This window comes from Rissa tridactyla, chromosome 3 (genome assembly GCF_028500815.1).
Source record: "Rissa tridactyla isolate bRisTri1 chromosome 3, bRisTri1.patW.cur.20221130, whole genome shotgun sequence".
Classification (NCBI taxonomy): domain Eukaryota; kingdom Metazoa; phylum Chordata; class Aves; order Charadriiformes; family Laridae; genus Rissa; species Rissa tridactyla.
In genome coordinates this window covers 69109595-69226606 of record NC_071468.1, presented here as the reverse complement: position 1 = coordinate 69226606, position 117012 = coordinate 69109595, and the positions used below count along the sequence as shown (strand labels likewise).

At 42.8% G+C, this 117012-nt stretch overlaps 2 protein-coding genes across 3 annotated transcripts; one reads left to right on the top strand and one right to left on the bottom strand.

Annotated features, from left to right (window-relative positions):
- Nucleotides 1-2761: 2761 nt before the first annotated feature.
- TPD52L1 (TPD52 like 1) lies at nucleotides 2762-61917 on the top strand. Of its 2 annotated transcripts, XM_054196809.1 has the most exons (7): nucleotides 2762-2842; nucleotides 23291-23406; nucleotides 31614-31762; nucleotides 44929-45030; nucleotides 54714-54752; nucleotides 56778-56838; nucleotides 60128-61917. In XM_054196809.1, exons 1-7 carry the CDS (start codon nucleotides 2824-2826, stop codon nucleotides 60257-60259), a joined length of 618 nt encoding a protein of 205 aa, XP_054052784.1. In that variant the 5' UTR covers nucleotides 2762-2823; the 3' UTR covers nucleotides 60260-61917. The 2 variants fall into 2 exon arrangements, with proteins under 2 accessions (XP_054052784.1, XP_054052785.1); XM_054196810.1 differs by lacking the exons at nucleotides 56778-56838; nucleotides 60128-61917 and having other exon boundaries at nucleotides 44929-45076; nucleotides 54714-54746.
- A 3891-nt stretch (nucleotides 61918-65808) lies between these two features.
- On the bottom strand, nucleotides 65809-75140 carry HDDC2 (HD domain containing 2). The gene is made up of 6 exons (XM_054196811.1): nucleotides 74985-75140; nucleotides 74391-74512; nucleotides 73341-73443; nucleotides 70893-70961; nucleotides 67155-67293; nucleotides 65809-65945 (listed from the first exon to the last, which is right to left on the bottom strand). The coding sequence occupies exons 1-6, from the start codon at nucleotides 75048-75050 to the stop codon at nucleotides 65851-65853; spliced, it is 594 nt and encodes a 197-aa protein (XP_054052786.1). The 5' UTR covers nucleotides 75051-75140; the 3' UTR covers nucleotides 65809-65850.
- Between the last annotated feature and the right edge of the window lie 41872 nt (nucleotides 75141-117012).

The following is a 117012-nucleotide window of genomic DNA, read 5'->3' as shown; positions in this document are numbered from 1 at the left end:
CAATTAAATGACATCATTTCAGTGGGGATATTAATTTTCTAATCAGATTTACCTTTAAAATGCTGATTTCCTAATTGTATGTTACAGGAGAATATTAACTTGTAAACAGCTGATTTATTTTCCTGTGTAAAATGCCATAAGATGAACGTGTTACTATGGATCTCATAAAGATTATAGGTTTATTTCCCTAAAGTTATTTAGGGATCTCCTGAATGTAGAACTAGTTTTAGTTTTTGCCAGTACTTGTTAGGTAAAACACTACTTGGATTTTCTTTACAGAAGAATGCGTTTCTGGTGTGGAAAAATAAGTAATATATATGAATGTAAAGAATAAATCAAATACAGCATCTAAAAATTTAGTACAATTTTCCATTGTTCAGTAATTCAAACAGCATATGGCCCTGTAAGATTTTTAATTATGCTTCTACATAAAGAGTGTTGCCAATATTGTTATAGCCCTGTAAGTAAATTGGGTGCTCAGTTTTCATTATGCTTCATAGAAACTGCTTAGGCTGCTTTAAAAACCTCTGCCTGTATTTACAGAAAAGTGCATGTTCTAATTATACTGATAGTTTCACATATCGAGAGAAATTTCTCAGCTGTTTCATGCACTTCTGGCTGGACTTGGGTTTGGGTTTTTTCACGTAGAAGCTGATGGCATTCCTGAGCTCAAATCTTGTCACGGTAGGATGTCTCTTTATTTGAAATTATATGAGTACAGGAATTCATTCTTCTGACAACCTCTGTTCTGCTTTTGTAAGTGGTAAATTCCAGCCTAAGGAGATGTCAAATCACAATGAAGAGAGGCTTGCCTAGAAAAAATAATGATAATTCATGTTTTACAGTAATTCAAATTCAAAACCACCAGCGTGTGTATATTAAATCAAAACATCATTAGATGTATAGAAATTAAGGCTACCGTGGCCTTAGTTTTCTAATGTGATAGAAAAGCAAAGTTGAGAAATACTTAAGTTTGACACTTCGCTATGTTCTACAATATTTTAAGGAAAATAACTTATTTTTTACATATGTTTTTTTTTCTTTAACCTCACTGCATAATAATTTTCTTTCTGATTTGTGTTTCTTCAACTAAGGTATTACCTGTTTGTATAGCTTAACAAACAAATGTCCAATACTTCCCCCGTCTGCCTTTACTCTCTTTGTGTTTTTTTTTAATATTACAGACCTCAAGAAGCTATGTGTCCTCAGTGTGTCCTAGAAGGCATTCAGTGGTATCATATACACAAATTGGATATGGTGTCTGAGTGACAAACATATGGATACTCAGCCATGGCGAATGCAAGATCGATAAAACAAGTATTCTGGGGCCTTCCACAAGTGTAGTTAACACAAGCTGGTAGCAAAGTGTGGAAGTTATGTTGGTACGAGCAAAACCTAGAGTAAATCTGCATTGCTCTCTGAACTGCGTATCGTCACCCCAGCTTACAGTGAACAGTAGGATACGGACCTATGCACTGGAAAAAACTTCATCTTTACCTAAATTGCTAAATATAGGTAAATATTTGAACGTACCACAGGAGGTACTACTCAAAATCCTCAGGTACGTGAGTAAGCCAAATCCTTGTTCACTTCTGGCATCTCCTTCACAGTGCTGGTTACACCGGGTACTCCTGTCTGCTCAGGAGGGTGCCTGCTGCCACCGGCGCCCTGGGGGTCCCCGGTTCCCCTGGGGAGAAGCCCCAGGCCCTTCCCCTGTTGGGGGACAGCCCTGGCTTGAGGGACAGGGGAGGTGGCGAAGAACAACTGTGCAGCCGAGGAAGCCAGGTGCTGGCCCGGGCCAGCTCCTGAGCTGAGGGGCCAGCCCAGGCTGTGCGTGAGGGCTACCAACATGAGATTTGTCCTTGGGACACCACAGGCTTCTCTGGGTAGGTCAGCTCTCCTACCTTTGCTCCTTTTGACCCTTCAGCTAGAAGCTTTACTTTTATACTTGCCTCCAAGCCCAACATTTAAGACTAGATTTTCATGTTTGAGCGACACAGGATTAATTTCTCTTTCAGTACTTCTGCTTTTCAGTGAAGTCTCTTCTGATGCTTGGGAAAACTGCACTTTGGGAAGACACTAGTGTCTGAAATTTGTGAAAATATTTACTTTATCGCCAGGTAGGCTATGTGGGTTTCCAGGTGCCTGAGTGTTTTCGAGCCTTGCCAGACATGGGGATGAGGAGGAGCGAGACCCGGGCACTTGACCCAAGCTGCCAACAGGATTATTTCACACCATGAACGTCACATTCAATATAAATTAGAAAGTTTGCTGAGGAGTCTCTCTCTCTTCCTTGATGGAGGCCATCCTGAGATCTCCTTGTCCCAGTGACAGACCCTTGAGGCCTCCCCTTCCTCCCGAAGCCAGATATTTGCCGTCCACGGCTGGCAGAGCACACCTCCCTACCGGTGTAACTGGCCGAGCATAATCCTTGTGTATTTTATATTGGTATCGGGACCAATACCGGTTCTTTGGTGCTATTATTGTTAATTATGAAAGAATAATTGTCTAAACGACAATAAATTGTCGGACACCACTCTTCTCCGCGATCACAACCCCCGGGGCCGCCCGCCCCCGCCACGCCGTCCCGGCCCGCTCGCCTCAGCGGCGGGACCGCCGCTGAGGCGAGCGGACCGGGACGGCGTGGCGGGGGCGGGCGGCCCCAGGTGAGCGGCGCCGGCTCTGCCCGCCCCCGGCCGCAAGATGGCGCCGCCTGCCCCGCCCGGCCCGGCCCCCGCGGCGCGGAGGAAGGCAACGGCAGCCCCGGAGCCGGCTGTCAGCCGTGTCAGAGCCGCGGCGGACGGCAGAGCTACCCGCCGCGCCATGGAGCCGCAGGCACAGGGTGAGTCTCGCCGGGACAGAGCCGCTCTCCCCCGGGGAAGGGCCGCTCGGGGAGGGAGGGGGTGGAGGTGCCCCGCGGCGGGGAGAGGCTGAGGGGAAGCCGCGGCCCCGGGCACGGGCGGGAGGAGCGAGGGTTGAGGTAGCCGTGAGAGGCTCCCCGGCACCCCGCTGGCCGTGGCGACCCTGCGCTCAGCGACATGGCCCGGCCCGGCCAGTGGAGCCTCCTCCATCCCGCCCGGGGCTCCCTTCGGCTTTCCCTATTTTACTCTATGGTTGGGGGGAGCGGGGGGGTGACGCGCCTGTTCTCCTCCTGCTGGTTCTGGGGGGTTTTCCCCGGCCAAGTAGCCCGGTTACAACTTGGCGTGAAGTTAATCTCCGTCAGGGAGTGGGGTTCTCGTTGCTTGTTTAAAGTAGTTTTGGGTGAAGTGTCCTGCCCGGCCGCCGCCGGGGATCCTTTCCCCGCCGGGCTCCATCCTCTGCCCCTCGTGGGGGGGCGCACAGGGAGGACGGGGCCAGCCCGTCCCCAGACCCCAGCCCTCCGCCTCCTCTGGGGAGGCTGCGGCGTGACAGAGAGGCACCTCCAGGAGCTGTGACCACCCTCCCCCGGCTGGGCTCCCCCCAGAGCCTAGACGAGCATAAAATGGGATGTGCTAAAGCACTCCTAGTCTTGCAAACCCGGCTTTCTTAATTTGAAGCGAACACTTTTCTTTTTCTGTTGCAACAGATATGCTTAAGTTAGCTATTCCTCTCTCTCTGGGTAAAGTTATTGGCCTGCAAACAACAGAAGAAACTTTTAATGCAAGGTTTAGATGGTGTTTGGGTCAACCTAAGGTATTTAGGATCCACAGATCTTGCTCGGCTTTATGGTCTTGCTTCTGTTTTCTGAAGAACCTTAAGACTTTGCCACACATGTCCGTAAGTCAACAGTACTAAGCAGGTGGTACAAATATTTCTGCAAAAGCAGAATGTTTAGAAACCATTTTATGTCATCCATAAAATAGGGCGATGAAGTAAGGGGGGAGACATACACTCATGGAAAGTGACAAAATAGCCTTCTGGAATAGTTAAAAACTATCTTAAACCAATACACGTAAAAGAGGCAAATGTTGGTTGCAAATATGGTTGTACATAAAGGAATACAGTGGGAAGTTTGAGTTCATGATGCTTGTGAAGGAGAAACACCACGCTTTTGCCGGAAAGGCTATGTGCTGTCCTAATGGATACAGGGCTGAAGCTGATTGGCAAAATAAATAGATGGGTGGCTCGGTTCCTGAGGCTTTTAAAAGTCAAGGTTAAGATTATAGCTAAGACTGTTATTTAAACTAATTTTCTGAATACATCTGTACAGATACTACAGTGAGAGCCCCTGTTCTTTAAACAGGAACTTCATACAGTAGAGGATTTGATCTTTTCTTCATTTTTAGAATTGATAGAAAACAGTATCTCATTCTAATTAGCCACATAGTGATATATATGCATGTGAATTTTTTTTACCTTCCTTGAGTAGTAAGATGAATAAATATGTTCTCAGTACACGTTAAAAATTCTAACCAATAAATGTGTTTTGCTAGTGTATGTTTTGGTCAGCAACTCTGTTACTGTCACAGGCCTTTAATAAATTATTCTTCTGGATGAATATCTATTGGATGGTAAGAGACTATAAAAGCATTTTGTACTGCTTAATTTTATCTAATTAGGGATTCTTAGCCCTTCATTTTTTTGCATGCAATTCAAGGAGCTCGGGAGCTTTTTTTTTTTTTTGGTAATCTTAAACTCAGTTGACAGACACATATGGGACTTTTCAAGGCTATACTCAATTCTTAAGTCACTTCTTTCTTCTGTTTCTCACCTGTGTGCTTTATTTCTACAGTTTCTCAGAACAATCTCCTACTACTTAAAAAAAATATCTTTGTTACATTAGCAATACAAGCTAAGATTTTTTTGTGGTAGGTATTTGCATGCCAACAAACCTTTGTTCCAAAATGTCCCTCTTTCCTTCTAGACTTCATTCAGTGCATGCTACTGCAGTTATGGAGCCTTGCTGACAAAAAGAATGTAACCTGTATGTGTCTAATGCAGTTGAATTCCATTAAGTACATCTAAGCACTGACCAGAAATCACAGTTTTTCAATCCCACTATGCAATTTGCAGAGCATAGTTGTAGGAGGTTACTAACAAAACAGTAGCAATTTGCTTGGAAAAAACCTCCACTTCAAGTACCTGCTTAAGCAGCAGGAGAAATGTGTATACATTTTAATGAGTTTATGAATTGCTTCTAAGGAACCTTTAGATGCCCACAGAGAAATGAATCCTGAATGGTTTGTTCCAGTGTGCTCTGCTGGGAGACTGCATTCCAATTGAAAAGACAAAGTAAAAGCTATAAATTTGAAAGCACTGTCGAGTTTCTCATATTTAGCACTTTAAAGATTTTCTTCAAAAGGACTTTTCTACATAATTGTGTGGTTTGTGCCATTTTATATTGTCCTGAAGGGAGGCTATGCCTGAGTAGATCAATTTCGTGTTGAAGAAATGAAGGATTTCACATGCAAGGATGAAATGTAGATTTCTTCAGAGCAGGAAAATAATTTTTGTCAGCATTTTTACATAGCAGCAAGAACCAACCTCATAAATCTTAATGCAACTGTTGACAAAAAAAGAGTATTGTTAGTGTAACTGTATCAAGGTACTGCATAGAGGTCACTGCTAACATCAGGAGTTTCTGTGTGGTTCAAGGCACAAAATAGCATCTGTTCATGCCCCAAAGACTGTGAAAGTTACATGCTCTGATGTTGATCTTAAAGCAATACACAGATTTCATGGACTGAAACGGAATTACTATTATACTTAAATATATTGAATATGTCTTGCAGCATTCAGTCTAACTAGATGAGACAGTCTACCAGACAGAGAGTAACAGTAGTTAAAATTATTTTCTAAAGAAATAACCCTATGTTCCATGTAGGCAAATTCATATGTGTAATAAAAATCACAAATTGTGCTTTACAGAAATTGTACCTTTAAGCCTCTTGGGTTGCTTTTATCTTTGATAACTTTTTCCTCCTAATGGTCCCAGAGCTAGCTGATCCTGGGAACACACCAGCTATACTTATACTAGGTGCTAAACGTTCCATAAGGGCGTATTTGTTTTCTTTCCTGTGGCTGCCAGTTATTTTAAAGTGAAAAGTTTGGAAGTCTGAAGAGCACTGTTTCTCTCTGAAAGACAGGAAAATCAGAACTGTGTTATTTCCCTCTCATGGTACTCATTCTGCTTCATTGTCAATCTACTACAATCAATCTTCAATCAATCCTTCTACTCAATCATTCAGATTAACTGACTATCCTGCATAGTCCTGCTTTCTAGTTTTAACTGAACATCTTCTAATAATGTCAGTGCCATGGCTGTCTTCATCTGTCTTTCATCTGAGAATCCCATGTGACTTTTAGCACTGGAGCTTTGGTCTTTATACATGTCTCTCCTTTAGCAATACTTCTCCCTTTTTTCTTGTATCCAGCTATAATTGTACCTCCTTCTTTCTCTATCCTGTCCGGTCTTGATTGTTTCACTGATAAAGTTTGATGCTTTCTCTTCTTTGCCCCTTTACCTACCTAGGTAGGTAGCTCAGCCAGCTTCTTGCACTTCCAGCCTCCGAAAGAGTTTTTGAGGCATCTCCCTATTCTAGCATTTCTTCTTACATCTGTTTCTGACAGATGTTCTGTATCCTCTGCTAGTTGAGCATTGTAGCCGTAATAGCTTGCTGTGGTTATGCATACACCTGTGAAGTATTGTGGTGAGAGCTGTATTTAGTTCAGATGTTAGACTCCTCCTGGAGGCCTATGTCTTGTAGGTCTGCAGCGATGCACTGCTTTCCTCTGCTGCGTGCAGCTGACGTGCTCCATCTGTGATCCTCAGGCCAGTTGCGTTTGACATGTGAGGTTACAGAGCCGAGGAGCAGCACCTGGGCATGTGCCATTTGGCTGGAGCTTATGATCAGAAGAAAATCAGTAGAAGTTGCAGCATTAGCCCAGTGGCCCTCTCCCTGCCACAGTGACACCTGTCATCTCGTAGTCAGATGATCTGAGGTGTCCCATGGTGGCAGACAGTGGTGAGGAGTTTTATGTTACCTGTGATGTGGGGTGCAAGACTCATCAAAACAGGGCATTGGCAGCTTGGTCAGCATTCTCTTTCCCTTTCTCCTCACTAGGTACTCATGTGGTTACTAATACAGATATGAATCTGGATAGTCAGTCTCACAGTGGGGATAAGGAACACACGGAGATGTTACTTCACTGCAGCAGTGCTGTGGCCGTCACTCCAAAGCACAGTCTTACTGGAGAGGGCAGCATCTTCCCTAGCCTCATGTTGGGGTTGGTGGCTTTACCAAGGAGCGCTGACTGTTTTGTTTTGTGTTCACCTTTTCCTTAAGGGCAGAGTAAAACTAGTGACTTGGGCCTGATTGTTCTATGATAATAAAATCCCTCTGCTTGGATAAGTCCGTCAGCACACAGGTTGGCCAGCGTTGTTATACGTGAGAAGATGGGAAGGATAAGGCAAGGGGAACCTTAGTTTTCTTGCCCAGCAGCAGCTACTAGTTGCTTCCATTGTGAGAAGTGCATTTACGTTCCCCACCTGTCTTTGCAAGGAAAGTGCCTGGCTACGCGTGTTTCTGAGGCTTCAAGATTCACTCTTGTTAACCAGGGGTTTGTGCTGTCTCCTTACTGCCCTCTGGGGCTCACCCTTGTCCTGGTAGGGAAAGTGGGAGAGAGCACTTCCCAAATGGTCAGGTGGATATCGGGGTAGTTGAACCAGCCTGCGATAACCTGCATATTTGACTGCATGATGGAAGTCTCAGCTGCCTTGTTAATAAGATCACATGAAGATGAGGTCAAGTGAAAATGGTAGGGTTGTAATTTATAATAGGATTCTTAAAAATTTAACAAGAGTGCCCAGAGCTTGAGATAATTGCTCTTTCATCCTTTTTGTACTAAAAGGAGGAAAAATACATGCATGGAATGAGTTATCGGTATATCACATTTTAAGCAAATAAATGTCTGAAATCAAATGCAGTGCTTCTGTTTTACCCTTTTGAACCTGTACTGCTTTCAGCTTTCTGACACTTGCCACAGGATGAAATTCAGTTTGCTGAGGCTGAGAAAATTTCATGCTGCACAAGAGAACTGAGAATAGAAGACAGTGGGATTTGGGAAAGAGATAAGAGATACCTTCTCTAAAATCTAGGTCCAGTCTTATAAAGCATTGTAACTTTGCCAGGTTTACAACCATGAAGATACAAAATGCAGAATGCACAAACTCAAACACATCAAACCCTAAAACAGGTTTTTAAATTCTTGCTCTCCTTTTTTTTTTCTCCTGTTATCTTCTTATTTGCACAGGACTGCTGGTGTGAGTCCTACTGTGAGGCAGCACAAGCGTATTCTGAGTTTGCCCTCTGTCAGTGTTCTCAAGTGCGCTAGTGGAAAGATGATTCTGCTGGTGGTGTTCTGATGTGCCTCGCTGACTTGTGCAGTATAGTACAGAAATGCGTGGAACTTTTGAGGTGCTCTGCTTAGGCCATGTGCTGTTTGAAGGTCAAGGATGTGGCACAAGCTTGGCAGAAGATTGCAGATGGGTTGAAGTATATTCTGTGTGGCTGTATTTAGAAATTTAGATATTGGTTAGTAGCTTGGTTTGGCGTAATCCTGGAGTTTAGGGTAAGAAAGGCTGTAGTCAGCCTTTGTTTCAGAATGTGTTTTAAGGGTAAAATTAGATCTTTCTTACTAATCACAAAATACCTCTTGGGGTAATATATGAGATCTGGGCAGGCTAGTTTTGTCTGATTTTATTTGTATTTCATAGAAATGCACAGCGGCAATACCAAATTTTAGAAATGTAGTGTGCGGTAGTCATATCGCTGCTCTCTAAACTGGGCTTTTTTGCTGCTTCAGTCTCTAAACCTGTCATGTACGAGAAATTGTGAGAGGGAACTTACGAATCTGGATTCTAATATCAGATGTCACACTGACCTTCTCCAAAACCTTGGACATATTAGCTGATTTGTTTGATTCACTAGGTCAGAGGTAATGCTGGTTAGCTATCTTTGAGATCCATGGATCAAAATCATGTAATAGCTAACTAGACTATCATCATTACACTTCTGCATCCATGGCATGGTTGAATGTTGCAGGTGGATAACTGTGAAAGGCACAGTCACAAGTGTTTGCACTGCACTTTAACACTAAATCTCCTTTTCTTTCTTTTGTCCTGTCTCTCATTCACTCTCTCTTCCACTTTGTAAAAATAGGTGGGATGTCAGCAGTGAGGATCTTTCTGCAAATGTTCTTATCTGAAAGTGTAAACAAATTCAGGAATGTGACAAATGTGAAGTGATAGTGCCACAAGTACCATCTTATCTTGATGATAAAGGTCTTACACTGAGTCTCTCATTTTCCCTCTCCTGCTTGGCACACTGTACCTTTTCTGTGCTTGTAGGATTTAAGCTCTCTGGATACTAAAAAGGGCTTCTAAAAGGCTGTTCTTGTTAATTATTTCTGTGCAGGATTTCTTGAATTTTTTGATTCTTTTTCACTTATTCCAGTAAGAAGGTATTGTATTTATATTAACGGCATGGTAATGTGAAGGATCCGTTACTGGATCGCCAAGCAGACAAGAGAGTTCCCACTGCAAACAGTCACATAAAACACTAAGAGTTTTGGTATTTTCTCCACACTATCTGTCATTGAGTTTTCTTATGTAAGGCTGATTGCTGAGAGACATCTCATCTTTGCAGCTGAAAGCCAGGGCTTTTACAACAACCAAATAAGAATAATACAGCAGTAAAATTTATAAAGAGAGGCTTATAGAAATACGGAAAAGTCATGGTTATGTGTGTGTATCCTGTGGCCAGATAAAACAGCTTCTCTCATTTAGTCTGTTGTCCAACTAATGGACTTTCAGATGCTTAGGAACTATGTAGTCAGGGATCCAGTTCTTGGGCAATTTTTACATCTTTGTTTCTAGTCACTGAAGGAGAATCCAGGGAGTTCGGAGAAGCAGGTAGTGCGTGTAAGATCAGAAGGAGGTCTAACATCCTGTGTCACTTCCAGAAAAAGGAAGGTAACACTATGCCTTGAGCAGTCGGTTCCTTCTGAAGCAAGGAGGGGTGTTAGGAAAAATGCTTGCTTCTGGGTTTTTTTGTTCGTCTTCTGGGGTTTGTTTTTTGTAAAGCTGTCCTGCTATCACCACTAATTTACGTTAGCATGCTGTTAGCCTCGCTGTCCACCAAGAACCTAGTCAGTAAAGTGTTTTGAAGTAATGAAAGTACTTCAAATGTGTAATGGAAAGCAGTCACTTCTCAGCTTTGCTTTTCTAAAGGCAAAATTAGACTTTTAATGTTTTTGTAGGATAATAGAATTTAAAGTACTTTTAGCAACAACAGATCCTCATAGTGCAAACTCAAGATTCAGCGTTTAGTATAACAGAGGAACTAGGGCTCTAGTGGTGCTTTTGGCAAGAAGAGACATAAAATTACACTCTGAAAACATTTTTGATATTCATGCAAGCATCAAGTGTCTATAGATATGGTGTTGGTTTTCCCAGTAAAAAGTGTTTGCACAAAATGTTTTTGTAGCAGGCAGTGCAGTTTATTTTCATGTGCTTGCTTGCTGGAAGGGCTACATTTGTTTGCTGGGTCAGTAAAGTTGTTATTTGCTTTCCAGGCCCCAAGGGACCAGATCTTGCCTAAACTATTTCTTCTTTTGAGAACCATTCTTTCTGGTTGTTTTTTTTTTCTTTCCATTTGTACAATTCAATTTCTGCCTGGGTTCTGCTCTAGCTTGTGAAACACCATTCCTCTTTAGCCATCCAAATACTTGAGTTGTCCCTCTTTAGCACCTGTGCCACACTTTAAGCTGTATTTAATAATTGCCTAATAAATAAAGTTATTAACTTATAAATTGTAAGTGAAGTATGGAAAGGATGATTAAAAACTATGTATGGTGTGGACTTAAAAGGCTGCATGATTTATATTCTGTAAATATTTAAAAATGCTGGCTGAAAGGAGCCCATGCTTTTCATGTTTGCTTCTTTGGTAAAGAGTTAGGTTTTTCTGTGTTCGTCTGTTTGTTCAGGTAGTTCTCTTTTCACCAGTTTCCTCACCAGGAAATTGTCTTGCCACCTGGGTGGAACTAAGGTGGTACAGGTTTGTGGTTACTAAAAGGTTGCTTATAATCAGTTTAAAAGTTTAAAATACTTTTGCATAATTCCCTTGCAATAATTGTTTTCATTGTGCTTTAGGTGGATTTAGTAATAAATTGTCATGCTGATGTTGGCTCAGGCATTTTAGGTGCTTGTCTAATTCCTCTTTCTATGCTTTACACTTTAATTAAAATGTTCTTAACTCCACTGAATAGATCTCAGATGGGTCACTCTAGGAGATGCTGACAGATTTGGAGAATGATTTGGAGCAAGTGTGTTTAGTTAGAGTATATTCTGAGGCTTCAAATGCTTTATGTTCTTTCTCTGCTGGGTTGGTGCATGCTAAATTTTTATTAAAAAGTGATCAGAGGTAGTTGTATTTAAACACAACCAGATTTTCCTTAGAGACAAGTAAAATGTATGTACATTACAGAGTTAGAGGGGCAATTATGCCAGGAACAGAAGATTATCTTCTGTTCAAAGTATTTTAATAGGCAGATGGCAGCTATTAACTTATTATTGTGGGAGGAAGGAATCAAAGTCATAATCAGGGAGAATGATGTTTGCCATGTAACTAAACTATATAACCAGTGCTGTACACTGTTATGTGTATATGAGAATACTGAAGAACCAGTGAAGCCATGTGGTCTTCCAAGGGTAAATCCTTCAGTCATGTTATGGGTCAGGTGGTGCAGAAGCTTTGATAGCAAAGAAAAGATGATGGTGAAGAAGGAACAATTATTTGAACAGCCTGACTGATTTAAAAAAAAAAAAAAGGCTGCTGAATAATGTCATTCATATAAACTGAATCACAGTGTGGTTTTGAAGATTTAAATAGGGTCTTTGCACAGTTAAATAACAGATATTTCCGAGAAACTGGAAGTCAAATACTACAGGTAGAGGAAAAAATATGTCTCCCCTTGTGGTTTTAAATTGCTTCAAAAAATAGAGAAGCATAGATAATAGGCAATATAGATGAAGTCTGCATTGATCACAAGGAATAAAGAAGAGTATGTAATGGTAATAGTTTGTACCCATTCGAGAGAAGTTCAAAGATGGGAACTAGATTTAGACATAGAATTAGAAGGCTGATTGGTTGTGTCCAGCTCCGCACAGAAATACGGTGCGTCAACATGTCCTGAAAGGGGAGCAGCAATATTCTGGTCACAGTTACCAGTGCTGCATGTGGGAATCAAGGACAGGGGAAGGGTAAGAGAATAAGATTTTGACAATTGAGTTGAATAGGGATGAAGATGTGAATGGAAATTATTAGCAGAGATGCAAGCATTGGAATACTAGTTTATTTCAGAAGGTTGTGCTATGTCCATCCTGCAACAACATCCTCAGAAAAGTCTTCTTATGTAAGGTAGTAGAAGAGCGAAAAGAAGGCAAAGACCATCTTGAGCTCTCTTTCGAGACCTTCTTAAGGTACCAGCTTTACAACAGGCGTGATAACAGACTGGGTGATCTGTATGGATTAAAGTAGAGGTTTGAGTGATGTTCTTGCCACTGAGTGTGATCTAGCGCAACCTCAAGGGTGTAGCAATTCGTGCCACGCACTTAGCTAAACCCCTTCCTTTTCTTACCTTTTGGCCTGCCATTACCTGTGTCTGGAGCAGCTGTCAGAGAAGCTTGACCCACTATGGTTCAGGGCTTGTCTTCCCTGTTGATCTTCAAGGAGGAAAAAACCATGCTGTCTCTGTGACAGCTGCCATTTTGGCTGGTACTTGAGGGTAAATCAGGGACCTCAAAGGCTGAGACAGTACAGTGTGGCTGGAAGTGCCAGTCTTTGTCTCCTAGTCTGATAATTAGCCAACCCTCCTGTGATACAGTCATTTGTGTAACTCGGGCTGACTGCAGAGACTTGCCTCCTGTCTTCAACCTCTACCCAACAGAAGGAAAGGCCAAGAAACCTGTTTCTATGGGAACTTCACAGATACCCAGGGCCCTAAACCCCAGATGTCTCCACCCACAGCCTCACTAAGCAAACACATTTCTTTGTAATGGCATGCTACAAAACACTGAGTGGGCAAAGCCACAAAATTAATGATGCCAGAAACTCTGAAGGCCAGAATGTGGAGTTTAAGATTAAGAGCAGAATAATAAATACCTCATTTCACAGTTCAGGGTGTTGGCAAAAAAAAAAAAACTGGAGGAAAAACAGATGAAACTTTGAGTAGAACAGGCCCAGCTAGATGGTGCTATTCTGATTGAGGAGTATTTTGTGCGGCCTGTGTCTAAAGAATTGAATGTCACGCTAACTCCAAATTCCAGATTTATCAGAGCAACCCGCTGCAGCAATGGCTGCCTACCTGCAAGGCAGGGCATTTGCAGGAAATGAAGAGGCACAAATTAGAGCAGCTTTTCAATATACTTGGAATATGTGTTTTAACAAATAAAAATGTGGTTTATCTTAAACAAAGGGCCTGTGGAAGGGAATACATGGCCTTTGTCTCTGGTAAAATGGATTGTTTTCAAATAACATTCATACAAATCAGCTTTATTTTTATTGGTTTTAAATGGGAATGCAATTGTGTTGCAGGTAGATGCATCCAAGAGTAGGCGAAGTTTGTTTAGGGAAGCCTGGAGGAGGTCTACGCTGTCAGATAACCTGCTTTAGGAAGGCAAGTGCCCTGGCGCAAAGTAGCTAGTCTTAATTACGAAGGGGTAAAAGGGTATTGCAGCCTGAAGCAGGTGGTGCTTACACACTGGGGGGGGGAGGATGCAAGACATGCCTCCTCTGAGGACCATGTTGATTCCCTGCCTTTTCTTGGTGGTGGTGAGCTCTTACGTAGCCTAACATAAACATTTAAGAAAAACTCAGGACAGGAACTGTGCCTTTATCTCAATTTAGTGAGTGATTTATTGTTGTTAATTTATAATTATGATGCTGCCTACAAAGCTTAGTCACAGCTCATGGACCTTTTGCATCAAGCAGTATGCAAAAAGACAGTCCTGGTCCTTAAAAACGAGATATTTACTCTCCTGATGTGAGAGATTGAGCAGATGTAGGGAAGGATAATTTGTCCCTTCTCTCTCAGCATTCCTAAATGTGTATTTTAGTATATGTAACAATGCTGAGGCATTTAATCTGTATTAAAGCAATGGGAATAATGAATTTGAGCCTGAAGAGAATAAGAAATCTGTTGTGTGACCAGTTATAATTGTTTCCAATGTATTTTCCCTAGTAAGTTTACAGGATCAGAAGTGACACATCTGTCTTACATGTTGAAATAGCTGGATGGGGGTGTGGGGAAAGCAAAGCAACCTGCTGGCTGGAACAAGATTTTCCTCATTTTTAAATTAGACTTATAAAGATCTTGTTAGTTATGTGTTTTGTGATCTAAATGGTACAAATTATAGCTACTTGAAGAATTTATTTTTTAATTAAAAAATATAATATTATCACTTGCAGCACAGATACTTTGTTGGAATTTAATTGAGGAGGCTTGTGAGTTTAACTATACTGCAGTTAGATTGCTATCTAGTGATATTCTTTTGCACCTGGCTTTAGAAAAGTACAATAAACCAAACCTTTCTTAGGAGAGAAAGGTTATTAAATCCTGCCATTAAGATTCTGTGATCTTGATTCAGTGAAGCAGATGTGTGAGCTTAATTATACAATTGGTGGAATTGCAGTCACTTCTACCAGCTGAGGATGGGACCCAAGGTGCCTGTCTATTCTGAGATTAGAAAAATGTACCTTTATGTATTTTTAGTGTGAAAGGGTGGGTTTAAGAAATTTAACTGACAACTTCCACCTCTGACTGCCAGCATTTCCATGTCATCGCTCTTATCTTCCCCTACATTGCTTTTCTCTAGTCTGATTATATATGCTTTATTCCTTCCTTTGTTTTATGCAGTCTGTTACAGTTTCTAGAGTACCTTATTTGTAGAGAACAAGTCTCTTTTGTGACTCAGTGCCATCTACTTTCTCATTCCCTATTATTCCATCGTGACTTCATCTTTTTTCTTTTTTTTTCCTCCTCTGCCTAAAGAAAGAAAAAGAGATGATAACCCTTCCACTTGTGGCATCTTTTTCTTACCCTTGACCTCACAGAAAGTTGTGCAGAATGATCAATAGAAAGCACAGTAAGTGGTACAATACTGTCATTACTTTCAGTATTGACATAATAGAAAGAGGCATCTGCTGTCTTTAAATTGTTACAAAGCAATTGTTGTGAAATGTATTTCCATAGCTACAGCTTAGAAAGCAATGTCGCCCTTGTCTTCCCCAGGCAGGCAGGATTATTATTTTCTACAAAGAGAGATAGCTGTTGGATACAATTCATAAGATCATGCCTACCGAGCATTTTTGGATCTTTCAAATAATTATTTTGTTTGGAAGATCAGTTCTTAGGTTGAAGCTTGGTACCTACTTTTAGTTAGTGTTATATATATTTTTTACTATGATTGCTATTCTTACTTTTATCCACTGCATTTCTATCTTTGGGATGATTATCAAACTTACCAATGTGTATGGCTTCTTGGTGCAGTGGCCAAGCTGTGGAGTCTGTTTTCTGCCAGCTATTCGTGTGTAGATTGTAACTCTTTACTGGCATAGATTGGCAGCTGTGTTAATGGCTTCTGGGGGAAAAAATAACAGCGAGATCCTCAATGTATGATTAATTTCTTTTTATTTTACTAAAACAGAGAAAAGAATTAGCACACTACGACTGGCTGTTTATCCAGGAGCTTTGAATAAAAGTGTTCCTTTGTTTGGAAACCTGCCAATCTATCTCATAGCGATGCATAGATTTGTTATTAATGTCAGGTTTTGCAAAGGTTAAGAGATGGAATGGAAAGCTATAGCAAGGTCTGTAACGAGCTGCTCCAGGGATGACTGGGGACACTTAATCTGGGATGGTAGACTCTGTCCTACAACTCTTGAACACCCGAAGGCTGTACATCCTTCCTCTTCTTGACACCACCCCCAACCCAAAGCCCAGTAGAGAGAGGAAATGAAGACACTTGCCCATCCATGTCTCTCTTCCAAGGAGCATACTCAGAGGAAAAGAAAGATTCATCCCCCACAGTCACAGGAATTAGAATCTACAATTTTGTTTAACGTTTACACTTTTGATCTGCATGACCTGTGTGTCTTGAGTTCTTCACTCTCTGAATCAAGATGAACCCAGCCTCTAGTTTTATTTTCCAGTCATAGCTTCAAAATCAACCTTCCTTCTGTCCTGTAGGAGAAAGGTGGGCTGTGTGGTAATGTCTAGGCTCATGAAGTTCAGACTTGTCCACACTTAGAACCAAACTCAGAAGGGAAGATCTTCCTTCAAGTAGCCTGTTTTCTAGGTGAATCCTCCCATAGTAACTTCCAAGTGGAAAAAATCATACTGGAAATCCTCACAATTTTTAATAGTTTTTCTGATCAATATAGTTATTTACTGTACGTGCTTCTAGTCCCTTTTTCCCCCCTTAATCTCTATATCTGGCATTAAGACTACATTATAAAGAAGATCAAAGACACTAATGCAATGTCTGGACAGTTCCTTTGTTCTACTTACCATTTCATCCCTTTGAAGACTTAATTGCAATTTAAATTTGTAAACAAGTGTTTTCCAATTTTAAATAAGAAACAGTTCTGTTCTGCTCTGCTGTTAGCTGCAATATAACAACATGGCAAAAGAAGCTGTAACGTGTAATTTTGTTTACTAGAAGGGTTATACAATTAGAAGATGTTTTCTCACTATTTGGTACGTATATTAGACAAAAAGGTAGGTATGCTATTTTTAACTGGTTGAGAAACAAACAAAAAAAATAGAGCACTAAAAGGGCTTCAACTCTTAACTGTTTTGTTAGGATAGAGGATCATCTATATGTTTCCCTGAAATGAAAGTCAGAGAATGTACACAAGCAAAAATTTGGTGATCTTGCCTTTAATTTTGCTGTCATTATGTCATTATGCTGTCAATAGTGTGGGTTGGGGTTTTTTTTGTTTTCTTTCTTTTTTTAACAAGGTCAGCATACAAAAATTAGCCTGATACGTGGTAGTCTAGAACATGAGCCTGAGATGAATATCAAGAAAACACATAAAAACCCACTGACTAAAACACCTTCATGCAGTTAATCTTTAGATACCTGAATGAGTCTAAAAAATCTGTCTTGGATTTTTATCATTGCATTCTTTGTTTAATTTAAATTTTGTGGAATAGTTACAGATCCTGTAGTTTCTAAGTGGCTTATTTAATTGTCATCCCTCCAGTTCTAGTAGCAAACATATGCACAGGTACAGATTAATGCCAAAACAGTTTCTTGCATTAAATCAGATCTAACAGCAGACTGTAAAACTAGTTATTAGTCTCAGCCACAACTACCATGATTTTTGGGAGAAAACTCAAAAATGCCCATGAAGTGTTTCAGCATACTGTAGCTCCTTGTATGGCGGTTGTATTATCTTGTCGTATGAATCCTTCAGAAGATCACATTAAATGTGTTCCCTCAGCTATCCACCCCCTACTTTTTCTGTATAAATATCCTAATACAAAGGTGTGTTCGCTCAATTGTTTTGAGTTGGATCCTTCTGTATGATTTGCAGTTCCTAATTACTGATAATCCCATACTTTTCATATTTCCTGCATATTTTATCTAATTATATGTGACAGTAAGTACTAAAACTTTCTTTAAAGTAAAAGCCAAACAGCTCTTTGCACTGATTTATACCTACTATATGTTTTCCCATAGTTTATCAGGGCTTTTTTTTTTTCCTTTTGAAGTAATGTGTGTCCAGACAATTGCTAGTTTGCCTGTTTGAGGAGGATAAATGGATTACACAGGAGTATATTCTTAGTATAATTTTTTGTAGGAAAGTAAGGTTGTATGAGACCATAGGGACCTTCAGGTCTTGTCCCCAGCAGTCTTAGGTCACAAGAAGAGGGGCTTTCTGGAAGAGATAACAAGGGAGGTAGGCTGGGTTTTGCATCTGTCTCTGGGCAGAGTCCTGTGATGGCACACCGCAGAGCTAAATCTTGATTGAGCTTCTGGATTGAGTTTAATTGCAATTGGAAGAAGTGGAGAGAAGGGAATAGGCAACAAGGTCTCCTCAGCTGACCATCGAGCATGAAGGGTGGGAAATCCATGAAATAGGTTCTGAGATGGCTTCTGCTCCACTGATGCCTCCTGTGTGATTTTTCTGTGGAAGAGAATCACTGGGCACCAGGCACAGCAACTGAAATTAAATTCAGGAGAGCCAGGATTGGCTTATTCTGGACAAGATGCAGGAGGAGAAGAGAATAGATGTTAGTAAGTAGTGGTGTGGGGGCTTTGTCCTCACATCCTATCTGTTAGTGGCCTGCTTGAATGAAACTTGAAAAACCTCTACTTTAGATGAATACGTGGAGGTCAATGCCTAAAATGTTGCGCTCTTAGTAAGGAACATAAGAGATGCAGGACATCAGCAATGCAATGGGTACTTGTGATGGCTGATCATCTACTGGATGAAGCTCCTAATTCATTCTGGGAAGCCTGCAACACCTATGCTACAAAGTGAAGCAGAAACTATTTGCTCACCCAACAAATAAATTGCTGTTCTAAATGGATGGAAAGTTAATTCCTGATTCCACACCTGGATGTTGGTATAATTCTGAAACCATAGCAGCTATGCATCTGAACAATTTTAATAACCATCACAATTCCAGTTTTTCCAGTTTTGACCACAACTAAAAACAAGGTGTGATACTCAGTGTTTCTGGGAGGAGTGGGGAAGGGGAGCAGTGGAATGCAGCTTGAATCTGACTGGAACATCAGATTGATCTTTTCTTCCCACCCCCCTCCCCCCCCCCCCCATTTTTTTCTTCTGCTGCCAGATATCCAACAAGATTTTATGTTAATCCTGAAAACATCTCAGCTACTTGGACAACTCCCTTCCCAAAATGACCAAACCTTCTATGCATCTTTGGTCTGGGAGAGACAGTATTTTTGCCTAATGAGCTGTGCGTTGTCAGGTTACGTAGCTGGGCAGGAGAGGAAAATGCTTGCCCAGGATTTTGAGACTGTATGAGAGCAGTTCTTACAGGTGGGCATATATGACATACCTTAAAGCGGACTGGGGGGTGCAAGGTTGCTCCTTGGAAACCTGACCTTAAAGGGCGGCTACGTCACTGTCAGGGACTTGCAGTACTCCCCTTGGTCTGGAGACTGTATTGTAAATGTGTGAGATGACAGTGTCTAGAGAGAGAAAGCGGTAACTGCAAGAAATGTTCTGCTGTCTTTGCAGTGTAGCACAGTGCAGAGATAACCAAGCTCTGAGCAACTGGTACACATGTGATCCAAAGCAGAGGCCCTACCTCAAGGCTCCACAGCAGTATGTTATGTTACCGGCGTGCCTGAATTGATAAGCTGTGTAACTTGGCATGGCTAACTAGCAGAGAAAAAGTTTGTACGGATGCATCTGTAGTCTGAGTTTCAGCTGGTGGACGCTGACCTATATTGTGCTCCATTTCAAATATAACAATGTCCTAATTGTAACCCCTCTGCTTATTGTTGCTGCTTTAGCAATGCCATCGACTACGTAGAACTTGACTTTCATTTAGCAGGATTAAGGCATCGTTATGTCTGGGGAGTATCAGATATCTTGCAGTTCTAGAATTACTGTGAGTCTCGGTGCAGTAAGATCAGTTAAATTTAATAATCGGGGTAGGAACCCTAGCAGAGTAGGTTCTTTCCTTTTGCGAGCATACAGGTAAAACTGCTTTAGCTCCCTGCAGGTAAAACTGCTTTGGCTCCTGCACATAAATTACTAGCTGGTAATTTGGCAGTAATGATTCTGACCAGGCATATATTTGTCACTTCATATGGAAAACTAATTTAGCCATTGGGAAATGTTTAACTTCAAAATTTTATACTCTCTATATTTTGTCAGAAGGAGCCTAAACTAAAAGTTAGTAAGTAATAAATATTTTCCCTAATCCTGTAAGTTAGGAGAAAGACTGACTTAAATTCATTTTACAGCTTCTCCATACTGTCAGTAAGCTATTGGGAAAACACAGCCTTGAAATGTCACTTGACCAGATTCACAACTTCCCAACAAGTTTGTTTTAATAAGCAGCTATGATCACTTGAATACTATTATTTAAGATAGCTTAAATTTAATGGAAAATATAGGGTTTGTGTATAAATCAACAAATGGAAATTGAGGTGCAGCGTGAAAGCTATCATATTCCAATACTGCAGGAATGATCTGGCTTGGACATCTGATCAAAATGCCATTCTGTATTTTAGTTTCTGTGAGAAGTTACAGCTTATTTATATAACTATAGGTACATTATGTCTAGATATATAGTTATCTATATAGATATATACTGTATAGATGTATTTAATTCCAGGTGAAATGGAAACCGGTTAAGTTCCTTCTACCCCCAAAGGAAGAAGTGTGAAACTAACACGAAGAGCTGTGTTCCCTGCTCAGCTGCAGGAACTGTGTGTATAAACTGAATGTCTGTACATGCACACAAATGAATGTCTGCATGGCTAAAGTGCAGATTTCTTTTTTCCAGGGTGAACGAATTCCAACATAATTGTTGGAATTGCATGTACATGGTGAAGTATAAAAATGCAGTGTTATCTTAAAATTTTGACTTTTAGATACCTAAATCTGTTACTCTTTTATATAGTGTATAAAAATGCTTAAAATCTCGGACTCGGCTCTAACCATTTAGCTGAATCATAGAATTGCCTAGGTTGGAAGGGACCTTTCAGATCATCGAGTCCAACCATCAGCCTAACACTGGCAAAACCCATCACTGAACCATATGGCTAAGCACTACGTCTGAGACATAGCCCCAGACACTGGTGAAGAGATCTTTTCAGGTCAGATTCAAGAAATGAGTTTCTGTTCCTCAAGTGGAGAAAAGAGACTGAGAAGTTCACATGCCCTAGTGCTAGAACTGAAGCATCCTTCCTATGCTGATAGACCTGGTCCAGGACTAAAGCTGTCAGTCAGTCATAAGTGGTGAGAGGATACCAGTGAAGCTGTCTTTAACAGAGTAGAATGACAACAGGAGGTGAAGTGCAGGACTGAGAGCTACTAGGTGTAGCTGGAGAAAACAAGGATCATGAAGGAAAGACAGAGACTGAGAACAGCAAGGGAGGAGTGAAAGTTGCTCGTGACAGTGCTCATGTGAGGAAGTTTCAGAACTGAGACTGGCTGGAAGAAGGTTGCAACCCACAATATGGTGGAACGATGTTCAGACTGGAACTATGAGATGACTGAAGCCAAGTCTTTGCAGAGCGACAGGTACCATTAGGGAGGACTCTGGTAGTGGCTTGAGCAAGAAAGTGGGGACTGAAGGATCAGACTAGATTTCAGAAGACTTAGACAAGAAGCAAGAGATGAAAGTTGGGGCTTGCACTGGATGAGGTTGCAGAGGATCATGCAGAAGATTGACATGTGTGTGCCATTTGGAATGGATTCTAATTTCAGTTCAATCTTGAAGTTTGAGCTTGACCATTGGGTCTAGTTAAATGCTACTCAGTTGTCTTTGCTGATTTTGGCCCATGTTGGCTTCCATCTCTATCTACCATTGTCCAGCAATTCTGGCCTCTTAACCTAGCCAATTCCGAACTAATGCTGTCCCATGAGCACAGATCTGCCTTCTTTTTAGCTCAAGTATCAGTTGTTCCAAGATTGCCTCATCTCACATCTACCCCAAAGCTTTGCTTGAGGGTTTTCAGCCTTAACCCTGTTGCCCCTGAGATTCTTCCCAGCATTTCCAAGAGCTGCCCTGTACTGCTGCTCCTCCATCCATGAAAAAAGAGACTGCTTTCAAGACCATGTGGACTAAGTTTAGCCTGAATCCCATAGCAACACTATTAATCCTCAAACAAATAACAAACAATTGTGTTTAGAGATGAAGGGTTGTTAATAAAGGTGATTTGGGAGTATTCCTACTGAATAAATGTGTTTTTCTTTTGTTGTGACTTCACCAATCTAGGTTTTCCTGGCAAGCTGCTTTTTGGGTAATAACTAAGGTATAAACTACTTCTATATGCTTTCATAGTTTTTTCGAAGGTTTTGTGCTTAAGGGTGGTGCTCTAATCTTACATATGGTGCCAGAGAGGGGTTCAGCACCTCTGTTGCTGCTCTTTATCTTCCCACTCAGGGGAGGTTGTAATTAACAAGGCTGAGTTCACCACATTATGCTCTGCAGTGAAGTCGATGGCATGAATCAAATCAGTTCTGTTCTGTTAAATAGGAGGAAATCCAGGTACACTGAAGAACGAACACATATAGATGTCAGTGGTCCGCTGAGATGGCTGATTACCCCACTAGAGAACTGAAATACAGGGAAAAAGTGCTGTCCCAGATGTAGCCTGGAGGAGAATTTTCTTCCGCAACAGAAACGAATTGAGAACTTTAAAATAAGTTCCAAAGGAGCGAGAATGTTTTGTGTTGCTTTGTTTGCAGACAATGAAGAATGAGAGGCTATTAATGGCTGGAACTCCAGCAATCATTCTTCTCTTTACTGAATGATTGGGAGATAGGATATATTTTGTTTCCTCTGTATATATTATACCAGGCAGGCTCAGGTCTCGCAAACATTTGTGTGTGTGTTTATCCTGGTTATCATACCTGCTGATCCTGGTCTTGGACACGCAGAAGAAGAAAGTAACTGGAGGTCCAGTGTAATTGTTCACCCTTCACAGGTTTACATTGAGTGATCAAGGCATGCTTTTTTCTAACATTTAGAAAGTTCAAACAGTAGGTATGGCATTTGCTTCTGAAAACTGTGTACATCTGTAAGGTTCTCAAATTGCTGCAATAAGAGGTACTTTTAAAGCAAACTTGGCTCAGTAATATACTTCCTGTATTGTTCATTGTACTACTGCCACTATTCACATCAGTGATCCACATCAACCAGCTTTCTTATTTTGAAGAAAAAGCTTTCTTTTTCTCTCTTTTTTTTTTTCTTTTTCCCCTTTTTTTCTTCTGTATTGTTAAAAGCAAGGAAATGCCTTGTCAGGGACTAGTGGGGTCCAAGGTAATTGCTTTCTGGGAATGAGCAGTGTTTTCACATATTAAATTGCTTCTGTGCAGAGATTATCATCTGATACTTCCAGTAGCTTTTCAGAAGCAGAGAGGAGCAGAATCCAAATGACCTTTAGCAGGAAAAGGTTGTTTTGGTTTTCTTTAGGTTTTTTTTTTCCCTACTGGATGAATATTGTATCATTCTTAGATTTTAGGGGAGGTTAATATCATAGCTGAAATAATTGATAATGGTTGTCTTGACCTTTTAACTCTTTACTTTAAAGGCCTGTTGGAAACCCAGTCTTTGCATGAAGCAGATGAAGATGTGGTCACTGATGTTGATTTCACCAACATGATTTCTGAAGAAGAAAAAGAAGAGTTAAAGATTGAACTAGCCAAGGTAATGAATTTGAATTTCTATGAGTGTTACTGTTTGTAATTCCTTAAACTGGAAGATACTAATTGCAGGATGAAGTACACATCATAAAGGTATGCCCTTCCTTTTTAGTAAAATTAGTCTAGGTTACAATAAGGTGAAGCAATTAATCTCCTTAGATATTTTTTGAAAATTAAGTATCTTCTACTCGATGATTGTAGAGAGAAAGTTAAATGTACCTTACCATTTCAGTCAAGATGTGTCTTTATTTATAAACCTTCCTTTATAACAAATGAAAGGTGGTGCTCTTACCAGATCTATGGTATTGTTGTTACAGTGGTTGTGACACCTGATGGAAAAAGATTCTTTGTGTGGCATCAGGGGAAAAGTTGATGATAATGGTTCCAGAAGAGATTGATGATGATGAGCACAGTAATTTCACCACATTTTTGTTTCCTTTGGCACTGATGTACTTGGAGAGGGTTATATTTTTGGTTTGCATTTGTTGTTTGTTTAATTAAAGAGCTTCAGGAGATGTCATGACACCATGAAGAGGTTTAAAAATAACACTTAATAGCAAGGAGATTGGAGGAAAAAGGTGTGAACCATGTGGTCTTTTTATTACAAAGATTAAAGAGATTGTCTAGATTTGATCTACAGTGGGAGGGTGGATTCAGTTTTAATTACTGCTGATGAATAGTGCAGAAACAGAAGTGAAATTCCAAAATGGAAAATGAGAGAATGGGAAGAAGTGAGGGTTTACTTATTTTAAATATGAGACAAATAACAGAAATTACATCTGTATGATAGGGGGGAGTTGTTTTTGTCATAATTGAAATATGAATTTTTAAGACAGCATGTTTGAAACTTCACATAGCAAGAATAAAGTAACAACCATTTGAAGAGTAGGAAACTCGAAATTTGGGCTGTGAGCATATACCTTCAAAGTGTAAACTATCTAGGGAAAAAGTATTCCTTCATAATTCTTCCATAGTGCTCTGTGAAGCATTTGCTGCTATTACACACAGAATGGGCATATTCCGAGGACAATTCTTGTGCAGAGATTGATCCCTGTCTTTCATACAACAGAAATATTTAAATTAATATTAAGTTGTAATATTAAATACTTTAAGAAGTCACATTCTTAATGACTCTCGAGTCATTTACCTTCAGTGCTGATTTAGGATGTTCTAGTGAAACAGAACCCAAAAGATTGTTTTCTCTCTTTGTTTTATCAAGCCTTGTGTTTCCGAGTTGCTAGTTAATTTTTACTTCTTTGCTGATCCCGTCACTTCTGTAAATAATAAGGAGGAAACTGAAACTTTACATGTTCACTTTATCACATAGCAATGAGATAGAAGTTGGGATGTTCATTGTTGTCTTTTCATCAGGATCAGAGGCAATGGGCATACACTGAAATACAGGAAATTCCCTCTGAATATTAGGAAACATGTCTTTACTGTGAATGTGACTGAGCACTGGTGCAGGTTGCTCATAGAGGTTGTGGAGTCTCCATCCTTGAAGATATTCAAAAGCTGTCTGGGCACAGTCCTGGGCAACTGGCTCTACGTGGTCCTGCTTGGGCAGGGGATTGGACCAGATGACCTCCAGAGGTTCCTTCCAACCTCAGCCACTCTGTGATTCTCTCCTCCTTTCTGCTGAAAGGGACTCAAGAGGCAGATGGAAACAAGGAAGCAAAACCCCCATAACTTCCTGCAACCATCTGAGAATGATATGCTTCTCTCAAGAGAATTTATCTCAAGAGTTTCTGGACATCCTTCCTGCTTGCTGATTTCTGTGGGAGTAGGGAGTTCTCAGTGGCTTATGGTAGAAATGCTTTAATTCATGTACCAACACACAAGTGAGAGATTGCCTTTCAAATATTATGATCTTGGCCAACCTGGATATTATTTTCTGAATTGCTCGCAGCAGTTTACTGGCATACAGCTTATGCTTGAAAACAAAATAAAACTGCTAATTACGCTAAGAAAGGTTTGGAAAACTTGAATTTAGAGTGAACAAAATCTAAACTTAAATGAGGCTTACGATTCTCAGAAAAAAATAAAAAAACATGTAAGACCTTGACTCCAGAAAGAAACCTCTGTGGGAATTGGCTAATGTTTCCTTTTGAAAAGCTGCTAGTCTTTACTTTCAAGCCCCCTCTCTTCCACCAGTGGTACTTCTGTTTTCTTCCATGTCCTTAATGTGTTAGGTAATGCCTGTTTGAGCCTGTAGGAACAAGCACCTGTCATCTTATTGTTTTGAAAGGTTCAAATCTTCCTTAATGCTGCAACCACTTAATAGTTGATATAATGGGGAGCTGTTGTGAGCACCTGTTGTGCATGTATTTAAACAGAAAAAATGTGTTCCATCTCTGTGTTGTGTATCTGCTGTATATATATTCTGTCTTCTTCCTCTTCCTCCATCCTTCCCTGATATTAGGAGGGGAACTAGCAGTACTGTTTTTCTGACAGGTTTGTTGTATACTCTTTTCCTATTCCCCTGCTAGTGGTCTCTTTGTACTGGAAGCTTTTCAGAGCGTGGACTAATTCTATTCTTGTATTTATAGTCTGGCTAACACATCAGGGCTCTGACTCTAATCAAGCTTTGAAATTTCTACAATGCGAGTGAAATGTGTAACTCTTACAGGAACTTCTAATGTTCATTTGCATTAACAGAGGTCAGTCTGATGCTTCAGAATAATAGCAGAAAATTGTAGCCTGAAAACTTTACATAAGGCCAGAAGCTTATTAGCAGAACAGATTTCCCACTCCTCTCCCCCCCCTTTCCTTTCTCGGTGTGAGGAGCATGGTACAAGGACTCCTGAGTCATGATGGGGGCTGAGGTTTTGAGCTATCTTGCTCACTGCTGTCAGTTGTCCTTCCATTACGCTCATCAAAGTAGTCATTTACTCCTTGCTGTCTTCCCCCTCCCATACCTTCACAAAAGCAGCTATCTGGTTTGATCTACAAGCTTTCTAGCTGATGCACAGGTTCTAAGTTCAGCTATGTGTGTTACTGCATGTTTATTCCCAGTTTGAGGAAAGATGTTAGTACCTTTTTCTGCAAACTTATCGCTAATTTTATTTATGTGTGTACCTGGGGTCTCTGGGTGCCCTTCACCCCAGGAATAACTTAAAAGTCAACAGGTACTCAGCCTGGAGGTGTGAAATTTGAGCTATATGATTTGGTGCAGCGGTGAAGGGCCTTGTTATTTTTTTTTTTTTGTGCTATGTTACTCTGTTCACAGTTAGAACTGCTTGCTTTAAAAGGCTACAATAGTAAGGTCCTCCCATTTCCTTACAAATATTTTATGCATTTTAGTATACATGTGCATTTAGTTACAATACTCAGCAATTTTGAAAAGGGGTAACAATGCAATGACAATCACTAGTTTACTAAACACAATAGCTAATCAAAATTTAAGGGTCCCGTGGATTGGCTTCATTGGGAGGCCGTTTTTATGTATGTTTGCTGTGACTTTCTTTGTGTCTTCTGAGACAAAAAGGATTATGTGAAAGAATGGTATAGAGAAGATGCAGTCTTGTGACTTTTTTTGTTTTGTTTGAACGCCAATGAAATGAAGAAAAAGATTATTTGCTTCCTCACAAAGTGTACCTCTTTCTGTTATCAAGTGCCCCCTCATAGTTGCTGCTCTTACCAGAGATATAGCTGGTCCTTCCTTATTACATTTTTTTTTGTCTGTTACATGTTTTCCAGCTTTTCTTACAGAATATAGCTATGCAGAGAGTTGATGTTCAGCTCTAGCACAGGTGGGCAGATGCATGCTGCAGCCTGGCTGCCACGGTGGTACCTGTGGTGGTGAAGTGCGTTAGCCTTCCCTGAGGATCCAGGGTATTTTCAAGCCATGGTTCCATGATGTGAGAGGTTTTGTGGCACTGCCCTTTCAAACTTTCTACCCCTGCTATTTTCAGCTGTGTGCCTCCTGGCTGCTTTTGGTGGTATGACTGGGCGGTGCTGTGCTGTGACATAGTGAAATGCCGCTGTGCAGGGGTGAATCATGGTGGTGCAACTGAAGATGGGTGTACCAGCTCACAGGGGCCAGTGGGAGTTCTTTGGGACAGCACTGGCTCCAAGGCCTCCCTGGCAGGGGATCGCGGCCTTGGCTTCTTTGCTGGCTTTGCTGTAGTTGCCTGCTTCTTCTAGAGTTTTTGTCAGCATATTATCACACTGCTCGTGTTGGTTGCATAACTCACTTTTATTTCTTTAAACAATACCTGACAAAGCCTCGTGCAATTTCCCCTGGTGAGGAGGGCTGTGCAAACAGCCGGGCCAGGGCACTACACTTAGTCTAACTTAAAAGTACATGTTTAACTATGCTGGCTTCTGTTTTCTGTTGGGGTTCCTTAGTATTTTAATCACTTACTGCCTTGATCCTTAAAAAAGTAATAAATACTCAATTTACTATTCACCTTACCATTCAACCCATTCATCACTATTATTCCAACCAATAGCTCAATCTTTCCACCTCCACATTTTACATAGCATTATGTATATCTCTGAATATAGATAATACCAACTGACACTTTTTTATTTATAGTAGTTTATCCAGAATGCTCCGTTTTACTGAATAAGTACTTTCTGGCTTGTATTTTATGAGCTGTTTTGTGAGTGTCTACTGGCAAAAATGGAAAAGGTTATATGTTGGAGAATTACTGGGGTGTTTCTTTTCAGGCATGCCACCACCTTAAAATAATGTTCAACCTCCTAAAACATACAGTTTGCCCTAAAATAATCAAAAAAAGCAAAACAAGGGAAAATACTTTTTTGTGTGTGTTTGTGTGCTGGACTTCACTGTCCTTCTTCCATATTATTAGTCAGTCCCAGATTTCAGAGAGATCTATCTGTAATTGTGGATTTTTTTCCTGGGGTCTCACCTTTGTGTGATTTACATGTTACTCGGGTCAGCTAATCATGGGAATTGTAGTGTCTTAGGTGGTCAGCTCTTCTTCTTGCTTTTACACGTGTCCCACGCAGTAATAGAGGAAAGAAAAAACAGCTATTAACCCTGTTTCCTAAGCCCACAAAAAGGGAGAAGGGAACTTTGTCCCTATATGATGTATCTGTATTTTCCTGACTCTGTTTCACTTAGAATGGAAACGTGAAGACTGGAAGCTTGTATTTCTGTTGACTTAAGCCCTAGTTTCATAATGGAGTCTGCATGTATAATAGTTATAATAGTGGACTTTTCAAAAATGCCTAAGCAGGTGATGCCTGACTTCCATGGGAGTTAGGTATGTAACCTACTTAAATGCTTTTCAGGATCCAACTCTAAGTCCCTAATCTTTTCTGTCTAATTCACAGTCTTCAATCACTGGTATCTGAACACTTCAGGGTGGCTTTGTATTTTCCATTGGTTTGAAATTATGGAACTTGAGGAGGATTTTCTGAAATCAGAACAGGACTCTGATGTCTAAAGAAAAATAATTTATTCTTTTTAATACAGACAAAAATGTTGTTCATACTTATGCCATTGAGCACGTGGTTAATGCTTGCTTAGGGCTTTACAGCTTTAGGTGTCTATTCAATGGAACAGATGGAAAGTAATTTTAATAGAAGCCCTCAAATGTTTACATATACAGGTACCTAATGATCAGCCTAGTGCTAGTCCATATGGAAAGCATTAATGTTTAAGTACATGTAAGCATACTGGTATTGGTTTAAGTCAAGTTCTTTAGCAGTGTTACTCAGGCAGACTTGTGTTTGCTGTGGGTGAGAAACAACTAAAGGGATCTCTGAACTGCTGCCTGAGGAATGCTGACACTTGTGATTTCTTCTTGCTGTAAGCATTTAACCAGTTATCCTCTCAGAAGAGAAATCATGTTGCCTCTTGACAGCGTTTCATTTGCAGGTTAGGAATATAATGGAGCATAAAAGATATGGGAAGGAAGAAAGCAATTTTGGATTGTTATGTATTCTACCGGTGAAGTGTTGATATCACAGGCATCGGTGAATACTGGTATCTGCTTTACTGAGGTCATGATTTTGCCTTGTGTTCATAGTCTTGCTGCTTAATTCCTGAGCTGCTTGAATAATTTAGATAGCAGGTAATGACAAAAGAGAAACTGGTAGCTGTGGTATTTGAGGGTGAGACTTTTCCAAGAACAAAGAGCTTGCAGCCAGTTTTACAAGGAAGTAGAATGCGTGAGTGTGTAAAATAAAAATAATGCTGGTATTTACATCTTAAATATAGTCCAGGAGGTCAGCAACTGATGCAGCTTGTGCTTGCCTTACTCCCTGCAGCCTATGGAGTTAAATCACAGGGAGACTGTGGTTCCAGGGAACTTAACATATGGTAATCAGATACATTACCATATGTCATCCTATTAACATATGGAGGAAGGAACACAGTTGGTAAGGGAACTTCTAAACCTGAAGTGAAAGGCAGCTGCTCTGGTGTCACTTGCCCTTGTTAGCTTCAGTACCTCTGCGTGCTGATTGGATCGATGGGCCAATGCTAATGGTATGAGCTTCTACAAGGCCAAGTGCTGGGTCCTGCACTTGGGCCACAACAACCCCATGCATCACTACAGGCTTGGGGAAGTGTGGCTGGAGAGCTGCCTGGCAGAAAGGGACCTGGGGGTTCTAACTGACAAGTGGCTGAACATGAGCCAGCAGTGTGCCCAGGTGGCCAAGAAAGCCAATGGTATCCTGGCTTGTATTAGAAATAGTGTGACCTGCAGAAGTAGGGAGGTGATTGTCCCCCTGTACTCAGCACTGGTGAGGCCACACCTTGAGTATTGTGTCCAGTTTTGGGCACCTCAATACAAGAGAGATATCGAGGTGCTGGAGCAAGTGCAGAGGAGGGCAACGAAGCTGTTGAAGGGCCTGGAGAATAAATCTTATGAGGAGCGATTGAAGGAGCTGGGACTGTTTAGTTTGAGGAAGAGGAGGCTGAGGGGAGACCTCATCGCTCTCTACAACTACTTGAAAGGCCATTATAGAGAGGTTGGTGCTGGTCTCTTCTCACAGGTAATTAGCGATAGAACAAGAGGGAATGGGTTCAAGCTGCAACAGGGTAGGTTTAGGCTGGACATTAGGAAAAAAATTCTTCACAGAAAGAGTGGTCAGACACTGGAATAGGCTGCCCAGGGAGGTGGTGGAGTCACCATCCCTGAATGTGTTTAAGACTCGTTTAGATGTGGTGTTGGGGGATATGGTGTATGGGAGGTCTCTGTAGAGTGGGGTTGATGGTTGGACTCAATGATCCTAAGAGTCTTTTCCAACCTAAATGATTCTATGATTCTATAATTGGCTTGGGAGGCTCCTGGATGAAGAATGCAAACCCTGCTTACAGGACTGTTGCCCCAAGGGGACAATCCTGAGATGGTGGCAGGCTGATGCAGTGGTCCCTCCTCTCAGTCAAGTGTTCTGGTCCTTGCCTTGCTAAAACACTGGCTTGGTTTAAATTTTTCAAATAATGTCCACTGCCAGGAGAATTATATGCCTCTGTTTGGGCAGAATGGCATCTTCACAACTTGAATTCGCACAGTTGGGTTAATAACTAGGAGCTTTGAAAAGGCTAATCTGCTGTGTCTTCTGAATGCTTTTATGCTTTGGGTAGGACCTGTTCACTCATGTTAATGGTCCATCTGCCATATATTTTTATGTTACTATTTTGAAATATGTAGGGCCTAAAAATATAGATAAGACTCATGTGACAAGGATGTAACTTTTTATGATACTCTTGTCATATGGTATCCTGCAGGTTTTTTTTTTTTTAACCTGCTCCTAAGAATTTGCATCTATTTTTTTCATGAGTGGAAGACTAAAAAGCTGCAAATATGAAGTTAAAACCCTATGCATTCAAAGAGAGCTATCTGCCTGCATTATCCAGTCTTCCTTGTTCTGCCCATTGCCATTTTACGAGTGAATGGAAAGCTGATGTTTGAGACTCCTAATGCCCCAAGGCAGATCTTGGTTCAAGTTGCTAAATAGTCACTTTCTTACTGGAGAAATATCTCTCTTATCAGATGCATGTGTATGATGGTGCACATAGGTGACACGGTTTGAGATATTAATTTAATGTTGCGTCAGCTCTGTTCTGGACATGTCTTTGTGATTTCCATAAGCACTTGAATCTCTCAGTCTCTAGTCACCTACAAAAAATGCAAGTTTATGTGAGAGTCATTTAATCTCTTGACATAGTGTGTGTTTATCGTTCTGTAGGAACAGACTAACACCTTTCTCCTCCTTCTTTGTGTCTCTCAGCTAGAGGATGAAATTTCAACTTTGCGGCAAGTGCTATCAGCCAAAGAAAAGCACCTGGTTGAAATTAAACAAAAGCTTGGCATAAGTCTGATGAATGAACTGAAGCAGAACTTTAGCAAAAGCTGGCATGATATGCAAACAACTTCTGCGTGAGTACAGACCTGGCATAAATTCATTCTTATATGTTATGTAGCATGTTGTAGGTATTGTCTTGATGAGCCCTGGTATGAAATTTAGCAATTGAAATACCTGCCAAGTGGAGTAAATGGCAGGGACAAACATAGCAAGCTCCTTGGAGCGAGGAGATCTGAAAAAAAACCCTTCCACAGCAGCAACATGCTTTGGTACTGTGCCGCACCTCACTGTTGCAAAATCACAGCAACTAGAAGTGTTGTGGCACTGAGGTGGTTATCTTCTTGTCCCATAATACACTCCTACAGAGTCCTTACTGAGCAGAGAAAGGATGTTTTTAAATCTCAATGTATTATATTTTTCAACTTCCAAGAGAGACAATGTAGAAAAATAGTAATAATAAAACTTACAAAAACATTAGCAACTATTTAAAAAAAATGCTACTATCATCTGAATTATAAAGAATACTGTCAGGGTCAGTTGAAGAGTGACTCTGTTTAATTCCTGCTTTTGGTCATCTAAAAGAAACAAAAATTGTTGGAGTAACTTTACTGTCTTTGAGGTTATCATAAGTCCTACGTCTGTCGAGTTTTTTGCTATTTTCCAGCAGCGTATTCTTAGACAAGTACCTGGCACCTCTCACAGCCTTGGTTTACCACTGTGCAGGATAGATAACTAGTTCACAAGAGTTCAGTGAAACTCGCCTTGTGTAATGTGTAAGCAGCTTTGATTTCACAGAGTGAAAGGTAATGCATAGATGTGGAGAACTGTTGCTCTACTCTGCTGTTGTTGAAATGGTTTTAACTTGATTTTATTTATTTATTTATTTTATCCAGACCAATTATGCTGTGGAAGTCTGTAGTCTTAAGTCAGTTGCTGCCTTCCAGGAGGGTGCCTTTTAAAAATGCACCAGTTCTTGGATGAGGAGGCAGAGGAAGGAGGTTACTTGGGCTGCAGCTTGCTGCCAAGAGCTACTGGTACAAGCCTTTTGTCTTGCATAAGGAATGAGTTAAAATATACATATGGACATAGTGATAAGCCCTATCCTGAATCTGCCACAAAAAAATTTTCAAACCCAGGACAGGCAGTGTTACTTGTAAGCTTCAGACACTTTTTGCTCTGTATCTCTGATGGGGCATCACTGAGGGAAATGGTGAATTAAACTATGAATTCCAAAGCTCTAGGAAAGTCATAATTACTGTGGAGCTCGTCTCAGCTTCATACTGATCTTTATACTTACACAAATGAACATACTATATTCCTCTCAAACTTTTTGGGCTGAATTAATAGCAACATTGGTAGAAAGAACCACCCACCTTTCATCGAGTGCTGTCTGAAAAGTTATTTGATTTTTTTATTTTTTTTTTACCAACTGACAGCTGAATTTGACACTTTTAGGGAGAAGCAAGAGTGAGCTGTTCCACAACAGAGCTGAGCCTGGGAGTCGACAGCAAGGCAGGCAGGGCAGTGGTATCACCCATGAAGGAGCAGTCCCACAGTACCTGAACAAAGAGAGCAGAACAGGTCCAATGACAGTAAACAGGGTCAAGCCAAGAGTTCAGATCTCCAGGTGAGTCTGTAGTGATGAGCCAGGTCCAAGGTCAAGCCAGGAAGTAAAATCTGTGGGTCAAGATCAGTGAAGTACCTGGCCAGATGCAGGTATGCCAATAAGGTAACTCAGGCAAAGGACCAAGGGCTTAAACATAGTCTAAGCTTTAGTGTAGCTCCCAAGCAAAGAGGGGAGAAGCTTAACAAGGCTTCTCCCAACTCTTCCTCACACAGCACTTTCACCACAGTCTTGCCCAAGGTTACGCAGTTGTGCAGTGTTAGAGTTGGCCTTCCATAGGGTTGTCCCAGGCAGCCAAACCCATGGAAATGGGGGGAGAAGGGTTTGCAGTGCCTCTTGGTGCACTCAAGGCCTTGATAGAGACTTGGAAAAAATATAATTCTTTCTGCTTTAATGAGAAGTTAAGTAAGGTATAAACGCCTTAAATGGAAATATTCTTTGTAAATCTCCTATTTCTAATTTACAGACAGTTTCTCCGCTACGTCCTATTTCTCATGACACGTTATTAACAGGGGCAGCCCTGCTGGCTCAGTGAGGATGCCTGGCATGTGCTAGGAAAGGATAGTCTAGACACACTGTAGAAGTTTTAGAAGAGAGGAGGGGCACAATACACCTGAAGCAAAATTACTGGGAGGCATGAGCAGAATTTTGAAACAAACTTTTGTTTGTACTTGAAACTTGGTAGCAAATTCCAAGACAGCTTCTCATTTTCCCTTCACAATGTTGACATTTTCCATAAGGATAGAGAAACTTAGGAGACTTTATCAGTATGGAGGCTGCTACTTTTATTTAAGATGCATTTCAAAAACAACAAGCCATTAAGCGATGAGCATCCACAAGTAGTTATGTGGAGCTGAGAAGCAGGAGTCCATTTGTGCCCTTGAAAATCTTGATGTCCATGGTCCAACTGCTTTATAATTCTGTCTGACACTCATTCCAGTACACTGATGCTGGTACAAATCATGGTAATCCGGCATTCTTCAGAATGGATGTGTTAAATAATAGAGGTGATTCATTGTTGCTGCACCAAAATAGCAATGGCATAGCATTAATCACCAAGATTCTCTGATTTAGTAAGGATGAAAAGCCTGTTTTAAAGAAGAAAAGTTCAAAATATTTACATCCTTGTTCTTTAGACTTCTAAATCCACAATTAGTAATTTTAAATTTTAAAAAGACATGTTTTTAAGTAGACAAATTTTGCTTTAACTCAGTCTTACTGGGTTTTGTAGCTTCTGTGCTTTTCTGGAAGTTAAAAACACTTTTCTTTAATGAGGAACTTTTAAAGCCACAGAGAACAATTAAGCACTAAATTCTTGTCCTCTTTTTGTTAATAATCTTAAACTCTCCATTTAGGGATGTATTTGTAGGGTTAAAGTGGACTTAGAGGCAGAAGGATGAACTTCGCTCAGAAACAGTTCTGTAAAGTGTCTGAACAACTAGTTAAGACTCATGACCTGACTCACAGGATGGATGCCACCTGGAATGACTAAATTTAAACTTGAGGTTCTATTTTTAAGCATTCACATTTTAAATGGTTGGCTATGGGTAGCTTAAGAGTTAGCCTGAGCATGCTTGACATGCACATGTCAGAAATTGTCATTAAAGGATTGCTATGCTTAAAAAAAAAAAAGTCATTGTTTTCATACAGAGGAAAGCTAGAGCTAGAGGTCAAAGCGCTGATGTCCTCCATAGATTGAAGATTATTTCAGGCTCAAAATACAGTTCTGTACAATCTGTTTCCTTGTCACTAATTCATGTTTTAAGGTATGCAAAAGCAATTCTAACTATCTCTAGTAAGACATAGAACAACAACAACAGAAATGTGCAGCCTTTTTTTGTATCAAATCAAGGTTTTTTTAAAATCAGCTTTGTTTTTCTCTTAACAAAACCTGTAATGTTGTTTGCATTTTTCAGCCTTGTACGGAATACACCTGAAAGTCATTGACTTATTATGATGACCAGAGTCATAGTGCATTTTCCAAGTGCCTTGTTCATTTTGTCTGCTATTTTCTGTGCACTGATTTTTAGTATAATCTCTTAAAGAAGGCAGGGGTTTCTACTATAGAGGATATTGGTAACTAGAGGGCAAATGATTGCCTCAAGTTTAGTTTGCTTTCATGGTGGTAAGGCATTCAACTGGAATGACTTCCCACACACACCTTTTTAAAGATCAGGTTTCCAGTGAATAGAGGTGGGTGGATAGGCAGTTAGCTTCTAGCAATGCAGGGTTTTTTAATTTATATTTTAAACATAGATAATTCATTCTTATTTAGATGCTAGAAGCAGGGTAATGTTGTCATATTTTGAGGTTATTTATTTTAGCTTTAGGAATCATTAAAAATATCTTTACAGGGATATTTACAAAGACCATAATTGAGCTTTTCTAATTAACTTTTTGCTACAAAGGAAATGTTTTATGTAACCTGAATGCAATATGTTTGCTTAGTTAAAGGTGTTTGATTGTTATTGCTTCAATAAAGTTTACACAGCTCTCTCTAGCCTTCCATACTTCAGATTTTCACTGCATAGTGCGTTAAGGTAAGAAGATAGCTTCCATAATGATTGACCTAGTTTTATACAGAATCACAGAACAGTTGAGGCTGGCAGCGATGTCAGGAGACTGCCTGGTCCAACTTTCCCCCTCAGAGCAGGGTCAGCTAGAGCAGGGTGCTCAGGACTATGTCCAGTCAGGTTTTGAATATGTCCAAGGATGGAGACGCTACAGACTCTTTGGGCAACCTCTTCCAATGTTCAATTACCCTTACTTTGAAAAACCTTTTTCTTTTGTTTAAGTATTTCTTGCATTCAGTTTGTGCTTGTTGTCTCTTGTGCTTTCACTAGATACCACTGAGAAGAGTCTGCCTCTATCTTCTGCACTCCCATCAGGTTATCTATAGATTGATGAATTCCCCCCCATGAGCCTCCTCTTCTTCAGGCTGACCAGTACCAGCCTTTCCTCATATGAGAGATGCTCCAGTCCCTTAGACACCTTTATGGCCCTTTGCTGGGTGTGCTTCTGTATGTCCATGTCTGCCTTGTACTGGGGAGTGCAGAACAGGACCCAGCACTCCAGGTGTGGCCTTAACCAGGGCTGAGTGAGAGGGGAAGGGTCACCTCCCTCAACCTCTAATCACTCTTCCTAATGCAGCCCAGGATACTGTTAACCACCTTTGCTGTGAGGGCACATTACTGACTCATGTTCAACTGGTGGTGTATCAGGACTCCCGGTCTTTTTCTGTGAGGCTGCTTTCCAGCCGGTTGGTCCCCAGCCTCTACTGGTGCATGGGGTTATTAATCCCAAGCTGCTGGACTCTGCATTTCGCTTTCAACTTCATGAGACTCCTGTTGCCCCACTTTTTTCAGACAGTCAAGGTCCCAAGTAATAGTATTCTTCAATGCAGTTACAGAATTGCATTGTGTTATATATTCAGGAGGTTTCATGGGTTCATTTATCCTCCTTACCAATCCCTCACACGTATCACTAAGAACATAGATCCACAAGATACCTTGACCTTTGCTAAGCATATATATTGTAACCGTGCTCAGCTTTGTCTGTCTCTCAGCTTTCAAGTTGGTGCTCTTTTGTACATCCCTGGGGAAAAAACAGTAGGACATTATAGTGTTGTCCTCTCGGGAGATATTTTGGTACTACTGAGTTTCTAAGGAGCTGTACCTGTAAAATTGTCCACCAATAACCTTACTCCAGCCTAATAGTTCCCAGAAGCTCCTTTGTCATTCTTTCTTGAAATGTTAGCAACTGTGAGAAGGTGTAAGCCTCCTCTGTTTTAAATGGATAACCTTTCAGCCTATGGATGTAATAGTAATATAATTACAGAGATAGCTTCCAGGGAGATGAAAATGGTTGGGTTTTGCTACTAACCCCCCAAAAAAAACCCAATACTCCAGACACTCAGACCTCTGTAAGCAGCAGTTCTGCTATGGCTAATAAGTAAGTAGAATAGCTAAAAAATTAAAGAAAACACATTCTCCCCTTGAGGGGTGTAGTAGTGAAATGAAGTGAAATCTGTTGAAGCCCATATATGTACTGATTCCAACCAGGGCACTGGGAAGCTTTTGCTGTGGTGGAAAGCTGCCATTTAGGATAGGAGTCTCGCAAAGCTCTGTTTTCAAAATGACTGTTAATCTTTTGCCTTCATAGACAAAAATTGTCACGTGTTGTAGAAACAGAAAATCTCATGAATTAGTGGCCAGAATCAAGAGAGCCGTAAGTGCTAGCTCTGAACAGCATGTCTTCTAGACAGTGCCTGGGGCTTTCTCAGGTGGTGGCTGTCTTGTGAAGACTTTTTAGGAAGGTTTCAATATTGCCCTGCTCTTACATGCAATACTTAGAATCATAGAATCATTTAGGTTGGAAAAGACCCTTGGGATCATGGAGTCCAACATCAACTTCACTCTACAAAGTTCTCCCTTACGCCATATCCCCTAAAACTACATCTAAACGAGTCTTAAACACATTCAGGGATGGTGACTCCACCACCTCCCTGGGCAGCCTATTCCAGTGTCTAACCACTCTTTCTGTGAAGAATTTTTTCCTAATGTCCAGCCTAAACCTACCCTGCTGCAGCCTGCTGCAGCTTACCAGAGATTTGGGACAAGAGCATTCAAGGTGGAGCTGGCCTTTTCCTCCAGAGACAGAATGAAGATCTCCTCATTGACTAGTGGTTATAAACTATGTGAGCAAGCTTAGTTCTGCTGATAGAGGACAATTGTATGGGTTTCCACAAATAGTGGGAACTTAATGTTTTCTAATTCAAATTTCTGCCAGGTGATGAGAAAATAGAAAGTAATAGCTGTGCTGCATGTGTTTTAGAGTTACAATCTACTGTATCTGCAGTCTTCATTAGTATAACTCTAAATATATAGTAATGTGTTCCAGAAGTTCATAATTTTCTCAGGAAGTCAGATATAATTTGTGAACAACCACAGGCCTACTGTGACTTTCAGGAATTCAGTATACCGTGTTCCCCCACACATACTTGCTATGAGTGGTAGTAAAAGAAATGTGGGTGTTTCTGTTCATTGCAATGTGTAATCACCTTTTGACATGTTCTTCTGTAAATTTGCAAGTAAATGTAGCAGTTGTGTAAGTGAAGAGGTAGGCATGTTAGCTTTAGCAAGCATATTACCTGCATGTGAGCCTGTGCTATAGGAAAGTAAAGGGAGCCTCTCACTTCCACTGACTTTGTGTCCTTTGGGTCAGATCAGGCAGTATTCTTCTTCAAAGACAATTTTTTAGCCCCTTTTCCACATGTATCTCTGTCCTTGAACTTGGACGGATGGAGTAATGAAAAATAAGGTTGGAGAAAGGACTTGGAGGAGTTAACTTGGCCTGTTGTCATTTTCCCTTTTCTAAAAGATGTGTGTCCGCTTGTTTACACCAGAAGCTTCATCTAATGGAAATTCCCCAGCAATGTCAGGTGGTCTGTTCCAGATCAGTGAATATAGTATTAGTTTCTCTGGGAAAATTCCACTGTAGTTATGAATGTGCACCAGAACATACAGACACATATATTATAGATATCTTTATGTATCCCTATCTAACTGTAAGGAGCGTGGGGGAGACCTGAGTGTAAATTGGAATCTCTGAAATGATCAGAATTAAAAATATCCAGGAAGGGGTCAGTGGAAAGGGGATGGGGAAATAGAAGGAAAGGAAAGGGAGAAATGGAAGAAAAAGAAAGAACAGACAGGAAGCAAAGGGAAAGAGGATGAAGGAAAAGGAAAGGAAATGAAGGGAGGAAAGGAAAAGGAAGGGGAGGGAAAACAAAAGAAAGGGAGAGGAAGAAAGACGAAGGAAAGAGAGGAAGAGGAGAAAGGAAGGGGAAGAAAGGAGAGGATGGGAAAGGGAAGAAAGGAAAAGGGAGGCTGGGATATCTGTATAATTTTGTTGATCTAGTATACAGTACAGAGCCCACAGACAGTGTTATTGGCATAGTTTAAGGTGTGATGAACTGTGAAGTTTCAGCCTGGAATGTCTTAAGCTCATCTGTGTTTAAGCCAACATATTGTGGCTTTTCTACCTGGAGATCAACGGTACCACAACTGCTTGGTTTTCCCCTATTCTGTGCTGCATTGCACAAATAGTGCTTTTCACACAACTGTATCCCCAATTTTTCCGAAGGTTTTGAAGATTACAGTGCAGAACAGCACAGAATATTGTCACCTTTGTCTGGCACCTTTCCTGACCTGTGACACTCTCCAGCCTACTGAACAGTCATCTTCCATGTGCTATGCATGGATTTCTGGCTGCAGGCAGGTCCCCTGCGACCTGCAGAGGTTCGGTTCCTTCAGCTCTGCCCTTCCTCTCTCTGTGGGAGAGGAACTACCTGGGGCGTACTTCCTTTGACTGATTTAGGCATATGTACCCATCCAAGTGCCAGCACGGTTTCAATTAATTCTTAATATACCTGGCAAAGGGAAGAATGTCTAAAAAAAGTACATCTGTCGTCGTTTGTTTTTGAAGTTGGAATGAATTTCAGGTCAGCACTAAAAAAAACACAACTCCACAAAACCTTAAAGTTCACTTGTGAGCAAATGTTTTATGTACATGTTATCTGCCATTCATATATGCATCTATTTAATTTGAGCATGAGCATAATTTAGTTAATTCTGTGCCCTGTTTTTCACAGAAAACTGACAGAAAAATAGTTGACTAGCTCAGAATTTCTCAAGAGATCCAGATGCCTTACATGGAATCCAGAGACATCATTTTATGCTAACTAATGGTTTGAAAACTAAAAAGAAGGAAGCTCCATAGGGGATGGCTTATGCTACCAGGCTCTGCTCTACTGTATGGTTTTGTTGTTAATTGTTTGCATTTTGTTGTATCTTATGTAAGCTTTATCACAGAAGAGGGTTTCTCAAACGCATTAATTTTGCCAACAAGCATTGATGGAGAGGCACAATGCTGAATGAAGATGCACTAATTAACAGATGTACTAATTCTACAAAAGCTGAATTTAAATTCTTTATAATTTACTGTAGTAGGTCAAATGTGCAGCTTGCCATGCCAAATATGAATATTACGTTTTTTAGCTTACTTCTGTCAGCAGTCCATGTGCTGCACCTATGAAGGAAGGTTAGATTTAACTCCGCCATGTGAAGGCAATTCTGTACTGACTTGCGATCAAATAGCGTGCACTATGACTATCCTGTCTTATCCTGGAGATGATGCTGGTCATTTAAACATCTAGTTCTTTGGCCTCTCTGTGTGTCTGCTCTCTGGCTATACTCTATGTGAAGCACTATATCCTTCTCATGTTCTGTTTTACGAAACAGTATCTTCTTTCATTGGCTTTCACTGGCTGTAAAAATCAGCTAGTGGGACCTGGTTGTCATGTGATAGTACAACCTAAATGCAGTATATGAAACTGTCAAGTGAAAAAGCAGTCAAAATATGCTACAAATCTACTTTGCTTAATTCGTATGTGACAGTACTGGAGATGTGAGCTTCTTTTAAATGTGTTGGGCATATTATCAGAATATAACTACAATATTGGTATATTTTATACTAACTTCTAATAATCAGTTTTATAAGAATTGCTTTTGTTAAAGAAATACCCTATTTTAAAAAACAAATTATAATGAGAAGGTGATGGACGAAAGTCTTGGGTGAATGTCATATAAAAAGGTAATGTTCAAAATCACACAGGTGAGTTTTATTTAGAAGTTTACAATTGTGACAGCAATTCACATACCATGTTTGTTTAATCTTTCTTGCCTATAAAATACATTGCAAATATTTACTGTTAAGTGCTAAGTGAAAAGCATGGAATATGATCCTTGTTAGCCACTACCAGCAATTCTTCTGTGCCATGGAGTATGTTTAGATGCCACAAAAATAGAGAAGGCATTTCTACTCTAACTACATAAATCAAGTAGCCTGTTTCTGCTTTTACTACTGGGCATCTGGCATAATGCTGTTATACTCGGGGAGGTTATGGTGACTTTGTATGAGTGTAAGAAAGGCACAGAGCCTAATGATGGTTTTGTGTAAATATGAGTGAGCGCTGTGGGTTGGATGGAAAGTGATATTTCTTTAATCTCTGTGTTCTAAATTCTCTGAGTTAGTTTCTGCTGGAGCATTTCTGTCTGAAGGTTCAGGGTTACTGACCTTATTTCAGACGATGGCTTACTGTCCGTTGAGATGCTCTCACCTGTCCTGATGAGCTGGGTGGTCAGTACTTGCCCAACGATTGCCAGCAATGGCTGCTTGAAGGGTGAGGGTGTACGGGTATTGTAGATGACTTAGCATGTTGGAGCAGTTGATGGTGTTAGGAGGGCTTAAGCCATACGTATGGCACTTTTTCCAATGAATAAGTGTTAGTGCGTCTTACCTAGAATATTCAACTTTATTTCTGTTCTTAAAGGTTTCTGGAAATTATGTAGGTTGTTCAGTGCATTAAAACAAAACTGCAGACTGATGTGTGTTACATGAGGATATGAAAATTGCTGGCTTGGATTATTAATGCTACGTAAAACTGAGAAGATTCCCAGAAGTTAGAGAGAATATGTTGGAGATCATTGTTACCAGAGTGTTTGGCAAAGTATCAAATGAATGCTGTAAATATGACACAACTATGATGATAAAAATAACTGAGTGAAAATACTGTGCTGAATATCAATACAGAGCATAATCAATGTGAGGCAATGTGCTCTGTGGAAAGATAATTTATTTATGAAGAAGGCATAGTGATATGCGTAATGCTGGAGAGACAGGGATGGGGGGGGCTTGATTTTTAAGCTAACTACTAGTGAGCCCTGCTGAGATGCAAACTACCATTTCTTGTCTCTGCTGACAGGTATTGCACGTTCCACTGCATTTTTACCTTTGGGGTTTTTTTTTGTTGTTGTTCCTTAAAGCTCCTCCTCAGCATTGTGGGGGCAGGAGGGAGGTTGATGTCAAAGGGCATTTTTGCCAAAGTTGGTGCTGAAAAAAGACCAGTTGTGTAAGAGTCTTAGCTGGATTTGCACTGTTATGTAACGTCCAAAGCATTAGGAACATAAATGCAGTCTCCATGTCTTCCTTGCTAGTGGAAATACTGGGGAGGATGATGTGTTTATGGGATTTACAGGGAAAACACAATATTAGTTGGAATGTCAAAATTGGTGTCGTTTCAGCCAGTTCTCTGAAAGTGTGTTCTGGCCAATGTAGTGTTCAGAAATATGTAGGGGACTCTAATATTTCTCAATTAAAGTTGAGTCTGTCTGCTGTATGGGGCATTTGGGACTGTTCTGTTAACAGTTTTACACAGTGCGAAGAACCTGCAGCAGAAAGGTAAAACATGAAGATGTGGTTTTTTCCATAAAGCTAAATAGGCCTGTGAATAAAATGAACTCCAAAGTGTCTTTTTCAAAAAATTAGTTCAGAAGGATATCTGCAAAGTATTTTATTAGGTACGATCAACCTGTACATAAATAGGTTCTGCTGCCAAGCACCTTTTAGACCTGGAAGTCAAGTCTTTAGACTTCATTTTGTCATTAGCAAAATTCCATTTTTTTAAAATAGTTTAGGAAACTTCTCTGTTAGGAAAATGCCTAAAGACTTGTTTGCAATAACGTAAGCATTTTAAGAAATGACCATATATGTATATATTAGCCCACAGACATTAGAATATTTGATATTTTTTTTTATAGGCAACACTGATCAAAAAGCTACATGCTCATAGTTTGGCTGAAGCATCATTAATATGAATTTTAGGGTCTCATCCCACTCTAGTTTATACAAGAGTATATCCACTGACAGACAGCAAGAGTAAGACATAGCTATTAAACTAGTTAAGCTTGAGAATGAGGCCTCAGTGAAATAAGATCATTGCAATCTTGCTGTGTCCCGGGGCAGACAGCAGAGCTGAGGAAAAAGTAGACCCAGCGAAAATAATATTTTCGGTGGTCTTTGTATTCTGGCAGAAGAAATAAAACAGGTATAACCAGTGCTCCTACCTTTGTAATTGTAATTTGTGCTACTTTGGTCACTGTTACAATGTCTTAGCTCTTGTTGTCCTTCAACATTGTGCGTGTGATTGATTCAGTTTCTCTAACTCCAGGTTGCTAGAGGTTTGGTATCCTGGTTGCTTCCTGGACTGCCTTTCTAAGTCAGTGAAAACAGGCACGAGCACCTTCATAGAACGAGCCATTTCACGTGGCAGTTTTAGAACTTTTTAGGTCAGTAGTTCGAAAGATATTTTGTGGCTTAGGCATGTAAAATCAAAAGTGTTTGTGTTGGGGAAAAAAATAATTGTTGATAGACTCTGAAAGAATAGAACATTACTTGGCATTTGCCTTCTAACCTGTAGTTTGTAAAACACAGTCCTTAACAGGGGACTTTCAGCCACAGGTGCTGCTAGGTCTAAAATGACCCAAGATAAAATGCGGTGTGCTGTATTGCAAATGTTAATCTTCTCTTAACTTCCCCTCCTGCATCCACAAGGTTATATTGCTTTCATATAACTTTCAGAAGAAAATACTCTGCTTCAGGAATTAGGCAGTGGGATTTTTTTATTAATCTCCAAGTGTATTTTGGTACACATTTGCAATCTTACAGATTTTGTTCAAAGGAGAAGTAGAACCAGTGGAATTGCATTTCTGAATTTTTCATGATCGTTTCTTCAGTTCTTGTCTGCCAATGCACACCGCAGGATACAAGACTGATTATAATGTGCTCTCTTTTTGTTACTAGGTCAGTACTTCTAATTCTGAGCTTGTCTGCGTCACTGGGAGTATCAGATAATTTACTCGGAAGGAAGCCTCTGACATGCTCGGAGTTAGTTTACTCAGCAAAAAGGCATCTGTGCAGAAAAGCTTATTGATTGCTCTGAGAATGCAACTTGACTGTACTGAAGGGTCTATGTGGGTCAGAGCATATATTCCCGATCAGTAAATTAAGATGTTTCTGTGTTTGAATGTGTATACTATATGTGAAATAAGTTACTTCTAAAAAGAGTCAGCGCTATTGAAAATATGCATTCACTGTCTAGATTTTTTTCATCTTTCTTTCTCTGTCTCTCCCAAAACACTCTTCCTTTAAAGAAATTCTTAAAAAGTAAAATCGTAGCATATGGAAACAAATTTGATTTATTTTGTCTAATACAAAATATCAATAAGTGATTTTGAAGTGCATCTTTTAAATGTATCTAATATGTATATGCATGGAACAGGAGAGTTTATATGTCCTTTTTTCTGTGCTTTAGACAGCAGATTTGTCTACCAAGTCAGTGTCTGCTACGAGAAAGCTTATTTGATGTAAATTTACAGAAAATGTATTAAACAGGTATTCAACAAATCACTGCATTCTACTTTTAAACAGCTTGCACTGACCCACTCAGGGGGTGTTATCTGCAAGGGGAGAAGATGCAGTGAAGGATTGCTCTGGAGGGTGTTTTGCTCACATTAGGATTAAACCGCACTTAGGAAGCTGCGCAGGAGCGGGTGTCTTTATAATTTATTTTGTGCTACAGTTATTATGTTTCTTAACCTTTCAGTGGATGGGACTTTAAGATGTGGAAATAAGGGGAAAAGGAATTAATGGTAGGGGATTCTAGCCTCTCTTTCTTTAATACTTATAATTATTTCTGTTTTATTTTTTTGTTTCCAGTTACAAGAAAACGCATGAGACCCTGAGCCATGCAGGACAAAAAGCAACAGCAGCTATCAGCAATGTAGGAACTGCTATCAGCAAGAAGTTCGGAGATATGAGGTATAGGGATCTGCTGCTTCTCTGGTCTTTATTTTGAGGACAAAAAGTATGTCATCTGCCAGCTCTTCCTTCTGCATTAGTGTTTTAAAGATTCAAGTAGTCAGAGTATTTTATAATATTCATGGTTTCAACCAAAAAGAAGGGATAACAATGAATGAAGATATAATTATTATTTGAGTTCTGGTTTAAAAAAAAAAAAACCTGCAATTTGAAGTCCTTTTGGAATAACTTTGCAAACTCAAGGAAATGTACAAGTAAAATGGAACAAAAATATGCTGTTAGATCTTTATTAACCCAATTTTATTCATACATGGATTCTGGAGACCAACATCATCTGAAGAATACAAGCCTGCCTTGGAGGTGCTTGTGGAATGATAAATCAAAAAAATATTTCAGGCTGATTTTTATCAGCTTTTTCAAGATGTACAAAGGCAAAGTATTGTTATGCAGTTCTATGTATAAAAAAATACAACGAAAGTAGCAGGAGTAGAGGTCAGGAGAACTGTCACTTAAATGCAACTTAAATGTCAGACTTTATATGTTGATGTATGTTTAAAAGTGTTGGTCTTAAAGTTCCTCAGAATGAGAGCATAAATGAACAAATTGTACACCGAAAACCAGCACTACAGTTTTCAACTTGATAGCAGGATTACAGAACTTCTCAGGTGTTTTAGGATTTGATTTTTTTGTGATGAAATAATTGGACAAGGGTTAAGTCTACAATATATTGTTTGAGCTGCAGAATTAGAGCATCTCATTTATTAGAGTACTCACTTTTTTTGTCACTTTGTAATGTTTGAGGTAAGCGTCTCCTAAGCTCTGTATGAGTCATTTTACAGTATTTCAAGTATATATGGTGTTTTTGTTGCAGATGGCTGAAGTATAGTTCTTGGCAGCTAAAATTTACTTTTACACTTTTTTACTTTTAATCTGAACCTTAAGAAATCTGTAGAGTCCCTCCTTTATACTTGCCTTTTACATACAGCTTAATAAACCCTCTACAGAAGTACTACTGTTTTTCGAGGTGAAACTGGAAAAAGGAAAATCTTCGTCACTGTATGATCTGCTTTACAATTGCAGTTTAAAATGGAAATGTAGTGAGTGACTTGCAACCAGGGTATGAACATAAACTAAGAATTGTTTGACTCAATACAGTTAAACATCCATAGGTAGTACGTGCCTAGAAAAGGATATAAGAATAAGGAGGCATGCAGTTACATTTTTCTAGTACATTTTTTTTTATCATTCAGCAATCTGAGAGCTGAAAACTTTCTAAAACAGAGGTTTGACCTTTTATGTAAAAGTCTCTGAAGGGCTTACTTCACTAATTTATCTTTTTTTTTTTAATTTATTTTAACTTGTATGATCTTTTGACATTCATAACGCCTCATGTCTCCCCAGATAAACAGATAGTTACGTGGTAAAAAAGTGCATGGTTTATTTGTTCGTTCATTCATTCATCCCCTTTTCTGAGTCTCCCTGGTCTTTCTTTAGATGCCTTCTGGCTCTTCCATTATGAGAAACAGTGAGTGTAGTCCTTCTGCTGTCCCTCATTTCACTTACAATTTCCTGTGGTTTTATCATATTTCACTTCAGTTCCCGCTTTTCCAGGCTGAGGCTCCAGTTGCATGAGTGGCTTTCACAAGCCGCCTTCTTACCTTTGTTTCATCTTATTGCCTTCCCTGCATTCAGAGTTGTGTTCTGTATTTTTGAGAAATGCATGAGATGCGTGTGCTGCATGTGGCACCAACATATCCTCTGTTTCATTTTCTGTTCTTTCCTAACACTTCCTCCTGTAACAAAGACAAGCCCACTGCTCAGTGAACAGGTCCTGTTGCTGCTTCCATGCTTTAAATCCTACAGCAGTGACCAAAGAGTTGGTGTCCAAATACCTTGAGCACTGACTCTGATCACTAATCAGAGAGGGAAGCATGACTCTAACAATTCAGTACTTCTCAGGTCCTGTCGTTTGTGCTTTGTGTAATGTGTGAGATTAACTGCAAGGGCAGAAATGTCTTCACTGTAATAGAGCAAGTTTTTCCTTTAGTATTTCCCTTAATTAATGACTGCTACCAAATTCCTTTGTCCTAGCTATCGGTACCAACCCTCACCCCCATGGTGATCGTGCTTTTTACTAGCGCTTGGAAAGCAGATGGGCGGTATTTATCTCACTAGCCCTTTAGCCAAGGGCCGAAAGCAGGGGCTAAGTCCATAAGCATTTTGATTAATTGAGAAGTTTGGTTTTTTGATCAAAATGATTACTTTGAACCTGGTTGGGAATTTTTCATGAAAATATGAACTACCAGCACTGCCATTTTTTGTGGACGCTTATTGGTTTTAGTTAAGTTCTCAGCCAGAATTTTCCCGACACTTGATGATGAAGCAGCACACAGTATAGCCAGTATCCCGTAGTTACGTAAAGCATGGCATGACTTGGGCCTTCTGCATCTGCTGAACATCCTCAGTCTGGAGTAGTGGTCAGTATGCTTACCTCAGCAACAAAGCTGAGGGACCTTGGCTCAAGTTGTGCAGATGCAGTCCTGTGTGGGCTCACACTGTAAACCTTATCACTTAAATGACCTGGTTTTAAAAATCTTCCTCTCTCCCACTCCAGTGCCAGCCGTGTTTGGGGGAGTAAGCTGTAAGGAGGCATGCATTCTTTGTTTCATTGTTTGCTTGCTTTTTTGCTAATCCAAGTCATTTTATTTCAGTGATCTAGTATATGGATTATCACCGCCCCCTCCCATAATGCTGATTTAAACACACATCGGACTCTGGCTTAATTCTCTTGGTTAGGCATTAAGGCTGACAGTCACCAATGGCATCCAGATGCAAATCCCTGTTCTGCTTTCATTCAGAGCAGACACTTGAAACTGATTTCTAAAATCCAGATGATCGTCATAATTCCCAGTATGTTCAGCAGTCTGGTGTGTTTGGCCTTTGCCCCTGCCTGTGGCAGTGGTGATTTTGAAAGTGCTCGTAGTCAGCCTGACATTAAATATTGAAGCCTGCCTTCTTTGTGACACAAAATTCTGCTTTCCAGGTTGCCTGCTATATCAACTGTACAGAGCACCACATGAAACACATATTTCTGTTCTGAAGGTGCAGGGTCTTAATTTTCACCTTGTATTATCTCTAAAAATATTACTAAAATATCATATATCAGCAACAGGCCAGATTTTGGTGTCTGAATGTGCTGTTTTGCTGTGCTAGAATTCAAGAAGATGAAGAAAGAAAAATTACAAAATTCTGTGTCCCCTAAAGAACAGAGAAGTCACCCTTTGGGGACAAAGTGCTTTTCGTGCAGCTGCTGTGCTTCTTTTATCCCCACCACAGCTTCCCAGTGTCCCAACTCTCTAATTCATTTTGTGCATGAATAGTCAGTAGCATTTTACATCTTCTAAATTGTGTATTAATTATTGGTGCTTGTAAGTTCTGATTACAGTTGTAATGCATTCTATTTAATATCATCATGTTATTAGAAATACCAGAAATGCATATAAAACCAGTATACAGCTACTTTTGATTTAGGATACAAGCCAGGCACTAGTAATACAGTTAAGATCATAGATTCTTCATTAATAGCTCCTGTGATTAATGATATGCCATCAGGATTTTCTGTTGCCCCTCCACGCCCAGCTCATATTGTCTCCTTTAACATGTTCTGACATAGAGAAGGGAGGCAAAGGGGAAGAGAGGAGTCCCAGATCACTCATAGGACAGTGGCATGGGCTCGGGTCTCTCAGAAGTAGAGGTTATGCTAACATTTCAACATGGTTCTTGTCATGTAGAGCACAGATGTGATGTGGAGCTGAGGGTCTCTATCCCTTGCTCCTTTGAATGCTGGTAAAGTTTGGATCTTTTCATGCAATACTGCTGGATTACTCTCCAGCTGTCTATGTGGATCAAAGAGTTTCATCCCTGCTGACGACCTTTTTAGTAACAAGTTGTGATACCAAGTAGGAGGCTTTCTGATTTTTTGTTAGCTTAAAAATAAAAAAGGGAACTACATATACTACACTACTACATGCACACTGCCACATATATTAGTACTACACAAGTAAATGCATTTAAAGATTAAGCTAACAAAGGCATGCATGCAAATTAGGATGTCAGCAATTATACTGCTTATGCATCCTTCCTTCATCTGTCTCGTACATTTTCTTTAATTACATGATAGCACAGACCCCTTTCAAATTCAGTGCCTGGGATGAGCCAGCTCTAAAGATGAATAAAGATAATACAATGCCTCATTCCTAGCAGGAGCTGGAAGGCACATGTGGCAAGAGACAGAATAGTGCAGGGAGGCAGAGCTTGAGGGCACAACAGTGGCAGCTGAATGTGCTCCTCAGAGATGACAGGAATCAGCACAGAAGGCACATGAGGTTCCAGAGGGGTGGAAGAAGGCAAACTTCATCCCTCTGGAAAGGGGCAAGGGACGTTCTGTGAAATACAAAGCAGATACTGGGGGGGTTGCATTAACCTGTTATTTTCTAAATGTCTAGAAAGCATGATGGCAAAAACATAAAAGGGTTTATAAAGAACAATTTATCTTGAACTGATGGCACCTGTCATAGGGGATGGAAGAGAGGCCGGAGATGTGATAGAGCTTGACTTTGATAAGACTGACCATACTGGTTTTGCTCCTGCAAGTGAACTAGAGAAAGAGAGTTTAGGGAGTTGAAAATGGTTTTCAAAGAATAGGTCTCAGTAGCTCACCATAATGCAGGATTTTGCAGACATCTGTCCTGAGTCTGCTACTCTTCAGCATTTTCATTACAGGTTTAGATGGTGGCATCATGTGTACACTTAAAAGCCCCAAGTGACTGCAGTGGGAGGGAATCCAAGCACTCTAGATAGCAGGATTAGAATTCAAATTTGTTTTAAATGATAAAATGAAATTCAGTGTAGGAAAGTGTAAGGTGCTGTCCTGGTTTATTGACAGATAGAGAAAAAACAAAAGCAGAGATGGGAAGCACTGAGCAGCCAACTGGGCGGTGGCTTTGCAGATAAGGGCCTAGCAAGTGCTAGCCTAATGGCTCACAAATGCAGCAGGAGTCAATGCTGTCATGCGATCATTGCTTAATTCCAACAAGTGTTACAGGAGTGTTGTCTATAAGATTCGGGAGATAATTGCTCTTCTTAGCTGTGATGAGGACTTAGTTGGAGTAATCAGGCCAGAGCAATGGCACCACCTTCGGAAGAGTGTGCAGATGAACTGGAAGGAATGGGGAGAAAAATTAAAAAAAATTAAAAATCAGCTTCAGAAAATAGAGCCAGTCAGCGTGTTTGAATGAGATAGCTTTTAGGCTAGGCAAGTGCGGCTGAATAACGAAAGGAGAGGGAGGATGTAGTAAGTTAATGCGAGAGATGTGGAAAAGCATTCACCTATAAAGCTGAACAGGGGCACAGGTTATTTCTGAAGGCTGTGAAATCTCTCTCATTGGAGCGTTTTAGAAACAGGTTAGGCCAATATCTGTTGGAGATGGCTCAGGTATAATTAATCGTCTTTAGTGCCGTGGGAGTTGATTTTTGGTGTGCCTTTACTGTAGCGCCTTCTTGGGTTTCTTGTGGTGGTGGAGTATTGCACACCCTTTAGCTGTGCATTTATAGGATTTCCTGTGATCTAGGAATGGTCTGGGCACTTAAAAGTGTTGCTGAATTCACTGGGAGCTGAATTCCTTGAAATATTGTAGCTGTCATACCCATAACTACCGTTCTTAAACCTTTGTGTCTCTGATATCCCCTATAAAGGAAATAGCAATATTTTCTTGCTTCAGAATGTAATTTCATAAGCATTTCTTTTGCCGATTGGTGAAGCAGTTGTTTTCTCTCATTTCTACTGACACTCACCCCTTCATTTGTGCTGGCTTTTAGAGTTCTGCAGTAACAGTTTTCCAGTAACAAAGATTGGGTGTACAAGTATCTGTATTAGTATGGAGAAGGGGGTGGCTGTTACTGGGAGTCAGCAGGTAGTACAAAGAGGCTATGTATGGCAACAGTATTACTTAAGTAGGTCTAGACAGAAATGTGTTGTGAAGATAAATCCATGAATGTTTGAGAAGCAGCAGCATACATGATGATGAGCCCTGTAAAGAACCCTGAAGAAATCAGTGCTTTTCTTCAGAGCAAGGTGTGAATATTGTTCAGTAAATAATGCATCACATTGAAAAAGGATGTGAAAAATAAGTATTGAAGAGATGTTCATTAAGTGTGCACCATCTATCTGTCTCACTGCATGAGGCAGGTGTTCCCTTGAAGTGGTCTGTAATTACAGCCTACATCAGTAACACACAGATGAAGGAGAGGCTGTCTGCCTCATCATTTCTCGACTTTGGAACCTTAATATTGTTTATTAATATAACCTTTGAATATTGTATATCAGAGTGCCTCTCCCAGTTCTGCTGCCTTAATTAAGTTTCTTGTGAGCTGGAAAACAGTGTCAAAGTGTTTCAAGTATTGTTTGCAACAAGGAAATAGTGTTTTAGAAAATGTCATTTTAGGATTAAAAGCCCCTTATGTTTTCCATACCCTTCTCTACGGGGAGACGATTAAGAAATCCAGAGGGGAAAAAAGACATTTGCTGCTGATGTACATGTAAAATTCCAGTTTGCCTATACTTTCTATTTAATGAGATTAAGGTAGGATTTTGGGTGGGAAAAACAGTCCTCATTGTTTAAATCTGATCTAATAACACAAACCTTAGAAGACAAAACTTCCGTTCTTCGTTACCCACAGAACCAGTAACTGCGTAGTGAAGGAGTGTGTGAACATTTTTGCTTTGAAGGAATCTCAAGTGATTCATGTTCTAGTGTGAATTATTCCAGTGTCAAGATTTGAATGCAAATGATTTTATTTTTCTCCTCGGGCAGCTTCACATGCTACAGATATGTATGTATATTTTTGTTACATTTTCATAATACTTTTAACGCTTGCTTTTCTTTCCTTGTGCATCCACCACAGATCGCATTCAATTGGGTAAGACACATTACTCTCCTTGAATACTGCCTCTTTATTTGGCAGGATTTGTTTTATGGAATGTAATGCAGTAACCTCTTTCCTTTTAGCATCATTAAATATGATATAAACATATGTGACTTTTATACTGTAACGCCTCATTTTTACAGCATGGTGAGTATAATGAGGAAAGGACTAAGGGGCGAGAGTGTGTTTGCCTTGCTCTTGAGTAGATTAGTCTCAAATCCAAATAATGAACACAAATGTTGCTCTTTGGAAAACCTATTTATATGTAATCCCATTCTCTCAACCATCTTTTTCTGTCAGAAGTTGGAACATAAACAACAAACGCTCAGTAAAAATTCTATTCAGCCAGCAAAGTTTTATGAAGATTGTATAAAGTATTTAATTACCTCCTCTTCAATAAAGCAAAAGTATATTAGTTATGAAGTGTACACGGTAACTCTTTAGAAGTCTGGAGTCCTGGAGGAATTTCTAATAGTAGGCCAAGTTCCTAACATGATTAAAGGGGCTCTTTAGAGCTTGCTTTTATTCATGCTGTAAAACACTTCAGTATATGATGAATGATAAAACAATTTTGATGAATTATAAAACAATTTTATGTGTGCTGGAAGATTCTATAAGTGGTTTTACGTCAGTTCACCCGCCAGAGGGGCTGAATCCCCTGCGGTCCCTCTGGCCTTGTAGCATCGCCAGTGCATGGGACAGCTCAAGAACAATTTTTCTGTTCAGCTAAGTGATCCTAACATGGCCTCTTACTTCACTGAGAAAACTTCAAAATGGGGCATAGATTGACCTTCCTGTCTCACTCTGACGTGAAACCAAATTGCAATGTTGGGCAACCTTTGTCGGGAAGGATCTCTGCTCTCTGCCTCTGCGCTAATCACCATCACAGGCATGTGTGTCTTTAAAAAAGCTTACTGTTTTAAGCTCCCAGTAAAAGAAGATCTTGTCACTGTTCCTGTAACTTGCATCCTTACCTCTGTAAAGAAATTAAAAGATGAACTCAGTGAAATGTGCACTTAGTATTCAGATTGTCTGTCACATGCCATCTCTCAGCTGTGCGAATTTAATTTGGCACATGTAATCTTCTTACTTAAACCTTCGTATTTGGAATGTTTTGCTATTAGAAGAGGAGCAGCCTATGCTGAAGTACTTCCAAATTCTTATTTTTGCCTATTTGTCATGTATTACAAGACTAAAATGGCAAGCATGCTTGTTTAATTTAACTAGGATTGTTAAAGATTTGCTGCACTTGTGAAATGTTTGGGCTAATCTTTTGTAAGTCTTAAAAATGATGTGAAAAATTGAACGTGAACCATTTGCATTGTCTGCTGTCAGTTCTTGTCTTAGCAGAAGCCTTAAACTATACACAACAGCAAACAGTTCACGTAAGATCTCTCTGTCCCACCTTGCCAAATAGCTCTTCCCCCCCCCCCCACTTCCCCCTGCTCCCATTTCTGAATCTTTAATCTGAAAAAAAAAAAATCTTTTGTGTGTATATGGACACAGTGCTGCTCTGAATTTGTATCGTTTAGAACAAACACATGTGCTGTTTATATGAGAGCTTTCATTTTTTAATGCTATAATCATGCTTTGCTTGATGGCAGCCAAATGTTGGTGTCCCTTAAAGTAAAGCTCTCACTGTTCTCAATCAGACCAGGCTGCAGCTGTCAGTCAACACTGAAAGCAGCCACGCATGAATTTTTGAAAGGATACATACATAATGTTCAGATCTAAATATCCTTACGGACAGTTCATACACTTCAAATAAAGATTCATAGTCAGAACAGGCTTGATGCTTCCCAGCAGCAAGGAATCGGTGACGCTATGATAGCAGAGTTGGCTTTGCTGGCTCAGGTGGGAGAATGTGGTGAGGGTGAGTGGCCACGTGCAGGGCTGAAGGAGTGCAGGAGGATTTGGGGATCTTTGAGGGATGCCGAGGCTCCATCCTCCACTTGCCAACCTTCCGATACTCTTGCTGCTGGGAAGTCTGAGGAGGGAGGTGTGGTGAGGAGAGCTGGCTGAGAGCTGTGGAAAACAGCTTTCCACTCTTGGTAGTGTTGAGGTGTGAAGGTGGAGGTGAAATGTCCTAGAGAGAGGGGGAAAGCAACTGCAGCAGCTGAGAGCGCTGCCTTTCTGGTTGAAGAAACCCCTTGTTAAGGCAGCCTGTTGTGCAGGAACCTGTACAAATTGGGGGCTGGCACTGGGTGTTTGGACTGTGTACGATGTACGTGCAGGAAACGCAGGCAATTGCGTACTCACCTCCTGCCTTGAACCAGCTCTATGTTCACAGACCCGAGGTGCACTGTACTCGCCCAACACACAGCTTATCGTCTGTCACTGCAGAACACAGAGGTAGCTCTCTGTTCCTCTCTCATGTGTTGCATGTCTCTGTAAATAGCAGACATCTGTGTCATTTAAATGGATGTTGCCAGGAACTGTTTTGCATCGTTCTTTTGAGCCCTATTAAATTGCTGATCAGTTGGCATGAGAATGTCATGGTAAGATCTTCAGTCCTGAAAGTGAGCTGGAATTCATAGGTGAGTTTGACAAGCTTTTGCTATCAGGAGAGGGAGAGTACCAGCACTCTTGAAGATATATATATATTTTGTTTAAAGTTAAATTTAAAAAATATGTTATAATCATGTTGCAAACTGGATTTTACAGGGGTTTTTTCCTTATCTTTTGTTTTCATCCCACAGCTACTCTATTCGCCATTCCATAAGCATGCCTGCGATGAGGTAATATGCTACCCATATTCTATTTGCTATGGTGATGTTCAACAGTGTGACAAGGGGGGATTTGCATACTTTGATCCTGATCCTGCAGTTTTTAGTTGGATGAATAGTCCCACTTCAGTCACTTAGGTTATTCATAGGGGCTGCAGGAGAGGCCATCTGTGGTTTTTTTTCCTTCTAATTTTATTAACTGTTTAATCTCTTGTACAAGCCTTTGAGTAAATGAAGCAGTTCTGAGATGTATTTGGGTAGTTGATTGTTGTTGGTATTACTGAATCTGAAATTCAGTTGTTTTGCTGTCTCTACAACATCATCCAAAGCCCATGAATGTCAGAGATGCTTTCCACTCCAGCAGGCTTTGGATCATGCTCCTATGGAGGGATTTTATATGAGTGCTTTCATATTTTAATGGCTATAATCATGCTTTACTTGACTGCAGCCAAATATTGATATCTGTTCAAGTAAAGCTCTGACTGTTTTCAATAAAATTAGGATCCATCTTTCTTTTTAGCCCCTCAGCCTTCGAATACACGAACATCCCCACTCCCTGCCAAGCATGTGGGGAAAATAAATCTCCTAACTCTATGATGGATTCTAACTCATTCAGCTTCAGCAGGTGGATACTTTAAGGCGAGCGTTCACCAGTGTGACCTATGGGTCAAATGTAAGCCATAAAACTCAGTTTCTCTCTCCTTTTGACCCTTCTTGCCTTGTGAAAAGTTTATCACCTATTTAACAGAAATCAAAAGTAAACCTGCATTATTTTTCCAATTGGCTTCCATTTGCCCTTTCCTTTAAATTAGGGTCAGTTTAGCTTAGCCTGATGAGAGGGATATGATGTAAATGTATGTGCAGAAACAGAGGCCATCATCATGCTCCTGGTAAGTTCCCAGAATTTGCAAGGGGGATGAACTGGAACACTAAAGTTTTAGCAGCCGTTGGCTTCATGGCTTTGTGGAATGAAGCGCAGGCTCCTGCATGTGTTTGCCTTTCCCCACGGATGACACAGACGCGCGGGCACCTGCCAGCGTAAAGTGGTTCTGCCACATTGTTCCACTGTGAGGGCACCCTCCGTTATGGTTAAAGATCATTGTTATCTCTTACTTCGTGTAGGGACAAAGGGATGTAGTGTTTTTAGTGCATCTTGTTGGCCCTGTTATTAGGAGGTAGTAGTTTCTGTAATCTGAATGCATTTAAAATGAGAGAGAAGCTATGTTTCAAGCTTTGGAGAAAGAAAGAAAGAATGAACAAGGTTGGTAGGCAAGCCAGCAAACAAAATATGTGATTTGGTTTAAGAAGGAAAGTCACAGCTGTTGCTTTTATTTAATTATTATTCTTTTAAGATATGTTCAACTCACGGTTTCCCAAAAACAGTGTTGTGTTCTATTCTACAGGGAGTGAAAGGCAGAGAAAAGCTTAGCTTTGTCAGAGGGCCACCTTTGGAAAACTGTCTGTAAAGTCTTTGAAAGCAGCAAGATACACCTGCGGTCACAAAATCATGGAGTGGGGGGGTCAGGATTCCTTAAAAGCATTTTGGACCCACTTCCTATGTAGTTCTAATCTCCATCATCCCAGCCTTAGGACATTAAACTGTCATCTTTTTAATTGTGTAAATTATGAACTTGCTCATCAGCTGAAAAAAATGGTAATTTCTTGATAGCAACAACACAAATGAATAAAACCGTAGAAATGCAGCACCACAGACAGCATTCCCTGGTTGTTCTTCTGAGAACATGGTAAATGTGTCAGAGGGTAGGCAGGCCAGTCACTGGTTTCAGTTACTAGGCAGGTTCTGCTTTTGCAAATTTGTAGCTAAAAAATACTCATCCAATTACCGTAATTGGATTTGACTGACAGAGCAGAAGTGGCTGTTCATACCCTATCAGTCTATAGCCCGGTGCTGCCAGCCAGCCAGCCTTTGTTCTGTCCTAGCATTGTGGCTTGGTAAGAACTGATTGAATTGTGGAGTTACTCCATTATGTTTGCAACTGACTCTTCTTCTTTCCTTCAACTTCCTTTTTCTCCTAGGAATTCTCCAACTTTCAAATCGTTTGAGGAGAAGGTTGAGACCACTGTCACAAGCCTTAAGGTAAAGGTTAGAGGCAGAGTTACATGGCTGCGCGTGTTAAAGTGTGACAGCTTAGTTGTCCCTATCATTTGTACAGGAGACCGACTGAATTTAGAATCATCGAATCATAGAATTGTCTAGGTTGGAAGGGACCTTTCAGATCATCGAGTCCAACCATTAATCTATCATTGCCAAAACCACCCCTAAACTATGTCCATAAGCACCATATTTAAATACCACCAGGGATGGTGACTCAACTATCTCCCTGGCTTGATAACCCTTTCAGTGAAGAAATTTTTCCTAATATCCATCCTAAACCTCCCCTAGTCCAACTTGACGTCATTTCTTCTCGTCCTATCACTTGTTACTTGAGAGAATAGACTGACCCCCACCTTGCTACAATCTCCTTTCAGGTAGTTGTAGAGAGCGATAAGGTCTCCCCTCAGCCTCCTTTTCTCCAGGCTGAACAACCCCAGCTCCCTCAGCTGCTCCTCGTAAGATTTGTGCCCTAGACCCCTCACCATCTTCGTTGCCTTTCCCTGGACACGCTTCAGAACCTCCGTGTCTTACCATTCCATCAAGAATTTCACAGAACTGCAAGAGAACTAATGGAAAATGAAGGCAAGGTGCAAAGAGATAGTCTTTCTCTGCGTTGTTACTAAGAAATTACTTCTGTTGTCTGCCGAAGTAAACAAGTGGTCTCCGAAATGCCAAAAATATGAAAAATACGGCCATACTAAAAGGGAAAGTAGAGACATCTCATAAGATGTGACCACTGTTGATTAAGCTGTGCAAGGCAGAGAACCACGTGCAGATGCAAGGTCAGATTTTGAAAGCCGTGTGGGCTCGTGAGCTTTGTGCTGTGCCCTGCCAGACAGACGCAGCCCTGTGCCTGGCAGAGCGAACTTCCATCCCTGAGCTACACGATACGAGGGACGTACTCACCAAGCGCCCCGCACTCAGCTGGTGGGAGCTGTCGCGTAACTCAGGTGTGATTCACGCAGCTGGTGTGGCTCTTGGCACTGAACCCGCCTTTCTTTAATGCAGCCGTGTTTCCTCTCAAATTTCAATGTTTTGTCTGGATTTTAAATTTCAAAACTACATTGACACGTTTGCTTTGGGACAGGAGGATCTGATGGCAAAGTTACCAGTTATCAATAACAGGACTCATAGTGGCTCTTACGCAGCAGGGCAGACATGGCAGATTTGCAGTGAGCTAATCTTTGCTGCATGGTAAGGCACATTCAAGGGGGGAACAAGAGGGTTTGTCTCCCAATGGCTCTTATTAATCAGATTAAGTCAAGCGTGCTCATAAAATGGCACTTTACTTTGCTGCAATAGAAAGATTCCAGCACATTCCAAGTGCACTTTGTCAGTGGACAAGGGCCAAATTGATCACCCCTCATTTCAGGGGGAACTGAAAATACTAGATTAATGTCAAAAGGCATTACAACTTGTAAAGCATGAAAAAGGCAAAAAAAAATGGCCTTACACTTGGGACAGAAGGACATTACTTCTTACAGAAAATGCAAATTACTGCTAGAACTGAAGCAGCAGGTGCACAGGGAAGGTCTGTCTTTTCCATGTCACTATGAAATCGTGCAGCAGATGACATTTTCCAGTCAGTGTCTGAGGAAAGTAAGCAGCAGAGAGCTTGATTTATTTTTATGTTTCTAAATAAGCATGTCCATCAAAGAATGCAGGGTTGCTCTGTCGTTTTCAGATTTTTTGAGTGTTCAGGTTTATTCAGTGATAGGCTGTTGTGACAACTTTAAGTTGTGAAAGTGTAGGGTAAAGTCATTTCCACTGCACCGTGTCAGAGAAGGAAACATCGCAGTTTCACAGGTGGGAGGCTGCACCCCAAGGAAAACTGGGAGCATCCCAAGGAGCTAGAACAGAACCCAGACCTCCAAAGCCCCAGCTCAGTGCCTCTCCACACCTTCCTATTCATTCTTCTCACCTTCGCTGCAAATGCTTTTTTATACTCAACCTCCCTGTAGGAGAAATCATTCATGCAGTGGGGTGCATCAGCTTGGAGGGTCTGAATTCCTGTCTGGCGCAGTCAAGCGAATCACTTGCTTATCCCTTTGTGTTTCTTCTACCCGTTTAGATAACCAATAGATACTTTACGAACACCCGCCCAGCCTGCTAGATACAGATTTTTACCTCTTGAGATGGGAACTTTTAGTGACTCAAACTGCCAGAGCAAATATCAAGCTTACTACTACCTTATTTTATTGAAGTCTCAAGGTAGGCAAGCTCCTGTGCTAGCTCATGAAACAACGGATTACATAGGATTAACTCTTTGGAAACTTAGGACACAAAGTTCATTTAATTAAAGTAATCTTCCTAAGCATTCAGTGGCTGACAGGCTGGAAAAATGCCAGCTTGTCTTTTAAGTCCTGCTGCAGTTCTAGGAGTAAAAAGTTTTGCCCTGTCTTCAGGCCTGAATCAGCTTCGAGTGGGCATATCAGCAGGACAAACCACGACAGAATGCTCGCTTACCGAGACAACTCGGTCAAAACGGCTTTGTCTCTTCATCACTTAGTCTTGACCGTTTCCAACCTTTAGATAAAGCTCTGTCTTTGTCAGGAAAACTCTGTTTCAGAGATTTAGCCATGTTGGGTTTTGGTTTTAATACTTATATTTAAAAATTCAGCAAACCAAAGTATTTTGAAAGCAGATGACCTGTGAGCACGTTGTCGTGTGTTTGATTCATGGAATTTGGTATCTCTTCCTGCCCTCCCCACAGGAAAATGTTGTGGGCAGTTTTATGTTTCAGTATTTAGGCAGCTACAAGTATCTAAAGGGAGCCAAGTTGCTGGTTTTGTCCTTTGGTTACTGTTTCTGTCCAAAATCCCAGTAGGGTTTATGTATTTTGAGAGCAGCGGTGTTACCGTTGCTGGTGGGTGGGCCACTTTACTCAGCAAATGAACCAGTTCATTTTAATACCCATCTCTTATTTGGCTTGTGTAGAACTGTAAAAACCAGTGAAACCAGTGAGCTACTCATATGAAGAACTGCACTAAGTTTACTGGTAGGATATAGGATCCGGCCTGGGACCTACTTAGGGACTGGTTCCTTCAAGCATATGATAAATGCCACTGGCGGATTTTTATGATTGCAGCCTAGAAGCTTAGAAATAGGGGGAGGAAAGGGGTTGCTTTATTTGACTAGTTTTATGGCTTTTGTTCTAAGAAAAACCCAACCCCACGTGTTCGCTGCCTGCTCTGAACAGTTCCCAGCCCTCCACGGCCAGGGGGTGGAATGCAAATGGGACTCACTGTTCTCTTTGTTTGCCTTCTTTCAGACCAAGGTTGGTGGGACAAGCCACACAGGGGGCAGTTTTGAAGAAGTTCTCAGCTCTACGGCCCACGCCAGCGCTCAGAGCTCTCTTGCTGGCACCCGACTCCCTGAGAGTGAAGAAGAGCTTCAGTGTTAGACCACAGGCCTTCCTGAGCCTCACCCGCCTCTCTTCAGAGACTGATGATCAGCCAGTGATTTTTAGACCTCCCTCGCCACCCAACTTGTGCAACAAGGTTTTGTCAGCTTTGGAAAATTGCTTCCCTGGCCTTGTGCTGGGGAAATGTTGTCTCTATTTGTATTTTGGATGGGCCATTTTATCATCAGGTACTTTGTACACCATAGAAACCACGTGCAAGTTATTGACTTACAATGCTCTAAATTCTGTGTTAAGTGACCAAAATAGTTTTCATTTTCACGTACCTTCCCTCCAATGATCTTCCAGTCTCTGTTCCTTACTTCTTTTAGTTTACTGTTTTCTATCTGCTGGTTTCCAACTCCCCTCTTGGTGCCACATCAGACAGATGGACCTAGAGCTGTGCAAAGATTTCTACTGCCAGCAGTAGTCCATGTACCAGCTGTCTACCAGCCATACCACGTGCCCTTTGCTCAGGAGTGTCTGGACATGATCTATTTCCTAATGGAATTAAATCACTTATTGTCACAAAAAGTTTTTTCTCCTTCACTGCTGCAGTCCGGCATTGCCCTCCACCCATTAGTCAGCAGAGTTAAGGAGGACCAGCAGAGACACCCAGTGATTCGTTCATATAGAAACTGAACTGATGGGAGCTGCTGATTTAAGATGATCATTGTACCTGGAAAAGCTTCAGTTTAAAAATATGTTCCGTTGCTTGTTCTCTGTTGTTTGATAAGTCTTGACAGTGTAAGTTAATCGCAAAAGGAAGTGGAGCAGAGGGAACCTCTAATAATTTTGACTCCATATCTTCCCCTGAAAAATAAGGGAAGGTAAATTTATGAGCCTCAGCCAAGATACAGCCTTAAGTGAAAGAACACAAACCCAACAACTGGCTCGAGATGTGCCATAGGTTAGAGAGCCCACGCCTTCCGTCCGCATTGCAGAGCTGCTCGCGTAAACCCTGTTACCTTACAAGACAGAGGCTGAGTAGGTACTTCACTTTTGGTGTCAAATTTTGTCGTGCTTCACTCTGCGACATAATTCCACCAACGGCATTATATCTGCTTAATCACCAAGAGCCGGTCAGCTCTCAGCTTTGCTTCAGCATGTTTTCTTGCATCCTTTTAACATATTTTTTTTTTTCCGAAGAAAAGAGCAGCGCACTTGTGACACTAACTTGCTGTCTAGTGAGCACGTGTCAGTCTGCATGTTGCAATCCTGAGTTCACCAGACTGAGATGAGCAGAACTTTGTCGATAAACAGGATGGAAAAACCGTCTGGCTACTTTCACAATGGATGCTTTTTTTTTTTTTTTTTAGCATAAGCCAAAGCTTCAAATCAGTGTTAGTGAGTTTGACATTACAGACTGCTTAAAATCTTGTGAGGAAACTTGGCTTTAAGTGATTTATTTTTTTTTTTCTTTCCTGTGTGGCTTTTGTTATAGTTTTTACAAAGTTGGAAGTCCTTTTGTAATGTTCTACTGGACATAAGTTAACTTTGGACATTTATATCAAATGCCGCTTTAGTGCGATTTTTAGCATGGAAGCAAATCTAATTCATTTTTTAAAGTAGTTTTCTTGTAATAGTTTGCTAGCTTATTTTACATGGTTTTGTGCATAAGTGTGACTTTATTTAAATAAAGAAGGTATTAATGGTCAACTTAGTTCGTGTAAAGGAAGTTATTGATATTCTTACTGAAAATAAATTTCTCTCTTACTCTTTTACACTTTGTGATGTTTTCTTTTTAATTCTGTGTATTTACCAGTATCACTGTGCATGTCGAAGCCTTGCTGTTTCACTCCAGAGTATCGAGGTAAATGGCAAGAACATCATCTTGCCACAACAAACGGCCATTCCTACAGTTTTCAAAACCTGCTCGGTCCCTTCTGGACTTAAACTGCCCCATGGCAATCTGCTTTGAAATTGTTGAGGTTCAAAGGAGAAAAATGATGGAGCAGAGTTCAGCAAAAGCGAAATGTGCGGCAGAAAACATCATGTAGTGCTAACGCTATTGACCGTCTTTTGAGCAGGGCCAGCAGCTCTACCAAGGTTAAAACACAGAGTCCAAGCACTGTCATCTTCTACAGGACCCTGGCTAGACCTCATTTTATTGCCATACACATACATGCACGTCTATACATACACACACAGAAAAATGCTTCTGGGAACCCAGTAAATTGTTTTTAACTACGCTCATTAAGAGCATACTTTAAAGAGCTTGTGTCAGTATGACTGCCAGTGGAGGCAGGGGGGCCAGACAAGCTTCTCTTCAGATAAATCCTTACACGTTACTGTCATCACAGCAGCTGCCACTACGTGTAGGCTCCACGCTGATAGGGTGGTCAGGAGAAAGAGGGGGAGGAGGTGACTTCCTCTCACAGGCCCTATGTCCAGGGCCTAGGACACTTCTCCAACACATTAACAGCACACTTTGGTGCTGCACGCAGAAGCCTGAAGCCCCACAGGCTGTTTGCTAACCTTTCTAGCAACGCCTCATCACGGCTCACACTTTCTGATCACACTTTCTCCTCCAGTCTCTTCCCAACCAACTCCTATTTCTGTTAAAATGCAGTGCCCAAAACTGACACACAGTTGCCCCTGCAGCGAGCAGAAGGGAATGTAACTTTACATGAAGTACCTGCTGGATTTCTTTAAACAAAGCCAAGCCCCACACAACACAGACACAAACCCCGTCTCTGTTTCCCAGGATAACGCTTACCTTGCACCGCTGCAGGGCTGACGGGTTGAGTGCCGCGTCCCCTGGACCCCCCGCAGAACGGCGCATCGCCAGCCAGTAAAGCCTCCTGCTGCGTTGGAGGAACCGACTGTTCCTGCGCTGCGTGTGTTTCTATCAATCACACATCTTTTTAAGGCCACTTCTCTTGTTTGTCAAGAGCGTTCTCAGTTATGCCTTCCAATGCATCTGTAGCATTGGAAGGGACCTTAAAGATCATCTTGTTCCAACCCCAATTCAGCACAAACTAATGGAGACTGTGGTTTGTATCCATCTCGATGGGACAAAAATGCTGAATGATGGGCCTTGCTCTGCCACCCCTGCAGCACGGCAATCAGCCACCCCATAACCACTAAACAGTTTTGTATTGCTCAGTAAAGGGCAGCTTGTTCTTCCAGGGTCTCCAGAGGGCGCTGTGGTGGTTTGACCCTGGCTGGATGGCAGGTGCCTGCCAAAGCTGTTCCATCTCTGCCCTCCTCAGCTGGACAGGGGAGAGAAAATATAACAAAAGGCTCGTGGGTCGAGATAAGGATGGGGAGGTCACTCAGCAATTACTGTCACAGACAAAACAGATTTGTCTTGGAGAAAATTAAATTAATCATAAAAACTAAATCTTAAAACACCTTCCCCCCCACCCCTCTCTTCTCCCCGGGCTCAACTTCTCTCCCGAATTCTCTACCTCCTCCCCCCGAGCAACACAGTGGGATGGGAATGGTCAGTTCATCACTCGTTGTCTCTGCTGCTCCTTCCTTCTCAGGGGGAAGAACTCCTCACGCTCTTCCCCTGCTCCAGCATGGGGTCCCTCCCACAGCAGACAGTCCTCCAAGAACTTCTCCAATGTGAGTCCTTCCCACAGGCTGCGGTTCTTCACGAACTGCTCCAGTGTGGGTCCCTTCCATGGGGTGCAGCCCTTCAGGAACAGGCTGCTCCAGCGTGGGTCCCCCATGGGGTCACAAGTCCCGCCAGCAAACTTGCTTCAGCGTGGGCTCCTCTCTCCACGGGGCCACAGGTCCTGCCAGGAGCCTGCTCCAGCACAGGCTTCCCACAGGGTCACAGCCTCCTTCAGGCACACATCTGCTCCAGCGTGAGGTCCCCCACAGGCTGCAGGTGGATATCTGCTCCACCATTAACCTCCATGGGCTGCAGGGGGACAGCCTGCCTCACCGTGGTCTTCCCCACGGGCTGGCTGCAGGGGAAACCGCTCCAGCGCCTGGAGCACCTCCTCCCACTCCTTCACTGACCTTGGTGTCTGCAGAGCGGGTGCTCTCACGTATTCTCACTCCTCTCTTATGGCTACTGCCCCGCAGGTTTTTTCCCCCCCTTCTTACATATTATCCCGGAGGTGCTACCACCATGACTGATGGGCTTGGCCTTGGCCAGTGGTGGGTCCGTTTTGGAGCCGGGTGGCATTGGCTCTGTCGGACATGGGGGAAGCTTCAGCAGCTTCTCACAGAAGCTGTAGCGCCCCAGCTAGCTGAATCTTACACCCCTGTAGCCCCCCAGCTACCAAAACCTTGCCACGCAAACCCGATACAGGCCCAGCTGCTGCCAGGTGTGGTTCCCCAGGCTTTTCACGTCCCACCTGGACCCATACGCTCTGCAGCCCTTGTGCACTGTGCCAGCCCCTGAGGCAGGAGCTCCCAGCAGCTCTGCGCAGCGCTCCGTGCCGCAGAACGAACTTCTGCCAGGCCCCCGAGCTCTCTCTAAAGGAGACACTTCCCGAGTCATGGTGCCTGAAGATCTGTGCTCAGCTAAATCGCTTACCGTTAAAGGGAAGGACAACTGAGTTTTATGCTGTCTCATCTGACATGAGACTGAAGGCAGAGAAGCCAGCTCCAAGTCTCCAGCATCTAATTTTTGCAGGTGCAAACTTTAAATACCTGGTAATTGTGACATCAGCCTAATCTCCAGCTGCACACATGACGCAACCGCCAATGGTGCAGACACTGGCCTCACTATGGCATTTACCACCACTACAGTTTTACCTGACAACCATACTGTACTTTCACATTAGCATTATTACTTCTGCTAAAACCTGTCATTTACAGCAGAATTAGTACCAGCGTGTAACAGCCTGAAGAAGGGACGGCCAGCTTTACATGGGCATAGAGGGGGTACAGACTGCGCGAGCTCCAAAGGTCTCTCCCGACCTCAGCTATTCTGTGATCATCAGTTACCTGTGCAAAAGTCTGTAAAACTGCCAGTCTGGGGCGAGGGGGAGTCGGGGGGATGTCAGTGCCATTCCCTGATACAACACGTGAACAGCAGAGAAATTGTACGAAACAATAAATGCACTGAGAAACTGTAATTAATGAGATTACCAGTTTTATCCACCATCACTTCTTAAGGCTGATGCACTCCAAAGAAATCTCATCTCTAAGCTTGTCTCTGTCAAGAGCTTCTACAGAAATTTACTCACTGGTCTCGCTCCTGTGTAGCGCAGTGAACGGGTATTCACCCATCTGAAGGTACTTAAATCCATACATACCTACAAGTCACAGAACAAAACTACCCGTTCCAGTCAGTGCATTACATGAACAAATTAGATTGCAATCAGCTAAATTTTAAACTTACCTGAATTTCCCCAGTGGAGAATCTATTTGTAACCGAGACTGCATCAATCAGAGGCTGATTAAAAACAAGAAAAACACAAACAAACTCATTCTAAATATTTGGTCCTTAACTCTGATCTAGGTAACTATCCTGCCTCCTAGGCCTACTACCTAAGTGATCCTGGGATTTTCAGCAGTGAACGCACATTAAAAAATCTGCTGGCAGAATTAGTGATGTTATGGGAGGAAAAATAATGCACAGAATATAAAACAAAATATTTATTATAGTTACAGTGTTTAGGAACACCTCAGGAATGTGGATGAGATGTAGCAGCTATTTTTTTATTCCTTTCTGTGTTAATCAGAGATACAAGCTGGAGTATTTCTGGGTGAACAAACTTTCCTGCAAAACAAAAAAAAGAGAAAGTTAATTAAAAATGCTCTCATTTTCCTACATGTGAAAAGTTGGCAGTGAACGGTTAGCAGTGACATTGCTGTAGGCTCAAAATAAACGCCAAATTATTCTTTTAAGAAAGAGAGTACTCCCATTTTACGCCAACTATGGAATACCTGTAAGAATAGCTGTTTTTTCCACCCAAAACTTATAAAAATATTTCATGCTCTATTAAGACACTTAAGAGCTGAAAAAAAGGACCCACTCTGACCCTGACAATCCCACACTATATATCCTGCTACAGGAAACCAGCCCAATTACAGGTGCACGTAGGGTATGTGCTCTGCTCTAGGCTCTGCTGAGCCTCTACCTTAGTTTAAGTTACTGAGTTCTACTAGGAGGGCAAAGACGTCAATTCGGAAATTAAGTATTCCAGCTATGCTGATGTTGTCCTTTTTTTTTCTCCTTCTTCCCTAATCACATTATTGCAGTTTGCAGAGAGCTCATTATTTCCCTGAGGGGTCACGAAAGCATAGAAGGGATTTGTCAGGGACTGTGTCTGGTGATTGCCGGTTCTCTCCCCACGTCTGTCCGTCCCTAGTTTTTTCCCAGGATAGGATGACTTGGAGTTACAGTCCTCTTGTGGCGTTCAACTCCCTTGCTAAAATAATAAAGACTATTATTTTACTTATTTTTCCTTTCCACTATCAGTTTATTTTAAAGGATGAAAAGCAGTGGATAGAATAAAAAGTACGATTGCACCTAAAACACTTCTCTGAGCTGGTTCTCGCATGTACCTGGGGCAGGTCACACAAGACCACAGCTCACCTTGGGGTAACAAATTCTACTTCACCGGGTCACGAAACACTGACAAAGTCGAAACAAGCTGCTGACAGAGCATCAGCGAAGACTGAAGCCTCCTTCATAGCCCTCCAATGGTACAGGAAGATCCTTAAACACCTTCAAGTGTAATGAAAGCTGGGCCTCTCCAGGTGAAAAGTGATGTAAAAGGAACTTGGCATAAATGAAATTCAGCTTCAACACATACAGATAAATCTAAGTTATTTTCACAGTGCAGTAAGTTTTCCCCTGAAATATTTAGGACACTTGTGGAATGAGTAAAATAACTAGCGCTCACTTGCTCTGAATGTTTATCAGAAAAAAAGGCAATTTATATTTTTCATTTATAAAAGAAAAAAAAAAGTCCAAATGTCATACCAGCAGTTGAATCATAAAAATCCTGCAGTCTGCCAGGTGTGTTTTCCAACTCTTCGTACTCAAATGCTTGCAGAATCATCTCACACTGGTCCAACTGTTTTACAAACTTGGCTTCTGCAGTACACTGATTTTCGTATTCCTGAACAGATTTGCAGTTACAAGAAAAAAAATTGTGTTGTTCACAGAGTATTAGAAGCTCTTTATATATCTAGAATTTTCTTCACTAGTACAAGCCGCTCCCTAAATATTCACGTCAGTTATGTCTTTCACTCTTTTTTTTTTTTTTTTTTTTAAGACTGATATTCAGGAAAACACTTGAAACACAATTCTTTTGCATACTCTTAACTCTAAACATACCAAATGTTTTGGCTGAATCAGGGATGATATGGAGACAACCCTACATGATATACGAGTTAAATAATAGGTTCCATTTAACAGCATTTTATATATAAAGATCTTTTCAGGCCTGGATAAGGCTATAAATTACCACAGTGTGTGCCTATGTATTACCATTACCTATTTTTAAGACCTATTTTGCACTTTTCTCCATCACTTGCTGTTTTTATAAGGAACTGTTCTTTACATTTCTCCTGTCACTCCTTCTTAAATCTCTTTGGTCTAATCTGTCTGAGCTGCTTATGTCTTTATGTCTCTCCTAGGAGATAGGGAGGGGAGTCGTTAAGGGGTTTCCTCCCCTTCAGACTTCAAGTCCTTTAATCTCTCTGCTATCTTTTCCCTCTCTCCAGTCATCGTCAGTATATATTAGTGAGTCATTCACATTTCTAGTGAACTGGAACAATTTTGCTGTCATTTGCTTCCAGTGATGGTGGAAGACAGGTTTGCTATTTCATTTTTCCTTTCCAAATCTACTGCCTTGTATTTGATGCCTCATCACCTGGTCTTCTCCTGACTTCCACAAAGGTTTCCTGCTGTGCAGGTTACCATCATCTCCCTACCCTCAGCAGGTCTGACCCCATTCATCATCACCACCGCCAATAACGAGAGCAGCAGCTTAAGTACACACCGGGCCCACCCGTGCTTTCAGATCCCCACAACCCACGACGCACAGCAGTTCCACAGATGAGAGCGGCACAAACACAGGAAGTTTTTCCTACTGACCAAAGAATGTGGCATCTCTTTCTGCCTTTTAAAAAGACAACTGCGCGTGTGGGTATCATTCACAGTGACAAGATCCTGGGTTGTAATTCCAGCACACTGATGCTCAGACAAGTGTCATGGTCACTGTCTGACAGACTATAAGGAGCCAGTTTGTTCTTATGCTTCTTGCTTTACATTTGAAAGTCAGAAATCCAGATTTTGATAGCCACAACTGATTCATATACTACCCAGATTTGAACACTGCTTTGAAATTTCAATTACATTTTGATCATTATTTTAGTAATCAATTTCATTTCAACACTTTTACCTTTTCCTCCTTTCAATCTGAGCTTTGCCCCATCTTTAAATTGTTTAAATACTACTTATTATTTTCTTAAATCTGCTTATTTCTACTTTTTTTTTTTTTTTTTGGCTACCAAAGAGAACAAACTGTTGGCAGCATTACAAGGGAGAACTTCAGGAGAAGTAGAACTATGGCTGTTTGCTTGTAAAGGTCTGTCCCACCTCCAGCGATTAACTGGGAGTATCAATCTGTTACCAACCTCTTTGTGCCATGCAACCCACCAGATCTTATTTATACCTCAGCTCACATTAACTTCAAGAAACATCAGCTATTCTACGTGCAACTGTGCACAGTGCTGGAATAAACACTTGGTGTTTCCTCCCTGCAGGTGCTTAAGGGTGCAAAATAACAGCATACTTTGGAAAAACAGTAACTGGTCTCTCAAACACCACAGTCTGCCTTTTAAAAAAAGGCTCCTGTACTTCTGCTCTTGAAAATAAAAAAGCAGGACAGAGCTGAAGTGTGCTGACTCATTTACTTTAATGTTTTTTCAAACGTATTCTAGATTAAGTTAGAAAGTGAGAAGATATCGGAGGCATGTCTCTGCTACCTTTCTCCCCTACACTTGCAGAGTGCCCACCAATACGGTCCGAAGCAATAGTCCTCGTAAGGCTGAAAGGGAAAGAGGGGCAGAGACGAGGACAGAGCAGCGCAGGAAGGACTTGCTGAGTCTCAACAGATCTTATCCCAGCCACTGTTCGGCTCTGGGCCATAACTTCCTACACTCACAAAAAGAAATCAGAGGGAAATGCCTCTGGCTAGCTGAAAGCAGAGTATCAAGTGATCAGAGACTTATTTTCTTCCTTTTTTCTTTTCTGTCTTTTCTTTGTTTTTAAGAAGCATGCAGTTGTTCCACTTAAGACTAGAGGGACTACATGTGAATATTAGATTTTTAGGTTACACTTGCTGCTATGTGGGTTACACTCACACTGCTGTGTTGGAGACTCAATGCCAATAAATTATCCTGAAGGTAGAAACAAAGAACTAATTTAACATATGCATGTGTCCGATCATTTTAGTTAATGAGAATGATAAAAAGCTAACATGCGGAAGAACCAACTGCATACTGAACCAGCTCTTACACGATCAGAAGACTGAGGCAAAGAAAAACAAAAATATGCAAAAAAAGAAGTCCTACAGCACTAATGTTATCAAAAACTCTTTTTCCTCTATTATAACACCTTCCCAAGGAAGAAGGAACCAGTGCTAACCAAACGCATGCACATTACTTCCCAGATCTAGTTATACTGGTTTGCCCCTTTACCTTGAATTACAGCACTGAAAACCCATCCCCATTGCCAGTTTCACCACACAACTACAGCAAGAAAAAAAGAACCAACCAAACAGGGTGCTGTAACAAAAGGCAGAAATTGGCTAAAAATATCTGGAATTTAAATACAGTCCACGTGGAAAAGTAAGAATATGAGCATAAAATACAGCTTCAGGTCACTGAGTCCAAGAAAAATATAATGCTTTGTTTGCAACAACATGTGAACAAGATACTGTGGATGCACTTATCCTCACGTGACAGTATGCCAGGAGAAGATAAAGCACAGTAATTATAAACTTGAATTGCTTGGAAATAATCTAATCATCCCTAGTTAGTACGTATAAAAGATTTTATCAATTAACAGCACGAGTTCACATCAAAAAGTTAAATCGCCTTCAAATATAGAAGATACTTTCCAACACAACCATTTAAGATACCCAAGACCAGCCAGTAATGTGTTGTTTGTAGAAAAGCACTGTTCTGTGTCAATGGGCCACATTTAAGTTCAAACCAGAAGTTACTACTAAATATTTTAGCCTAATGGGCTGTAAAATAAAGAAATGGAAGCCACATAAATTATTACTGGCATAAAAAGCAATACTCCATGGCACCATCAGCTCCCATTATTTTTTCCTGTATTAAAAGATCATGAGCTGCAAACAGCCAGATGCAAACAAAAGAGATAATGTAGTAAAAAAAATAATCGGATTTATATCCAAGAGTGCTGGATGTAGAGGACAAACCCTTCCCTTCAGTTGCACAAGCCCTGCATGGGTTCATCGGAAACTCTCAGAGGCCAAAGGCAGAAGCTCGCTGTTCTACCAAAGTTTGGGGTTTGATTTTGGAATGAATACAAAGTGACCTTGACTCATACCCTTATCTCCCAAGCAAATGAATCTACCTTGTGTGAAGTCAAATTAAGAGATGACACAGTTTCCTAAGTAAACAGAAGAAGACAACGGGTTATCCTGAATTTTACCAAAGGATTAAAAGAATGCAAGCTTACTTCCCAGAGTTCATAGACTTCTTTTCTGAGGTCCTCTGACAGAAGCTGGCTCAGTTGTTGCATAGCTGCCTGAAATAAAGAAGTCATTTCCATTTATCCGTTTTTTGAGCAAGCACATTTTTACCGTAATCTTTTTTGAAGAATTAACTACTCATTACCAAGTTTGCAGAAACATACACTACACAGCAGATTATTCTAAAGTGCACGTGTACATAAATCTGCCAGAGAAGCAGTCGGACCACTCAGTGGAGGATCTTTTCTGGGAGCTGCTTAAGTTAACTGTTAGAAAACAACCTGAAAGTGCAGCCACTATCTTCAAGAGACCAAAAAGAAGCCCAGAGCAAAACAGGCAAGTCAAATGCCAGGGAACTGCCGTCAATTACCAGTTCTGCCTTCCAGATTTAACTAGTGGAGGCAACATTTGAACTTAATAGGGTGATAGGCGCAGTTCATAAAAGCAGCTTCAAAATACTAACTCCCAGTGTTGACAAGCAACTGCCCCCTCCCAAACACTCAACCAGCACATTTCCACTAGCAGGGCTGACGAACAGCTACTGACTGTCAGGCAGGCAACACAACGTAAGTCTTTAAAAGTCTCCAATTTTGAAAAACAGCGAAAAAATCCATTTAATATTCTGCAGCAATGAAATGCAGTGCTCCCAGACTGAGATACCATTTGTTCAACAACAAAAAAAATCCTGGTACAAGGTTTAACACAGTATCAGACTGATGGTATAACCAGAAAGCAGAAATTGTTCTGCATGCTCTCCCAGCTGATCAGTCTCATTTTGGTGCTATTTCTACTGTTTTCCTAGTAACATTGAGGACTGCTTCTGAAACAATCAGCATCACAGGCAAGAAAAAGGCTTTGTGCCATGACTGTTTCTCCACTTCAAATACAGGGTATAGCTTCACAGTACGGCTGAACTGAATCAGCTGCTCCCCACCACTGAAGCATCAAGGTCTCATTCCTTCCCACTTCCTTCCAGCTCTGGAGCTCATCAGATTTCAAGGTTAGCAAAATGATTCGCCTGGCAAAAAAAACCCCACAAAACAACCAAAACAACCCCTCCAAAAACCCAATTTTTTTTTTTTTTAACAAATCAAGTTCATTTTCTGCCTTAGCTTTGGCGAGACTAGCCGATTAAACTTACAGCACAACCAGCAAACTTCTGAAACAAGCAAACAAGCAGAACCAGCTCAACATCAACTGTAGAGCAAAGTGAAAAAAAGGAGAACTCTGCAGCGGAAGCAGCATATTGATAGTTCAGCTCAAGCCACCTCATGTAACCGTTACCCTTGGTGTATTTTTACAACAAAGTATTTCAGAGTCAGCCTAAATGTTTAATGCTTGACCCTCCTTCCCGCAAAGTCAATAACAAAGTCCTCATCGAGTGAAACGGGAGCAGAAGGAGCTCCAAGTACTTAAGAAAACTTCTTAAACGTACCTAGGCATCAAAATATCTTTGTCATTGCCTAAATAAAAACGAGAATTCCCTCTAGGCAAAGTTGAAGCCTGATCCTTGGTGACAAAACAACCTTTGGAGGCTTCCACGAAAGAGCTGGGTGGTTTGGTTTGTTTACTGTAAGAACACACTAGGAAATACACTGAAAAAAAAAAATACCAAAATTGCAGTAGACACTGAATACCCCTATCTTTAATTTCCAGTTTCTTAGCAAAGAGCTTACTCCTAGATTTAGGCATAGTCCCCCTAACCCCAAGTTTTAAACAGAAAAGCATAAAAGTGTGTGTGTGTGTGTATAATTACAGCAACGTTTTGGGGGGGGGGAGGGCAGTGGTGTTCGATGTTTTATTTGATTTTTTGTTTTGTTTTTTATGCTCTTTGAAGAGGTAATTGTAGCCTCTAAAGAGTTTCTGAGGTGTCACGTTGCCCTCTAGCTGTGGCTGGAGGAGTGGTTACATTTTCTTCAAATAATGCAGCAAACCAGAAATGACAAACCAACGTTTGGACACATACAAAGCTAAAAATAAAATAATTCTAGGCACGCTTCACTCAAAGACTCATGACCCGTGCACCTGTGTCTGCAGTCCTGTGCAAATGGTTTACATAAAGTCTGTCACAACCACACAACCTGGCACCGCACAAATGATCTGCCATGAACTGTCACCCACCCTTCTCAGTGCATCAGTGCACCTCTGCTCCCCACCTCTCAGTAAGACTGGTCAACATGACTAATTCAGGCTACCAAAATTCCATCTGGTTCACAAATGGCCTACATGAAGATTACTTCAAAGGTTCTCCTTCCCTAACTTTGTACTTGGAGACATTACATGTACAAAATCATGAGCTGAAAACTTTGTTTGTGGCATATTTGTCCAATGCCAATGACAGTATTATGTTGCTTAGAGGGTCTCTTCACTGCCACCAGAACACTAAAAACATGCAGAACACTTCACAGATGTGGCTTTCTGCCTTATGTCCGTACCTCTTCTCTCCTGTGTTTCTCCTCTTTCGAGATATTATCTGCAGGAGCGATATCTCCAACAATGCATTCAGCCATATCGTGAACCAAAGCTAATCGTATGCATCTGACAAGAAGCAAAGACAGAATAATTAGTCTTTCAGCATTTTAAATTATATCTTGTTATTCATAAAGCTAAGAGACTGCGTAATTTATCCCCTTCATATATTTTACATGGCTGGGTTTTGTTTTTTACTTTTACGTAACATTTTTCACTTTTTTGCTAAGGGAAGTAGTTTCCACCTAGACATGATTTTAATTCCTGATTTCTTGTTACAGCTGCTTGTAAATGTAGATTCAAGTATAAATACAGTTTGTACATGAGCACAGCATTCAAAAATAATATACTTAGCTTTTGTATGTTTGGCTTTCAGAGATGTTATGATAACTAACTACATTACACGCTTCACATGAACACTGCAACAGGCAGAAGACAATCTGATTGGAGCCATGCCAAATTCAGTAAATAATCTGACACTCAGCTCTGTAGCTGTGCCGGTCTGCAGCAGAATACTCAAAAAAACCCCTTCACTATTTTCATCAGCTCCTGAAGGGACACAGCAAGTATGATCCCATACTAGACTTGACAGCTCATCCAACACTAATGATGTTTCCTCTTCTATGCTGTATGATTTCTGAGGCTCCTTACTGCTGCTGAGGGTCTGTCAAAATCCACACAGTGTATGGCTATGGCTTTGCCTTTGCTGTCTGTGGTTACAAACTGTGTTTTAACAGAGTGTCTTCAGCTCGCTTACTTATGACTTGACAGAAGGCCAGCTCAGAGCCCCTGCATTAATGACTTGCCTCAGCACCTGGAATTTAGCAATTAAAGCCTTCAGCCCCTTTCAGCTCTCCCTATCCAAAGGATGGGCGGAAAGGAAAAGGGGAAAGGACTTCAAATTCCTTCAGTGTGTTTTAAAAGCTATTCCTCAGGATGACAGCTGTTTTAAGCATTTTGGTTGCACCTCTCCTATGACGCTGACAGATGGTCACGATAACCAGAGGCGGTCTCACCTGTCCTTGTTAAGGCTTTTGTCTTCTGTCACCAAAGCCATCATCGCCATCCTGTACATATGATCGGATACGCTCTCTGGCTTCGACACGTTCCTGTACACCCATCCCGTCCGTGGTACTCTCTGAGTGAGGAGAGCATTACAGCGATGTAGACGTTACCACCTTAGGTTTTGAAGGACCCCACTTCAAAGGCACCAGCAAAATTTTGTCCCACCACCAGGCGCCCTCCTCATCCTCACGGCGCTCACATCGAAAGGCCGGGCCGCCCCTGCCCTCCCCCGCCCGGCGCCCACGCTTCCCCGCGGCAGCCCCAGCGCCGGGGCCGGCCGTCCCCGCTCCGCGGCGGGCCGACAGGCACACCTCGGAGGCCTCGTCCCTCCGCCGGCCGCCCTGCTACCAGGCCCCGGCGGCCAGGCCGGGCGCCACCACCCGCGCTCCCGCTCCCAGCCCGGCGACTGCTGGGGACGCCGCCGGAGGGCCCCGGCCCGCCCCAGGGGGAGGCCGCGGGCGGACACCCCGCCAGACACCGCGGTCGCCCGGGCCCGCAGCCCCGCCGAGATGGGCCTTTCCCGCTCCCCCGGCCCCCGCGCTCGCCTTCAGCTGCCCCAGCAGCCGCAGGAAGGGCAGCAGGCCGCCACCGCCGCTCGCCCCCGCCGCCATCCGCCGCCCAGCAACGACCGCTACGGCCCGCTGCTCCTCCTCCTCCTCCTCCCGGCCCAGGCGCAGCGCTGGGCGGCGCCGGGGGAGCGGCCGGCGAGGGGAGCGGCCGGCCCAGCGCCCCGCTCCGGATGCGGCGGTGGGGTAGCGCGTCTGCAGCTTCGGGCCTGCTGGTGTCTGGAGGGGAAGGGAAAGGGTATCTGGCTCCTCGGGGATTAATTAAACACAAACAGCGCTTTAATAATAACGGCTCAGGCTGCTATCGCAACGGGGAAAGCAGCGAGGCAAGGCAGGCTGCTCACGGGGAAGGGGGGTGGTGTGTCCTCCCCTGGGGTGCAGGAAGGAGAGAGAGAAGGCCCTGGTGTGAAGGAGGGGAAGGCCGTCACGCAGGCAGGAATAGCTGCTCCTTCAGTCAAAACTCGATCGTATCAGTGACCTCTACCATACTTCAAAAAACCCACAGTGAGTAGTGCAAACTCATACTTTAAAAAATCCTCAAAACTAGTAAATGGTGCAAACATATAATTATTCAGAGGAGAGAGGGTAGTTACTAGAGTTGCCGCACTCAGAGTTTTTAAATTATTTTGGGGAGTCCAGGAGTCTGGCTGCAGGCACTTCCATCACTTCTACAAGTTTACACTGAGTTACTTTACAAATCGATGGCTTTGCATTTCTTTGCTGTTTTTATATTACCAACGGAGTGAAATAGCAGATAGTGGTTTAAATGTGGCAATGAAATACTGCATTTTCAGAAAAGAACATCTGCAGTTTGCCAGATACCAACAGATGGCAGAGTATTTTCATTTTTTTGCTCATGTGTATACTGAAACACGCTCCGCTCCCACATCAGTAAGATTTTGGTGACCATTTTAAGGCTATCTTCCCACAGCCATTGTGGTTAGTAACTCCAGGCGAGAGTGTGATCTGCAGTTCTCAATTTACCACAGAGGCAGATAAATGAATGGCAGGGAAATAGTAAGAAAGACCACGCTAAGTTCTGGAGATCTGACGTTTATCCCTTTTGAGTTCATAGGGATTTTTTATTTTCCAACGTTGATTTAGTGATTTTTTTTTTTCCTTAAAATCCCTCGGGTTTACCATGGTGCAGAGACCCTAGCAGTTGGGAATTTAATTACTTGTGATTGTGGAGGGTATCAGGTGAGCCTTTGCCCATGAAGAAAAGATGGGGCGTTGCCTCTGAAACACTTCAGCTGCCAGCTAAGAGAGTTGCACCTGAATTTCCACACGCTGCTGACTCCTGCGCAATCATTGCAAGACCTGCAGATCAACCGTGCAATTTCTTTCCCCTGTTGTGGCTGGCAATTGTATTTTTCCTTCTGAAAGGAGCTTGACCCCATTAGACATCATACAGGGCTCAAGTATCAAAGCAATAGAGGCTATTTAAGTATTTGGCTCCTTCGGAAAAGCTGCTTTCAAAACGCCAGCTATGACTGACAGAAAGGGGTGTGTTTGCATCAGTCCAGAGAGGGCTGATCTGCAGGAAAAGAAGTAAGAAAGGAATATTGGGTGTAGCTGAGTTATTAACCTAATATAAACTATAAACCTTACCTGCAGGCTAGTCATGTTTGAGACAGAATTGTGAGAATGGGTATTCTGCTGTGGGCTGCATACAAGTACTTGCACTGACCGAAGAGAAGCAATGGGTGCTCCCTTCTTGTATTGAGCAAGTTGGTTCAGCATCTGTCTGCCAAGAATGGGGCCTGTAAATAAAACCAGGAGGGTTTTATAGTATGGAATCTGCTGTCCAGCGTAAATGTTGTCCCTCCTGTCCCTCTCAGATGATGCACACCACCTTGCTCCATATAATCTGAAGTTCACATGGGGAGATGTCCCGTCTGATGGGCATTTGCACACGGAGCTGATGAGGGAGCCGGCAAGGCCCCCTGTGAGGAGTGGGATGGGTCTGAGAGTGGTGCGGGGCTGCTCCAGTTTAGCGATGTGCAACTGAAATCTGCTGGCTAGAGCAGAAGGGCATGGGTGCCTCTCTCCTTGCCTCTGCTGAGGTGGTGCTGGGGCTGCATTGTGCCCCTCAAAGCCCAGGGGTCAGAGCTCATCCAAGCAGCAAAATACATCAGCACCTACAAGGACAGAGTCAGAAAGTGTGACTTGAAGGCAGGAATAGGTGTGACTTTGTCCCTGGTTCTTTGGGAAGTACATTGTAAAAAAGGGGGTTGCTTCTGGCGGAGGAGAGGGAATCCTTACTGGCAGTGACTACGGTGTTGCTTCAGCCCCTTCTTAGCACATGTGGTACCCTCAGGCCACGGCAAGTTGATGGAGATGTACCCTGCCCATTGCCAGGCAGTAGGGCTCTTTGGGGACCCCCAGGGGAGCTGTGATGCGGTCCTTTCCAAAACCTGAGCAGCAGCATCCCTCACTGTCCTGTGCTAAAATCGCGGGCTTGCAGTCAAAAAATGCTTATTTTTAATTGGCTTTTTTTTTCTTCCCTCAATTATCTCAGGTGAAATAGGAGCTTTTTAAGAAGCGCCAATATCTCAGTGTCTACGCTGATACTTGGAACAACTCCTTGCTGTGTCTTTTGGATTCAGACAATATCAGCCAGCACTAGGATTGCCAGCTGACATGAACAGAAAAGTGGGACTTTTGCCTCTTTCTGTAGTTAGCGAGTCAAAGAACTCAAAATTGTGAGTCTCGTGGCCTTGCCAGGGGGTCTGTTCAGCCTTGCACAAACAGAGCTTCACCAAGAGCAAAATGAAAACTGTCCATGCTGTAGTGGTGGGTTTCTCCTGACATACACATTCTCCCAAGGGCAGGTGCATGCTTCCTGTCTGGGGCCATCTCTGTGCACCTTCAAAATATTTCCTGTACTCGGAGCATTGGAAAGATGGATAGCGGGGTCTGCTGCATACCTGGGATCCTCGTTCTTCTCGTCCTGTTTGGATTTCCTCAGTTGTCCATCCCTGCGAGCTCTGTTTCCAACTTTCTCCACTTCCTGCCTGGTTGCCTGTCACTCCCCTCTTCACAGGTTGGTTTTCTCTTTCCATTTTCTTGTGAAGACCCTGGCAACCTTTCCATTCAATAGTATTGTTAGACAGGTAAAGCCATGATAAGCATAAACAAATGCTACTCTTAATCAAAGCTAGCTCATTTTACCTTCTCTCCTCGGATGACCTCTTCAGATGTTTGCTTTCTGAAGCGACTGGAGGCACCTGCAATGGAAATGTGGAAGTTAACAGGTGGCAAGGACATGCCTGCCCAATTGCTACCTTAGATCTGAAAGGCAGATCCTGTGGATGGGTTTGCTCAGCTCAGCTGAGCCAGTTCTGGTGGGTTCACCGCACAAAGTGCAATGGCCAACCTGCATCAGCCTTATTCTGCACTTTTTCAGAGCTGCACGCTAGTGGGTGACCTTGCTTGTCCCTGCGGCAGCAGTCCCAACTTCTGAGGGGGGAAGTTTTTGTTGTCACACTGCTGGTGGCCCTGGCATATCTCTGCTATTTCTGCTTCCACCCCCAGTGCTGGAAACTCCTAGGCCGATGCATAGGAAAGCCCAGACATCTCCTCCCCAAAGAATTCCCCATGGTGCTCAAGGAGGAACTCCACCAGCCACATTACCTGCACACAGCAAACCATTGGTTTCCACCTAGGTGGCTGAAAAATGGGTCAAGCAGCCTTTCCCACTCCTCACCCTCACTTCTGCGCAGAAAGCTGCAGCTGTGGAGCTGCTCTCCCCAGCAGCTCCCCGATGCGCGTTTGCTGAAGAGAAGAGGCAGCCAGGCACCTCTGAATGGCAAAGCTTAGCTGGGCCCGCAAGGCTGTAGCCAGCTGGTAAACACAGCATTACCTTCCCTGTCACCTGCACCAGGACATCCAGGGGGAGCGTGTCCTTCTCGGGTGGGCTGAGCGGGTTTGTGCCCACGCAGATGGCCAGGTTGCCAGCAGTCATCCTGCTGCTGGCCATGTTTCTACTCATGTTTTGGAGCAGGGTGAGCAAGTGCTTGAGCAGGAGGAGGTTGGCCTTGGGCAGCTTGCTGGTCACCCTGAGGGAACAGAAACACAACGCTAATAAAGTAGATGCTGTCAACACAGGCCTCCCACGCTGATCTCACCCAAGCCCACCCAAGGGAAGGCTCCCTGGCCATGCCTGGTCTACAGCAGAGGGACTACCTTTGCTGAGATGCGGCCACCTGCCTCCTTCCCTGCTCTTCTGGCAAGAGTCCCTTTGTGGAGCAACCCTCGATGTCTGCAGGGAGTGCTCCAAGGAGAGAAATGCTTTTCTGTGCTACTTTCCCCCCAAACCGAACCCCACAGCAGCAAGAGGTGGCTGGCAGAAAACAAGGCTTTTTCAGACAGGCTGTCACTTTGCAGGCAAGTCCCAGCCCCTGCCAGTCCCTGTGGAGCAGGCAGGCTGCTGGCCACACTTACTCTTTCAGTCCTGCCAGCTTCTGCCTGCTGGTCTTCTGCAGGGCGCCCATCCACTCCTTGCAGAGCTCTACCTCAAGGACCTTGGAGGGGAAGGAAGTCCTGCAATGCCAAGGGCTCCGGGTGAGGCTTTGATCACTCCCACCAGGAGCACAGGCAGTGTCCCTGGCACTCTGGCTCATGAGCAGGTGGCTGGGCTTTGGGTCCTGCTCTTGCAGGTGCCCATCGGCACTGACAGAGCTGGGAGCTGCCAGACTCCAGGTCAGCAGGGTTCACCTTCAAGATGACGGCCAGCAGGTGTGCAGGCTGGCTTTCGAGGTGGACTTCCACTCCACTGTCAAGGGCCTCCCTGAGCTCCTGGGAGGTGTGCTCGCCGGCCACCGGCCAAAGATCCCCTCCGTAGATGGCCCGTGCTCATGTAGGAGAGCCAGCAGGTCCTGCAGGGGACAGAGGAGGACAGTTGCTTGGCTGGAGACAGGCCCTGGGGCAGGTGAACCTTCCTTAGGGGCAGGAGCAAGTGTGGATGACTCTGCTTTTACTAGTGCAGGATGGAGGGGCGGCCTGTCAGTCCAGGCAGTTTTCAATGCGTCTAACAGCCAGCTTGTTCATGCCATATTTCCTCAGTTTGTGAGTGAAAGTGCTGTGGGAAATTATTTCAGAAGCTGTACTGAAGTCAAGATCTATTATGTCCACTGCTCCCTCGTCCATGTAGCCAGCCGTTTCATCACAGGATGCAGTCAGGTTGGCCAAGTGTGATTTGTCCTTCATAAATCCATGCCAGCTGCTCTTGATTGCCTTCTTGTCCTTTACAGGTCTTGTTCTACTAGAGCTTCATCAACTTTCTTTCTGTATCTTGCAGTCTCTGTGGCTGCAAACTGGATTTTTGTTTTCTGAACGGTTGTCAAATACCTTCTCAACTCAGACAATCATAAAAATAACACAGAGTAATTTAGTAATTTACATTTTAAATAAGATGCTGTATCTAGTTGAGGAATGCTATTTTTAAGGCTAGCTGATAACAGATATTTGTCTTTTAACCCTTCCTGAATCTTTCTATTTGATGTACATGTTTACTATTCATAGCCCTTGAAATCTAGTAATCCATTTGCTTTTGCAAATTCTTTAACAATTCTTTAATATGGATGAGTCTTGTACACACATAAGGCATGATTTTAAATTTTATTTTCACGGAATCACGGAATCTTCAGAGTTGGAAGGGACCTCTAGAGATCATCTAGTCCAACTCCCCTGCTAGAGCAGGGTTGCCTAAAGCACATCCCTCAGGGCTGCATCCAGGCGGGTCTTGAAAATCTCCAGAGAAGGGGACTCCACAACCTCCCTGGGCAGCCTGTTCCAGTGCTCTGTCACCCTCACTGTAAAGAAGTTTTTCCGTGTATTTGAACGGAACTTCCTATGTTCTAGCTTGTGCCCGTTGCCCCTTGTCCTGTCGCTGGGAACCATTGAAAAGAGCCTGGCTCCGTCCTCCTTAAACCCACCCTTTAGATACTTGTAAACATTAATCAGGTCCCCCCTCAACCTTCTCTTCTCCAGGCTAAAGAGTCCCAGCTCTTTCAGCCTTTCCTCATAAGGGAGGTGCTCCAGTCCCATAATCATCTTGGTTGCCCTTCGCTGGACTCGCTCCAGTAGTTCCCTGTCCCTCTTGAACTGGGGAGCCCAAAACTGGACACAGTACTCCAGTTGTGGCCTCACCAGTGCAGAGTAGAGGGGGAGAATGACCTCCCTCGACCTACTGGCCACAGTCTTCCCTATGCAGCCCAGGATGCCATTGGCCTTCTTGGCGACAAGGGCACACTGCTGGCTCATGGATAATTTGCTGTCTACCAGGACCCCCAGGTCCTTCTCCTCAGAGCTGCTTCCCAGCATGTCCGCCCCTAACCTATACTGGTGTTTGGCATTCTTCCTTCCCAGGTGCAGGACCCTACACTTGCTTTTGTTGAACCTCATTAGGTTCTTCTCTGCCCAGCTCTCCAGCCTGTCCAGGTCACGCTGGATGGCAGCACGGCCCTCTGGAGTGTCGGCCACCCCTCCCAGCTTGGTATCATCAGCAAACTTGCTGAGAATACACTCTGTCCCCTCATCTAGGTCATTAATGAATATATTGAACAAAATTGGTCCAAGTATTGACCCCTGAGGGACACCACTCGTTACAGGCCTCCAACTGGACTCTGTGCCGCTGATCACAACCCTCTGGGTTCTGTCACTCAGCCAGCTCTCGATCCACCTCACTGTCACCTCGTCTAGCCCATACTTCCTCAGCTTCCTAATGAGGATGTTATGGGAGACAGTGTAAAAAGCTTTGCTAAGGTCAAGGTAGATGACATCTAAGGCTCTCCCCTCATCCAGCCAACCCGTTATGACATCATAGAAAGCTATCAGATTGGTCAGGCATGATTTGCCCTTGGTAAATCCATGCTGACCACTTCCAATAACTTCCTGTTCCTCTATGTGTTTGGAGACGACATCCAGAATGAGTCGCTCCATTACCTTCCCAGGGACAGAGGTGAGACTAACCAGCCTGTAGTTCCCTGGGTCCTCCTTCTTGCCTTTTTTGAAGATTGGAGTGACGTTAGCCTTCCTCCAGTCCTCAGGCACCTCTCCTGTTCCCCATGACCTTGCAAAGACAATGGAGAGTGGTCTAGCGATAACATCTGCCAGCTCTCTCAGCACTCGCAGGTGCATCCCGTCAGGGCCCATGGACTTATGAATGTCCAGCTTGGCCAAGTGGTCTCTGACCCGGTTCTCCTCAACTAAGGGAAAATCTTCCTCTCTCCAGACCTTCCCCCTTGCCTCCAGGGTATGGGATGTGTGAGGGACGGCTTTATCAGTGAAGACCGAAGAAAAGAAGGCATTCAGTAACTCTGCCTTCTCTGTGTCTTCCACCACTAGGGCACCCGTCTCATTCATCAGTGGACCTATGTTTTCCCTAGTTTTCCTTTTTCTGTTGATATACTGGAAAAATCTCTTCTTGTTGTCTTTAACTGCAGTGGCCAAGCTGAGTTCTGATTGAGCTTTGGCCCTTCTAATCTTCCCCCTGCATAGCTTTGTTATATCTTGATAATCCTCATAAGTTGCTAAGCCCCTTTTCCAGAGAACGTAAGCCTTCCTTTTTTTCCTGAGGTCCAGCCAAAGCTCTCTATTTAGCCAGGCTGGCCTTCTTCCCTGTCGGCTCGTCTTTCGGGACATGGGGATGGCCTTCACCTGTGCTTCTAAGAGCACCTGCTTGAAGTATGACCAGCTTTCCTGGGCACCTTTGCTCTTCAAAACTGCCTCCCAAGGGACACTCTCAACCATGCTCCTAAACAGGCTAAAGTCTGCCCTTCGGAAATCCAAGGTGGCAGTTCTGCTGGCTCCCCGCCTCCCTTCACCAAGAATTGAAAAAAAAAGGGAGAAGTAGTCCTGGGAGCCCTCCTCGGTGTGCGGGCAGGGCATCAGGCAGTAGTCCCGCAGGCAGGTCACCCAGCGCCGGGAACCGGCGGGGCCGGGCCGTTGCACCCGCACGCTCAGGAAGGCCGTGTAGAAGTTCCTGAAGACAATCTCCTGCACGTCGGTGGCGGCTCCGCGGGGGAAGCGGAGGTCGATGACGGCGACGCCGGGCCGCGCCGGCTCGGCCCCCCCTGATGTGGGGGGGCCCCCCCATTTTGTGATGCCTTTGCCACGGGTGTCCTTAAGATACATTTCTAGAACAAACTCTTCTATGACATTAGTGAGGCTGGGCTCGCAGGTCCCAACCTTGGCTGTCCATGTAGTTTAGAGAACACTACCAAAAGCAGCATACCCGCATTCACAGACTGATTTTCTAATACACTTAAAATCTCTGCTTCATTTGAGCCCTTTGGAGCGGTGAATGATCTGGAGACCTGAGGTTTCCCGTGGTGTTAGGAAGAACAGAAAGCTGATGGGTAATAGGATGTCAACAACATCACTTAACATCGTGATGGAGAACAATTTCTCAGGCATCAGCTAGAAATAATGTTTTGGTTTATTTTTTTCAGCACAGATTTCTTTAAAAGTATACACTAACATGTACCATTTATGTGGGATAAAATGTACACAAAATACACTTGTACTTAATACAAGTGCCGTAATTCTTTTGTATTTGTAGGTATGTAATTTTTTGTGATATTTGTAGTATTTGTATTTATGTAATTAAATGTATTTATATCATATTTATGTAGCATAATTTCTGTAATATTTCTAAATTTTGTAATATTTGCCTGTATGTAAATCTTCTGCATGCACTTTGTATGCTATTTTTGCGTAGTTCTTATTTACAGTAGCTTTCTACCCAGTCATTCTGGGACAGCACTAGAGTTATCATTTATGAGCTTTTCTAAGTACTTATCAAATGTAGTATTAGATGCGTAGACTCGCTGTAGGCTGGAGGACCATAATATAGTACAAACGTTACCTCTATTAAAATCTGATGTGATTTTATTCTTGACTAAGTAGCCCGAAAACAGAAACAAATTTGGGATGCTCAGGTCCTTACAATTTTAAGCACCTTTTTTGTTTAATTCAGAAACTTTAGCAAGGATTGGCAAAGTCTCCCTATGGGATATTAAGGCAGTGTTAAGGCTTAAGCCTCGATGTTTCATCAGTCTCAGGTTTTTTTTTTCCCCCGTCTTTTGCTGGAACAGATGGCAATTCCAAAGGAGAAATACCAAAGTCGTCGTTTTATTACCACGAAGTAGTTATTATTTGGTAGCTGGAGATGGCGCTCTCTGCCCACAAATTCCTGCTTCGACCACATTTGCTACTACCCAGTGCCAGGCTGAAGTTGTGCTTCAATTTGTTTCAGAAAATAGCGCTAGGGAAAAGGGGATGTTTTACACACTCGTCGCAGTAATATGAAAATCATCCCCACAAATGCCAGGTGACTGGGGAACAGACCCATTAACTACTCGTAAGGTGGATCTTGTGGCTTACGTAACGCCAACAATAACACGTGGGATTTTGAAAACGTTTATGTGTTCTGCCAACATGGACACTGCAAACCTCGCGTTGGCAAAGTACCTTCAGGCAAAGTAATTAATTGATTGGATTCATTTGTTACCATCTGGTAGGGAAAAAAAAAAAGTGAAAAGTAACTACCCCATTGGGTAGTTCACTGGATATAGCGAAATGATTGCGTATCACAGACCCAACAGGTAGGAACAACAGCCCTGATGTCCTCCTTAAGAGCAAATAGATGAAGGGCACCTGCCAGATACTGTAAATGGTCATTTTAGTTCTCCAGACTGTATTATACCTTTCTGCACCTGAGGCAATCTTAGCAACGGTGTGGAAGTAGCCAGTGAAAATCTGTTGCAAGAATCCTCAGTAATGGTCCAGAAAAGAGCAAACGACTGCAGTGACAGGTACGTGTGTGCCATGTGGCTCTTCCCTCTGCCACACACCGCGCAGGTGCCGGGCTGTGTGTCCTTGTGCCCAGGGAGCTCCCTGCTGCCGCCCTACGCAGGCTGTTAAAGCAGGTCAGAGAGACACCACGCGCTGATGTCTGTGCCAAGGGCTGGACATCTTCTGCTGAGACTTCCTCTGCAGCTCAAGCCGGCAAGGTCAAAGGAAGTAGGTTAACATTGATAGTGTTAACTATGGGCTGGTTATTATCTGCAAATACTGGCCAAATCCAGCCTATTGCTAAGTGAATGACACTTAATTTGTGCTGGCCTCTAACAGTCATTTGACCACAGAGCTGAGTGTTTCAGGAGGGTCCAGCCTTCGGGTTTGTGCAGGAAGGCAGGCACCTGCGTGCTGCCTGTGGGAGTGATGGCTGTTGCCAGGCTTTCTAGAGTTTTAGTTCCAAACGTGTGCACGGGAACTGATTAATACAGGTAAATGCAGTGGCCTATAAATTGGCTAGGCTCCCCTCGTGTGGCCTTCGTTAGGGGATGCTGCTGTGAAGGCTGGTAGACACAACCGGTGCTGATGGTCTGTCTGTCGGTGCTTGTAGACCTCAGGAGCTCTTCTGGTGTTAACAGTGTCAGAAAACCTGCCGCGTCCGACAGGCTGTGTTTGGGGGGTCACCCAGCCGCCCCCGCCTTCATGCCAGCCTGAGGCCATTTCAGATGGCACCTCATAAGCCATCAGTTGTTTACGGAGCAACACAGCAGGCTATTTTCTCTCCTGTGGTCCTGCACGTCAGGTGTGGCTGCAATCTGCAATCTACCCACGGATGCACGATGTGGAGGGAGAGGGGACACTGCAGAGGAGCCCTTCCCCGGCAGTGGTGCAGCAGCCCCATCACAGGAGGCCGTGCTCCAGAGCTGCCACATCAGGAGCTTGTTTCGGTCTTTGGTGAAACACGTGTGAACATCAATGGAAGGTATCTCTGAAGGCTGAGGAGAAATGACACTTATAGTACTCCTCCTATAGTCGGCAATAGCTGACCAGAGTAGCCCCGTTCAGCGTAGGTAACCTGTGGGATCACTACCAAAAAGAAAAATGTTCTTCTTACTGCTGTTGCATAACATCTTGGGCTTTCTGTGATTAACAAGAGATTTTCTATCAGAACCCTTAGGATTAGCCTATCTAAACCTACGAAATGAAGAAAAAGTGATCTTCCCTTATTTGTGTAACAGGTCTGCGGAGCCAGGAGTAGAACTTTAGAATAGCACATTTAACAACAACAAAAAAAGTCAAGAGCAAATCAATCTTACATGAGCAGAACATTTCTAATGTAAAAAGGCAGCTGAATTGGAGGATTAGGTCACACTGCCCGATTAACATCATTTGATCTGCTATTGAAAAGCCACTGGGCTTCTCAGAGAATGGGAGTATTCAGACTTTAAATGAAACCACAAGCCTGGCTTAGAAAAAGACCTGCTAAACTGAAAAAAAACTTGCCTTGCTTCAGTAATTGTCAGTTTCTTTCTGCTGCTGGGGGATGCATCCAAATCAGGATTTAGAAATCCCTCACAATTTGGTACAACAAAGGAGGGCTGCAACACGGAACAAGGGTATCTCAGGCACTACCTGGGAGAGGCTTATAACACGTGAAGCTTGCCTTGCTTTGCCGTGTCATTTTATTTCTTGTTTAAAGGTGGAAAAAAGATACTCGGAGGTCTGTTTTCTCTGTAACACATTCACTGTTGGTTTTGCCTTTTTGCCTTTTTTTTTTTTGGGGGGGGTGGGGGGCGGAACACAACAAAACACATGAAGCTCACCCTGCACTGCAAGGCCCACTCAGGATCTGAGCGATATCCACTGATGACATTTGATAAGAAAGCAACAGAGGAAGGGAGTTCTAGTTACATTTGTTATTTTATTTAAACAATATTTGTTTTAACTTCAATGACAAATGAACATATTTAATGAAGGAAACTTCTGTTTTAACTCTTGCTTGGGAGCCTCCAAGCAAAATCGTAACACATCAGCCTTGATCTTCTGGAATTTTCTAAGGTAAAGCAAGACGGAAGGAACCTTTATATGATATAATCAAGCCCGTCATCACTTAAAACACCAAGAACAACAGTAAACCCCACATAAAAAAAATCCTCTGGTTATCTCTCATATCTTCTCTGTTAAAAAGTTTATACTGTTTTCACTTATTGTACTTAAATGAGTTTTGAAAAGGTCTCTACAGTCCCCTGCCACTGTCAACACTTAGTAAAGTAAATACCAAGCAGACAGAAATTCAATAATTTATTTCCTATCTCTAATGACCTGATGATCAGTTTGCTCAAAGGGTTTTTCTGTACTCTTTGTAGAGTATTAACAAGTATTCACAAGCAGTCTCATTTTTAAATTATTATTTGAAAAAACGCTTATTTAGGATTCGTGATATTATTTTTGGTCATGGTGGTATTTCAGTTGTTATGTATGGAGAAAAGCAATATTTTAAAATATGGAAAAGCTGTGAGTATTCTTGTAGTTCCCCCTCACTACGTGTTCATATAACGAATGCACAGATCCTTCTCAGTCTACTGCATTTTCAGCAGTCTCCCAAATGCCAGCCAAGTCCGACCCTGCTTAGCTTCCAAAATCAGATGTGATCAGGCATGTAACAATGTAAAGAAAAATAAACCCTGAAAGGCGCTCTGAATTATAACGTAAATTTTTTTTTTCTGACATGCAAGAAAGAACAAAATGGAAGTTTTATCACAGCTCCGCTTCCTTTTGAGCGCTCCCACCCACCCTTATTACTGTGAGCAATGTTTTCTCAAAATAAAGGCACACTGATTTGTTTGTTATTTTAGGCTCCGAGAAGAAGGTCAGACTGGAACCCTGTCCAAATATATGCCTCCAGTCCCATTAAGGACCTATAAGCGTACTTATCTCCATCCGTTGCAAACCAGTTCATTGTCTTCCAGGGAGAGCTCATGAGACTATAGAACTCTGTGTATCACTTTATAGCCGTACGTGCTCGTGCATCCTTGTAGGATCTGAATCCGCTTCACTCCTGTCGGTTCTCACGCAAGGAGAAACACACGTAATTAGCTGCATTAGCCTCACGCTCTCCCCCACTGCTCGGCTATTATTTTGCTGGCTGGTGACACGGCTCTGAAGCCTCCCTTCCCCTCTGTCACCCTGCCTGGCAGCCACAGCTGGGCGGCCTGATTTGTGCTCTGCCAGCCCCCGGGGGGGGGTCTACAGCCCTGAGGCCACGGTGCTCTGCTGCAGGGGCTGCGGGGGGGTGGGGGCTGTGGAGGGCAGGACCCGTGGCCATAGCCAGGGGCTCTGCTCCCTCCTCCCTCACAAGACCGATGCAGCTCCTGCACTAAGAAAAAAAAATATTGTTCAGCCTAAAGAAAAGAAGGCTCCAGGGAGACCTTATATAGCCGCCTTCCAGTATCTGAAGGGGGCCTACAAGAAAGCTGGAGAAGGACTTTTTACAAGGACATGTAGTGATAGGATGAGGGGTAATGGCTTCAAACTGATCTAAATCAGGTTAGGTATCAGAAAGAAATTTTTTACTATGAGGGTGGTGAGGCACTGGAACAGGTTGCCCAGAGAAGTTGTGGATGCCCCATCCCTGGAAGTGTTCAAGGCCAGGCTGGATGGGGCTTTGAGCAGCCTGGTCTAGTGGGAGGTGCCCCTGCCCATGGCAGGGGGGCTGGAACTACATGATCTTTAAGGCCCCTTCCAGCCTAAACCATTCAACGGTTCTATGATTCTATAATTCTGCTTGCTATTTTTGTCCAAATATTTCAGCTCCTCAGACATCCCTGGACAAAACACCCCAGCTATTGGCAAGCTCTTGCTAATCCAAGGGAACCTTTTGCATGGGCCTCTGCTTTCTAACCTGAGGTTGACTTTAATTACACATTATTTTGTCTTCCTCCCTGTGAGCCTCTCGCGGAATGCATTGTGCCACCCAGCATATTAGTCAATCATCACAGCTTACGGAGCGCTCTACTTTACATCTTGGCTTCAGCATCATTCATGTGCACTGAGTGGAGACAGCAAGCAGTTTTAAGACGCTGGGTAGATTTAAGCATGCTAGGGCCTGTCTGCCCCTATAGTAAATAGCTTTGCTGACATTTAAGCTGCACATGGCTTGATGTTGGGTCAAACAAAAATGTCACACTATAATCACTTTTTAAATAGCTGTTTCCGGCTCAGTTAGTACTGTATAGTTCCAGTAGAGAAAGCACTTACAAGCTGACAGACAGAAAGAGGAACCGTCTGTATAGGATGTTTGCCTAATCCCATCCCTGCCCTTGCCTGTCAGGCTTGGAGGCTTTGTTTGTTTAAAAAAAAATAATTGTGTACATAGTTTAATGCCACCGTACTTTTCATGTGAGAAGACTCTAAAGAAAACTCATGAATAAGTTCTGGGGAGAGTCCTGGGATGTGGACAGGCTGGATCAATGGGCTGAGGCCAGTGGTAGGAGGTTCAACAAGGCCAAGTGCCAGGTCCTGCACTGGGGTCACAACAACCCCATGCAGCGCTATAGGCTTGCGGAAGAGTGGCTGGAGAGCTGCCTGGCAGAAAAGGACCTGGGGGCGTTGGTCAAGCTGGCTGATATGAGCCGGCAGTGTGCCCAGGTGGCCAAGAAGGCAAACAGCATCCTGGCTTGTGTCAGAAACAGTGTGGCCAGCAGGACTAAGAGAGTGACCATCCCCCTGCGCTTGGCACTGGTGAGGCCCCACCTCGAATACTGTGTTCAGTTTTGGGCCCCTCACTACAAGAAAGACATTGAGGTGCTGGAGTGTGTCCAGAGAAGGGCAACAAAGCTGGTGAGGGGTCTAGAGTCCTATGAGGACTGGCTGAGGGAGCTGGGGTTGTTCAGCCTGGAGAAAAGGAAGCTGAGGGGAGACCTTACCGCTCTCTACAACTACCTGAAAGGAGGTTGTAGCAAGGTAGGGGTCGGTGTCTTCTCCCAAGTAACAAGTGATAGGACGAGAAGAAATGACGTCAAGTCGGACTAGGGGAGGTTTAGGATGGATATTAGGAAAAATTTCTTCACTGAAAGGGTTATCGAGCATTGGAACAGGCTGCCCAGGGAGGCAGTTGAGTCACTATCGCTGGAGGTATTTAAAAGGCTTGTAAATGTGGCACTTAGGGACATGGTTTAGTGTTAGGTTTATGGCTGGACTCAATGATCTTAAAGGTCTTTTCCAACATAAACAATTCTATGATTCCTTTGATGTAGCTGTGAGGGGTTTGGGTGGCCCAGGGGGAACCCTGCCCTCAGCAGCTGATACTGTGTCTTGATGCAGGGGCACTATGCTGCTGAGATGCCATTGTTGAGAGGAGACGTGTGGGTAAAATCCTAATGAGCTTTGACAGCTGAAAATGGGAGGGTTTTCACATTCCCTGATACCACTCCTTAAATCAGCCTCTACCTCTGAACCAGCCTGGGGAGGACGTAGACCATGGGGGAAGCCATGCAAGACTAACTTCCTCTCTCAGTTCTATGTGACTGTCTCTGTATGGTTTCACTGATGTTCTGGCACCCTGCTAGCATTCCCACAGGGCACAGCAATGGCTTGCCATGGGGCACAGCAGTAGTCCCCAGGGGCCTGGTGCCCTGGCCACCTGGCCTGGGCAACGTGTGGGAGCACTCTGTGATGAGGCTGAGGTGTGTAGATGGCTTTCCTCTCTACAGCCCAAATATGGCTGGAGGGAATACATGCACCCCACCACTTGTCTGAGGTGTCCCCTTCTTATCACTCTCCCACTTTCTCCAAATTGGCCGTGTATGAAATGCTGCCCGCCTGCAGCTTTTGTCTTTTGCCCCACAAGCCTTCCTGGCAGTGCATGGCAGTCATCAGAAGGTGACAGCGTTTTCCATTGTGGAATAGTTACAGAAGGCAAAGCACGAGAGACCTACAAAGACGAATGACAGTGCATGATCTTTTGTCCAAGAAGAATGGTGTTGGAGGAGCTGTGGAAACTCATGAGGGAATACAACGGTTTAGTGGGAAGGAAGAAACCAGCCTTTCTTTACTTCCACTGTAACCTTTTTCTTCTTAATTTGATGTCTGTCTATTACTTCTAACAAGCTGGGAGGCTGAGAAGGTGCTATGGGCATGACTGAATGCCGCCATGGGAGTCGAGCCCAAGCCTCGAACACCCCTGACTGCTGCTTCACGGAGGCTGCTGACCTTGGCTTGTAGGTCTTACTTGTAAGCCATTTCCTTTGCTGATTAGGTCAGAACTGTGGCACCAACCTGAATGTGTCAACGTGGGGATTTCCTGCTATGTGGATTTTCCTCAGCATCCTGAAGCAATATGTACGCTATATTTTTACGTCTAAAAGCAAGTTTGTTCCTGTAGAGGTATATTTCCAAGCTGCGTTTAGACAGAAAGCAGTAAATCTTCACACATTCCTCATTTCACATCATAGTTACAGCATGTGGTGGCTACTGTCTAATCACATAATAACGAACACGATAGATAAGCAAAACCCTTCCACATTCGCACTGTGGAAGATAAGCTTTTGCCAAGTGCAGTTACAAACTATGGGGCACTATGGAGGGGGAGCTGAGAAAAAATATTACAGCCTCCAAGAGGTAGGGCAAGATAATCTTTTGTTTACAACTACCCATCATTTCTTAACCCAGAAGTAACTTTTTTTACAGCTCAAATTTGTATCAGCAAATCCTTTTCCTTTAGGCACAGTTTAACAAGCAGGAATGACTGCACTCTTGCTCAACCACTGATGTGAAGGCAAGTGGTTGCAGTTGCATTCAACCTCAGGGGAGCCACTTTGGGGCTGGTGGAGAGTTCATCCTGGCTAGAGGTTGGGTAAGGGAGAAACAGAGGAATGGAGTGTATACAATGCACAGTAAATTTATGAAAAGTGACCATGCATTCAAAGTCCAACCACTTCTCCCAGTTTAGACCATCCGCCAGTACAAAGAATAAAATGGGAGGAGGGGAGCCAACTGTAGGTGAGCTTTCCTGAGACAGCATAGAAAATAGCATGCGCTGAAAAACAAACACTGTGATTTGTGATCTTACGTGATACAGATTAGCCAGCCAAGAGGACTCTGACTGGGAAAAGAAAAGGCCCCACTGATGGTTCAGACAGAGACTTTCTAAATACAAGTTTACGCTTTGTGTTGTGGAGTTCTTTCTCTTAAAAAACACAGTGCAGGGTAGGGGTAGGGAATGGCAGTTTTGTTCCATGTTACATTTAAAATCATGTAAAATCATCATGTGTGCCATGATGAACTATCCATGAAATGCAATATTTAGAACGGTAAGCTGTCTCCCTTTGTTTTGTCTGTTAATCATCAAATAAAAACTTAGAGAACTCAGGCAAGAGAATTTCTTTTAAGTCTTACAGCACTTAAAATGCACTAAGGCCTTCAGCTGAAAGACACTGTCTATGAAATCAGAATTGTATAATTTAATCTTATTTAAACTATGACAGTTATCTGTTTTTTTCCTTGTTAAAAATACTTCACTTACTTTTTATTGTACAGCACATACACAATATTCAGCAGTATGTGATTTGTAGACATGTTCTTGCAACATCACACATTGTTCTTCTTAATGAAGATCACGGAATCACAGAATGGTTGAGGCTGGAAGGGACCTCTGGAGCTCATCTGGTCCAACACTCCTGCCAAAAGCAGGGCCACCAAGGGCAGGTTGCCCAGGACTACGTCCATACAGCTTTCAACTCCATCTCCAAGAATGGAGACTCCACAACCTCTCTGGGCATCTTTAGTGACAAAATATCATCCCTTTGTGCCATTTTTAAAAAGAGAAGGACTTCCCATATGCAGCTATTTAAGTGAAAAAAAAAAAAAAAAAGGACATACTAGAATGAGAACTAAAAAGATGTTAACATTTCCAGTTTTTGCTTTGCTGACTCCACATTCTTTAGTTACATGTAAAAATTTATGCAAGGATTTTATGAAGTGCTTCTTTACACCCACAATTTTACTGTTTCTTTGCAAGTGGATCATAAATCCTCACAATTTTTTAAAGCTAAGACCTGCAGCCATGTACCATTGAAATTCCCAGGTATTTTTCAGTATTATGAATTGTCTTCTGAGGTGCCACTGCTTTTCATGTCCTGTATTTTTCATATGGGAAATCTAATACAGCAGTATCAACCTGAATTTCTGCTGTGCAGAAAAATACTGATTTTAATTACCTGCCTTTTAAACTAAGGTTCTTTAGGTGAGGCAAATGTGCAGGTGCAGTTGTGTTTCTCCTCTGTGAGAATATGTATTCTGGTTTTTAATTTTTTTTTCTTTTTGCTAAGAGTAAAATTGCTGAATGTTTTCATAAGCGGAGGAGCAAGATCCCTGTCAGAGAGAGAGCTCCGGATGTGGAAGCGGCACAGCACGCATAGAGAGACTCAAGAAAACATTTCAAGACTGCTGGTGGTTGCAATATCCCAGTGCAAGGCACCCCGATAAACTGCTGTGCAAAAAACGTTCCATTGCAGGGCACTGACAGGTCGGTGCGGTAACATTAGGAAGATGACAGCAATGCTTGAACGATGATTCAACGTGAAAGGTATTCACTGGTTTTTGGCTATTTGGAGGGTCATTCCAAATAATGCTGCGAAAGAGTCACATTATAAAATTGTTGGGGTGAGATTTGTAATTGTCTTGGAGAACATAGTTGGCCGACCTTTGTAAATTAGTTACTGTGCAATTCATAATTCATAATAAAACCCATTCCAATAGAATGTCTGTATATTGGCTTCTTTGTCTAGCTGCTTTTTTTTTTGGTTAATAGGTTTGATTTTTACAAAACTTGTCAGTAAGATTCCTGCTGTCTCAAAGTTCTGGATATTTTATTTTTTTTTACTATGTGAACATTTCAATCAAACCAAATATGACAACTTAAAGAGGTGCAGATGGCTGTCGAGCTGGAGAGGACCGGCTGTCTAAATTAACTGGTAGAAAGGGGAGTCTTTTACTTGGCTGACTGAAGTTCAGCTCTGCTAATTTACTAATGACTTTTTCTTCAGCCTCAGTTCATGGCTTAAAGTTTCGTACCTTCCCTGGTGTGGATCGTGACTCTACTAATGGTAAGCATTTTATTTTTTTAAAAGTTATTCTAAGGGGAAACTGTAGATTCTGGCCCCCCCCCAAAAAAAAAAAATAAAAATCCTTGATTTCACAAGTATTTTGGATTCTTTTTTTTTTTTACATTGCTGTTATTTGACTTTTGCTTGTAAACATTCTGGTATAAAAACGAAAAAAATAATAAGCATGTGCAGAAAAGTGAAAGATAAATCCTTACTTTCTCACAAAGCTGATTTTCCATGATCTAAGATTTACGTGCTTTTTTTCTTCCAGTTTCAATTTTCTTTTTTCTTCAGTTTCTTTCCTTTTCACTTTCTTTTTCTTTCTTTTCTTTTTTCAATTTTTCCACCAATTTTTTTGCAATTTCCTATTCCCTCATAACTTTGCTCCTAGCCGATATGTTATAAGGTAAGTGTTTTAGGTAAACACTATTCTGAAAGGAAAATGCATTCTGCTTAAGAAAAGCTGCAAAACCAAGTTTTTCGCCAGGGGAAAAAATGTTGGTCTCACCCTCTGCCATTTCTGCATGAGGAAAGTTTTAGTGTCCAAACTAGAAGGCTAAAGTACTATCAAGAAATAATATTTCAGATAATTGAATTTGGGGGGGGGGGGATTGTGCGGTTTTTTTGTGGTCATCGTGTGGTAATTAAGGGCTAGTATTGGATTTTAACTTTTCATTTTTGAAATATGAACTCTCTTTTTCTTAACACAGATTAATCGGACATTTCTTCTCTTGTGGCCGATGGCCAAGATACTCAGTTTATAATGGAATTACACGTTTAGATATAAAGTTACAGCTCCATTTCATGCGACTTTTTGCTTTGAATTTGTGACTTGCCACAAGGGAAGACCTTTTGCAGTAAGCGGCTGCCGTAGGTTCCCGTATTTCATGGCTGTGAAGCTCCTGCACGACGGCGCTGGGCATCCTCCCTGCTGGAAGCCCATTCCCCTTCAGAGAGTCCGTAGACCCAGGGAAACGTTTTCTTCGCCTCTGAACGCAGCTGTGAGAAACAGGCTGTACTCCGCTAAATACAGTTTGTTGGCGTCGGTTTGAACTTCATCCGGCTCATTTTTTTCTGTCGTCTGCATGGAAACATTGCAGCAAACCTTTCTGTTGGCTTCTTGGCTGCAATATTCCTTAAAAAAAGTAGATCTTTCATGGCTTGCAAAACATGGAAATGGGAGTTTCAATGGACACTTGGAAGCAGTGCCTTCAAAACTTTGTTTGCAGGTGTTTTTCGGCCACCCAGCACAGCACAGAAAATGCCACCGTGACTGTGATGCACACAGCTCAGATACAGGCAGGACAATACTCACAGCTTGTCTGAAACGACGCCCTGGACAAAAATATTCTGGAAAAGAGGTTATGATTAATTTTTAATGATAAATATCTTTGTGAATTAAACAGTTCACAACAAGAAAAGACGAAAGTGTCACTTTTAAAATGCACTGGTTGGAAATCATTTTCAATCAATCAGCCTTTCCAAAAATAGCATATGTGAAAACAATTATGAAGGTCAATTTTGTTTTGGGAATGGTCTTCACTGCTCCAGTTATCAGATATTTTTAAAAAAATGTTGTAAAGAAGGATCCCAAGCCAAAATTTTCAGCATGCTTCCCATCCCACTGGAGTTGTGCAAATTTAATTCAGTGCTATTCTATTATTATACTCAATGTATTTTTCACAAATTAAATAAAACATTTAAACGCTTTATCCAAAGAATTTTCATGTCTTTTGCTTTGCTGATAAGATGCCTCTGTTAAAATTTGTCTCTCATTCAGCCCTTAAAAACTTCTTATGTTCTGGGGAGGAAGGACACTGGGATCATGTGCCGCTATAGCTGGGTGTGAGAACTGGAAAAAATATTTATCTTCAAATCAACAGAGTACTTTGGATTTGGGGATTTCTTTTTATTTTTTAACTCAAATAGGAATATTAGGTCATGAGCTATCATTCAAAAATTAAATAAATCTTTCTGAAAACATTTTTTTTCGTCAATTCTATCTCTATTTTTTCATTCAAAGCTATTTGTTGGATTTGATGTAAATTCTTGCATAGTTTCAACATGTGTCTGCTTCTACTGACAGATAAGCTGCATAGGTAAAAAAATGACACTCTAAAGCTATCGCTTGCATACTAGAAATGTATCTGTTGCTTAAACAGCAGCAATGGTTAAAATTACAGTCAATTTATCACCCAGTCCTATGACACAAAACTATGTTATCTTTTTAAAGAGGAATATATTTGTACATGTTCTGCTGTTTGCTTTTGGATCACCCATTGCTGCTGCTTGATCACAAATTTTAATTACAGAGACAGTCTCCCAGATCCCAGTAATTAATTGCTGTAACTTGTGCGTGCCTTTGTGAAGCCCGCAGTGTGCCTGCAGATAAACAACTAATTAAAGCTTTTATACAAGTGAAATGGATTTCCAATTATTCCTGTCTTCCCCTTCCCCCCTATTCTTCACATGCATTTTGCTTAGGCGTTAGGGATGCCTCGTGGCTTACCAAACCAGATAGCCTCGTCTTTCTCCCTCCACCATCCCGAAAGGGTTTAATCCGAGGCAGGCTGCTGAGCTGCTGCTGCACCTGCCCCCGTGCTGCTGAGCTGGTGGGAGAAGACTTTCGAAGGACAGAATGAGGTTTCTATATAAAACAAGGGAATCACAAAGAGCGTTTGGGCAAGGACAGCGGCAGTAGTGTATAATCAGATGTAACGCTGCCAGAGAGTCTGTACTGGTGTGAAGAGTCTGTAGAAGTATCCCAGGTCACTGGATTAGCTCAGAGGGCTAAAGGGAAAAAATGTGACCACCAGTATCCAGCGTATATAGGAACAAACTAGGAAATACAGAGGAATCTGTAACACGGTGTATTACAAGCAGCAAAGAGGTGCTAACTAGTCCTGTGACCTGCTTATCTGCAGAAAGCTGGGAGTGGGTCCAGCCACTTTGATCCTCGGAGAAAGGCGGGAATGCAGCAGCATGTACAGCTAATTTGGTAGAGTTCACCTAGAGTACAGCTCCAGCCCTAACGTGGGCCAGATGGCGTGACCCCACTGCTGTACCGGGAGAGCTGCACGCCTGCCCAAAGCACCATACTTCTCTTTGGCAGCCGAGTGTCTTTCCACAGGGTGGGATTTTTTTGGTCCTCGGAGTTGCTTTAAGAAAAAAATAAATGCCTTGCACTGCTTTTGCTCCAAAGAGGGGACCCACCTCTTGAGCACAGTAGTCCTCTGTTTCCACCGATGTATTTGGAAATCTTTACAGCATTGCACCGGAGCCAGTGCAACTTCAATGCTTAATTTCTCAGAGGCACAGCAAGTATGGAACGTATTACCTTACTGGGGAAAATCCTGACTTGGATTATTGCTTTGGCACTTTCCAAGTGGTCTTCTCACACTGTATCCCAAAGTGCCTCACAGGGTAATAAATTACATTATCCGCAACGTATGACCTCAGTAAGATCCACCTAGGGCCAAGAATAGCTCCATGTTACTGTCAGTTAATTAGTGGTGGTATTCGTTAACTGAGGAAGTGAGAGCCAGGAAGCTATCCTTTACTCTCTGTCACCAGTGTTGTGGCATGGCAGGAAAGCCATCTAACCAGTCACTGGCGGCTGGCAGAAGGGAGGTTAGATATCTCCAGGAGTTCGCTCCTCTGACCCACGTAAGGGGCATGGCGCACACAGGGTCACCCTTGCATGCACACCACATGCATGGTCACGCTTGGGGTCGTCATCCCACCTTCCTGCAAGGATGGCCTGAACCACCGTCACCTTAATCGGTGCACAGCTCTGGCCTTAAACCTTAACGCTGTGTAATCTGATGGGAGTGTCTCCCCAGTCCTGCAGCCTGGTGCCCTCTAAATTCAGGCTGAAGCTTGTTCCTGGGGCGTGCAGAGAGTAGTATGTCCAAGCACACCCAGCACATTAATATAGCATTAGGCAAACCCAGTTAGGCCGTTTGCTGCCTTTCTGTGGGCCATCCAAGGCGCCTTTCTGGGAACAGGAATCAGACTCTATATTCTGACGTGGAGTGAAAAAGGCATCTCTGCTTGTGCAGCCTGGCATTGTTAGTGCCTGGCTTTAGTTCTTGCAAGCCTTAGTGATGAACTGAGATGCAAGCCGATGAAGAGCTGGAGGAGCAGCGTGCAGCTGCTTCTGCTCCAGAGCAAAAAGCCCATGCTCCCTGTCTAGCTGGCAACGCTGGGGTGGGTGCTGCCGGCAGCACACAGAGGGGTGATGCTCCTGACTGTCCCACACTCGGCGCAGCCAGTGCCCAGCGCTGCCCCTCCAGCTGAAGGCATCCTTCCCCTGCAAACAGAACTGGAGCTGAGGCATTGGGAGGATTTTGGTCCCTGTGAAAGGCAGGCAGAGAGCATGGCAGGGACGTGTGTGAGCCTGAATGCAGCTGTCAGTCTAAAGACCTCATAGATATCCAGATGTTCTCTGATGGACTTCTTCCTGAATGCTGGCTTTCTTGGTCTTTCTGCTCTTTCCTGACTTTTGACACCTCTCTGACAGCCTACAGGGCTCTTTGGTGTCACTCCCTGTTCCATTCAGAGTTCATCCACCTTTCTTAACCTCCTTTACTCTGTCAGCAACCTTTCTCACCCTCCCACAGATAGCAGACACCCAGTTCCCTCCTAGAGCTTTTTTTTTTTAACATATGAAAAATGTGTTCATGCTTTTTCCTCTCCTCCTCTGCTCGGCTCCACACTGCATATTCTGGAAGTCACCTTCAGACCACACTGGAGTGTTACCTCTATTGCCCAGGGCTGGGATCATGTTACAGCTTTCCTCTTCTCACTAAAGATGTGTGCTCTGATTTGAACTTCCCCAAAGTTCAGGGATGTTTGGAATCTGGACTTTTGGCTTGGATCCCTTTCGGTGCCTCGTGTCAGCATCTAGGAGTTGATAGAAGTTGTTTGCGGCTGGGGAAGCCAGGCCTGCAGGATGCAAGTGACCAAGAATAAAAGAAAAAAAAAAATCCCAGCATTCTAAGGAGTGAATTAAAACTGGCCCCACGATGAATTGCATGGCCTTTGGAGACATACCAACATCTCTTTCTTTCCACCCAAGCCACAGGTCAGGCTGTGCTCACCTGGCTGCTGGAAATCCCAATGAGCAAGGAGATTTCAGGAGGCCAAGGGTCACTTTCATACTCTCGCTTTCCCTGGAAGGGTCCAGGCTAGGAGATGTTGATGGAGAAGATCCTCGCAGAGAGATAACCCTGTGTGGCATGTGGCTGCTTTGTCTTTGCAGGGGCTATGGAGAGGCTGGGCTGCGGGAGGGAAGAGGCAATGGGCACAACAAGCAGTTTTTGCTTTTTCTTTGTTTTACCAGAGTAGGGTTGGACAGCTCGGCTTTGCCTCCAGGTCAGCACTGAACACGCAGAGGGTGGTGGGAGGAAGATGAGACTTGTTTTAAAGCCCTTATTGAAGCGCAGGCTGCATTGCCCTTTGGGCAGCATGGCGTCACATCATCTCTGGGTAGGGCGGCATCACATCTCCGGGCAGCGTGGCATCGCATCCCTCAGGGTTACACCTGGTGCTGCTGGGGCTTGCGAGCGAGGCCATCCCAGGCCGCGCTCTCCCCCCGAGCCCCCAGCCCATACCTCGGGGAGGGGGTCCCGCAGCGCCGGCCAGATATCCGTGCAAGCCTCAGTGAGCCCTCACAGTGTCAAAACCAAGCAGGGCTGTCGTTTTCTCTCCTTCTGCCTACAGGAACCGAAAGCCTCCTTCCTGCCCTTTCCTCCTGGCAGAAAGCAGGCGGTGGAGAGAGGGTCCGGCGAGGGCAGGGAGTACCAGCGGCCCCCGCACCCCCTTGCTGGGAGGGAGCTGTTGCGGCCCGGGCTATTTTTAACCTGTTTTTATTGCCTGCTGGCAGCTGCGTCCCCCCTTCTTTTCTTCCTTCTCTGTGTCCCTGCCTGTCTTTGCAGCTCCTTCCTGCTACCGTGAGATGTGTGAACTATATATGGCCTGGGAAATCTGCGGCTAGGCAGTATTTTTAAACCCTCCAGGCCTCCGGTTTGCAGGCTGCTGTGACGCATTTACCCGCCTGGGCGAGTTTCTCATGGGAATGCAGGGTGCCCGGCGGCAGCCTGCGGTGCTCAGCTGTTTATTTTTTGCCCTCCACGACGCAGCCCTCAGGGCCCCGGGCGGACATCTCGAGACTTGGGAATCAGCAGGCCTTGTGTGCACGCAGGGGAGGGTTTATGCTCGGCTCTCCTCACGGTGCGGCTTTCTGGCTGTCAGCTGCAGGTCTGCGACGTGAGGGGACTTTTGCGGCCAGCCATGCATTGCCACTGAACATGGCATGCTGGGCTGGGTCCTCCTGAGAAGAGTGTTCTAAGTCCCTGTTCGTACCCTCCATGGAAATCTTCATAATATTCGGAAGTCAGCACTGCAAAATTTGTTTGGTACATCACTGAGTGCCCTGGGTTCTGCCCTGTGACCCGTGTGCCCCCTCTCCAAGCACGGTGAGGGCACTGTGCTGCTCCTGGCAGGCGGCGCCCGCCAAGGCTGAGCGTCCGGCTGGGTCCCGGGCGTCGTGTTCATGAAGCTTGTGCCCGCTGATAGACGGCCAGTGCCTGGAGCAGTGCTCTAGTGAGGCACAAGCGCTTGGCGGGTAGGGGAAAACAAGCAAAGAATCATAGAATGCTAGAATCGCCTAGATTAGAAGGAACCTTTAAGACCATTGAGTCCAACCATCAACCTCACACTGCCAAAACCACCACTAAACCATGTCCCTAAGCACCACATCTACCCGTATTTTAAATACCTCCAGGGATGGTGACTCAACCACTGCCCTGGGCAGCCTGTTCCAATGTTTGATAACCCTTTCGGTGAAGAAACTTTTCCTAATATCTATCCTAAACCTCCCCTGGCACAACTTGAGGCCATTTCCTCTTGTCCTATCACTTGTTACTTGGGTAATGTCCAGGCTATTGGGAGGCTGGGAGTAAAAGGTGATCTTGCTGAGTCCTGTGCCATGCTACTCACACGTTGCCCCACCAGAAATAAGGCTGATTAAAAAAATGAAAAGAGGGGGAGAACGGATGGATGGGGGAGACCGGGGGTGCTGGAAGTCCTAAGATAAGATGAGGACATCAAAATCAGACGGAAGGTTGGGGGAACAGGTTTACAGGGATGAAACCCTGGTAATACACATCTGGTGAAGAAAAGACTGAATGAAAATACAGGAAGAAACATTTGGGAGTAAATCCTTTGACTAGTTCCACTTTGTCTTTGCCTCTTCTTCCAACGCAGAAATTCTCCCTGAGTAAAAAGGTGCTGCTGAGGGAAAAAAGTTTCCTTATGATTTTTTTTTCTCGTTGCCACCATTCAATTTCTGGTTTATATTCAATTGAGAGAAAGTAAAATGCTGTTTTGAGACTCTTTGCTGGAAACATCCTGTCCAAAGACATTCTTTGAGCATTTTCACTGTGAGAAAGGGCAGGAGCTACTTGTATTGTCTGCAGCATGAACATCCATTTTTCTGATGGTGCTATTTTTTGTTGAAGTTCTTTCAGAAGATAAATAATATGGTTCAGTCATTCACAACCTTGTAGATTAAAAATTCTCTTCATCGGATTTTCTTCTGTGAGAAAATTATGTCTCTCCCTGTGTTCTTGCAGTATTTATGATGCATGTAGACTCAAATAATCACTATCTGAAGTATCTTGTATGTGACTTTCCTACTGTAGAAGCATGGACTTGCCTGCAAGCTTATAATATATTTGCAAATATATTTATGTTCCTATATAAATATGTGCTTTTATCTACTACTGTCTTTTGTACTGTCGTTCCTCAGTAAAAACCCAAACTCTGGCAGTGAGGAAATTTGCTCTAAATCTTTGGGATGCAGGCGATTCTCATAGATTTCACTGGGTTTTGGACCAGGCCCTTCTAAAAGCTAGTTTTATTTGAGATGTTTGATTCCAGGTTCATGAAAGTAACAGTAATTTGTGAAGATTATCCTTTCAGGCTTTAAGGATTTACACAGTTTAAGGAATGTTCATCAGTGTTTATACAGTAATAATTTGACCTTTGCACTGCTCCATTAAATTTATTTTAATTGCTAATAAGGCACAATATTTCAGTCTGCCAAAAAGTGAAGGATCACAGATATTATCAGAAAATCACTGGTCTTGGTACCGTGATACTAGGCAGAATTATGGAGGAGGCTAATTTCTCAGGGCCAGCTGGACCAGTGTAGGAAAGCCTCAGAGTTCAGGAAACTTTTTCACGGATGATTAACTCCTTGGATTTATAAACATTTAGGCAAAACAAACAACACTGAGGATCGAGTTTAGCAGGATTAAAAGAAAGCATGAGATGTGTTTATCACCAATAGGTAAGACCAAGGAGACAGATAAACCCTCATGGCTCCACTGATGAGAACCACTCCCAGGAATGACTTAGAAGCTCGGTGATGTTAGTGAAGATACACTCCCATTTAGTAAAGAAAATTCGGGATAAAATTCTGTCGAAGGTGGAATATTAGATTAGGTAAAGCAAAGATTTTATCTTGCTTGGCGAATGTTATTTTCCAAGCAGATGTTTGCTCATGAAAACTGGGTTTTTTTCTTAACATGGCACCATATCAAAACTTGGCCCTAATTGTCTTCTTTCTATCAGAGAAGGCCTTAGTTTAAGCATACGCATTATTTTGGGATCAAAATGGTTTTGTCATTCCAGAGATACTTTCCCAAGTGTTCCCATGACATGCAGTGGTCAGTGGACTTTTAATTCTGCAGATGCCAATTAGAAAACAAGGCCTGAGAGGAAGTTCATTTCTGGGCAGAGAGAACACATCGTGGGTGGCCGTAGACGCCACAAAGCCTACGACTTCAGCCACCTGAGAAATTAAATAATGAACCCTGACTGAGGAAGCTTGTGGGCATTACATCATTTGCACATAAAAACAAAAAAATAGATTTATAAGGCACACGGGTGGCTGTGACATCACCATCAGCCAATCTAGAAGTCTCAGCTATATCCAACAGACTAATGCTTTTTAATAATGTTCTTTGTAGAAGGGGATCCTGCGAACCTACCTCTCTGCTTTGGGTTTCTGTTTTTCGGTTGTTGCTACAGATCGACTGTGACATATTGACTCTGGGCTGAGTTGCCTGAGCCGCAGCTGTACAGGGTGTGCTTTGCATTGGAGGCATAGGATGTGCGCCGGGTGTTTTTCCAAACAAGCCTAGCCCTGGAGAGATGAACTGCTGCTGCAATTTTAATGGGGATTGCGAGCTGACTTAAGGGGTTTTGAGAGATCTGATGTGCTTGAAATATTTTATTATGGTGGTACTGGCTGCCCAGAAGTTGGGATAGGGCTGTTCTATTTCAGAAATTGTCCTAAAGAGCTACTAACAGGCTGAAAAACAATTATCTGAAAAGAAAGTGTTGCCTAATACAAAAGCTTGAGAACTAATAGCGTAGAGTAGTAGCTGAGCAGCAGCAGAACTGCAGCCAGTGGTGGCAGTGGGCATCACTGCAGTGCTCCTCGTTGGGAACGGTGAGCGGAGAGCCCTAGGACTGGCTGTAAATGAAAGAGGAACCACGGGAAGAATCAGGTAATTTTGCAAGGATAAAGGCAGTGAGGCTGATCCGCCATGGGAATAGCTGCGGGCAAAAAGAGGAGTCACATGGGAGGCAATGGGATCCTCGGGGACAGTGGTTATTCCTTGGGGTGTGGATCTTCATGGACACAAATGCAGCTCTAGGGTCCTTCTGAGTGTAATCCATCTCCGTTGCTTTAGACTCTGCAACTCTTCCCTTGCCCCAAAACGCACCCATCGCCTCAGGGAGCAGGTCGGACCATGACCAGCTCATATCCCTGAAAAAGCACCCTCTGCACGCTCACCCTGGGCAGTCTCGCCAAAAGCATCTCTGAGCTTTCTTTAATTAAAACTTCGATTCGGGCTCAAGCAAGAGAAAACAAACATTGTCCGGTTCCAGCGTTCAGATCCCTCAATGTAAGCCAGATGTCACAGCTGGTTCGTGCAACTGCTCTCGGTGTGGCAGCCATGACCTCCCACCGCATGCCGCAGAAGAGCAGCAGTCAGGGATGAGCCCAGTAGCTGTCTCGATGCCTCTTGCTTTCAGATTTAGCCTCAAAATATGTTTCCTTGTTCTTCAATATTCTCACTTCTCTCTCTCTGTCCTTTCTTTTTTCCCCTCTCTCTCTTCCCTCCCACCTTGAGACTTGGCACACAGCGCGTTACCCGAGGAGCAAAAAGAAGGAAAGGAAAAAAAAAAGGGAGAAAAAGAAAGGAGGACAGAAAAAAAAAAGCCTATGTCCCTTTGTTTGTTTCTAAGGCAACAGGTAGGAGATGCAGAGCGCTGGCATCCTCCCAGCTGCACGCCCGCGGTGCCGGGGCTGCTCGGTGCCCCACGGGGACTGGTGGGAGGCTGTCTGTCTGTCAGCACGGGCGCTGGGGGAATGGTGTGAAACAAATAAGCCTCGCTTGGGCTCCCATGTCAGCCTTTTGTGAGGGGCTCCCGCTGCGGCTGCCCAGTCCCCGGCTCTGTTTGCCGGGTGACTGGAGGCAGGCGAGCAGGCAGGCAGGTGAAAAACGGGTCTCGGGCAGCCTCAGATGCCAAGCTAAAGGCTGAGACACGTTTAAAACAACAGGGCTTGAAATAAATGACTTCCTCCTCCCAGGGCTACAGCCAGGTCACGCAGGAAGGGGGACAGGATTATCACTTCAGGAAAGAGAAGATGCATTTGGCAATTACAAATTTTACTGAAATAGATAAAAGAGAAGGCTTTTCCTTCCGTTTATTCCTTTGGTCTCTGAACTTCCTCCACCTGCCTCCATCTGTTGTAAGCAATCGTCACGGGAGGACCCCTGAGGCTGGGGTCACGGTTCAGTAGTAGGCGCAGGAGGACATTCAGATCGAAGTGAGTTGAAGATGGGCAATGCTGAACCCAGCTGAGCTGTGTAGGCACTGCTGAAAGCCATCCTGGGGACTCTCCAGAGCCTTGTGGGTGCAGTTAGGCGCTTGGGCTAAAGCAGAAAGAGGCCTGTGGAGAGGCTGGATGACAGCAGCCCGCAGGCTGGGTCCTGCCCCTGCCTCAGCAGGAGAGCAACCTGGACATAAAGTCACTGTCAGAGTGGCTGGCCAGTAATGCTTTTCTAGCCTTGCTACCAGGTTAGGGCTGGGAAACATTTTCATGCGGACAGGTTGCTTTGAGCTAGGCTGCTGGCACATACAGGAGCAGGGCAGAGGAAGATGGAAGTCGTGATTAAAATGGGACAGAGATGTCTGAGACCAGAGGAGATTTATTAGAGACAGACTAGGAGGGCTTGGCCCCTTCCCTGCCTTTCCTTCTTTTACTGGTGGGGAGACCTGCTCCTGCACCATGTGATGGGGGCTATGAAACCAACCCCAACCCTATAGACTGAGGATGACATCGTGGTCTGTCTCACTGATCATGACCTTGGTGCTCCAACCCTGGCTTTGCCTGCATGATTTTGAAGGCTGCAATTACTTGGAGTGGTTTCATTGAGCAGACCTGTGTCCGTTTGCTCAGTACTGAGCATCCAAGTTCCCATTGTCTTCGAAACTAACAAGACTTGCAGAAAGCTCTGCAGAATTTATTTCTGAGGTTTTTCTGACCTACTAAGCAGCTGACCTGTCTTCATAGCTGTTGCACTAAATTTCAGTATCCTAAACACTTTTTAACAATAAATTTAACTTCATCTGACTTCAGTTGGTGTCAGCAGAACCACTGGTGCCTGAAAGAAAACTAAGTTGTTTGCAGGATCCTAGAGAGTGCAGGAAGAGCCCAGCCATATATAATTGCAATTGCTGAGTAATCTGTGACACCAGAAATGATGCCGGAGTTCAAAGTGTCAGTCTCAGTGCTTTCAGAAGCTACAGTAGGACTTTTTCTGCAGGCAGGTGTGTAGCAAATCTAGAATTATTGTCAGGGAAATCCAGCGGAGCTCTGTTGTAGAGAATGACAATATTTCTTTCCTAGATTATGATGATTAAATTTAAACATGAGGCCAATAAATCACTTCTTTCTCAGTCCAGCTGAGTCTTCCATATGTAATAATGCCTTTTGCAGGCAGAGTGGGTTAGGTATTGGTAATGAATAGTGGGCTGTCGGTCCTCTGAGATTGCACCTGTGGCTATGGCTGTGTGTCTGGAAGGTGTGAAGCGTGTGTGTGAATATGTGCTTGCGTTGGGGAACATTGAGTAAAAGCAGTGGCAATAACAGCAAGGAACAGAAATACCCTCTATGTGATGGTTGCAGAGTTCCACCAGCACAGCTGCACATACCTGCTGTTCTAATAATTGCCCATCATGTACATTTTACCCAGGCTAGATTAAACGAATTGGTTTATATCTATACACCCAAATAAAGTTATATGAACAGACATAACCACCAGGAATTCTTATTACATTTACCTACCATTAGTTATATATGTAGGATGTTATATAAGTAATTCTCGGTGCACTGGGGGTGCACTTTGCTTGTTTTAGGAAGTTTACTTCGAAGACTAATGCCTTCTGTTTCTAATTCAACACTATAAAGATATATTTTAAAATGCATTTTGAAACGCTTTTAGGCCAAGTTACTTAGATTTACAAATTAGAAGCAAGTACACAACATGACTTCATTCAAGCTCCAAACAGGGCTTAGAAGGTGTCTCGGAAAAGATCATAGACTCGTAGGAACAGTCTGTTGCGTACAGGGATCTAGAGCTTCCACTCATTGGTATGAGAACGTAAACCGTTGTGAGTTGCATTTTTTTGTGGTTGTGTCTTTTTGTACATTTGGAAGATAATGTGTCCCAGATCTGTTGTACCTCATCTTTATTTATATACAAGCCTTTTGTTTCTGTGGATCTTTTATTTTGTAGTGGGGGTCCTTTTGAAAGAGACGTGATAAAAGAGAAAGTTGAGTCTTTCATACAAAAGCAAGTCCTTCATCTTGTTAGAGGTAAAGAACTGTAGCTTTTATTTTACTGTATGGAGCATGATTACCTCAAAAACCAGTTTATTTTACATCACCAAATTTTCTTATATTCAAGATGTCTTTGTCTCTCTGTTTTTCACTTTCTGTGGTGGGATTGTTTTAGGCTTTCCCATTTGCTAACAAATCTGCATATTGCAGACATGAAACCCTGCCTACACAAAAAAACCATCTCAAACTTGAGATGATGTTTTTCCTTTACAAGATAGACATAAGTAATTCTGGGACAAGCATGATGAGCAGTTATAGCATCATAGCATCAGGGAAATGTGATGTTTTACCTGGTAAGAGATAAACTGAAATATGCTCTGTGCCCTAAACAATACTCACTAAAGCTACGTGGAAAGCTCCTGTGCTTACAGCTCACACACAGATCAGGCAAAGAGGAATCCAGATCTGTGCCATCCCATTCTTGAGAGACTTCAGCATGATCTGAACAACACAGAGCTTATGTTTTCCACAGTGGGAGGTAGTAACTGACTATATGACGCCAAACTCAGGAAAATGTTGTAGTATGTCCCAGCTTAAGCACTTGAATAATCACGTTACAAGTCAAATGTTCGCACGGAACTACTTTACTCCGTCTGGCTCATAATATTTGGTGCTTGGCCAAATGCATAAATTCAAAATAACTTCTCCTGGCTCTCCTAGGGGCACCAGGACAAAGGAAATATAATTTGTACATCACATATCCTTTGATTGCCCAAAAGGCCTGTACTAAGACATGCTGATTCAAAACCTGGCTTCTTTTTCACAAACAAGATGATACGGGAGGGCTGTTTATGCATCCACTGTGCAAGCACCATTGCATTTAGGTCACTGCCCTTATGATGACTGTAATGGAAAAAGACTGTTCCCCAAGGTTTGGGGAGAACAACTGCTTTCTGCGACAATTTCCCTGCAAGGGCAATTGTAGTGCAGAATCTCTCTGCTGGTCTTTTTAAACAGAGGAGGAGTGCTCAAAAGTCTGTGAGTGCAGCTCAGGTACCTCACAGCAGCCCAGGAGGGGCTTTGCAGCATCTCTGCTACTTTGGGGGGTGACATCGGGGCTGGTGCTGAGGACCTTTTGGCAATGCGCAGCATAAGGACCAGCTGTGGGACTGTGGAGACCCCATGGCCACTGTGGAGGGTAGCTCCCTAGAGGTGCTCCAGCTGAGGCTGGGAGCCCTGAGCAAATGTGCCCAGAGGACCAGCCTTGTTTTTTCCTGGACAAGAAAAGGCCTCAGAGGCACAGCACAGAGCGTCACCCAGGAGGATCCAGCCCAAGATCATTCCCCTGAGAACTAAATGGCCTTTGAGCAAGACAAGTGCCTTTGGCAGGAAACTCGCTGGCAAGTACAGGATCGAGCAGTCTGCTCCCACACTGACAACAGGGCCGTCACCCCTTCCTCCTGCCCCCTGCACGTCCTGCTTTAGGTTTCATTGGAATAACAGTAACCTTTAAACTCTTTTAAGTGTTAAAATAATTTCCAGATCTCAAAAGATGCAGCATTACCTGATGCTGAGAGACCAGATGCTTGTAACTATGGCAGACGCAGCAGGAGTATTTGCTTTTTACCCTTCTTCGCCCTTGTGCCTCCACCTGAGCTGAAGGGACCATCTCTGAGAATGAAAGCCCACTTCTGTTTCCATTGCTGTTTATTACCAGCTGAGCTTTCCCTGAAGAGACAGGAGAACGGCAAAACAACGTCAGCTACAATTCTATTCGTTACAGGGATTTTCAGAAACTTGAATGGCTGTTGCTTTACTTTATGAACTCCATCCCACTGCCAGCTTATAAATTACCAGTATTATTATACCTCTCCTTTCAACATTGACTATACTCTTTGCCTGCTGAAATGAAGACAGAAAAATGGGGGGAGGAACAAACACCATTTTCCAAGGCCAGTTCTCATGTTCTCAGGATTTCGTGCCCAATAGCTTTCTAGTCAGCGAGGCATTAAAATGCTGAGCTTTCAAGCCAATAAATTGCAAAAATAATCTGCTGGTCCCCTCTGCACAGAAAGAAGTCTGTCCAGCTGGACTGTTTCTATGTATCCTGTCAGGCAGAGAAAGATGTCCACCAATTGTCACCTCCTCCTTTGGCTTCTGAGACGACTCGGCATAATTCACTGAGTGTGCATAGATGCTGCTGGCACGCACGGCAGCGCAAGCAGCAGGGAGGGAAGCAGGCACTACCAGAGGAAACGGAGCATGATGAGAGCAGAGCTTAGCACCCTCCCACATGTGTGTGTGCACACACGCTTATACACTCACGTCGTGAAATGTGAGAAAGAAGGGAGAAACTGGAAGGCAATGAAGCATAGCGGGTGTCCAAGGGAGAAGGGTCTTGACTGCTGTGGCTTCTTTTCAACCGCAAGGATTTAATGCAACATTAGTCTCTGGTGCTCTTGACATCCCCGATCACAGTCTTCTGATTTCATCTGAGTCAGCGTTTCCCGCACAAATGTCTATTTTCTGTGGGGGCAATGGTTCCATGGGAAAAAAACCAACACCCTACATCGCAGCCGGATACTGATTTTTGTTCTCCAATTAATTAAAACAGAAAACTGTTTCCACCTTTGAACGATGGGAATGCAAAAAACCTCAGGGATGGCTGAGATATTTTTTAATTCACTTGATTTCTGGCATGTAAGGGGAAACATAAAAGTGACCAACTTCGAGAAGAGACCTTATTTGGAAACAATTAAAAGATTTCAAGTGGATTATGAGCCAGGTGCCTGAGAATCAAATCCTTTGCTATTGACACCAGCAACAAAGCTAATTTGGCTCAACAGCAGCAGGCAGCAATCTCTATGTATGGCCACAACCTGATACCTGGTGTTGTGATTATATCGCATTTCCCCAGCCCTGAATAGAGCCAACACATAACAAAATCCACCAGCGAATCCGGAGGCTCCCACCTTGCCTTGCCACACAGCCTATCTCTGCTAGCAGTAAGCTTCTGCTCCCGGGGCTGTGTGTTGATACAATTGCTGCATTTTGCACAAGGCATAAGTGCTTCTGCTTCAGAAGAGGAATCGTTACACTTTTATGCTTGAAAACACAGGGTGACTGTGGTGGTGTCTTTGCAATTGCAAGGGCACTTACCCAAAGTGTGACCAAAAGAATATCTCAGGCTTTTTAATTGTTTTCCAAAGCAATACTGTAGTCGTGTAAATTTGTTGTTGCCATTGAAATAAAAAGAACACTGGGGTCTAATTTAAGAGTGGGCAATATGTGGATATGCTAAGCTGTCAGAGGAAATGAAGGAGAATTGACTACTCTGATTTTATCTACCCCAAATGTTTTTATCTGGCTACTTTTCAGAAAGAATACCTGTAGAGCAGAGAGGCTGAGTGTCTGTTGAGCTGTTACTCTGATCCCCTGCTCTATCAGAGAGCTTATGGAAGTGTTTTTGGAGCTAAGGAATTACATCTCTACCAAGGGATATACGGCTTCTCTACCCTGTTTTTTTTGGTATGTGACATGGCTCCGTGCTCTTAGACAACAACAAATTTGTGCTGCATGTGAGAACCAATGAGCAAAGTGACACTTCCTATCATCTCTGAAGCATGGCTGGTAGCTGTTTACAAAATCACAATGAAAGGAGCAAATTATTGGGAATATTATGTGGCAATACCAAAATATTTCTGCTTGTCTAAGCTGTAAACTCCTTCTTTGGTCCAAAACCTTTTGATTAAATATAGTCCATCCATTGACATTGTTGTCATGCATGGTTGACAGTGGGAGTCCAACTGCTGGAAAATGTGCTGTATGCATGCTAAGTGGCAACTCTGTATATGCTAAAATTATCATTAAAAAGAGTCATGTAAAAATGCCCCAAATACATACTTATTATCCATAAAACTATATTTATTACAGTGTATTTACTGTGCAGTTTAATGTTGTTTTAGCATGGCTATGTGAATAGGATTTAAAGCCACATGGAAAAAAAGTTCAAATAAGACAAAAAGTAGTGACTTTAGAGAATAAACTGGGAGCGTAAAGTTATTATTTCTCCCTTCAAGTTGTGGTTTCTCATGGCTTGCTGGAGCAGACTAGTAACCTGAAAGCTGAAAAAAAATAATATGCGTACTTGAAACGTGTGTCTGAACACTTGGGGTAAGCTGTCCTTTGTGCCAAGTTTTCTTTCACATATGCTGTATGAAAATTGATTGCCTTTGTGATTTTTATCCTAGCTGAAACAAATGCACATGTTGTTCTTATTTGTATGAATGGCTAATCCATTTTAATATGCTGCTTTGACACATGTACATGACTTTTGCAAGTTAATAGAGGTGACTCACATCTGTCATGCCTTCCCTTCAGTACTTCTTCCTCTATACTGGCTTATGTTAAGGATAACAGGGAAATATATCCTTGTGCCAATGCTAATGACGTGGAATTTTTTGAGGCCTGATATGCATCAACTTGGTAGAGTACCAGTAACCCCAACACGCATCCCTTTTGAAATGACCCTCTACAAAATCACCGCTGTATGAAATTCCTTTGGGCATTTTGTCTTACTTCCTCAGCTTGCCCCCAAAATGCCTTCTGCTGGAACTCTGTGTGGGGGTTAGGATGAGGACAACCTTTTGGTACATGGAAGAGTCAGGGAGATTTGTGGTGACTCCTCGGTATTTCTTCTTGCCACAAGGCAAGGGTCAATGTGGCATAAAGTGGCAGCTAGGAACATTTCTTTCCTGCTTTCTTTACACACGTCTAAACCATTTCTCAGGATATTATTTGTTTTCTCTGAAAATAAACAGATAGCCTAGCAAATCTCATGCAAGTTGACCCACTAATCATCAGAAAGAACCAAAGGAAAGGATTCACTTAGTCTCACCTTATGTACCTAATTTTGGTATCATTGACAGATTCAGAGCAAGAGCCTGAAGTGGGACCTGTGAATCATTGGTTGGAGGAGCATCTGTCATTCTGCTGATTATAGTGGGAGTCTAAGAAGAGTCACCTTGTGCAAGACATGGGTTTCCTCTCTAAATAAGTCAATGGTTCTATTGAATTTAAACCTGTACTCTCAAACTTCTAATCAAGATGTTCTTAGGAGAAGAGGATAATCTTGTGCTGCAAGAGATTGGAGAACATCAAAATAAGAGTAATCAAACCATAAGCTTTGGGGGGAAAAAAAAAGTAATCTCCTAATGGAAACTGAATATTTTCCTGAGCCCTGATTGTTTCCATCTGCACTACACCCTGGCTATCCCATGCGATTGTAACTGATTAGCAGGGAGGAGGAAAACAATTTTCCAGAAATATTTTGCTGCACTCATGCAATAAGAACATTCTGGTTCACAATTACTTTGTATGTAAAAGCCAGGTCTTTCTACAGTATCTGTATGAAAAGAGTTATCGAAACGGGGTCTGCGTACAATGTAGCTGCCAAGGTGCTGACCACATGAATACCCTGTGACATAGATTTGGCAAGAATGAGATTAGCCTTGTTATCTTGGCCAAATTACAGAATAAGTAACTGAAGTTGGACAACCTAATTTTCTCTCAATTTCAGCAGGAGATACGGGGGCGTGATGCTGCTGCTTTATCTTTTAGGTAGTTGTTGTCATTATACAAAGGGGTTATGGAATACTGCCCTCTTGACATCACATTTACTCGGGCTCTCCAGAAGCAGAAATGACAATTAATCTTACACACCATCACATGAATCTTCTAACTCTTTCCTAGTGCTGCTTAATAGCTGCCTCCTCCCAGTCAGGTGAGGAGAAGGTCCCCATATCCTCAGCAGGCTTCACCCTGGAATACTTTCTATTGACTTCAGCAAATTTTCTGCTTGCAAAGTTGCTGAAAAAGTCTAAGGAAAAGTTTGTCCCAGGACCATTAAGTCTGAAAAGTAGTACGAAGTGTACTGAAACTCATAACAATAACACATGCTACTAGATCAGAGGTCTCCATTTAAATTTTTCCCAGTGCTGTTAGGAAGCACATGGCATCCTGTCTTCTTATTGCAGGGTGAGTCCTGCGGCAAAGAACAAAGATCAAAAAGAGCTAAGTAGCTGTGACTGACAATTAGAGACTGTTATTGTCATGGTAGGAGGCACTAGATGTCCGCAAGAGAGGTCTGGGATCCTTTAGGCAAAAGATCTGTCCCAAAAGTACACCCTACACATGCCTTTGTGTAGGCAAAGACTTCATGCTAACAGCACATGCTATTGGCACTGTTAGTTCTTTCAATAATGCTGCTGGATAAATGGAGCTGGGCATGAACAAGGGAGACTCTGCGTTGGTCTCTGATTAGAATCAGTGCTTGAGACAATGCTGGTCTTGTGGAGCAGGCATTGGCATGGAGTTAGGATTCCTAGGAGATAGAAATGACTTTTTCTCTCAGGGCTACCACTCCCATTAACTGGAGTCATGAGACCCCCCTCCTGCTACAAATTTGACTTGATATCAGACTCATTACTCAAGTTTCCTCCATTCAAGCAGTGTGACAGGCAGCAGAATACTGGCCAAACATCAAGCAATGGGTATAGCACCCTGCAGCTAGGATCTAGAAGTCACACGCCAGTCTGTCTATATAAACCAAATACTTCTAAAATATAGGATCATGCATTTGCTAATTATCTACATAGATGACCGTACATATTTCATACATATGGACAGTAACCACTACACTGCAAAAAAATAGCTGACCACACAAATATCCTCATCATTGCTGTTGGAGCTCTTCCTGCTTGCAGGCATTTTCAGCTAAAGCCGCAGGTCTCTTTGGGCTAGCTAGGCTGTGGACACCTTGCTTTCATTACCTGTCAACATCCGCAGTACTTAGCGTTATTCAGCATCTTTGCTAAATGCAGAGCCGGTAGCAGCTGACAGGTTCCCTGCTGGTAGTCATGGACCATTTTCCTGAGCAGCAAAGCCCCAGTTTATGTCCCAGCTGGTCTTGCAACTGGTTGGGGCTTTTTGTGTAAATAAAACCTAGATTAAACCCCCAGTCTGTACTATTTGAAAACCAAGTTGCCATTTGATGCAGCGTTACAGCACAGCACAGGACAGCCTCGTCGTGCCTGGCATCGGCAGCGGCTCTCTACAGATCCTTTTGCCCTGGGGGACGAGGACTCATTTCAGGGGATGTCAGCAGTGGCTCTGCTACCTCCTCCCACCCAACGCTCCCGAAGGGAAGCGCAGGGCTCCTGCCAAGCCTCCTGCACGAACCTCACACCAGAGCCTGAGCAGGGTCTTGGAAATCAGCCCACACCTGAGGTGAGCTCTGCAACACGACTGCTGCGCGCTGATGAGTGCCCTGGGCTCAGCAGCGGGAAAAGCTGCGGGAAAAACTCAGTAGACTGGAATCATGCAAGATTCGTTGTTCTGTACAGTTCAGTTAAGCTTCATGGTGACTGTGAATTTGTTTGAATATGATGCCTAAAAGGTGCAGAAGTACAAGTTCACATGAACCAAAGTGAAAGAAAAAAAAGGGGTTCAGTTTTAGCATTAATGACGATGTGTCACAATTTAGCATGAAAATTTCCTAAACTCCCTCTGACATTAAACTAGGTTTTAAAAATATCTGTATTTTAAATGCAGCTCTTAAAAAATTGGAAATGGCCCTAAAACAGAATATGTTATAGGCTTTTAGTAAAAAAATTCTGGCTTAACTGTAAGTATTTCTTAATACGAATTCAGTCTACACTCAGTCAAGGCTTCCATTGATATCAGTGGGAATTGTCCTGAGAAATGGTTTTACAAAGGTTGTGAAGGCTGTTTGATTTGATTCATTCTTAATTACCAAAAAAAAAAAGTGTTAATTTCATCATTGCTTCAGTCGTATTGTAACCCTTAGTACTTCTCAATGCTGCTTAAACAGGGATTTAGATGAAAGTGCTTTGTGGAATATGGCTTTTGATAGAGTTAGTAGAGCTGCTAAAATTCCATTCTTTCAGTTTTAAATCTGTTTAAATTCTTTGCAGGCTAATACAAAGTACCAATATATATGTGCAAGTACATTAAAACAACAACAACAACAACAACAACAACAAGAAAAACAACCAAAAAACCAACCCAAACCAAAAAAAACAATGCAGGCAAAAGAAATGGATTGTAGATTAATTAAAAATTACTTTTGAAAAATGTCATAGAGCAGCCCTGTCAGTTCATGTCTATTTAAGTTCCCACCCATTTTCATTCATATATTTAATTTACTGTTCAGGCTCTATCCACTGTTTCTATTTAATTAAAAAGTACATTTTCTTCCAAAATGTTCCATGTGCCAAAAACTAATGAAAGCCAAAACTTTACCAGCTATGGACAGATTTTATTTTCAAAGGGCCAAATTCACCTTCTGATGGAAACCCATTATAGCAGCCTTCCAGTACTTAAAGGGGTCCTACAGGAAAGATGGGGAGGGAGCCTTTACCAGGGAGTGGAGTGATGGGATGAGGGGTAACAGTTTTAAACTGAAAGAGGGGAGATTTAGATTAGATATTGGGAAGAATTACTTTATGGTGTGGGTGGTGAGGCACTGGAACAGGTTGCCCAGAGAAGTTGTGGATGCCCCATCCCTGGAAATGTTCAAGGCCAGGCTGGATGGGGCTTTGAGCAGCCTGGTCTAGTGGGAGGTGTCCCTGCCCATGGCAGGGGGTTGGAACTAGATGATCTTTAAGGTCCCTTCCAGCCTAAACCCTTCTATGATTCTATCAAATTACACTGCACATAAATGTTACCCAATATACACAAAAATGTTGCCTCAATGTCATCAATTCCAAGTGGTTTATGCCCCCCAAAAAACCCAACTGATGTAGAAAAGGCAATTTTCCAAAAGTTCTTAAAGTTTATTATGTCGATTTATTATACAATAAGTAATAGAAAGCGTTTCCTCAGTCATATTATTTTAACTTCTGGGGCCACATGCACATGTTGCATACTCAAATCCTTAGCTTCCATCTCAGTTCAGAGATGTGGCATGATTTAGATAAATGACATTCAAAATGTTTTGGGCCAATTTTTTCTCTGATGTTACTTTATCATGATGGTATGCTACATTTATTGGTGAAACAAACATCACACTTTTCCATGTCTTACCCCCTGTTTTGTTATTCTTTGTTTCCTGTGATATTTCCTTCCAGCTGTTGGAAACCTCTGCAGACTGGTGACACATATTAGCTGCCTTATTTTCCTTTTAACTATGAAATTACATTCATTTTTAATGCATAATTTCTTTATGTGAAAAGGCAATTCCAAATGTTGAACATCCCACCAAGGATCTCACCAAGCCTTTTCCTCTTAATACTGAACTGGCCCAGCTCCCTCAGCTTCTCCTCAGAAGTCCTACGCTACAGCCCACAACCAGTTTGGTGGCTTCTGCTGAACTGGTTCCAGCACGTCCACATCTGTCTTGGGCAGCCTGGAACTGGACCCAGCACTCCAGGTGTGCTCTCATCAGTGCTGAGCAGAGATGAAGGATCACCTCCCTTGACCTGCTGGTGACGCTGCCTAATGCAGCTCTGTATGAGGTCGATACAAACATGGGCAACTAAGGAAGGCAAAGAATCTGTTGTACTGTTCGTTGCACAGGTGAAATAATTAAGCAAGGACAAAAAGGTAGGGGTGAAAAATTACTTCAACAATAAGATCGGGCAGGATTTCTGGAAATAGAGACAAAAAATGCTTTTTCAGAAAAATGCATTTGGAATAGCTCTAACAATCACTTCAGAAAAAGAGTAATGATGTGTAAGAGGGATGCTGTGACAAGACTGAGACACACTGAGTTTATTCTGATTTCAACATGATAGTATCAGAAGATGGAAGAGTGATACTGTAATGAAATTGGGATCAGAATCACTGCAGCTGCAAAATTTGCAGTGGTTCACATAACAAATAAAGACCAGAATCTTAAGGAGTACATTCAAAGCAAAAATATATAAAGCAAACCTGACAAATCAAGAAACAAACAGATCATGTTTTCTACATGTAAACAAGAAACACACACATTTTTCCTCATGAGTTTTACCTGGAAGTATCAGAATTTCATCTGTTTCTTTCCTACTTTCAGATAAAATCTTCTAGGTCACCCCATTCAACCATTTATGGAGCGTTTGCACAAAACAAATGTTCACAACAAATAAATAAACAATGAATTAAAATCATC

Excerpts from the sequence above, each read along its gene's own strand:
- TPD52L1 (XM_054196809.1), top strand. Across the intron at positions 23,407-31,613 it reads TAAAGATTGAACTAGCCAAG|CTAGAGGATGAAATTTCAAC; the intron begins GTAATGAATTTG and ends TGTGTCTCTCAG. Across the intron at positions 54,753-56,777 it reads ATAAGCATGCCTGCGATGAG|GAATTCTCCAACTTTCAAAT; the intron begins GTAATATGCTAC and ends TTTTTCTCCTAG.
- HDDC2 (XM_054196811.1), bottom strand. The coding sequence starts at position 75,050 with ATGGCGGCGGGGGCGAGCGGCGGTGGCGGCCTGCTGCCCTTCCTGCGG. Across the intron at positions 70,962-73,340 it reads AGAAACACAGGAGAGAAGAG|GCAGCTATGCAACAACTGAG; the intron begins GTACGGACATAA and ends TCTTTATTTCAG. Across the intron at positions 65,946-67,154 it reads TTTTTATGATTCAACTGCTG|GAAAGTTTGTTCACCCAGAA; the intron begins GTATGACATTTG and ends TTTGTTTTGCAG.